We start from the raw sequence: 144179 nt of genomic DNA on the forward strand, positions 1-144179 counted from the left end.
ATTTTCTGAGTCTATAATTAGTTCAAAATAAAAATATTAAAAAGTTAATTTTAATAAAATTAAGTACTAAAATACTTAAGAACATACTGAACAAAATAAGTGAAAGACCTGTACATGGAAAACTCTAAAATATTTCTGAGAAAAAAAATAAAGATCTAAATAATTGGAGTGATATACCATGACTATTGATTTGAAGAATCAATATTGTGAAAATGTTAATTCTCCAAAATTAGATTCAAAGTAATCACAATCAAAACCACAGCAGAATTTCTTATAAAAGTTGACATGTTGAATATACAATTTATATGGAAATATGAAAACCTAAAAAAGTAAACTATTATAAAATAATAATAATAATAATAATAATAATAATAATAATAATAATATATAGTCATACTGGCATGATGATAGAAAAAAATATCAAAGGAAAAGAATAGACAGTCCAAAAATAGACCCACACATATTTGGTCAATTATTTTTGACAAAGTTGCCAAGGCAATTCAAACAAGTAAGGCTTTTCATCTAATTATATTTAAAATATATCCATATATATTTCAAATATATATCCATATGTGAAAAAAAGAATATCAACCCCTACCTTACACCATGTACAAAATTTTATTTGGGATAGATGCATATCTAAATATAAACAGCAAAACTATAAATCTTATAAAACATGGGAGAATATCTTCATGACTTGAGAAAAGGCAAATATTTCTTACACAAGATACAAAAAAAAAAAGCCTTAAAAATTTAAAGGAGGAAATTAAAAACTAAACATTGTTAAATTTTAAAATGCTGCTTGTCAAAGAACACTGTTAAAAAATCAATAAAATAATCACAACCTAGAAGAAATTGTTTGCAAAACATTTATCTTACAAAAAACAAAATCAAATATATAAAAATCTCCATGTGACAATAAAGTGACAAGCCAATAAATAAAAATGGACAAAAGACTTGAACAGACATGTCACAAAGGGAGATATAAAAATGGGTACAAAAATGTTAAGAAAGTGAACATTATTTGTCATCAAGGAAATTCAGGTTAAAATCACAATGAAATAACACTACAAAACTGTAAGTTTGGCTGAAATTTAAAAGTTTGAGAGCACTGAATGTTGTTAACTAGAGAGAGTAACTGGAACACTTACACATTTGTGGTGGGTGTGTAGAACTGCACAATGGAAAATGCTTTGGCAATGTGTTATAAAGGTAAACATACAGCTGTCCTAGGACATAGAGATTCCACTTCTAGGTATTTATCCAAGAGAAATGAAAATATATGCTTACAAAAAAATGTCTGTAAGAATGTTCATAGCCACTCTATTCACAATAGCTAAACAGTAGAAATAACCCAAATACATATCAATAACAGAACTGATAAACAGATCAGTATATTTATACTTACTCATAAAAAGGAACAAACTACTGAAGCATGCAACAACGTGCATGAAATCTAGCAGACACTGTGCTGAAAGAAAGAATCCAGGCACAGAAAATTACTACTACACAATGCCATTTGCATGAAGTTTTAGAACAGATATAGATAGGTAAAACTAATATATGGTAAAAAAAAAAAAAAACAAAAAAAAACAAACAAAGCAAAGTGGTTGCTTTGGGCAGAGGGGTGTTGATTGGGAAGAGAACAAGGGAACTTTCTGAGACTATGGTTATGTTCTATGTCTTGCTAAGGTCTGGTTACACAAGCGTACTCATTTTTCAAAACTCAAACTGCATATAAGATTTTTACATTGCACTGCATGTATCTTTAAACCAAAACCACTATAAAAATATTGAATTTTAGTTAGTTGGCTTCCATTTAACTACTTTAAAGAGAAACACACACTTTGTCATATACATGTGAACACAAAGAGAGAGAGAGAGAGCGAGAGAATGAATAATGAGTGATTGAAGCCATATTACTCACCAAAAATGACACACCAGATGAAACATATTTAATTTTGTATGGCACATTCTGGAAAGTCTTTCCTAATATAAGCCATTTGTATAAAGTTTTCCTGAAGATTAAGGAATGAGTCAAGCATTAACCCAGAAGGGTATTCTAGATCTGAGGAAAAACCACCTGAAATAGGTGGTATGAAATGAAAAGCCTGATGTGCTAAAAGGTCAGGAAGAAGGTCAATGTGGAAGGAATATAGTCAACAATAATTTCAGAATGTTAGTAGAGTGCAAAATCTTATAAGACCTTGTAGGTCTTTGTAAGGATTATTGTTTTACTCTGAGGGGAATGGGGAGATTTTATGTAGTTTAAAGCAAAGGATTGATATGTGTTGTGAATAGACTGTAGAAAGGCAATAGTGGAAATAATAATCCATATCAGAGATGATGATAACTTGGTATAGGATGATAACTAAACGGAGGTGGTAAAAGTGGTTGGATTTTAGATTTCAGAAATTTAGATTCATTGATTTTACTTCTATACACTAGATATGTAATTTAGGTTTTAGATATTTAGATTTAGGTAGATCACTCACAGGATTTGCTCATTTAATAGACGTCAAATAACCCTATACTAGGGTCAGTATAGGCAGTGAGATGCAAAAATAAGAGATGGCATACAGAAGTGGGTTCAGAATTAAGATTGTGAAGGAGTTGTGGGTTGTAATGACAGGATCAGTAGAATGTCCATGGGATTTTGTGACCCAGTCAAAATGGAGGACAAGTTCATTGGAGGAGAGAAGCTTAAGGTTATCAGAAAGAACTTGCATGGAAATTTAAATTGCAATAATTAGAAGTAGGGCTAGAGAGAGGAACAGTAAGCCAGGAGCCAAAATAGGGAATGAGGGAAATGACCCTCTGCACACAAATGTAACTTTCTATTATCCACATTTAAATCAAATACTTTTTTTTTTTGCCTTTCTTACATTTCTATTTTGGAAAGCTTAGATATTTCTATGTTTTTCATTGGCATATTAGTAATTTTATTTTTATTGAAAATAAATTCATTTTCTTGGTAAATTATTTCATTAATGTTACTAAACTATGACAAGATGTTTGAAACTACTAACATTCATAAATCAAAAAAATTTAAGGAATTTAAAAATTAAAATTAAACCTATTTTTGTAAATTCATTCTAATCCAATTTTTATAATAAGGTGATGGAAATTATTAATTACCTAATTTATTAGTTCAGCATTTTCCAGACTTTAAAAAAATGGGATACCAAATACAAGTTCCTTTCAAAGCTCTAAACCAAGAAATATGGAGACTGATCAAGAAAGTTTAAGAAGCAAGATTAATTAGATTGAATTTAATTCCAGAAATCTGCATAAATTGTCAGGTAGGTGGTAGATTTTCCATTATGGATATTTGGTATAGAAAGAAATGCTCATTCTTTGTTTACTTCTTTTCTGAATGGTCTTAAAGATAAGAAGCCAGATCAGATAATGAACTGCTAGTTCTGTGATCCTTCTGTCAAATAGTTGAGTTATTTACCTTTCTTTCTTATGGCACAGGTCCTCCACATGCAATGTTTCAAGCACTGTATTGCTTAAAATTGTGGAATTAAGAAGTTGCATTTTCTATCGCAATGCAAATCTTATCAAACATGCAGATTCGCATATATAATGGAGCCAACCAATTTTATACCTCTTTAATAATGCATTATTAAACTTGGTTTTAAGTTAAGGACAGCATTTGCTTATTGATCATGATGCATTATCCACACCCTGGAAAGCACTTGGCAGTTTGCATCTTGTCAGTTAATTCTGAATAATTCAGGAGGTTATGTGAGCTGTGTTTATTTTCGTTAACGTTTTCCCATATATACCTGACAGTGACATATAATTAGCTACACCTAGTTATGAGTAGGGTACCATTGTTTATCAGTTTACAAAGTTATCATGCCTTTAAGGCACAGCATATGTAATTTTTTTAGTACACACTTAGAATTCTCCTACAGTATTTACATTATACCTTTTATATCGTACCTTTTATTATATAGTTTGCTACAGAAATCTTTTATGGTGAATGTCCTTTTTTACATAAAGTAAACAATATAAAAATATGTTACTGGGTATAAACTCAACATAAAATAATTTCTGTATAAGTGGCAAAAGATGCATTTCTAGACAAATTAACTTTTTCCCCAATATATTGTATTGTTGTCACTGTTATTTTTAAGGTTTGGAATCAAATTTAAAAATTATCTTGGGACTTCCCTGGTGGTCCGGTGGTTGGGACTCCACGCTCCCAATGCAGGGGGCCCAGGTTCGATCCCTGGTCAGGGAGCTAGAGGCCACATGCATGCCGCAACTAAGAGTCCACACACCGCAACTGAGACCCGGCACAGCCAAAATAAATAAGTAAATAAATAAATAAGTAATTAAAAAAAAAAAAAAAGACTTGTGCTTGCCCATGCTGTTGCCTGTTCATGCCTCTCCCTGGACTGTCTTCTCCCTTTGCCTCTGAGTATCTGACCAATTCCTACTTCTCCCTAAAAAAAAAAAAAAAAAAAAAAAAAAAAAAAAAAAAAAAAAAAATTACCTTGACTGAGATTTCAATAAAAAAAGTTTCAAAATGAACAGAACTGGAGAGTATTTAAGCATAATTTTATGGAAATAGACAAGGAATGGTATTGTACTTTTTAAAGTAACACACAAAGCCCTAGGTTATTGCCTTGGAATTAAGTAGGCAAACAAGGCTAACAAGCCCAAAGGAAAGCACAGATGACCCATTTACATAGTCATCAGATTCATACGCAGTGATTGAATTCTGGGCCAAGTGAGTAGTTCTTAATTTCTAAAATTAAACATGCATTCAATTCAATGTGGCAAAAATAAATGTTATATAATTCATACAATTTGAAGCTAAGTCTTCTCCAGATAATTCTTACTATACTAGAATAAAAATTATTTTGGTGAAACACTAAAATAAAAATTTTTAAAAGCTAGCATTTTTGTCATGGTTTGAAATAAGCATATCTATTAATAAACATAAAATGCAGCATTAGGAGTAAGTTTATATTGTAAACTTGTAATAAGAGAGAACTTTGATGAAGAGCTATATTTTTTATCTTGTATGTCTTTTTTTATTCTTTTGGAACAACTTGCAAAGGTAAAAAGTACTGAAACATGTTAGAAATAAATTTGAATTTGAATTATGATAACAATAATTCATATCTTACTACTTTTTTATTTGAAGTGATATCTTGAGAGATATTTTACTCACTGCTAAATTGCATAAAGTCGAGAGCCTCATTTTTCATTTATTTTTTCTCAGCTAAACAATCAGTTAATATGCCATTGTATAACAATATACTTCAATCATTGTTCTAATTCTTCCATGAAGGGTTTCAAGTTATTTTAATCAAAATCAATTTGTTTTGAATCTGTTCTATGAAAACAAAGCAAAACAAAACGAAAAGACAAACATCTTCTATAAAATAAAATTGCATGCTATAAGTTGGAATCATTCTTAAATTACTGTAAAAGACAAAGTATACTTGTATCTATAGACCTTTTCTACCTGCTTCCAACCTATTTATTAACTTCTTACTGTAGTATGGTATGCACCCAAAATAATGTAAGAAGAAGTATTGAGAAAAATGATCTTCTGCATTATAGGCCTGAAAACTAGTACCTTTCAAGTTTTGTCTGCTAATCTGTTAGATTTTTTCCCATGGGTGAAATATGATCTGAGCGATCTGGCTTGATTGCTTTTGCTTACTTTTTTTGATAGACTGGTGTAGCCTGAGACTTCTAGAGCCAAAACTGTAAGGAAACTTAGAATAATCCAAATGCATTAAAATCAACTAATTAGTAATCTTTATTTAGATATATCAGATGATATATCTTCAAGTTTCAGATATTTTACATCAATAAGTTTTAAGAAGCACTTTTACATATCTTTTGAAGGAGAAATCTTAACAAATTGGAAATAAAGATCAGTCAAAAATGTCTCACCACTATAAAACTTTTGGCTCAGCTTCATTTACATCCATAACTTCAAGATTTTTAGAGGCTTTGTTTCTACTTTTATTTATTTATTTATTTATTTTTTTTCACTGTATTTTATTTTTACAAGAGATAGATAGACTGACACCAAGCATTGTACATGGATGACCACAACAAAAGCAACAATGATTGCAATTACCAAACACGAAACACACTTATACTATGTCATAATATTGACATTCAGTCCAGTAATCCTCCACTGTAACAGCTCCTTTACTTTGCAGTGAAAATTGATTTGTATATTCTTTTCCTCTGAGTCCTTGTGGGATTTTTTTTTTTTTAATTCAGACAGAAAGTCACAAAAATTATACTCATCCTCATCAGTTCACTCAGTCCCATGTAATTAATTTCTTTTTTTTCATCTTGATCTTTTGTTAGCACTTTTATGAGTTCATCAGTTTTTCATTAGAGTTCTGAAAATGCTTATTCATTCAGTTCAGCAGTACAGTCAGTTACCAGAAACCTGTACTTGTCAGAGTCTTTTCCATGAATTTCTTGAAGATGAAACTCTTTTATAGGAACATATTTGCAAAATCATCAGAGTACACCCAGAACTGTCTGTAAATGACAAAAGACTTAAAAATGACCATGGTTAAAGATTTGATGAAAGTTCATAATAATGCAGTTGACAAGAAAATTAGTTATTTCTGAGATATACATTTTAAAGTAATAACTAGGATTATTACTTATAACATTATACCAGAACATATAAGATTTTTAGACGTTTCCTGTAATGTCTGAAACATTTATATTAACATATTTCCATACATATTTCCATACAAATACAAATATAAGATTTTTAGAAATTTCATGTAATGTCTGAAACATTTATATTAACATATTTCCATACATATTTCCATACAAATACAAATATAAGATTTTTAGAAATTTCATGTAATGTCTGAAACATTTATATTAACATATTTCCATACATATTTCCATACAAATACAAATATAAGATTTTTAGAAATTTCATGTAATGTCTGAAACATTTATATTAACATATTTCCATACATATTTCCATACAAATACAAATATAAGATTTTTAGAAATTTCATGTAATGTCTGAAACATTTATATTAACATATTTCCATACATATTTCCATACAAATACAAATATAAGATTTTTAGAAATTTCATGTAATGTCTGAAACATTTATATTAACATATTTCCATACAAATAACCCAATGAAAGTTTAGTATTAGTTGTTTTGTTTGTTTTTTTATACTGCAGGTTCTTATTAGGCATCAGTTTTATACACATCAGTGTATACATGTCAATCCCAATCGCCCAATTCAGCACATCACCATCCCCACCTCATCGCAGTTTTCCCCCCTTGGTGTCCATATGTCCATTCTCTACATCTGTGTCTCAACTTCTGCCCTGCAAACTGGCTCATCTGTACCATTTTTCTACGTTCCACATACATGCATTAACATACGATATTTGTTTTTCTCTTTCTGACTTACTTCACTCTGTATGACAGTCTCTAGATCCATCCACGTCTCAACAAATGACTCAATTTCGTTCCTTTTTATGGCTGAATAATATTCCATCGTATATATGTACCACAACTTCTTTATCCATTCGTCTGTTGATGGGCATTTAGGTTGCTTCCATGACCTGGCTATTGTAAATAGTGCTGCAATGAACATTCGGGTGCACGTGTCTTTTTGAATTACGGTTTTCTCTGGGTATATGCCCAGTAGTGGGATTGCTGGGTCATATGGTAATTCTATTTTTAGTTTTTTAAGGAACCTCCATATTGTTCTCCATAGTGGCTGTATCAATTTACATTCCCACCAACAGTGCAAGAGGGTTCCCTTTTCTCCACACCCTCTCCAGCATTTGTTGTTTGTAGATTTTCTGATGATGCCCATTCTAACAGGAGTGAGGTGATACCTCATTGTAGTTTTGATTTGCATTTCTCTAATAATTAGTGATGTTGAGCATCTTTTCATGTGCTTCGTGGCCGTCTGTATGTCTTCTTTGGAGAAATGTCTATTTAGGTCTTCTGCCCATTTTTGGATTGGGGTGTTTGTTTCTTTGATATTGAGCTGAATGAGCTGTTTATATATTTTGGAGATTAATCCTTTGTCCGTTGATTCATTTGCAAATATTTTCTCCCATTCTGAGGGTTGTCTTTTCGTCTTGTTTATGGTTTCCTTTGCTGTGCAAAAGCTTTGAAGTTTCATTAGGTCCCACTTGTTTATTTTTGTTTTTATTTCCATTACTCTAGGAGGTGGATCAAAAAAGATCTTGCTGTGATTTATGTCAAAGAGTGTTCTTCCTATGTTTTCCTCTAAGAGTTTTATAGTGTCCAGTCTTATATTTAGGTCTCTAATCCATTTTGAGTTTATTTTTGTGTATGGTGTTAGGGAGTATTCTAATTTCATTCTTTTACATGTGGCTGTCCAGTTTTCCCAGCACCACTTATTGAAGAGACTGTCTTTTCTCCATTGTATATCTTTGCCTCCTTTGTCATAGATTAGTTGACCATAGGTGCGTGGGTTAATCTCTGGGCTTTCTATCTTGTTCCATTGATCTATGTTTCTGTTTTTGTGCCAGTACCATATTGTCTTGATTACTGTAGCTTTGTAGTATAGTCTGAAGTCAGGGAGTCTGATTCCTCCAGCTCCATTTTTTTGCCTCAAGACTGCTTTGGCTATTCGGGGTCTTTTGTGTCTCCATACACATTTTAAGATGATTTGTTCTAGCTCCGTAAAAAATGCCATTGGTAATTTGATAGGGATTGCATTGAATCTGTAGATTGCTTTGGGTAGTATACTCATTTTCACAATGTTGATTCTTCCAATCCAAGAACATGGTATATCTCTCCATCTGTTGGTATCATCTTTAATTTCTTTCATCAGTGTCTTATAGTTTTCTGCATACAGGTCTTTTGTCTCCCTAGGTAGGTTTATTCCTAGGTATTTTATTCTTTTTGTTGCAATGGTAAATGGGAGTGTTTCCATAATTTCTCTTTCAGATTTTTCATCATTAGTGTATAGGAATGCAAGAGATTTCTGTGCATTAATTTTGTAACCTGCAACTTTACCATATTCATTAATTAGCTCTAGCAGTTTTCTGGTGGCAGTTTTAGGATTCTCTATGTATAGTATCATGTCATCCGCAAACAGTGACAGTTTTACTTCTTCTTTTCCAATTTGTATTCCTTTTATTTCTTTTTCTTCTCTGATTGCCGTGGCTAGGACTTCCAGAACTATGTTGAATAATAGTGGTGAGAGTGGACATCCTTGTCTCGTTCCTGATCTTAGAGGAAATGCTTTCAGTTTTTCACCATTGAGAATGATGTTTGCTGTGGGTTTGTCATATATGGCCTTTATTATGTTGAGGTAGGTTCCCTCTATGCCCACTTTCTGGAGAGTTTTTATCATAAATGGGTGTTGAATTTTGTCAAAAGCTTTTTCTGCATCTATTGAGATGATCATATGGTTTTTCTTCTTCAATTTGTTAATATGGTGTATCACATTGATTGATTTGCGTATATTGAAGAATCCTTGCATCCCTGGGATAAATCCCACTTGATCGTGGTGTATGATCCTTTTAATGTGTTGTTGGATTCTGTTTGCTAGTATTTTGTTGAGGATTTTTGCATCTATATTCATCAGTGATATTGGTCTCTAATTTTCTTTTTTTGTAGTGTCTTTGTCTGGTTTTGGTATCAGGGTGATGGTGGCCTCATAGAATGAGTTTGGGAGAGTTCCTTCCTCTGCAATTTTTTGGAAGAGTTTGAGAAGGATGGGTGTTAGCTCTTCTCTAAATGTTTGATAGAATTCACCTGTGAAGCCATCTGGTCCTGGACTTTTGTTTGTTGGAAGATTTTTAATCACAGTTTCAATTTCATTACTTGTGATTGGTCTGTTGATATTTTCTGTTTCTTCCTGATTCAGTCTTGGAAGGTTATACCTTTCTAAGAATTTGTCCATTTCTTCCAGGTTGTCCATTTTATTGGCATAAAGTTGCTTGTAGTAGTCTCTTAGGATGTTTTGTATTTCTGCGGTGTCTGTTGTAACTTCTCCTTTTTCATTTCTGATTTTATTGATTTGAGTCCTCTCCCTCTTTTTCTTGATGAGTCTGGCTAATGGCTTATCAATTTTGTTTATCTTCTCAAAGAACCAACTTCTAGTTTTATTGATCTTTGCTATTGTTTTCTTTGTTTCTATTTCATTTATTTCTGCTCTGATCTTTATGATTTCTTTCCTTCTGCTAACTTTGGGTTTTGTTTGTTCTTCTTTCTCTAGTTTCTTTAGGTGTAAAGTTAGATTGTTTACTTGAGATTTTTCTTGTTTCTTTAGGTAGGCTTGTATAGCTATAAACTTCCCTCTTAGAACCGCTTTTGCTGCATCCCATAGGTTTTGGGTCGTCGTGTTTTCATTGTCATTTGTCTCTAGGTATTTTTTTATTTCCTGTTTGATTTCTTCAGTGATCTCTTGGTTATTTAGTAACGTATTGTTTAGCCTCCATGTGTTTGTCTTTTTTACGTTTTTTTCCCTGTAATTCATTTCTAATCTCATAGCGTTGTGGTCAGAAAAGATGCTTGATATGATTTCAATTTTCTTAAATTTACTGAGGCTTGATTTGTGACCCAAGATGTGTTCTATCCTGGAGAATGTTCCGTGTGCACTTGAGAAGAACGTGTAATCTGCCGTTTTTGGATGGAATGTCCTATATATATCAATTAAATCTATCTGGTCTATTGTGTCATTTAAAGCTTCTGTTTCCTTATTTATTTTCATTTTGGATGATCTGTCCATTGGCGTAAGTGAGGTGTTAAAGTCCCCCACTATTATTGTGTTACTGTCGATTTCCTCTTTTATAGCTGTTAGCAGTTGCCTTATGTATTGAGGTGCTCCTATGTTGGGTGCATATATATTTATAATTGTTATATCTTCTTCTTGGATTGATCCCTGGATCATTATGTAGTGTCCTTCCTTGACTCTTGTAACATTCTTTATTTTAAAGTCTATTTTATCTGATATGAGTATAGCTACTCCAGCTTTCTTTTGATTTCCATTTGCATGGAATATCTTTTTCCATCCCCTCACTTTCAGTCTGTATGTGTCCCTAGGTCTGAAGTGGGTCTCTTGTAGACAGCATATATATGGGTCTTGTTTTTGTATCCATTCAGCCAGTCTATGTCTTTTGGTTGGGGCATTTAATCCATTCACGTTTAAGGTAATTATCGATATGTATGTTCCTATGACCATTTTCTTAATTGTTTTGGGTTTGTTTTTGTAAGTCCTTTTCTTCTCTTGTGTTTCCCACTTAGAGAAGTTCCTTTAGCATTTGTTGTAGAGCTGGTTTGGTGGTGCTGAATTCTCTTAGCTTTTGCTTGTCTGTAAAGCTTTTGATTTCTCCATCAAATCTAAATGAGATCCTTGCTGGGTAGAGTAATCTTGGTTGTAGGTTCTTCCCTTTCATCACTTTATGTATTTCATGCCACTCCCTTCTGGCTTGCAGAGTTTCTGCTGAGAAATTAGCTGTTAACCTTATGGGGGTTCCCTTGTATGTTATTTGTCGTTTTTCCCTTGCTGCTTTCAATAATTTTTCTTTGTCTTTAATTTTTGCCACTTTGATTACTATGTGTCTCGGCGTGTTTCTCCTTGGGTTTATTCTGTATGGGACTCTCTGCGCTTCCTGGACTTGGGTGGCTATTTCCTTTCCCATGTTAGGGAAGTTTTCGATTATAATCTCTTCAAATATTTTCTCTGGTCCTTTCTCTCTCTCTTCTCCTTCTGGGACCCCTATAATGCGAATGTTGTTGCGTTTAATGTTGTCCCAGAGGTCTCTTAGGCTGTCTTCATTTCTTTTTATTCTTTTTTCTTTAGTCTGTTCCGCAGCAGTGAATTCCACCATTCTGTCTTCCAGGTCACTTATCCGTTCTTCTGCCTCAGTTATTCTGCTATTGATTCCTTCTAGTGTAGTTTTCATTTCAGTTATTGTATTGGTCATCTCTGTTTGTTTGTTCTTTAATTCTTCTAGGTCTTTGTTAATCATTTCTTGCATCTTCTCAATCTTTGCCTCCATTCTTATTCCGAGGTCCTGGATCATCTTCACTATCATTATTCTGAATTCTTTTTCTGGAAGGTTGCCTATCTCCACTTCATTTAGTTGTTTTTCTGGGGTTTTTTCTTGTTCCTTCATCTGGTACATAGCCCTCTGCCTTTTCATCTTCTCTGTCTTTCTGTAACTGTGGTTTTTGGTCCACAGGCTGCAGGATTGTAGTTTTTCTTGCTTCTGTTGTCTTCCCTCTGGTGGTTGAGGCTATCTAAGAGGCTTGATGGGAGGCTCTGGTGGTGGGTAGAGATGACTGTTGCTGTGGCGGTCAGAGCTCAGTAAAACCTTAATCCACTTGACTGTTGATGGGTGGGGCTGGGTTCCCTCCCTGTTGCTGTGGCGATCAGAGCCCAGTAAAACCTTAATCCACTTGACTGTTGATGGGTGGGGCTGGGTTCCCTCCCTGTTGGTTGTTTTGCCTGAGGCAACCCAACACTGGAGCCTACCCGTGCTCTTTGGTGGGGTTAATGGCAGACTCTGGGAGGGCTCACGCCAAGGAGAACTTCCCAGGACCTCTGCTGCCAGTGTCCTTATCCCCACGGTGAAATAGAGCCACCACTCGCCTCTGCAGGAGACCCCCCAACACCAGCAGGTACGTCTGGTTCAGTCTCCCCCAGGGTCACTGCTCCTTCCCCTGGGTCCCGATGCACACATTACTTTGTGTGTGCCCTCCAAGAGTGGGGTCTCTGTTTCCCCCAGTCCTGTCACAGTCCTGCAATCAATTCCCACTAGACTTCAAAGTCTGATTCTCTAGGAATTCCTCCTCCCTTTGCCGGACCCCCAGGTTGGGAAGCCTGAGGTGGGGCTCAGAACCTTCACTCCAGTGGGTGGACTTCTGTGGTATAAGTGTTCGCCAGTCTGTGAGTCACCCACCCAGCAGTTATGGGATTTGATTTTACTCTGATTGCGCCCCTCCTACCATCTCACTGTGGCTTCTCCTCTGTCCTTGGACGTGGGGTGTCCTCCTTGGTGAAGTCCAGGGTCTTCCTGTCAGTGATTGTCCAGCAGCCAGTTGTGATTCTGGTGCTCTCGCAAGAGGGAGTGAGAGCACGTCCTTCTACTCCGCCATCTTTGTTAATCTCCCACTACTTTTATTTTTAGAAACTTCCATATGGATAATACTTTATGTCCTCAATATATTATTAAGAGCAATGGAAGAAACAGCAATAAATAAAATTTCAGTTAATGACTTACAAATCCTGAGGAATTCATATTTGAGCCTTACTTACATATCAGCAGCTTTACTGAAACAAAAACATGGAGAGGTAAAGTGATCTGCCTTAGCTCAGAAAGCTTGTAGATGGTTGAATCAAACTTTAACTGCTGAATTCAGTTTTCTACTGCTTTTTAAAAGTCATAATTTTTAATTTAACAATGGATGTTTTGGGTTGTAGTGATATTATATAGTATTTGTTTGACAAATGTACAAAATGTTAAACTACACACTTTCTAAGTGTAGATATTTAACTTGCAAATTATTTTCTGAATGATAATTAGGAATATTTCCAACTATCAAATAAAAGCTTTCAGAAAATATGAGAAGCCTTTAATTACATATATCAAAAGGATACATATATATTTATGCGTATTTAAATAAAAATATAACTGCAGGAAGATAAAGATCCTCTTAGAGTATACATGTACATTGTCATCAAATTCATATACAGTGTTATTAAAATGAATCAAAAGATTCTTAAACTATAACGAAAACAAATCCTATGAAATCTTGTTTCTATCTAGCTGTTCATTCTGTTATTTAAAAAATAAAGGAGTATTTCATAAGAAGGTTACAAAATTAGTGATCGCATCAATATGTCTATATTCTTATAGCTTGCTTAGACTATGAGTAATATGTGTTACCAGCATATGGAAGAAATCAAAGGTAATGATTATTTCTTGTTTTTTCTTATGGGAAATATATTATTGTTTTTATATTGCCATGCAGCCATTTACCATATATGTGTAAAATATCACAATAAAAAATTATTAACTTTAGCCCCCAACTTTCCAAACTGAATGTTTTAACATGGTGAGATTCAAAATATACTTAGTATTTTTAAAGTAAATTTAAATCTTTATAAATAAAAATAGTTCAAAGAAGTGCTTACTAAGGTATTATTTCAAGCAAGCTTTACAAAATTGTAACAGGGTAGTCATTTGGAAGTTCAGCATGGAACTTACTTCCCATTGAGGAGCTTAATTACCAGACATTTTTGCTCACATTGTCTGAAGGTTATGATTAGAACACATTTAAAAATCAGCAGATTCAGATCTAAGTGAACAACAAGGTACATAAGGTGAGGAAAGGTCTCCCATGAAAGCACAAGTCCATAGCCATTAAGTATCTTCTATGAGAGTAAAATCATTTAGAAATCAATGGAAAATCTTTTAGAGCCCATGTTCAGTAAAACACAAATAAAACTGTCCGGAAAAATGAGAGCTTCTGAATTTTGTATGAACTAGAAATTACGTGAAAAATCATAGGGAGGAAAACAACTTGAGTATCCAGGCTTGTAATAAACATAGCTGTTTCAATGCTTCAAAGTTGTTGTTACTGAGCATTGCCACAAACACTATTATTTTATTTCTAATATTAAAATTTCAATTTTATGTTATAATAAGTGCAACGGTAATGGTTGCACTTATTGATGAATTGGTAGAAACTGTACAATGACTTTAATTACATATTTAAAAGAGATATTTTAATTTTAAAGATAACATAGGATTGATCTATAGAGATGAATAGATCAATAGAACAATTAGAGTCCAAAAATAGACATATACATATAAGAACAAATGATTTTGAAAAAAGTGTGAAGGCAATTCAGTGGAGAAAGGATAGTCTTTCCAACAATTAGTGCTGGAATAATTGGACATCCATGCATAAATAAAATTTGATACATACCTTGCACTATATACAAATACTAATTTTAAATGGATCATAGATTGAAATGTAAAATCTAATGGTATAAAACTTCTAGAAGAAAACCTTTTGGCCTTGTCTTGGCCAAAGAATTCTTAGCTATGTAATCAAAAACGTGATCCATATGAGAAAATTTGATAATTTGACTTCATGAAAATTAAAAATACTGCTCTTCAAAATAAAGATTGGGAAATTATCATTTATAATTATTTATCTTATCAGATAAATTATTTATCTATCAGAACTTGTATCAAAAATATACAGGGTACTCCCAAAACTCAATAAGAAGAAAATTCAAGTAAAAGTGGTCAAAATATCTGAACAATTTATGAAAGAGCATTTACAGATGGCAAATAAAAATCAAAATATATTCAATATTGTTAGTCATTAGGAAAATATAAATTAAAATCACAATGGTTAATAGTAAATATCTACTAGATCGTCTTTTGAAAGACTGACTATTGCAAGTGTTGGCAAGGCTGAGGAGCAACAGCAATTCTCATACATTGGAGTGGAAATATAAAAATGATACTACCACAGTGGAAAAATCTGGCAGTTTCTTAAATTTTAAACATATATCTATCATGTAATCCATGTGATACCATATATAGGTAGTTTTCCAAGACAAATTAAAGCATATGTCCATACAAAGACTTGTACATGATTGTTCACTGCAATGTTATTTGCAATAGCCTCTAACTGGAAACAACCAAAATGTCAATCTATGTGTGATTGGATAATCTAATTGTGATATATCTATTTATCTATCTATATATATAGATATCACAACAAAATATAGCAAAAAATATGAATGAACTATTGATATATGAAACATGGATAAATCTCAAAATAATTATGCTGAGTCAAAGAAGCCAGGCCAAAAAAGAAAAAATAAGGGACATACTATGTGATTCCATGTATATTAAACTCTAGAAAATGCACACTAATGTACAGTGACAGAAAGCAGATGGGTGGTCACCTAGGGCTGAAAAGGAGGGAAGACAGCAGGAAGGGTGAGAGGGAAAACAAAGGGATACGAGGAAACTTTTGGGAGTAATGGATGTGTTTACTATCTTGATTTGTATTGATGATTTCACAGTGTATACATATTTCAAAACATCAAATTTTACAACTAAAGTATGTGCAGAGAATTTTGTGTTAAATATTATAATCCAATAAAGCTGTTAAACAAAAAGCCACCACACTCATTAGTTTTGTGAACACAATTTAAAAGAAACAAGACACTGAAAAATGTAACAACAACAATAATAATAATGAAGAAGAACATTCCACAGCTATTTTTATGCTGCTCCAAACAAGCATAACAAGCAAACCACCAAATGTCTTAGCATAAAAGAGGTTTTGCCAACCATGAAATTATTTCCTCTGTATCTACTTCTCTACCTTCTGCCACAAATTGTTATTTTGGCCTGAAGGACCTAAAACTGTTGGTAAAGGTAGTACATGGGACAATGTGAAGGAACAAATCACTCCCAAGAATTATTTGGGAATAGCTCTTAAGTTACTTTACGTATAGTATCTAAAAGAAAACACCCAGGAAGCCAGTGAAATGGCTTTTGCAGAACTGGCTTCCTAGTTTTTCATGCTTTATGTCCCATGGGCAAGAAAATCTTGATTGAACAAAGTAAAATTAGATAAACTGTGGTTGCCACTTTTGGAGAATAAATATTTTGAATAAATTCACATAGAACTAATTACAATCTTAATAATGTGCATAGACCACTTTCTCTAAACATCAGTAGACATGTGAAAAAAATAAAAGTTCAAAGGAAGTGTACTATGCTAAGAAAGCAAAGCAAAAAATTCCTTCTTGAAACAGAAGGAACATGTAAAGAAAAAGATAATATTAATTACAAGTTTTGTGATATATTTTCCCAAGTGATCTTGGATCAGAAATGTGCAGTTTCTGGTGAAAGACATAGTGTACAATGCAATAGACAGTAAGTGACACACTGGCTAATATTTGACAGACAAATCAGTGTTAAAAAATTATTTTAGAATTTTGAGGATGGAAAACCAGAAAAATATTAATATACTTAGCAAAGATAAAGCAGATATGGAATTATACAACCCAATATTCACGAAACAGCAATTCTGAGTGAGAAGAGAATAGCCAGAGAAGCAAAAAATCAAAGCAATAGAAACAGGGTATTCCTATGCAGAATAAGCATGAGACTTTACAATGAAGGGACCCAGCAGTACCACTGATATTAATTAAAATCAGAAACATTATTTTGTTAAAGTTTTCACTTTCCAAAACTTAGATAAACTACAAGCATCCGGATGGAGGAAAAAACAGTTTCCAATGAACAGAAAACAAATACATTAAAAAAAAAAAAAGGTTAGAATTACAATAGACAAGACAATGCTTATTTGCTTATGAGAATGTGAAAATGAGTGAATTCATTTTCCAGGATGGCTCCCTGGTTCTTCTGTGATGAGATGGAAGTATAATGCAGATGGGGTGAGTGGGTGGGAAATCTGTGTATAAGATTACATAAAATGATTTAAGGTGGCCCATGTTGACTTTGTGAGGCTTCTAGGCTGGTATTTCCAGATGTCAGATTATAAATAGTACTTAGGATACCATAAAATTATCAAACAATGTGTATACAGTAGAAATTTTAATATTTTTCTCAAACATTGAAATTTTAATGTATATTTAATCCCTTAATCCATATTAATTTATTCCATTTATTTGGTGCCTATTCTACACCTGACTAATTTGAATTCTTTTAAAATATTTAATAATAAAATTTCATAGTAGGTATTATTATCCCCATTTTAGAGAAAGAAACTGAGACTCTGATGGGTTAATCTGTGTAAAAAGACATTTATAATGCTAAAGCCTGAGCTCTGACACACTTCTGACTGGTCATCCTGCTACTGGTCATTGCTCCCTGATGTTGTTTCCACACTGAAGCCTGAGTGATGGTCTCATTGCCTTCAAGATAAAGTCCAAACTCCACTGTTGGCATGCTATGCCCTTTAGAACCTGGCCTTCCTCATTCTCACTATCTTCTATATCTCTTTCTCCCACAGGAATCCCAACCTCAGATTTCGACAGACTATGCAGCTTTGGGTACACTTACACATAGTTCTATCTGCCTTGAAAGTCTGTCTTTTCTCTTATCCCCAGGCTAATTTCTACTCAGAATTCAGCATTTGCAAGGATCATTTCCTCTAAGAAGTGTTCTTACACTCTCCAATTTCAAGTAAATGTCCTGTGTGTTCTCATTTCCACTCTGTTCATATATGTCATCATAATTTTCACATTACTATTTCTACTACTACTTTACGTTTTACTACTATTCTCTGTTTCCTCTTTGTTTTCCTCTTTTCCATTAATAAATCATAAGATCCTTAAGGCTATGTTCTATCTCCAGGGTCTAGCACACTGCCTAACATAATAGACACTCAATATTAGCTGAATAAATAAACAAATAAAAGCATAAGGAGAAAACTTAGATAAGTTGATAATGCTAGGAAGAAAATTACAAAAGAAATTGGAAAATGCACAAACTAATGCACCATTAAGCAAATGCACATTGGAAACATCTATGAAAATATTAAAAATTAAAGAGAAAATACAAAAGTATTTTCACAAATGGACAAATTAAAAAATTTTTGTTCTTAGAAAGACATACACGAGAAGATGGCAGAAGAGTAAGACGCGGAGATCACCTTCCTCCCCACAGATACATCAGAAATACATCTACACATGGAACTGCTCCTATAGAACACCCAGTGAATGCTGGCAGAAGATGTCAGACCTCTCAAAAGGCACGAAACTCCCCCACGTACCTGGGTAGGGCAAAAGAAAAAAGAAATAACAGAGACAAAAGAATAGGGATGGGACCTGCACCAGCGGGAGGGAGCTGTGAAGGAGGAAAGGTTTCCACACACTAGGAAGCCCCTTCGCGGACAGAGACTGCGGGTGGCAGAGGGGGGAAGCTTCGGAGCCATGGAGGAGAGCGCAGCAACAGGGGTGCAGAGGGCAAAGCAGAGAGGTTCCCGCACGGAGGATCGGTGCCGACCAGCAATTACCAGCCTGAGAGGCTTGTATGCTCACCCGCCAGGACAGGCGGGGGCTGGGAGCTGAGGCTCCGGCTTCAGTCAGATCGCAGGGAGAGGACTGGGGTTGGCGGCGTGAACACAGCCTGAAGGGGTTAGTGCGCCACAGCTAGCCGGGAGGGAGTCCGGGAAAAAGTCTGCAGCTGCCGAAGAAGCAAGAGACTTTTTCTTACCTCTGTTTCCTGGTGCGCGAGGAGAGGGGATTCAGAGCGCCGCCTAAACGAGCTCCAGAGATGGGCGTGAGCAACGGCTATCGATGCGGACCCCAGAGACGGGCATGAGACGCTAAGGCTGCTGCTGCTGCCACCAAGAAGCCTGTGTGCAAGCACAGGTCACTATCCACACCGCCCCTCCCAGGAGCCTGTGCAGCCCGCCACTGCCAGGGTCCCATGATCCAGGGACAACTTCCCCGGGAGAAGTGCGGCTCAGGCTGCTGCAATGTCATGCTGGCCTCTGCTGCCGCAGGCTCGCCCCACATCCGTATCCCTCCCTCCCCATGGCCTGAGTGAGCCAGAGCCACCGAAGTGTCTGCTCCTTTAACCCCGTCCTCTGTGAGCGAAGAAGAGACGCCGTCAGGCGACCTAAACGCAGAGGCGGGTCCAAATCCAAAGGTGAACCCCTGGAGCTCTGCGAACAAAGAAGACAAAGGGAAATTTCTCCCAGCAGCCTCAGAAGCAGCGGATTAAAGCTCCACAAACAACTTGATGTACCTGCATCTGTGGAATACCTGAATAGACTGAATCATCCCAAATTGAGGAGGTGGACTTTGGGAGCAAGATATATTATTTTTTCCCCTTTTCCTCATTTTGTGAGTGTGTATGTGTATGCTTCTGTGAGAGATTTTGTCTGTATAGCTTTGCTTTCACCATTTGTCCTAGGGTTCTGTCCGTACATCTTTTATTTTTTTAAATTAAAAAAAGTTTTTTCTTAAAAATTATTTTTATTTTTTATTTTAATACCTTTATTTTATTTTATCTTACTTTATTTTACTTTTTTTTTATCCTCTTTCTTTCTTTCTTTCTGTTTTCCCTTTTATTCTGAGCCGTGTGGATGAAAGGCTCTTGATGCTCCAGCCAGGCATCAGGGCTGTGCCTCTGAGGTAGGAGATCCAACTTCAGGACACTGGTCCACAAGAGACCTTCCAGCTCCATGTAATACCAAATGGCAAAATTCTCCCAGAGATCTCCATCTCAACACCAAGACCCAGCTTCACTTAACGACCAGTAAGCTACAGAGCTGGACGCCCTATGACAAACAACTAGCAAGACAGGAACACAGCCCCATCCATTAGCAGAGAGGCTGCCTAAAATCATAATAAGGCCACAGACACCCCAAAAAACACCACCAGACGTGGACCTGCCCACCAGAAAGACAAGATCCAGCCTCATCCACCAGAACACAGGCACTAGTCTCCTCCACCAGGAAGCCTACACAACCCACTGAACCAACCTTAGCCACTGGGAACAGATACCAAAAACAACAGGAACTACGAACCTGAGCCTGCGAACAGGAGTCCCCAAACACAGTAAGATAAGCAAAATGAGAAGACAGAAAAACACACAGCAGATGAAGAAGCAAGGTAAAAACACACCAGACTTAACAAATGAAGAGGAAATAGGCAGTTTACCTGAAAAAGAATTCAGAATAATGATAGTAAAGATGATTCAAAATCTTGGAAATAGAATAGACAAAATGCAAGAAATATTTAACAAGGACGTAGAAGAACTAAAGAGGAACCAAGCAACGATGAAAAACACAATAAATGAGATTAAAAATACTCTAGAAGGGAACAATAGCAGAATAACTGAGGCAGAAGAACCGATAAGTGACCTGGAAGATAAAATAGTGGAAATACCTGCTGCAGAGCAGAATAAAGAAAAAAGAATGAAAAGAACTGAGGACAGGCTAAGAGACCTCTGGGACAACATTAAACGCACCAACATTCGAATTATAGGGGTCTCAGAAGAAGAAGAGAAAAACAAAGGGACTGAGAAAATATCTGAAGATATTATAGTTGAAAACTTCCCTAATATGGGAAAGGAAATAGTTAATCAAGTCCTGGAAGCACAGAGAGTCCCATACAGGATAAATCCAAGGAGAAACACGCCAAGACACATATTAATCAAACTATCAAAAATTAAGTATAAAGAAAACGTACTAAAAGCAGCAAGGGAAAAACAACAAATAACACACAAGGGAATCCCCATAAGGTTAACAGCTGAACTTTCAGCAGAAACTCTGCAAGCCAGAAGGGAGTGGCAGGACATATTTAAAGTGATGAAGGAGAAAAACCTACAACCAAGATTATTCTACCCAGCAAGGATCTCATTCAGATTTGATGGAGAAATTAAAACCTTTACAGACAAGCAAAAGCTGAGAGAGTTCAGCACCACCAAACCAGCTTTACAACAAATGCTAAAGAACTTCTCTAGGTAAGAAACACAAAAAAAGGAAAACACCTACAATAACAAACCCAAAACATTTAAGAAATGGGAATAGGAACATACATATCGATAATTTCCTTAAATGTAAATGGATTAAATGCTCCCACCAAAAGACACAGACTGGCTGAATGGATACAAAAATAAGACCCATATATATGCTGTCTACAAGAGACCCACTTCAGACCTAGAGACACATACTGACTGTAAGTGAGGGGATGGAAAAAGATATTCCATGCAAATGGAAATCAAAAGAAAGCTGGAGTAGCAATTCTCATATCAGACAAAATAGACTTTAAAAATAAAGACTATTACAAGAGACAAAGAAGGACCCTATATAATGATCAAGGGATAGATCCAAGAGGAAGGTATAACAATTGTAAATACTTATGCACCCAACATAGGAGCACCTCAATACATAAGGCAAATACTAACAGCCATAAAAGGGGAAATCGACAGCAACACAATCATAGTAGGGTACTTTAACACCCCACTTTCACCAATGGACAGATCATCCAAAATGAAAATAAATAAGGAAACACAAGCTTTAAATGATACATTAAACAAGATGGACTTAATTGATATTTATAGGACATTCCACCCCAAAACAACAGAATACACATTTTTCTCAAGTGCTCATGGAACATTCTCCAGGATAGATCATATCTTGGGTCACAAATCAAGCCTTGGTAAATTTAAGAAAACTGAAATTGTATCAACTATCTTTTCTGACCACAACGCTATGAGACTAGATATCAATTACAGGAAAAGATCTGTAAAAAATACAAACACATGGAGGCTAAACAATACACTACTTAATAACGAAGTGATCACTGAAGAAATCAAAGGTGAAATGAAAAAATACCTAGAAAAAAATGACAATGGAGACACGACGACCCAAAACCTATGGGATGCAGCAAAAGCATTTCTAAGAGGGAAGTTTATAGCAATACAAGCCTACCTCAAGAAGCAGGAAACATCTCACATAAACAACCTAACCTTGCACCTAAAGCAATTAGAGAAAGAAGAACAAAAAAACCCCCAAAGTTAGCAGAAGGAAAGAAATCACAAAGATCAGATCACAAATAAATGAAAAAGAAATGAAGGAAACAATAGCAAAGACCAATATAACTAAAAGCTGGTTCTTTGACAAGATAAACAAAATTGATAAACCATTAGCCAGACTCATCAAGAAAAAAAGGGAGAAGACTCAAATCAATAGAATTAGAAATGAAAAAGGAGAAGTAACAACTGACACTGCAGAAATACAAACGATCATGAGAGATTACTACAAGCAACTCTATGCCAATAAAATGGACAACCTGGAAGAAATGGGCAAATTCTTAGAAACGCATAACCTACCGAAACTGAACCAGGAAGAAACAGAAAATATGAACAGACCAATCACTAGCACTGAAAATGAAACTGTGATTAAAAATCTTCCAACAAACAAAAGCCCAGGACCAGATGGCTTCACAGGCGAATTCTATCGAACATTTAGAGAAGAGCTAACACCTATCCTTCTCAAACTCTTCCAAAATATTGCAGAGGGAGGAACACTCCCCAACTCATTCTATGAGGCCACCGTCACTCTGATAACAAAACCAGACAAAGATGTCACAAAGAAAGAAAACTACAGGCCAATATCACTGATGAACATAGATACAATAATCCTCAACAAAATACTAGCAAACAGAATCCAACAGCACATTAAAAGGATTATACACCATGATCAAGTGGGGTTTATTCCAGGAATGCAAGGATTCTTCAATATACGCAAATCAATCAACATGATACACCATATTAACAAATTGAAGGAGAAAAACCATATGATCATCTCAATAGATTCAGAGAAACCTTTCAACAAAATTCAACACGCATTTATGATAAAAGCCCTGCAGAAAGTAGGCATAGAGGGAACTTTCCTCCACATAATAAAGGTCATATATGACCACATGATCAAGTGGGATTTATGCCAGGAATGCAAGGACTCTTCAATGTATGCAAATCAATCGATGTGATACACCATATTAACTAATCAAGGAATAAAAACCATATGATAATGAATTGTTTTTTAAAAGGCAAGCATGCATACCAATATACAGGGACAAATATGATCATCACAGGCTTATTTATAATAAAATAATTACAAACCACTTATATATTCAATAATAGCAGAATTGCTAACAAATTATATATATGTGAAGTACTATAATACTGTAATTACTATTATACTAATATTATCAATATAATAATATATGTTATATGAAAATATTTAATGTCTTCACAAATTCTCTTATGTAAAAATTGCACATATGACATACATGGAAATTAAAAATACATATGCATAAAAAGAATACTGTAGTAAGAGGATTATGAATCTTAATTTTTTATTTTATTTTTTCATATTTTTCATTATGCATATTTAATGTTCAGAAAAACAATAAGCACATCACCTAATTAATATAAGGAGAATACAATTATTAACAGCAGCAAAAGTTAAATGGCATAAATTATTAAACATCTTCACATTTTAAATACTAATTCATCAAACAAGTTCTATGCTTGCCACTCAGAGAAATATTCCAAATATAAAATCAAACCGCTCAGAGCCACTAGTGTTCATGTTTTTAGCATCTAGTTGATTATACATGTTTAGGAGGGAGGAATTATAAGACCGCTGAAATCATCAATCAACCTTACAATTCTTTCCAAATGGATTAATAGAGCCACGTCCATTTTGAAAAACAACAATTATAGCTATATCATTTAAATATAAAAACATACACATGAAAAGCTCAGTGATCAAATGAAATATCCACAAAAGTTAGTTATTACCATCAAGAAAACACCAGGAAATGACTGATACACTCTGCCAATTAAGAGGAAACTATTATTCTAGGTTATGTAAGGTGATCCTACTGTTTGTTCCCAAAGAAGAAAATTCTTCATGGAATACTGTATTATTCTGACAATTGATTAGCATTTTGATGTGCTCAAAATTTGTCCACATGGAAATGAAATATTAAGACAGACAGTAATTCAAAGTAATAGATGAAACTATTGAACAAAAATGTTTTTCTATATTTTTAGATAATTGGTTGCCAAGGAATGCACTTAAGATAGTTTCTACCTTCTCTTGTTACTACAGAGGTAAGCATTTAACAAGAAACAGATTTATATACTTGGGCTAAAAGTGTACCTTGTTTGGATTTAGTCTATTAAAAATTAGGGCAAAACCAGGAGCTATGTTCCTGTTTAGTAAATGATGATAAACTATTATGTCTCAAGATTACTGGAGAGTGTTGAGATTCAATGTTTTCTTTTATATAGTGGGGATGAAAAACTGAAAGTAGCATTAAACACATTTTGTCATTATTCAAAGAGAACTTATCCTGAAATTTGTAAGCTTCTACAAAACATTTGCAATTTGTAACATTTCATGCTCTATTAATTACTACTGGAATATTACTTTCAATCTGCACTATTTGAAAACATCTGATCATTCTTGATTATGCTCAAAATGTGATTTTTTAAAACTATTTTGCTGAAATAAAAGTGTTACATTGAGGTGATGCAGATGAATGTTCTTAAAAAAAAAAAAAAACACGCAACATTAAAGGTAGATTACAAGTAGTTGAAATGTGTTTAAACTGAGCTTGGTCCTAACTGTGAGAAGGGAATACCAGCTTCCATTTGGGATATGCATTTGCTCTTTCAGTTCAGTCTATTTAGTAAATGAACTCTTCTGACACAGGAAATGTTACCACAGTGGCTCATAAATGCTAATGTATAGCCACAAATTGGAAGCCCCTCCACCCGATGCCACTTTGCTCCTATAATATCATGCTTAAAGCTCCATCGTTCATTCACTTTTCAGGATATAAGAGTAGCTAACTATCTTCATCATGCTTTTTAGTATAGGCACAAAGAGTTGTTTCCCTTTCATCATGCAAAATAACTAGATGTGGGAATCTCTTGGGAGGTACATTGTAAAAATTTTGTAGGCAGAAGAATTTTTATTCTTCTGTAGTATTTCATGCAACAAGCATCTTCGACTCAAACGGATATTACAAAAATGAATTATACTGCATTTGGTCAGTATTATTGTCTTCCTTTTTCTTTTGACCTTAATTCGATCCACTGACATTTGCTCATTTTTGAAAATATCTCACGCTGTCTAAAATATAGCAGACCAATGTCATCCCTGTATTTCCTGAGCCTCCAGCTATCCACAATTTGAAAAAGAAACCACAAGGAGATAGTGCAATCTATTCACTTTTTGAAAAATGCATATTTTATGAGCTTATAAGATATTCTGTTGGCAAAGTAAAGTGAATAATGCTTATTAAGACTCACAATACAAAAGCTCACATATCAGTACAACCTGGAGCTACTGCTGTCTGATGGAAATACTGCTGAAAATAAGGAGCCCAATTTGCTGTGTAATGAACTGAAACAACCACCAAATACATGCATTTATAGGCAGCATTATTTTTGTTTATTAAAGAGCATACTTTATTTCCCGAGTTGAGTTCTAGAATTTAATTAATTAATGTTAGTATGCTCCTTCCGAAAGAGAATTTTAGTGTTTTTAAACTATAAGATCCCTTAAATTATTCTCAGCAAATCTTAGATTAGGAAAAACAAAAACAGAAGAAAAAACTAACTTTAGCTAAGAGTTGTCAGGAAAATAGATCCTTATAAAGTAATTTGCAACCCAAAGAAAATTCTCAATTTTAAAGAGCATTTTTCATAATTTTAATTATACACATCTTGTATAATTTCTAAAGAATTGGTGGTCATTGAAGTGTTCAAAAATGCATCTTATAATAAAACGATATATATGTGTTGTTTTGCAGTACACGGTGAAACAACATTCTGAAATTTGACCTAGTTTGAAATACATACCCTCACTTTTTCTGAAATATCAGTGGTGATTTTGTATATTTAATTAAAAATTGACATATTTTGAGGCTTTACATTCCATATGACTTTAAGCACCTCAGCAAGATTGCTGGTGTTTTAAAATAAAAATGTGGTATATGGGAAAAGCACAAATTATTATTCAAGATTTGAGGTAGACTGCTTGAAATACTATTAAGCTAGATTAAAAATAATGATTTTAAAGATCTGCAAACAACTGCACGAAATGCATACATCATACATATTCACTTGGTTTAATTATGAGTGGTAATCCAGGCATGCTTTCTTGTAAGTACAATAATTTGTGGTTTAATCTGAAATGCCTTCTCAGGCATTAATATGATTTTACATATACAAGATACATATTAGATTATTAAAACATTCATTATCATGGTGAACTGTGGCTAATAAAACTAAAAAATAGTTAAAGAAATCACATTGCTGTTTTATGGATTTATTTACTGTAGACTCATAACTTTTAAAATATGGGATCTAGCAATTAAGATAAATGTCTTTGTGAAAATACAGTATAATTCAAAATATCTCAATACATTCCTTTTAAAATTTATTTTTTTATCTTTTTATAATATACATATTGCTATTAAATACACCATGCAACATGAATATCAACATATTAATTTCCATCTGGCTAATTATGTAAATCAATCACAATTGTATGTTTTACTGTACTAATTTATGTACTACTAATACATTATTTTTTACAAGTTATTTGATTTTACAAATATTATTTGTGTTCTCTTTCCCCCAAAAAACCTTAAAGACTAATTTTGGGGACAGATAGAATATTTAAAAAAAAAGAGCCCATATCATTTTTACCTTTTAGTTAAAAAACTCATGCTGATTCACGGGGTCAAAGTTTTACCTAACCAAGGCAAAACGGTATTTAGATACACATATTAGTCTTATTTAAAAGTACAAAGTTTGAAAATACATTTAACTAGTATTATATTTTTCTTATGAATCAATTTTTAACTGACATTCTCTACATAATATCGTTAAAATACATATATTCATAAATTAACTCAGTTTAGTCTCAATGTTGATATATATTTTCTTTTCTTGAATTTTCATAAGTATTTAGAATTTCCATTTTAAAAAAACAAACCTTTAACATTGATTCGCTGACATTTAACAATGAACTTTTCTTATTTGTAGCAATCAAAGATATCTGTGATTGAGAGAATGTGTCAAACAGTAATTTGTATTGATTCTTAGGCAACAGGCTATTTTCCATAATTATGTAAGAAATTTCTCACTTGCTTTGATGACTTGTACAAGTTCATACACTGACATGGATGAAAATTTCTCATCCTTTCAGGACAAAATTCAAATTCATTTTTTTAAAATTCAGGTACTCTGGATGAACAATAAAAAGTAACACTTTTTAACTGCAAAGGACATTGAATTTAGCAACTATTTTTCTGTAAGCCTTTATGCAGAGACTGGGAGAATTGTGTGTACTGAAAATGCTGGTTTGTTCTGCACATGCAAGAAAAACTTTCCATATACATGAAACCCAGTGTTGGGAGTTAAAAAGTGAAAAGCTGGGGGCTATACCAAGGTTTCCTTGGACTTCTTAAGATACACCCTTATGAATAATATATGAGTGATTATTAATGATCATGATGAGCAATTTATAAGATAATTAGAAATCTTGCAGCTTCCAGATACTTTACATTACTTATAAACTACAGAAAGTTCTACCACATGAAATTACTAATTTAGAAAATTAATAATAATATTAACAAATTATTTGTTTAGGAGATGCTCATATAAGAAATAAATAAAATAGAATTAAAATGAAAAATGTTAGAGTAAAATAAAATCATAGAATTTTTTAAAAAGCATTGAGTTTTGTTTTCTAAACTGAAAAATGAACTTGTGTTTCAAATTTCTTGACTCCAGATTCTGATTCCTCTTCTTACTACTTGCTTGACTTACAGCAAGTTTTTTTTAACCCTACTGAGCATTTTTTATTCACCTGCCAAGTGAGATAATAATGCCTGTGCCTTACTGATTTGTCATCAGGAATAAATGAGATATACATTTCTTACTCTTAAACACTTTGAAATGTAAGTTACTGAGAGGTTTCTTAAAAATTATACTGGTATGTGGGAAAACTTATTTACATAAATTAGAATCCTAGTGCTAAAAAAAGAATTTAATAATTATATAGTCCACTTTTATGTTATTATAGATGCTGACAAAGAGTCAGAAAAACTTAAAGGTGCTGTGACAAAAATGTTACTAAAATTTAGGTGTCGTATATTAAAGATGAGTAGATACTGCCCAATACAATGCTGTTCTAAGCAAACACAACAAAAGGTTTATGCTGAATGGATGTGAATACAATGGGATTATTCATTTAATAGAAATAACGGTAATTCATCATGGTAAGAAAAGAGAACAGTTTGACTTAAAAGTTTTATGCCACTCCATATGCAATATTTAATTGCAAGCCTAAATGTAGAATTCTATGAATGTTGAATCATTCATTTAAAAAATTAAAGTGATTATTTTATCTATTCATTTGCTTTTGAAACTAAACTGAAAGCCTATTGTTAAGATAGCTCCATTTTTAAAAACACCAATACTTCTACCTGTACCATAATCTTTCTTGTTATAATTATTATACAGATTGATAAACAACTGCTTCCTTATGATGACCTCAAATGCTTTGTGCTATAAATTAATCTTTTCTAGCACTCAGTGGAAAATGGAACATAGTTGCTTACCATCTTCTTCCTGATATTGATTTGTTTAAGTGATGACTTTGATTAATTTCTTTTGTTAGAGCCTGTCCCAAGAATGTTTGTCCACCACAGACTGGAAATAGAAGAGTACATTTTTGGCTAAGCACTAATTTCTAGAATCCACACTAGGTTACCTGCTCTAAGACCTCTCAATGTTTACACCAAACTGTTGGAACTAATAGTAAATAAAACATAAATATTATTGTAAACAAAGTCAAGATTTTTCTTAGGAAGCATTTCTGAGCATGCCTTAGCATACAAAGACATGTGTGATTAAGTTACTCGTTTTCTATTGCTGAAACATGGCCAAGCAAAGAGTAATAGCACCATGACAACTAAAAATTCTGAATAATGAGCTCATGAAATGCCTGATTCTTACTGAAGAAACTTCCCAATGACCTTCTCCAAATATTTTGGTGCCAATAATACACACATGAATTTATTTACAAGAAGTCTGCTCTAATGGGTTAATAGCTACAATCCAACAGAATTTTGAAGAGCAATTGACAAGTTAAGTTTAAAATCAAAACGGTCATTGTTCAACATTTCTTTCTGTCAGTAGTTTAAAAATTATACTAATTTCTGAATAAGACATTTCTGATTAGTGAAAATAAGACAATATTCATTGATCTCTTTAAAGACAAAAAGATTATGTATTTATACTCTCTGCCAAGTACATTTTTAGATGATGAAGGTACCACCTTAGATAATATATTATAAATCCATGATATTTGCTAAGTAGTGTAATCCCTAAGATAAATGTAAGGGCAGCCTGTTATCTGAGCAGAAAAGATCAACTTTTAACTCGAATCTTGGAGTATGATCATATTCAGTTCAGGGTCTACTGATTACAGAAATTTGCCTTAAGCACTTGTTATAAGAGTAATAATGAGCTAATTAGGTAAAAAGTTGGTGGGAGTGGAACATTTCGGTTTCAAATAGATAGAGGTATAAAAATACAGGGAACTTGAATAGAAATAGTAGTAAGACTGGAACAAAGAAGAATAGAGATGGCAAGAATGGAAATTTGGGAAGGCAGGAAATCCAGAAGGCAATGAGAAAATGTAAGGAGAATGATAATTGTTTTTTAGGAAACCTGAGCAGTTTTGGACAAGTATACAGAAGATCTATATGGAACTACTCAGTAGGCAGTTTGAGCATTTATTTAACATGTAAGAGGTAATTAAAGACATAATGCTTGATGAAGTCCCTCGAGGTGAGATTCTAGAGTAAATGGAACAGAGAAATAAACATGAACCCCTGAAGAACTACAATACTTAAATGGATGGAGAAGGAGGAGAATGCAAAAGTGAATGAAAATAAACATTCAAAATGGTAGACGGAAAACCAAGACAGAATTGTTTTATAATATAACTCATACTGAGAGTGATAAATTATATCAAATTTTGAAGAGAAATGATATAAATTAAATAAGAACTCAAAAAAAAGTCACTTTAAGGAAAAAGCATTCAAAGTAGGATGCTGAGTTAAAATATAAAAACAATTATGTATCTATGGGCTACAATTTCAATTTCATAAAATAAAAATATCTGGATATGTAAAGACAAGGAACTGGAAAGAAAATACATCATGTTCACACCAACTATATGTGGATTATTTTAATTTTTGAAATCTAATAAATTTTCTCCAAAATTGTCTTAAAAATAAAGAGCAAAAACATTCATTGATTTTTTTTATGTAAGGAGGCAGAATTTTAAAGTGGAAAAAGTTTAGAATCAGACTTGCCTGAGTTCCAATACCAAATCCTCTGCTAATAAATTTTGCTTCACTAAAAGCCAAATGAAAAAAGGCAATTTATGAAATAGTTTTTTTCCACTAAACTGAAATTTCACCTTTATCATAATATAAATCCTGAGATACACGATTTTATTAGTTATTTTCTCTATTTTGTTCCATTGCTCCATGAATCTAATTCTGAGAACATAACAGTTAAATTGAAACTAAAGGTAAAATGAGCTCAAGATATTAGAGTAGAATAAATCAGCATCTTAATTAGCTCCTCACATTCTATGTATGTTAACAAAAATGTACTAGGTATCACTATTTCTACTATATCTTCTTTAAACGAAGTCACTATTTTAAAATTCTAGAAAAATTATAGAAGGTGTTACTGGCTTGAATAATCATATTTGCAAATGAGTAAAGATGAAACTGGGATTTTGGGACTTTAGGAAATCATGATATGTTAAATTCTTGGCCTAGGAAATACATTTTTGGGCAGAACAGCGGAGCTAACACTCTCAGAAGGGAATGAAAACCAAAGCCAGTTAACCACAATAGGAGAAAAATCATTACAAATAAGTGATTCCAACAAGGGGCAAAAGGAAAGAATGTTAGTTTGATGGAAGTTCTTTGAAACCCACCTCCACAACCTTCTCCTTTGTTCCTCCCCACCATGCCCTTTTTGCCTTCTTTCTTTCTCCTTTCTTTTATCTATGTCCATCTACCAATCTTCTAATTTTCATCAATTTATCTGTCCATCGATTTTGCATCACTTCTCTGGGTCATACAGCTACTTCCAAGGCATCTCTATTAAAAGTATTTATATTTCCTCATGGTCATACATACACATGGCCACATATCTTTCTGGGTGAAAGGTCAAAATATGAATTTGACCAATCCTCATCTATGAGTTACTGAGGTTGCATTATGTACCACTTAGGCCACTAACTGAAAATGGTACCTTGGATCTATCTTAGACTTCCCATTGAACTATGCTATTAAAGAAATGTGTAAAAATTTCCTAACACTTAGGAATGTTGTGGCTTTATACTTTAGGGACATATTTTCTTTCATATTTTGAATTCTAATTTGAACAGTCTGATTCTTGGTGAAGTAGGAAAGATGCTGTGCCAAAAGAGAGACAAAAAAACTTGATGTTTTCTGTTATATTATCCCTGAAGATGTGGATTTATTCCTTGTGAAAAAACTGAACAAATATACAAGAGAAAGATAAATAAATTCAATACTAAGCACCCATAAATAGACTATAGTTCCTGGAGAGAGGGATAGAGGTAGACAAAGAACCTAGCAAGGAGGTAATAAAAGTCAAAATCCAGGGAGAAATCAGAAACCAAAGATCGCTATCAAATAATATTATAGATTCAGAAACATAGTAATAAGCCTAAATTCACTGAATATTTTTTCATCTAAAGTTACTTTGGGAGAGGCATTTCTGTGCCATGTCTTTTCCTTGGTGCACTTTAAAGCACCATTCAGCTCCCAAATTTATTTTCTTCATGAAAGAATACAACCAACCAATGTGTATGATGATCTGCATGCATTTTTTTTTCAGGAAGCTACATACTACAAAGAAATGCCCAATTAGCCTGTTAGCTTTAATCCCCCCCCTCTCTTTCTCTTTCATATATATGTATATATGTTTATTATATGTATGTATATCTTTGATGACTACAAAATAAAGATGTTTGTTTGATTCACTCTGACTCTTGCTGATGGAAATATTAATCACAAAACTTATTTAGAGAGTTCTTTATTTTTTCAAAACAATGATAGAAAATATGATTTCAGTTGCAAAGCACTGTGGACTCATAACATATAAAAAGTATGCAAAGCACATTGGAAAAAAAGAAATTTAGAAAAAGGTAAATAATATATTTTCTTTCCTCTCCATCATTTAGAAGAGATGTTGATTGTAAATACACAATTTTTAGCCACTCCTTTACAGTTGTTTCTATAATCTATTCTAGAACCTTGAATACAGCTAAATGTATACAGGTACTTATCAAGTTAGGCAACCCATTTAACTGCAGGAATTATTTTTGTTGTTCCTGCAATCAGTGTGCATTTGAAATCAGCTATGAGAGCTAAATATAACTTGACTGCCCTCAGTCTTTTAAGCTCCTCATTTTGGGCTTTCTTAGGTATAACACAGAATCAGAAAATAACACCTTTTCTAACAAGTTTACACTAATATAATTTTTGAATGTTTATATTTCAAACACTGATATCCTTTAACATTTTGAAACACAAATTCATCATTTCTTGGGCCATGCATCCATATAATTACTTATATGATGAAAGTATTTTATTTTAATGATATAGACAAAAGTACTTGAATCAAAAGCTAACCATTTGAGGGCCTACAGTGAAGAGCCTTTGCATTTATTATCTCAATCACACAAAAGCCATGAAAAGTGGTGCAATTATTCTAACTCTGTGGATGACCAGTGATATGAGAAATGCTAATTATACCCAAGGTCACAGAAATGGAATGAGTTATTCTGGATTTCAATGTCAGCTTTATCTAGTTCTAAGGCTATGGTTAGAAAGCAAAAGGTATTTGTTTGATGCGCTTTATTTTATGTGGTTGGAATATTCTAAGCTTTAACTGTGGAGATTACTGGTATAAGTTTTCTTATATGCAAGAACTATATTTAAGAACTTTGGAAAGAGGTTCATGAAAATTACCACTTTTAAAACCAACTTTTTACATTTGTGCTCATAGCTGTCAGTTGAGGGATTACAAATAGGTAACTAACCAGTTAAGACTTCCAGATATTAGGGATTCTGTTATACGTATTGGAAAAAAAAAATCACAAGGATTGCAGTATCGCTCTGGTATGTTTTTGTGACAGAATCTTCCTGTATTCATTAATGAAAATTAAAAAAGAAATTGAGTTATTTCTGGCAGAAGATTGTCTTGGTATATTTCATAATATAACCTTAGTTGGTCACATTTGAGTCTTCACTTTCTAGGAACAGTTTGCCAAATACATCAGCAAAGGATATAAAGATGTATTAAATGCCCACTAGGGGAATACAATTTTAAAGACTCTAAAATATTATTTACGTGCAAATAAATGAGAGATATGATTACTTCACTAAGACTTCCACCTGGATTTAGGTATGATACATAAAGATAATATTTTATTATAAAATAATATATAGTTTACATGCTTCAGTAATTTAAACAATACTAAGAATCTCAACCAGAAGTTCTTTTCAAACCTTGCTGTTCAGTTTTCCTTTTGAACCACAACAAAAGCATTTGTTTTTAAGGAGCTTTCCAAAGGAAACATTTAAAATATAATGTTAATGAACTCAATTCATTTTATAGTAAGTATTTTATAAGATGCTCAGGTTTCATAAGAAAGAGGTAAACTTATTGTAACAATGTTATTCTTTCACAGAAAGGGAAATCTAAAATTCTATACAGTGATTCATTTGAGAAGATGTGATTTTGAAGTTCAATTGTCCCAAAGTAACTGATAGTATTTTAAAGATGTGGGGAAGAAAAGAAATTGAAATATCAAGACTAAGAGATGAAACATATATACAACATGTAGAAATGGGAAAGGCTAACAGAATATACATGTAATTAATTCATTAAAATGTATAAACTTCAAATCAGTTAATATTTTTTAAGAAACTGTTTTTAACCTAAAAATCATTAAGTGCAACTTTTATATAATTTCTAAGTAATTCTTTTCATTATTTCAATGAATCAAAGGTATTATATGAAAGCAGATTAGCAAAATTTGACAAGCTCCCTAATTATGTTCTCATTTAGTATGTGTCAAACTACCATTGATCTTTGTCTTTTAACTAAATTTACTTGATGTACTACAGATATTAAAATGTGTAGTTATTTACTACAGATTAAACATTAAATAATTTAACAGATATGTGTTGATAATATGATAGGACACCAAAATCAATGATCATAGATAAACATCCTCAGATGTTTCTTCACAGCACATTTTTACCTAATGAAGAAAAATAGCTATATAAAGTCACATTTTCTTCTTATGCAATAGATTTTCTACATTTCTATAAAAAGTTCAGTCTTGGGTCTTCACTGCAGATCAGATCTCAAAGTAGAAGAGACAATCACAAAGCTTAAATTATTAATAATGGTACGGATGATGGAACCTCAAAAGAATCCAGGTCAGGTGAAGAGTCAGAGCCGCCAGAAGCCATGGGCCACAATGACCATAACGGCTGAAAATGCTAGAGGGATAGTCCAAAAAATATTGACTTTCAGAGATTTATGAAGATGCCTAATAGAACATGGTGACCCTGAGGACCAAAAGAGATACACTCAATGAGGGTACAACATAATATCTATAATAAAAGAAGGCGTTAACGGAGAAGCAAGAGAATGAGGGGCTGGCTTCAATGAAAAGACATGATTCCTTCCTCCATTTCCAAATATGAGCCAATATTCAGTTCCAAATGCCACTGATTCAAGAAGTGGCTGGGTTCCCAGGATAAAAGACTCTGTGACACCACATCAAGTATATACTATAATTCTGCAGCCCCCTCCCAAAGGACCGTCTTGCTATTAACTAGGAGAAAAAGAATATATGAATATTTTGAGGACTATCGGGACACAGTGTCTGAGTTGACACTGGTAAATATAGGCATAAAATAGGACTACAACCCCTCTGTTAGTGTGAGTATATACATGGCTGGGTGATAAATGGAATGCTGGTTAAATTTCAGCTTATAGTAAGTCCATATAGTAACGAATCTGTGGACTCATGTATCTGTCCTTTTTCTTGTTACCAAGTGTGTAGTTGGGATTAACATAACTGGAAGTTGGAATAACATGCACATCAGGCCCTTGGCCTCTGGGTAAGGAGTGGTATAAGGGGGAAGGCCAAGTGAAATCCTTGAAATTTTTCCCTCCCTGACCAAGAATGTAAATCAAAAACAATATTTTATCTCAGGGGAAATATAACAATTAGTACCACTCTTAAGGATCTAAAGGTGGTATTGCCTATCATATTTCTGCTCCAATGGTCTGACACATGCAAAAACTGGATGGATCCTAGAGAATGACTAGAAACTGCTAGTTCATCAAAGTAGTAGCCCTGATCAAAACTGTGATGTTTTGATCATAATGTTACTAGAAGGTTCAATAAGGACTCATGTATATGGCATGTGATCATTGATTTAGTAAATGTATTCATTTCTATACTGATCTAATCTCATCCTCATTAAGCTACTAACTATGTAGGAAATGCTACCCATCAAAACACACTAACACTTTCCACAGGATCCTTGGAATATGTTTGCATTCAAGAAGTCTGTCCAGATGCAGTCTTATGTAAACCATGATATGTTTCTAGGCCGATGAGACACCACTTATTCTCTGTATATAGGACTTAGTCATGACAGGAACAGATGGCTTTAAGGTGAGCGAGTCAGAGTTTTCATTTCTTGTAGTGGTTTTAAAGATTTCAAGAATTAAAAAAACATTAGGTTTGAAAATTCTTGTCACACATTTATAATATTCATAAACCACAGAGAAAAAAAAGATTTTATAGGGAAAAATGTTACATAAAAAAGAACAAAATGAGACTTCAGTCATTTAATTATCCTTAAATGCTAGAAGCAATGTATTGCAAGTTCTATAGGAAAAATAAGTCACATTCACCTTAGAATTCTATTCCAATAAAATTTCAAGGATGAATGAGGTTTACTCACATAGTTATGGTTCTTGAGATGGGAAGAATTAATCCAAGATAGAGTATAAAGATTGAATTAAAAAAATTGGAAGGCATGGAGTACAATTCACATAAGGAAAATGAAGCCAGAAAGAAATGAAAAGAGGGTTTGTTAGACTAAATATCTGGAGATTCACAATTTAATGGTAAACCTGAATTGTCTAAAGGTTGATTTTTAAAATATGATTCTAGTAACATTATGTACCAGAGAATTTAATATTTACATAAACACAAATGTTAAAACCCAGTTCTTTAAAAATATTCATACAGACAAAACTTAGAGGACTTATACAATATACTTTTCATTGCAACTTTGTAGTGTGAATGCCATCTGCCCTAATTTTTTTAATATTTCATGGTAGATGACAAAGAATAACATTTATAAAGTCGGTAAATAAAGACAAAACTCATTAAGTTATTCAAATCATGCAATCACTAAAATAAAAAGTTATAACTGAGAAATAATCATATTGTAAAATGGGAAATGAAGTCAGAGACTAGTTTAAGTGTACAAGATTCTCAGATATAAACATAGACCATTTCTAATGAAAAAGAAGTGATAACTCATGGTCTGAAGCCACAATCCAGAAGAATGCATACAAAAGCCACATAGACTCACTCTCAGGGAGTAGGTAAAGCCTTAATCCAGAAAATGGAGATGTGTGCCAGGCTGCAGTCAAGAACTTCAGTGGACCAGTGACCAATATATCCATCAATTTTTACCCTTTTTGAATGGACATCATTTCAAGTCCTTGCCTAAAAACTGTATGCTGGATGTGGAAGAATATGGACCAGAAAATCTGTCTCTTAATTAACGTATCTCCAAATCAAGAGGAGCTGTAACTGAGGAACCTCATCTGTACCTGGTCATAATTTAGATGATAAGACCCAGGAATTTAAGCCTGAGCCTGATGTCATAATGTCCTGAGTGCTTGGGGAATCTTGGGGAGGTTGAGTATATTTTGCATATGAGAAGAATGTAAATAATTTGTGATCAGTCGTTAGATTGTGTATGAGTGAAAAATGGCCACATTTTCTTTGTCACTTACCCCATTTACACATGGTTTTTATTTGTCCATACTTGTGAATCTGGTCTGGCCTTGAGACTGGCTTTGACTACTCAAGCATAGATATTTTAAAACTTCAAAGCAGTTTTGCAAAGAATAAAACTTCAGGAAGAAATCAAAGAAACATTCATTTCACAGACATAGAAAACAACCTTGTGGTTACTAAAGGGGAAAGGGGGGCAGTGAGGAATAAATTAGGAGTTTGGGATTAACAGATACACACTAGTATATGTAAAACAGATAAACAACAAGGACCTACTGTATAGCACAGGGAACTATATTCAGTATCTTGTTATAACCTACAATGGAAAAGAATCTGAAAAATAATATATATATACATATATATATATATATATATATATATATATATATATATAAACTGAATCACTTTGCTGTACATCTGAAACACATTTTAAATCAACTATGCTTCAATAAAAAATTGAAAAAAGAAACATTCATTATTTATATTACTAACAATTTTAAATTGTATTTATATTGACCTTGTGTATTTAAAATAACCATAAAAGAATCAATTAAAAACAAACAAAAAAACAAATGAAAAGTATTCATTTGTGCAAAATCCTACATAAAATAATTCATTTTCAGGAGGTGTTTGAATTAATTTATTTTAAAATCAATAATCTTATGAGAATAATATCAGTTTAAAGAATTCACTTTTGGAAAAGTATTTTACAAAAAGTAAAAAATATTAAAAGTTTGTATTACCAGCTTGTCTCATACTATCTATCTATACATATACACATACACATACATATATATATATAAATTTATTTAATCTAGTTTATGTTTATTAGACATGAAAAAGATGGGATTCTGTGGAGGAATATAGATCCTTGAAGCATGTTTATATAATAGTAGATATACTAATATATAAGGAAATATTACAAACTAGTGGAATAATCAGTAAATATGTAACACTATAGGGCTTTGTGTTATGTGGGTTTAAAGAAAGGAGAAAGTAGAAAATATTTTATTGAAAAAGACCTAGAATAATCAAAGAACTTTAAAGTTGGAGATAGGGAAATGAAGTTTATTTTTACTGTGCAAAATGAACAATAAATGTTTAGAATATTTAGAAAATAGTGTGTACTCTATATTAAGTGGAACACAGTGTCTATACAGATGAAGTTCAAAAATTGGGGCTACGCTGTAGAAAAGTTTTAACAGAATGAAGAATTTATTCTTAACTGATGAACATAATCAGAGCTGTTTCCAAAAAATTAATCTGCTAACATTGTTGAAGGTTGATAGGAAGAAAGAAATACAAAAGGTAGAAAGGTGTGGTACAGGGTTACTATAATGGTGCAAGTGAGAGTTAAAAAGGATTTGAAACAGAGGTGTGTCTATGGGAATGCACTACACTCAAAGAATATGGGAAATACAAAATTTGTTCAACCTGGAATTGGTCAGAAAAGTAGTTACTATTAATAGGGAAAGAAAAAGTGCTCTTTTTATACTAATTATAAATTAAATTAAAACACTATGTTGTTAATTTAATGTTTCTGAAAAAAAGTACATTTATTTTTATTTCTACAATAAAAAATATTTTCACTGTATATTTTATGATCTTCATAGTTATTCACTGAGTGCCATGATGACAAAATATCCTACTGATGACTTATGTCAGTAAAATGATCTGAGTATATGAAGCTTTAGGAGTAATGCAGAAAAACCTATTTGGGATAGAGCAGCAGAAGTTGATGGCCACCTCTATGTTTTCTCCTCTAAATCAAAAGCAATTCAATTACTTTGTATAAAAAATGTTCTCAGCACAATAAGGCTCTTTCTAAATCACTAACTATATTTAAATGTATCTTTGAATGGGCTCATCAACTTGTATTAAATTATATACTTAGATTTGACTTTGGTCTCTCTTCCACTACTGTTTTAACTTAAACAGAAGATATCGTGCAGAACTATTCCTTTGATTCAACTTGTCAGCTTTACATTTATGAAATGGATCACAAATGCAATCCCACCTCACTCTACATTTTTTAACTTATTCATTCATATTCAATTATTCTGTTATCTGTATTTTTCCAATAGCTTCTAGAGAAGGGTCCCATCCTTCAAATTCTTCACTGGTTAAAAAAATAAGACATAATACTATTCTATTGTGCATTTCAAATATATTCCCAGTTCACTTGTTATATGAATTCACATTCAAAACTTGTATTTTCAAAAAGGAAGAAAAAAAGTGTTTTAGTAAAGTAGCATACTTCACATAACCCTGTACAGCTGATCAGTATTATGTTATAAATATAATACATAGTTAAAATCTGTGTTTTATATTTCATTGTAGTATATCAAAAGCAGTATTAAATCATTTTGCATTTGCTTCCAGCAGTATGGGGCAAGGGGTTAGAGACTATTTCCTTATACAAATGAGTAACGGAAAGAAACTGACAGGTCTTTATGAGGGTTTAAGGAGTAAGTTCTTAATAGTGGCTCTCACAGGTTTGAGAGTGGTGAGAGAGAATAAATTGGAGTCACTGTCTTATGAATTTGGCTTTGTAAAAATCTCTGTCCCATTCCCAAACATTCTGCCATAAACCTCTCCACACAGCATTTCTCTGCCAGTTGAAATGTGATCTACATAAAAACCGCTTTGGTGACAAATAATTTCACAATGTGTACATATCAAATTATCGCATTGTATACTTTAAATCTATATATACATTTTCTTCGAGATGGTCCAATTTGTTGGTGTATAGCTATTCATATTATTTTATACTCCTTCATGCTCATGGATTGGAAGAATTAACATTGCTAAAATGTCCATATTACCTAACTCAATCTACAGATTTAATGCAATCTCTATCAAAATTCCAATGACATTTTTCATACAAATAGAACAAAAAATGCTAAAATTTATAGGAAACCACAAAAGACCCTGAATAACCAAAGCAATCCTGAGAAAAAAGAACAAAGCTGGAGGTATCACACTATCATATTTCAAATTATATTACAAAGCTATAGTAATAAAAACAGCACGGTATTGGCAGGAAAAAAACAACAAAAACAAAAAGACACATAGATCAATGGAACAGAATTGAGAGCCCAGAAATAAAGAGACATATGTGGAAAATTAATTTACAGCTCAGGAACAAAGAACATAAAATGAAGAAAGAATAGTCTTTTCAATAAATGGTGTTAGGAAAACCACACAAACACATGCAAAAGAATGAAATTAGACCACTATCTCACACCATACACAGAAATCAATGCAAAATACATTAAGGAATTGAATGAAATACCTGAAACCATAAAACCCATAGAAAAAAACATAGGCACTATGCTCTTTGACATTGTTCTTAGCAATATCTTTCTGGATATGTATCCTCAGGCAAGGAAAACAAAAGCAAAAATAAACAAAATGGGACTACACCAAGCTAAAAAGCTTCTGCACAGCAAAGGAAACCACCAACAAAACAAAAAGACAATACACAGAATGGGAGAAAACATTTGCAAACCATGTATCCAGTAAGAGGTTAATATCCAAAAATATATAAAAACTCATACAACTCAGCAACAAAAAACAAACCCAACTGGAAAATGAGCAGAGGATCTGAATAGACATTTTTCTGAAGAATACAGACAGATGGCCAACAGGCACATAAAAAGTTGTTCAACATTACTAATTATTAGGGAAATGTAAATCAAAACCACAACGAGCTCTTACCTCACACCCGTTAGAATGGACATTACCAAAAAGGCAACAAATAACAAGTATTGGAGAGGATATGGAGAAAAGGGAACCCTCATACACTGTTGGTGGAAATGTAAATTGGTGTAGCCACTCTGGAAAACAGTATAGAGATTCCTCAAAAAATTAAAAACAGAACTACCATATGATCCAGGTAGCCTACTTCTGGGTATTTACCAAAGAATAGGAAACTAAAAGATATGTACTCCTGTGTTCCTTGAAACACTATTTACAATAGCCTATATATGGAAACAACTTAAGTGCTTAACAATAGACAAAGAAGAGGTGGGATATATACACACACACACATATATACATACACACACTCACAGTAGAACACTACTCAGAATAACAAAACATGAAAGCTCACCATCTGCAACAACATGAATGGACCTTGAGGGTATTATGCTAACTGAAATAAGTCAGAAGGAGAAAGACAAATACTGTATGGTTTCACTCATGTGGAATATGAAAAATTTTTTAAATTTTTCAATAAATGAAGAAACCAAACCAAACAAAAACAAACACATAGATAGAGAAAACAGTATGGTTACCAGAGGGGAAGGGGATTTGGGAGAGGGTGAAATGGGTAAAGGAGGTCAACTGTATGTTGACGGATGGAAAATAAACTGTTGGTGGTGAGCAAGCTGTAGTGTATACAGAAGTCCAAATATAATGTTGTACACGTGAAACATATAATGCTATAAACTAAAGTTACCTCAATAAATAATTTAATTTTTTAACAACTTTATTGGAATATAGTTGCTTTACAATGGTGTGTCAGTTTCTGCTGTGTAACAAAGTGAATCAGCTATACATATACATACATCCCCATATCTCCTCCCTCTTGCGTGTCCCTCCCACCCTCCCTATCCCACCCCTCTAGCATCGAGCTGATCTCCCTGTGCTATGTGGCCATTTCCCACTACCTATTTTACATTTGGTAGTGTATATATGTCCATGCCACTCTCTCACTTCGTCCAAGTTTACTATTCCCCCAACTGTGTCCTCAAGTCCATTCTCTATGTCTGTGTCTTTATTCCTGTCCTGTCCCTAGGTTCTTCAGAAACAATTTTTGTTTTTGTTTTTTTTTAGATTCCATATGTATGTGTTAGCATATGGTATTTGTTTTTCTCTTACTGACTTACTTCACTCTGTATGATACACTCGAGGTCCAACCACATTGGTACAAATAACTCAATTTTGTTTCTTTTTATGGTTCAGTAATATTCCATTGTATAAAGGTACCATATTTGCTTTATTGATTCATTTGTCCATGGTTACTTAGGTTACTTCAGTGTCCTGGCTATTGTAAATAGAGCTACAGTGAATATTGTGGTACCTGACTCTTTTTGAATTATGGTTTTCTCAGGGTATATGCCCAGCAATGGGATTGCTGGGTCGTATGGTAGTTCTATTTTTAGTTTTTGGAGGGACCCACATACGGTTCACCATAGTGGCTGTATCAATTTACATTCTCACCAACAGTGCAAGAGGGTTCCCTTTTCTCCATACCCTATACAGCATTTTCTGTTTGTAGGTTTTTGATTATGGCCATTCTGACTGGTGTGAGGTGACACCTCATTGTAGTTTTGATTTGCATTTCTCTAATGATTAGTGATGTTGAGCATCCTTGCACATGTTTGTTGGCAATCTGTATATCTTCTTTGGAGAAATGTCTATTTAGGTCTTCTGTCCATTTTTGGATTGGGTTGTTTGTTTTTTTGATATTGAGTTGCATGAGCTGCTTGTATATTAAGGAGATTAATCCTTTCTCAGTGGCTTTACAAATAACTTCTCCCACTCTGAGGGTTCTCTTTTCATCTTCTTTATGGTTTCCTTGGTAGTGCAAAAGCTTTTAAGTTTCATTAGGTCCCATTTGTTTATTTTTGTTTTTATATCCATTTCTCTAGGAGGTGGGTCAAAGAGGATCTTGCTGTGATTTATGTCATAGAGTGTTCTATGTTTTCCTCTTAGAGTTTTGTAGTGTCTGGCCTTACATTTAGGCCTTTAATCCATTTTGAGTTTATTTTTGTGTATGCTGTTAGGAAAGGTCCTAATTTCATTCTTTTACATGTAGCTGTCCAGTTCTCCCAGCACCACTTACTGAAAAGGGTATCTGTTCTCCATTGTATATTCTTGCCTCCTTTATCAAAGATAAGATGACCATATGTGTGTGGGTTTATCTCTGGGCTTTCTATCCTGTTCCATTGATCTCTATTTCTCTTTTTGTGCCAGTACCATACTGTCTTGATTACTGTAGCTTTGTAGTATAGTCTGAAGCCAGGGAGCCTGATTCCTCCAGCTCCATTTTCCTTTCTCAAGATTGCTTTGGCTATTTTGGGAGTTTTGAGTTTCCATACAAATTGTGAAATTTTTTGTTCTAGTTCTGTGAAAAATGTCCTTGGTAGTTTGATAGGAATTGCATTGAATCTGTAGATTGCTTTGGGTAGTATAGTCATTTTCACAATGTTGATTCTTCCAATCCAAGAACATGGTATATCTCTCCATCTATTTGTATCATCTTTGGTTTCTTTCATCAGTGTCTTATAGTTTTCTGCACACAGGTCTTTTTTCTCCTTAGGTAGTTTTATTCCTAGTATTTTATTCTGTATGATGCAATGGTAAACGGGAGTGTTTCCTTCATTTCTCTTTCAGATTTTTCATCATTAGTGTATAGGAATGCAAGAGATTTCTGTGCATTAATTTTGTATCCTGCTACTTTACCAAATTCATTGATTAGCTCTAGTAGTTTTCTGGTAGCATCTTTAGGATTTTCTACATATAGTATCATGTCATCTGCAAACAGTGACAGCTTTACTTCTTCTTTTCTGATTTGTATTCCTTTTATTTCTTTTTCTTCTCTGATTGCTGTGGCTAAAATATTCCAAAACTATGTTGACTAATAGTGGTGAGAGTGGGCAACCTTGTCTTGTTCCTGATCTTAGAGGAAATGGTTTCAGTTTTTCACCATTGAGAACGTTGTTGGCTGTGGGTTTGTCATACATTGCCTTTATTATGTTAAGTTCCCTCTATGCCTGCTTTTCAGAGGGTTTTTATCATAAATGGGTGTTGACTTTGGTCGAAAGATTTTTCTGCATCTACTGAGAGAATCATATGGTTTTTCTCCTTCAGATTGTTAATATGGTGTATCACATTGATTGATTTGCATATATTGTAGAATCCTTGCATTGCTGGGATAAACCACACTTGATCATAGTGTATTATCCTTCTAATGTGCTGTTGGACTCTGTTTGCTAGTATTTTGTTGAGGATTTGTGCATCTATGTTCATCAGCAATATTGGCCTGTAGTTTTCTTTTTTTGTGACATCTTTGTCTGGTTTTGGTATCAGGGTGATGGTGGCCTCGTAGAGTGAGTCTGGGAGTGTTCCCACCTCTGCTATATTTTGGAAGAGTTTGAGAAGGATAGGTGTTACCTCTTCTCTAATTGTTTGATACAAGTCACCTGTGAAGCCATCTGGTCCTGCACTTTTGTTTGCTGGAAGATTTTTAATCACAGTCTTAATTCCAGTGCTTGTGATTGGTCTGTTTATATTTTCTCTTTTTTCTTGGTTCAGTTTCAGAAGGTTGTGCTTTACTAAGAATTTGTCCATTTCTTCAAGGTTGTCCATTTTATTGGCATAGAGTTGTTTGTAGTAATGTCTCATGATCCTTTGTATTTCTGCAGTGTCAGTTGTTACTTCTCCTTTTTCATTATTAATTCTATTGATTTCAGTCTTCTCCCATTTTTTTTTTTTTTTGATGAGTCTGGCTAATGGTTTATCAATTTTGCTTATCTTCTCAAAGAGCCAGCTTTTAGTTCTATTGATCTTTGCTACTGTTTCCTTCATTTCTTTTTCATTTATTTCTGATCTGATCTTTATGATTTCTTTTCTTCTGCTAACTTTGGGGTGTTTTTGTTCTCCTTTCTCTAATTGCTTTAGGTGCAAGGTTAGGTTGTTTGAGATGTTTCCTGTTTCTTAAGGTAGGATTGTATTGCTATAAACTTCCTCTTAGAACTGCTCTTGCTGCATCCCATAGGTTTTGGGTCGTCATGTTTTCATTGTCATTTATTTCTAGGGATTTTTTGATTTCCTCAGTGATATCTTGGTTATTAAGTAGTGTATTGTTTCACCTCCATGTGTTTGTATTTTTTACAGAGTTTTTTCCTGTAATTGATATATAGTCTCATAGCGTTGTGGTCAGAAAGGATATTTGGTACGATTTCAATTTTCTTAAATTTACCAAGGCTTGATTTGTGACCCAAGACATGATCTATCCTGGATAATGTTCCATGAGGACTTGAGAAGGTGTATTCTGTTGTTTTTGGATGGAATGTCCTATAAATATCAATTAAGTCCATCTTGTTTAATGCGTCATTTAAAGCTTGGGTTTCCTTATTTATTTTCATTTTGGATGACCTGTCCACTGGTGAAAGTGGGGTGATAAAGTCCCCTACTACGATTGTGTTACTGTCGATTTCCCTTTTATGGCTGTTAGCAATTGCCTTATGTATTGTGGTGCTCCTATATTGGGTGCATAAATATTTACAATTTTTATATCTTCTTCTTGGATTGATCCCTTGATCATTATGTAGTGTTCTTTGTCTCTTGTAATAGTCTTTAAAGTCTATTTTGTCTGATATGAGAATTGCTACTCCAGCTTTCTTTTGATTTCCATTTGCATGGAATATCTTTTTCCATCCCCTCACTTACAGTCAGTATGTGTCTCTAGGTCTGAAGTGGGTCTCTTGTAGACAGCATATATATGGGTCTTATTTTTGTATCCATTCAGCCAGTCTGTGTCTTCTGGTGGGAGCATTTAATCCATTTACATTTAAGGAAATTATCGATATGTATGTTCCTATTCCCATTTTCTTAAATGTTTTGGGTTTGTTTTTGTAACTCTTTTCCTCCTCTTGTGTTTTCTGCCTAGAGAAGTTCCTTTAGCATTTGTTGTGTAGCTGGTTGGGTGGTGCTGAATTCTCTTAGCTTTCGCTTGTCTGTAAAGGCTTTAATTTCTCCATTGAATCTGAATGAGATCCTTGGGGGTAATCTTGGTTGTAGGTTTTTCCCTTTCATCGCTTTAAATATGTCCTGCCACTCCCTTCTGGCTTGCAGAGTTTCTGCTGAACGATCAGCTGTTAACCTTATGGGGATTCCCTTGTATGTTAAATGCTGCTTTTCCCTTGCTTCTTTTAATATTTTTTCTTTGTATTTAATTTTTGATAGTTTGATTAGTATGTGTCTTGGCGTGTTTCTCCTTGGATTTATCCTGTATGGGAGTCTCTGCAAATCCTGGACTTTATTGACTATTTCCTGACCCATATTAGGGAAATTTTCAACTATAATCTCTTCAAATATTTTCTCAGTCCCTTTTTTTTCCCTCTTCTTCTTCCTATAATTCGAATGTTGGTGCATTTAATGTTGTCCTAGAGGTCTCTGAGATTGTCCTCAATTCTTTTCATTATTTTTTCTTTATTCTGCTCTGTGGTAGTTATTTCCACTCTTTTATCTTCCAGGTCATTTATCCGTTCTTCTGCATCAGTTATTCTGTTATTGATTCCTTCTAGAGAATTTTTAATTTCATTTATTGTGTTGTTCATCACTGTTTGTTTGCTCTTTAGTTCTTCTAGGTCCTCATTAAACGTTTCTTGTATTTTCTCCATTCTATTTCCAAGATTTTGGATCATCTTTGCTATCATTACTCTGAGTTCTTTTTCAGGTAGACTGCCTATTTCCTCTTCATTTGTTGGTCTGGTGGGTTTTTACCTTGCTCCTTCATCTGCTGTATGTTTCTCTGTCTTCTCATTTTGCTTTACTTACTGTGTTTGGGGTCTCCTTTTCACAGGCTGCAGGTTCATAATTCCCATTGTTTTTGGTGTCTGCTTCCAGTGGGTAAGGTTGGTTCAGTGGGTTGTGTAGGCTTCCTGGTCGAGGGGTCTAGTGCCTGTGTTCTGGTGGATGAAGCTGGATATTGTCTTTCTGGTGGGCAGGACCACATCCGGTGGTGTGTTTTGGGGTTTCTATTAACTTATTATAATTTTAGGCAGCCTCTCTTATAATGTGTGTCTGTGTTCCTGTCTTGCTAGTTGTTTGGCATAGGGTGTCCAGCACTGTAGCTTGCTGGTCATTGAGTTGAGCTGGGTCTTAGTGTTGAGATGGAGATCTCTAGGAGAGCTTTCCCCGTTTGATATTACGTGGGGCCAGGAGGTCTCTGGTGGACCAATATCCTGAACTCGGCTCTCCTACCTCAAAGGGTCAGGCCTGACACTCGGCCAGAGCACCAAGACCCTGTCAGCCACAAGACTCAGAAGAAAAGGGAGAAAACAAAAGAAAGGAAGAAAAAATAAAATAAAATAAAATAATTAAAATAGAAAAAAATTATTAAAAATAAAAAATAAAAAGTAATTTAAAAAAGAGAGAAAGAAGAGAGCAACCAAACCACCAATGATAACAAGTGCTAAAAACTATACTAAAAAAGAAAAAACAAAAACAAAAAATAGACAGTCAGAACCCTAGGATAAATGGTAAAAGCAAAGCTATACAGACAAAATCACACAAAGAAGCATACACATACACACTCACAAAAAGAGAAAAAAGAAAAATATATATATATAAAAAAGGAAGAGAGCAACCAAATCAATAAACCATTCTATCAATGATAATAAGCTCTAAATACTAAACTAAGATAAACATAAAACCAGAAACAAATTAGATGCAGAAAGCAAACCCCAAGTCTACATTTGCTCCCCAACTCCACCACCTCAATTTTGGGATGATTCGTTATCTATTCAGGTATTCCACAGATGCAGGGTAAATCAAGTTGATTGTGGAGATTTAATCCATTGCTCCTGAGGCTGCTGGGAGAGATTTCCTTTTCTCTTCTTTGTTTGCACAGCTCCTGGGGTTCAGCTTTGGATTTGGGCCCACCTCTGCATGTAGGCCATCTGAGGGCATCTTTTGGGAAGTCTGAGGTCTTCTGCCAGCATTCAGTAGGTGTTCTGTAGAAGTTGTTCCACATGTAGATGTAGTTTTGATGTGTTTGTTGGAAGGAAGGTGATCTCCACATCTTACTCCTCCACCATCTTGAAGGTGCCCCCTCAATAATTTAATTTTAAATGTTTCTACTAGCTGATTGACAATTATTTTCTGGAAGAGATGAGAAATTACTGCTAAGCTTGCTTCTGAACAATATGAGAGAAGTTTTCTATGGCATTTGAAGGCTTTAGCTGTAAGGTGAAAGTAAACATACTTAACACTGTATTTTTGAAAGTTATTATATAAATCATTTTACTCTGTGTTAAATTTGAGAACCTAATACTTGATAAAAATTTAAGCAAGAAATACTTATCATGCAAAATTACCTTTTTCATAAAGTCAGATCTTTCTGAACTTGATAATTTACCTTTCCAAAAGCTTCTAAATGAGATTTACTCAAATACATCAATATTTTTTCTGAATAATGGGAAAAGGTAATGAAGCACAATTTGATACATAATCAAACAATACATTATCTTTTTTTAAAAGGGCTAAATACTGTGCCCAACTCATAACTAACTCATTTACTGTCCTAATTTTATGGGTTATTAGCTTACTGCCCTACTTTTATGGATTAGGCATGATTTTTGGTATCTTATCAAGACTCAGATATTAAGAGAGATAGAGAAAGATTAAGATTGCCTGATGTTTCCAATATTATTTTATTCCTTGTTATTCTCTGTGTTCATTCATGGCAATGACTTAAGACAGTAATGAGCATGTTTCTGAAAAATTAGGATTCCAGTTTATTTCATAGCAAACTTCCATTTATGCCTATTTCTCTACATTAGAAAAAATCTGATATCTATTAACCTCATCATTTTATTATATTTCATTAACTATTTTGCACAGGTCCACCCCAATTTAGTGATCTACAACTTTTACAGAGAAAAGTAAGTAAAATAAAATTGTAATAATAAACTAAACGGCACTGTAGCATCTGTCCTTTTTTATGTAGAATGGTATTTGGGTGGCTCTGTAATTGCAGTATGGGTCCTATGTAACCCAGAGTGAAGTGGGTATTTTTGATATAATGGTTTTCTTTTTTGTCTCTTTTTTTCTTTTCTTATATCCTCTTCTTTTTCCTTCCTTCCTCCTTCTCTTCTTCTCTCCTTCTAACAAGAGGTCTTTTCAGAACTTTCTAAGCATGTCAGATGCTGTTACATTGTCAACCTGTACACAATGTCAAACAAGTAACCTAAATTCAAAATTTAGCTGATATCCATTCTCAGAAAAACATTCAGAAATATTCAGACTTGCCTAGACTTAACACAATTAGAGGCAGCAACGTCCTACCTTTCAGTTATAGGACTGACATCCACCTAAGTCTAGTTGACAAACAGAGCTTGTATATTTATTTTCCCCCTAATTGAACATTATTCAAATTCTCTGAAGATGATTAGCTGCAGAACTTATATATGTCTCATATAACAGTCAATACTAGAAATCTAGAATTTTATTAATTTATTTTGACATTCAAGGAAAGGTGATTTTTCTCCACAGCCAATCACCACAGCAAAATAAAATAATATCTGTGTTATTTTGAAGGAAGGGAAATTACACTCACTTCAAGTGAAAGATAATGTCCCGCTGTCCTCATTTATCATATGTTTGTACATTTCTTATTCATTCATCAATAATCAAGGTTTTTATATAAGTTAAAAACTGGATGATGTCTTCACATCCTCATACATATGCATGCTCTTGCTTTGACTTCTCCCATAGAACACTTACCTAAGAAAAGTGTCTACCTTCCTTTCTTATTAGAAAGCTATGTGGGAGAACTAAAATACACAAATAGTAGAGTTTATGCAAAAAACAGATGTGAAAGACAATTAGACCTATGTTTTAATTTTTTCAGCTATGCCAGTTATCAGAAATGTTATAACTTACTTACAGTGTCTTTTACTTGCTCTTTCCTAAAGGGTGGTATCAATATAAATTTTACATGATTGTTGAGAGAAACAAATGTAATGACATCTGAAAATGTCTGGTACAGAGAGAAGGTTCAAGAAATATTAATATTCTGCACATCTTCCTCTTTTAGGATGCAAGTGGTGTGGTCATTACCTTCAACAGTAAGAAAAAAATGGAGTTCTTCAAAACCATGTCCTCATTACTGAATTTTCTCTCTCTTTATATCTGAGAAGAGGAAGGGTTTTCAGTGTCCTGCAGAGAAGCCAAGTTACCTTTCTTCTCCTCCTCCAGCTCATCCTCATCATCTTCTTTCTTCTTTATTATTTTGAATATATATGAGCTATGCACTTAGTTTTTGATTTATATATACCCACTTCTCCTGGATCCTGGTAACTACCCATATCAAGAAAATAGAAGCGATGTTTTCCAACACAACTCAATGGATGCAGCACTCTATTAGCATAAGTTACAGAAGAAATTTTATTAGGAGGTTAATATCAGTGCAAAATGATCAGATTATTATTTGGATGCTTTATCCTTAGACTAGACTTCCTAAAGTCTTCCTTTCCAGTCTTACTAAGGTCCAAATGACAATCCCTCTTGTGCTGAGAACTAAGAAGGCAAATCTTGTAGGTTGGGCCATTAATATTAACAAAGGAGAAAGAAAATATAAAAGAGGGTGTCCAGGGGTAGTGGCTGCTACTTCCAGTTTTAGAAAGTGGCCAGAAAGCACATTCGAAGAGCCAAGGACCAAGGCCTCACATCTGCAGACAGAGTTAGGGGAACAAGTTGAACTGGTTGGAAAAGCCAAGTCCCCAAATTTTAATATTTGAATATTTAACAGGTGAAATAAGACACATAATCCTGAAGATAAGGAGATAGAAAACCTGAGTAAAATAATTAGAAAAATCATTTGGGGAACAGAAAAAAAGGATACTGCCTCTTGTCCAATCTCATTTATCCATACAAACAGCCTATACATTAGTGATTATTATAATTATCATCCTTCAAATTAGAAAACTGACTTTTAGAAAGTTCCATAACCTCTCTTAAGAATCCTTGCTTATAAATATTACAGCCCAGATTTTAAATCAAGGCTTTTTAACAGCAAAGGTCAAGCTTTTGTATGTATAATTTTTTTAATATACTAAGAACAAAACATGAAATCTACTCTTTTAACAGATTAAGTGTATAGTATTGTTAACTATAGGCAAAAATTTATACAGCAAATCTCTATAACTTATTCATCTTGCATGAATGAAACTTTATACCCATTCATTACCAATTTCCTATTTCTCCATTCTCTTTGTTCCTAGCAACCACTGTTCTGCTCTCTGCTTCTGTAAGTTTGACTATTTTAGATACCTTACTTAAGTGGAGTCATGCAATATTTGTCCTTCAGTGACTGGCTTATTTCACTTAGCATGATATCCTCAAAGTTCATCAGTGCTATTGCATATTGTGGGATTTCTTTCTATTTTAAGGCTACATATTATTCCATTTTATGTAAGTACCACATTTTCTTTATTCATTCATTTGTTGATGGACACTTAGGTTATTTCCATGTCTCAGCTATCATGAATAGTTCTGAAATAAACATGGGAATGCTAATATCTCTTTAAGATCCTGATTTCAATTCTTTTGGATAAATACCCAAAAGTGGGATGGCTGGATCACATGGTAGTTCTATTTTTAATATTTTGAGGAACCTCTATACCATTTCCCATAGTGGCTGCACCATTTTGCATTCCTACCAACAATGTACAAAGTTCCAATTTCTCCATATCTTCACCAATACTTCGTGTCTTTTGCTTTTTTTTCCTTTGGTAAGAGCCATCATATCAAGTGTGATGTGACAGCTCACTGTGGTTTTGATTTGCATTTCTCTCATGTAAGTGATGTTGAGCAACTTTCCATATAATTACTGGCTATTTCTATGTCTTCTTTAGAGAAATGTCTATTCATATCTTTAGCTCATTTTTTAATTAGGTTGTTAGTTTTTGGGGTTTTTTTTTCGTATTTAATTGTAGGAGTTTCTTATATATTGGGTGGGCCAAAAAGTGCCTTCAGTTTTTTAAGTAAAAATAAAAGACACATTTTTCATTTTCACCAAGAACTTTATTGAACAATGTATTCACCCTTTTGTTCCACTACCTTCTGCCATTTTCCAGGCAACTTCATAATTCTGTCTTCCCAAAACTTTTTATCTTTTTGAGCAAAGAACTGTTCCAGGTGCCTTTTACAGTCTTCCAGGGAATTGAAAATTTTTCCATTAAGAGAATTTTGTAAAGACTGAAATAAATGGAAATCCAAAGATGCAATGTCTGATGAATATGGCGAATGAATCAGAACTTACCAGACAAGCTCTAAGAGTTTTTGCCTGGTCATCAAAGAATCATGCAGTCTTGTGTTATCCAGATGGAAGATTATGTGTTTTCTGTTGACTAATTCTGGATGCTTTTCAGCGAGTGCTGCTTTCAGTTGGTCTAATTGGGAGCAGTACTTGTTGGAATTAATCATTTGGTTTTCTGGAACAACTTCATAATAGAGGATTCCCTTCCAATCCCACAATATACACAACATCACCTTCTTTGGATGAAGACCAGCCTTTGGTGTGGTTGTTGGTGGTTTATTTCGCTTGCCCCATGATCTCTTCCATTCCACATTGTTATACAGTATCCACTTTTCATCACCCATAATTTGTTTTAAAAACTGAATGTTTTCATTACATTTCAGTAGAGAATGGCATGTGGAAATATGGTCAAGAAGGCTTTTATTGCTTAACTTATGTGGAACCCAAACATCAAAGCAATTCACATAACCAAGCAGGTGCAAATGATTTTCAATGCTTGATTTGGATATTTTGAGTATGTCGGCTATTTCCCACTTGGTATAACATTGATTGTTCTCAATTATTGTTTTGATTTGATCGCTATCAACTTCAACTGGCCTACCCGACCATGGAGCATCGTCCAGTGAGAAATATCCAGCACGAAACTTAGCAAACCACTTTTGACATGTTTGATCAGTCACAGCACCTTCTCCATACACTGCACAAATCTTTTTGTGCGTTTCAGTTGAGTTTTTACCTTTCTTGAAATAATAAAGCATAACATGCAGAAAACATTGTTTTCTTCCATCTTCAACATTAAAATGGCTACACAAAAATTCACCAATTTTGATGTTTTTTAAATGCACGCTGATATGACAGCTGTCACATACAATCTAACAAAATTGTTTCAAATGAAGTTAAAGACAACTAAATGCTACTAGAGCCATCTTATGGAAAAAACGGAACGAACCTTCTGGGCCACCCAATATTTTGTAAAGTAACCCCTTACTGATATAAGGTTTGCAAATATCTTCTCCTCTGTAGGTTGCCTTTTCACTCTGTTGATTCTTTCTTTGTTGTGCAGCTTTTATTAATTTGATACAGTCTCACTTGTTTATTTTTGATTTTGTGGCTTGTGCTTTTTGGTGTTATATCTATGAAATAATTGCCAAGACCAATGTCATGAAGGATTTTCCCTGTTTTCCTTCAGGAGTTTTACAGTTTGGAATCTTATGTTTAAGTCTTTAATTCATTTTTTTTTTATTTTTATAAATTTATTTATTTATTTTTGGCTGTGTTGGGTCTTCGTTTCTGTGCGAGGGCTTTCTCCAGTTGTGGCAAGTGGGGGCCACTCTTCATCGTGGTGCGCGGGCCTCTCACTATCGCGGCCTCTCTTGTTGCGGAGCACAGGCTCCAGATGCACAGGCTCAGTAGTTGTGGCTCACGGGCCCAGTTGCTCCGCGACATGTGGGATCTTCCCAGACCAGGGCTCGAACCCGTGTCCCCTGCATTGGCAGGCGGACTCTCAACCACTGCGCCACCAGGGAAGCCCACTTTAATTCATTTTTGAGTTGATTTTTGTGTATGGTGTAAGATAAGGGACTAATTTCATCCTTTTGCATGTAGATACCCAATTTTATCTTCACCGTTTGTTGAAGAGACTATCTTCATTGTGTAGTCTTGGCATCCTTATGGAAAATCAGTTGACTGCATATGTATGGATTTATTTCTGGGCTCTTTAGTCTGTTCCATTGGTCTATATGTCTGTCTTTATGTCAATACTATTCCGTTTTTATTACTGCAGCTTTGTAATAATATATTTTGAAATCATGAAGTGTGATGCCTTCAGCTTTGTTCTTCCTTCTCAAGATTGTTTTGGCTATCTGTGGTCTTTTGTAATTACATATGAATTTTAGAATTGGACACGCTTTTAATCACTAAGTTGCATTTTCTTTAAGGTTCAAGTCATGGAATCTGTGTGGTTGTAGCAGTAAGCATAGAATGATCAGGCTAAGTGTCTGATGCTATTGCACTAAAGGTTTTTGGTTGAACATAGATAAGAATATCTAGTTTAGAAATACAATATAGAATTTGGTGATCATTTTATGGTAATGTAAATTTTGTAAATTCTTCCTGTAGGTTTTTGCTTATTGTTTTCTTTTTGTGAATGTAGTCCTACCCTTATACTTCTTTCTGCACACATGTCTATATCATTTACAGAAGCTTAACATTTTCTTTTCTATTTGACAAATATAAAATATAATCATATACATTTGATATCAATGATTTTCAAAATATTAGAAATAATACAAGTATGTAGATTGGGATCTCATGTCCATTCTTATTATTGTTACTAATCTCTCTTTACTTTTTTCCTTTCCTTGAATTCTTCTTTCCTCACCCTCTCTCTCCTTCTCCTTGCCCTGTTTCCTTCTCTCTCTCTCTCTCTTCTGTTTCCTTCTGGATCAAGGTGAGGGAAGGATTCAGTAGTGCTGATATATTATAAAGCATTCTTTTCTAAGTGTGTGTCTGTGTATCTCTAATGTGTGAGTATATCCATATATTTTCTTTTTTAGAGCCTGCATATCAAATGCCTTCTTGAAAAACTAAAGTAAGTACTTGAACTAAAGTAATTATTTTCCTTCATCGTAGAGAAAAGAAAGAAGCCTACAAATAACTTTTTCTTTATTTTCTGGTAGCCTGCCACAGATGAAGTTTACACTAATTAGAAACCGTCTGGAGGCATGAGAACAGATTGAGCCTTCGGCTGGAAGTGCTTCCTGACAGGTGGTTCACCACAAAGCAACATTACAATTACCTAACATACTGTTTGATTTGTGTAAACCTCATTACTACTCACATTATTTAATGAACTATGAGCATTCCTTCAGCTCCCTGCAGATTGCAGTGCTCCATTTCCATTTCAATTTAGGAATGAAGATTGCATGGTTTAAACCCATTTGCTTTTTTAAGGCAAATATTGCCTTGAATTTATAATTCTGAATTTGAATAGAAATTTTTAAACATCTACATAAAACCAATAATGAAACAGGCAGGCAGTTTGTTCATAATATTAATAATATTAAGATTTAACGTCTTGGGTTATATTTCCCCCATGAATAAAAGAGAAACGCTGATTTTTCCAAATATGTAAGAATGTATATGTTCAGTATGTGTTCCCATATGTAGTGAGGTGCAAAATTAAAGCAATTATCAGATAATTCAAGCCTCAAACCACAAAACTGCCTCAATTCTTAAGTTTTCTGTGTACATTCCATTTGAATAAAACCAAAATGTTGTATTTTCTTCTAAAAAAGTGTAATTTTTTTATATCTACCTTAGCCTAAGATCTCATGTTCTAATATCTCATGAATTTTCTGTTCTGAAAACAGAACAATAGGTTATTTACAGTTTCCCAGAGAAGTGATTCTGGCTAAAAGAATCTGATAACAATAGATATAGTTTTCTATAATTTATTCTATCAAAATTGTTTTTCCTAGGTTGCCTATATGTGCCTAGCATTGTGTTACATCCTCATAATAAACAAACTCAAGATTTTTTATTGGCTGGAGCTAAAGTTCAATCAGTTTTCAAGTTGAACAAAATTTCACCTCAACACACTTTTCAGGTCTTTATCACTATTACCTACTTCCAGAAGTTTCTATTCCTATCAAATGGTTTAATGTCCCCTAGACACTCCCCTATTCTAGCAATGCCCTCCTAAAGGCATCCTCTATTTTTCTCTTCCCATGCTTACTCATCAGCAAGGAAGCAACTGAGTCCAGTTCTGCCTGACTTCAAGGACTGACCCTTCAACACTGTCTATCTGACCTTCCGGACCCAGCAAAAATACTCTCTATAAGTCCTGATGACCTAATCATGCTGCAGTTACCAACTACCCACCCCAAACCCATGACATAACAATACAAAAGTTGCTCACTTGTGGTTCATTTCCAATGTCAGTTTCTAGACAATCTGTTCATTCATTGGAGACACTCAGAAATACCGTCAAATGGAAGCTTCCTCTACACCTGTATTTCCATTATCACAGGGATGGGATAATTAGAATGTGATGAATCATGCAATAACTCTATGGTAGATTAAAAATAATTGAGATTTTTATTCCTACGTTTTTATTAAGTCATGGAGTTTAATTCCTGTCCTGTAAATCTGGCCTTGCTTTAGTGACTTGTCTGATACATAGAACATGGTAAAAGTGACAATGTGTGAGTTCCAAGTCTAAGTTAAAAGATGCCCTGAAGCTTTATGTTTTAGGTAGCTCTGAGGTATCACCCTTTCAGCCATCCCTACCAAGGAGCCAGACATGTAAATGAAGCCATTTTGCAGAACAGACCAGACCTGCCACCAACTGAAAATTACTAACTGATCTCAGTCAACTCCACATGGAGAAGAATCTACCAGCTCATCCCTGTTTGAATTCCTAACCTAGAAATTGGGAGTTATAATAAAATGTGTGAAGGTGCTATATTTTGGAGTGGTTTATTATACAGCAATACATAAACAGAGCAAAGTCTTAAAGCTTTCACTCAGTGACACATGTTCCTTTCTTCTCATGATTAATTGGTGAAAGAATTGCCGAATGGGCAGAGGATTACCAAATTCAATAACTATAACACTTGTGATTATAACAAATACCACCTTTTCTTAAAGCAATCTCTTTCTCTCCTGAATCTTTTATAAAGTATTTAATTGGCAATTACTTGTGTGCTTCTGTTGATATATTTTCTATTATTTTGAATTGCTATTTTAATATTTTCCTTTGACATTTTCTTATTGATTTCTTAAGAATGTGTTCTAATCCTTGAAACATAAAGATACCAGAAAAAAATTAAAAAGAAAAGACAACTCAAATAGAGTAGCAGTATGAGCCAAGTCAACAAGGCAGGAATGGCCACTGTGGGTAAATATAATAGTGACTAGATTTAGAAGAGAAATTGAAAATTAGAAATATTAGAGGAAAGTTATCAGAGGAAGTAGGCTGGCACTAAATGATAACGGATCTGGAAAACCAGATAGATGATTTGTATATATTTGAGACAATACTCATTTCAATAATTATCAGAAGATCATAATGAATATGGATTTGAGGCACAGCTTTCTTTGGCAAAGATGAACAGTTTCATTGAGTCTGAAGAGGCTGGAACTAGAGAGTGCTGCTAGGATATGTTTTGTGATTCATATGCTACAGATGAAGGAAGTCAGGATGTCACCTCAAAATTTACCTCTTTGACTTAAAAATTGTCTTGAGCTGAAGGCAATTAAGAAGGAGCAAGCCCAGAAAAATCTTCCCCTTTTAAAAATGCTTAAAGGCAGGATATAAATTCTCCTTATATTGGACAGATTCTTAGCCTAAAGACCATACCAGAGAGATCTGCAAACAAAACATTCCATTTGTTTCTTTCCATGTATTTTCCTTTCCACAGTATTGCTTCGAAGCCTAAAACTACTTTCCTTTGTCCTATCATTTCTCTATATATTTATTGTTCTGTGTTGAAGATGCTACATAAGCTGCAATCCTAAACCACCACTTTGAGTTACTTTTCTGTTAGGTTTCTCCTATGTCATATACACCATATACGTTAGTAAAAAAATTTTTTTTCTCTCTTCTTTTTGTTAAAGAGCCAGCTGAAAAGCTAAGATGGGTAGAGGTAAAGTTGCCTTAACTACATAGACAATATTAGTAGTGATGGTAATAGAAAGAAAAAAGGCAATCTGAAAAAAGTTTCTAAATGCCAGGAGTCTATGAAGCTTATAAGACTTCTAAATGAATACAATAACTTGGCTGGGAAACTGGAAGGATAAATTGCACTGCCACAATAAAATGGAAGAGTTTAGAAGGCAGCCTGATTTAGAAAGTGAAATCAATTTGTAGATTTATCTTGCATGAATTTGGGTACTTATCCTAAGACAAGTAAATTAAAATAAGAAAATATAAAACAAAATAGAAAATAAAATATTCAGGGAAAAATGAAAGCATTAAATCTTAAAAAATTCAAAAGTACTTATTTTTTCCTAGAGTTCATGTGTATTCTTAGTCTCCAGTTAAACAATTCACTAATGTCCATCATTTGAAAAAATAATATCAGAAATTCAATTCCCAGGGTCTAAAAGAAAATAATAATCAACTATTTACTATATAAATGTGAAATATATCCTCTCTGAGTACCTACACACAATAAAAACTACACATAATAAACTTTTAACAAAAACTTACACAGTAAAAATATTTGACAACATACTAAATCACACATGTACAAAGCTGAAATGTACGTGGTATGATGAAGGATGAACAGGTTAGATTCTGTTTAAATTCCACTGTATTAGCTGAAAAAAGGAAAACGGTGATCACTTGGAATGAAGTCTTTAAGAATCTTCCAGTGCAACGTTATATTATCTCATGCCTAATTTTTAGTGGGACTGTGCAAGAAGTTTGGTGTGGGCAAGTTTTTAAAGGAATAAGAAAAATTTTACCCAGTAACTGAAAGCAAAGATTACACAGGTTCGAATAACTGAAAATGTTCACAAGCCACACTCACATGAGGCTTTTATCAAAACGTAAATAAAACAACACAGCAGGAGACAGAGAGTGCAAGCAAGCGCTGAGGTTGCAGGGGTGGTGTCTGAGTGACAACCAAGTCCAAGCTCTACACCGTCCTTTTAATTCACCTAAGGTCACCCTTAGTCTCTGGACTATTTCTGGAAAGCTTAGGCAAAAGTGTCCAGTGCTATCTTCTATTCCCATCCAGTCATGCAGCCAAGCAGTCAAGCTGCCTAAATTTTCACATCATGAAATTTCCCATGTCATTATATATTTTTCAAAAACATGATTTTTAAAAATAGTGATATAACATTTCATCATATGGATCTACCTTCATTTAAAACATTGTTAAAAATGTAGATGGTTTCTAAGTTTTTAATAATTCTTAGTAATAATTCTTGGTAATTTTTCATAATTTTAAAAAATTATTGTATAGCATGTCACAATTATAAATAATCCTCCAATTTAAAAGAAAAAATGCCAGGGGAAAGCCATCAACAAACAAAGTGGCCCTGGATGCTGAAGAGGGGGATTTTGTTATTTACCTAATTAGAAAGTTTTCCTCCCTCATCTTGACCAAGAGTCAAAGCCAGATTTTCAGGAGCCCTCAGAGGTAAAAATAGAGTTGTCTTCCTCCACTTGCAAAATACCTCTATCCTACGTACTGGAATAGTAAGAAAAAATCCTAAGCGACTATCTGTGTGTTTTTTTTTTTTTTTTTCAGTAAGTTTTGAAATCAACTTTAGAAATGTATTCTTTGAATAATGGCACACTGAAATTGTTGCTGTGTATGGAAATTTAATGAAAAACTGAACTGACATGAACTAAACTGAATTTTTCCATAAGACCTATAAGTTGTCTCATTTTTATAGAAAATTTCATTTTCTTTCATGGGTGAAAGTTTTTCTTTTCAATTGCATTTTAGGATACAATAATGAAAACATGTAAAACTAAGGAGAATCCCAGAGCACTGGAAGAATATACTCTTTGTTTTCTAAGAATATGGCCAAATGATTTAAAAATATCTTTTGCATGTAGACCTTGGGGAAAATTGTGTACACTAAATTTGCCCACGGTGGTTTAACTTTTCCATTTATCTTCTTTTCCTTCCTGCACAAGCCCTTTTCAGTATTATCTCCCCTAAATTCCAACCTTAGTAATTGGGAAGAATAAAAGCAGTTTTCCAGTAATTTCTATCTCACCTGATTACTGAGGGAACATTGCCAAGGGAAGAAAAGAAAGCAGGTGACCCAAGCTAATGTCTTTGTCAACATGGTCTTCTGGGTAAACAAATAACATTAACATTCTTTCCAGGGAGAATCTATTGCTATGGAATGTTCTCAAAAGTTGCTCCTGGTAAAGGATCGCTTATGATAAGGAAATCTAGAATCTATGGATTTTTGATGCATGGCTCTTTGAAGAATGTCACATAAGCTATACAACTCTTTGGGCATAAAATGGGGTTGTGTACTTTGGGCCAGAGAGTGTCTGTCTGACAGGAGAAAGGAGGACAGGGAGGGCTGGCTGCAGTGTGTGTCTGTGTGCCTATGTTGTGGACCTTTCTCTGCTTTGTCTGAACCTCTTGATTTCCTAGATCCTTGAAATCTCTAACATGTGTGAGTCTGATTTAGCAAACTAATCCATTGTAATAGCTCAGTAACTCATAATATTATGTACTTTCCTATGGCTAACATAATTATCCTAAGGGATACTTGCATTTGGAAAGATGATAAATGCTTTAAATACGTAACTTATTTCTAATTCTAGAATGCCATTCATTTGCAAAGACAGCATAATAGGTGGATTAAGCAAAAAGCCTGTTGTGTTTTATTTGTTTTTTTTTTTTTTCTGTTTTATTTTAATGAGAAGCTCTGAGTTACGAGCTCTTCTAAATTTTGATTTTACTTTCCCCTCTGACTTGTGATCCCACATTGTTTTCCTTTGCAATTTTCCAGGCTTCATCATCACTATGGGACCTTTTTTTGGAATAGTATTTGTGTGTACAGTGTCAAATATTTATGTTGCACACTATCTAAATTAAATTCTTTAGGATCAGGTCATACCTGATATTCCTTTATACTAAGCACAATGCTAGGCCAATAATATATTCACATTATAAATATGAATATAAATAATAAAAATGAAAGTAGCTTTAGGAGTGTAGTCCTAAAACTTCATGTTCTTTAAAATAACACTGGCATGTAGTCATAGCCATATATAAGGGCCATCATTTCTGTGTGTAGGGAGTGTGAATAACCCAACACCAAAAGAAATACATAGAGAATGTAATTTTAACATGTATATTAAAATAGAATATAAAATTGTTTGCAAAATACACACAATGTAACCAAGCAGGCCAAAGGAGCCCTTACAGAGTTAATGAAAACTTAATTGCACTAAAAGTTATTTTTCAAAGACACAAAAATCCTGTAGGGGAGTGTAAGTGGAGTTATATTTATAAATGTTCATATTTTTGGTTATAAATGTATCATTAGTCATCCAGAAGGAAAAAAATTACAAGAATTTAAACAATTGGTAAAAGTATTTTTTTAATGAGGTATATTAATATGAACAAAATGTATTATAAATACCCATGAATCATTTATTAGAATGAAAGAAGAAATAACATAGATATAGAAGAAATTATTCCAATATTTAATCACAGTACATTGTAGATGGGAAAATTCAAAAATTACTGGGGGTAGGAACCCACAGAAGATTTAGGAAAATAAAGATAATTAATACTAACAGGAAAGCCTCAATTTATTAAATTTTCTCCTATACTTGAAGGATTAAAAAGTATATTAAAATGATGTAGTAAAAGGAAGTGACTTTCAGAATATGCTGTTGGTAATTATAATCATTTCAATGTTTTATACCTACAGGTGTATAATCATGATTAACATTCAAGGTGGTCTTCTTGAGGCAATTCATTACTTTATTTAAAAAAAGACTAAATTACATTTCATATCATGGTCAGAAAGTTAACTAATAACATACAGAAATGTTTTTAGCAATGTTTTAAATAAAATGAGTTTATACTGGCAAATTTATTTTCATTAACTTATAAGTTCAAAGATTTGAATGTAAAGGGAAAAAGTCGATATGGTCCAAGACCATACAAATCATAAAGAACATGGAAACTACTTAACTGGGATATTTAAAATGAATTCTAAGACACAAGTTATCATTTACTTAAATTATAACACTTTATAATACTAAAATCTGAGATACAGACAGTGGCATTACATGAGGGGATCTACACTGCCTTACAAAATGTGATGGCTTTATAGCATGTTCAGAAATTCTTTGACATTCCTCCCTTCAAAAGGTGAAGCCTAATTCCTCTCCTTTTGAAGGTGGGTCAGGTTTAGTGACTAGCAGCTAATGAACAGAATATGGCAGAAGTAAAACTATGTGACTTTTAAGATTAGTTTATAATAGGTATAGTTTTCACTTGGTTCTAGTTCTCTGATGGAGGGTTGCCATGCCATGAGGACACTCAAGCAGTCTATGGAGAGACCCATGTTGTAAGGAAATGAAACCTCCCACCAACAACCAGCACCACCTTGTCAACCATGTGAGTGAGCCACCTTGGTAAAAAATCCTCTGGTCCCAGTCAAGCTTTCAGTTGACTCTGGCTTTGAGTCATTAAATTTGTGGTGATGTGTTATAGCAGCATCAGGAAATTAATACATTACCTGTATGACTTCTCAACTGTCTTATATACAGATAGTCCAATCTGGACTCTACCCCAATTCCTTTGCATTCCAAAATTTCACCCCCAGTCCTAAAACACTGAAAGGTCACTGTAACTGGAAATCAAATTAATAGTTTATCAGCAAAGATCAACATACAAAATCCTAACAAAGGGGAAAAAATAAAACTATGACATAAAATTAAAGGCTTTAAAGGGGACTAATTTATTCTGAAATAAGGTAGACCAGTTTATGTGAAATAAAGATACGTAAGTATACATGAAGCAGTCAATAAGAATCTTAGTAACTAGGTTAAGAAAGCAGTCGTTCAAACTCAACTACGTTAGGTTTATGAATAGAAAAGCTTTATCTGGCCTGTTACTTGTGTATTTCATACTTAGCACATGATCTGCCTATAGTACATTGGCCCATAATTATTTGTCAAATACATTTCATCTAAAAATTGAAGGATAAATAATTCAACATAAAGATGTACTCTAGGTAATATAAATCTCGTTTTCAAGTAGAAAAAATATTGCTAAAATTTCCAAAATGTTTTCTTAATGCAAAAATTTTCATTGTTAATAAAATCTAAATATGCTCAATGTTTTCTGATATAGATTGCTGTTATCATCAATGAACCATTAGGTTCATTTTATGAACCATTAAGTCAGCCAATGTTCCAATTATAGTGGAATAAGAGCCTTATAAAATCTGGGGGCCAAAAGGGAATTGATAATTTTTAAAAGGAGGTGATGACTGAGAAGCAGAAAGCATGGATAACACCAAAATGTAGTCAGAACAGCAAAAGATGAGTTAAAGAATGATCTGCATTAGATAATAATTTAATATAGCAGGGGACATTAAATCCAAGAAGGTCTAAGTAAAGGAAAGAAAACCATCAAGCAAATTGTAAGTCCAAATTCAAGTGATTATTAAATGGAATACAGCTGGTTTAATTCATAGGGATCTTTGATCTAAGATGAAGTGCAGGGACTCAGAACATGCTGTGATATGTTCTGTGTATTTTGCTGGCATCTGAAATCTGCAAGGTAATCAGTGATTCTAAAATAATTTGTGAATCATAGATCCAGATCAACTTTTAAGGACATTTTTGAAATTACAATGACCTGTTTTCACAATCATAAAAGTACAGGCTTCATAAAGCTTAATTTCAACAAAAGTGCCCAAAACAGATGTGTTACACTAAGATGTTAGATAGGTTCATAAATTATCATATCTTTAAAATACCTCATACTTTTGTATCCTCCCATTCCCATCTTAGGCATCATAATCTAGATTCCCTATCATCTTACACATCTGGTTTTAAAACTTTGGAGTAATATTGGAAAGTAAATTTATAGGCAATTTAGCTATGACAGTTTTTGAAGTGGCGTAATACCCTGCATGTTTATATATATATATGTGTGTGTGTGTGTGTGTGTGTGTGTGTGTACGTATCTACACATTATATATATTATATATATGATATGTGTATATATATATATATATTCTATTGTAACAAAATTCAAGTCGAGGGAATAGTATAATCCACAATCCATCTTCTACTATTATCAACCCATGACCAATCTTGCTTTATTTATACTCTCTTGTCTACAGTTCTCATCTTCAGATTACTTTGAAGCAATCTCAGGAATTGTATTATTTCATCTCAAATATTTTCTTTTTATGTTTCTAAAAGATGCTTATTTTTTGTTGTTATTTATCCCATCTCTTTTATATCTATAATTTATATTATGTTTTCTTCCTATTTTTGTTAGTTATATACTGTTTACTATTCTTTTAGTGTTTCCTGTATGTATCTTTAACATTACCACCTAATAAAAATTCTTAGTTTTACCAATTCTGAGAGAGTTGTAGAACTTCAGATTCTTTAAAATTTGTTTTTGCTCAATCAGATTTTTCCTCTTTTGGCATGCATTGCTTTTCCTAATATAATCTGAACAGTATAAGACATTATAATTATTGTGTTCTTCAGTTGGTATTTATTTTATTGACCTACATATTTACCTTCTGTGATGGTCTTCATTTCCCCTGAATAGTCATGCTTCTGTCTGGAAATTTTTCCTTTTCTACCAGAAGAACTGTGTTTAATTTTTTAAGTGCAGGCCTGCTGGTGACAAATTTCCTTGGTCACTGTTTGCTTAGAAAAGTCTACTTCGTTTTCTCTTCTGAAGGATATTTTCACTGGGCAAATATTTCTAGATGCGTTTACTTCCTTTTATCACTTTATATATGTCTTTCATTGCTTTCTGGCTTTCAATGTTTCTGTTGAGTAGTCAGTCACCTATCTATCATATTGTTGGCCCTTTGAAAGTAATGTGTCTTTTTTTTCTGACCGCTTTTAAACCTTTTTTCTAAGATTACCAACAGGTTTACCTTATATGCATGGGTGTGGTTTTCTTTGGTTTAGAGGTTTGCTAACTTCCTGAATCTGAGGGTTGATAAATCTCATCAGTTCAGAAAATTCTCAGCCATTATCACTTCAAATGTTATTTCTACCATATTATCTCTTTTGTTTCCTTTTGAGATTCCACTAGCACACAAGTTAGACCTTTTGCATATAACCCACGTCTCTTCTTTTTATTAATTAAAATACTTTCTGTATTTTATTAGAGTATTTTTTATTGACCTGTCTTTGAGTTCATTGATCCTGTATTTTCTGTTAAAGCCATCCAGTGAGCTCTTAATTTTATTTTTCAACTCTAGAATGTTCATTTTATTCCTTTTTAAATTTAAGATTCCAATTATTTTTTGAAAATCCTTATTCTGCTTTTTTCTCATTTTAAAAATTTTGTTAATAAATTTATCATAGTTATTTCAAAGACTGTGTCTGCTTATTCCAGTAACTGTGTCTGTTAATTCCAGTAACTGTGTAGTCCACATATATTGTCTGATATTTCCCTTGATTATCAGCCATTGCTTTTGTCTCTCACATGCTTCATCATTTTTGTTATTATATGCTGAAAATTGTGTACCAAAAAAAAAAAAAAAGAATCCAGATGATCTCATCTTTCACCAGTCATGGGTCTCTCTTTACCTTATTAAGTAATATAATCAGGAGTTGAGCTGGGTCAGGCTAGATTGCAGTTTTAGTAAAAATCAGTCCATCTTAATTTCACCCTTGTTTTTAAGGCATGACCCTTCCAGTATAATGGGGCTCTCTCCTTGGCCTTGATGTACTGTGGGAGATCAAACTCTGTCCTTCAGATATTCCAAATCAAGCTTTTTCTTTTTCAGTTCCAAGTAGTTCAAAATTGAGCAGTATTTTAAGGGGAATAAAATTGTTGTGCCTGAGGTAAATATCCTTCCAATAGGTCTTTTTTTTTTTTTTTCCTAAGCACTATAAGATGTGGGAGAATGACTCTGCCTTTTACAAACTTTCAACCTAGTTCCCCAGTCTCCTAAACAGCATCAGAACTCAACAAATGTCCAATTATACAAACTATAAGTTTCTTTCTCTCTAGTTTCCAATTGTTCCTATCAGCCTCACATGACCACTACATTTTAGGTTAATTTCTCTTTCTCCTAACAGATGTTTTTTGGTCTAGAAAAATCCCAATACTTTTAGCCAATTCCAAGAATTAATGAACTCCCAGAGGAGAGCATTAGCTTCTGTTAGAAAAGTTCTTTTCTTTATGGAATATTTGCTTGTCTAATCCTCATGGCACCACAAATCTCTGATACCATTACAATATTATCTTGTAATTTAGGCAAGCTTTCTTTTTGTTGAGCCATATGAAATTTCCAATATTTTTTAGGTCAAAAACAAATTGCCCCAAGAGACTTAGCCAGCCTTGACCTATCATGTTTTATTCATAAGCAGAATTTTTATATAAAAAGACTTTTTACAATATATATTTAGCTCATTTGCAGCCTGCAAAACAATCCTTATGTTTTAAATCCAATAAAATGATTAATTCATTTATACAACAAAGAGTTAATACACGCCTTTTATTATTCTCAGACTTAGTGTTACATGCTGAACATGCAATAACTGGCAAAACAGACTCAATTCCTACCTACCTATCTACCTAGATAAGCTGAAATCTTTCATCAGGGAGACATCTTTGTCCACAAATTCACAGAAATACATAATCTAAAAAAGTATTTCGATGAAAAATTCTGTTGAGCTATAAAAATATTTATAAAGTGGACCTGATCTAGTCTGAGGAGTTTAGATAAGTCTTCTATAAGAAGTGGCTTTTAAATTCATAGCTGAAGAATACATTAAGTAACACAAAGCTGCGATTTAACATGTAGATAAGTGCAGTACTAAATAAATGTAGATAAATGGAAGTATATTTGCCAAAAATGAGGGTACCTTAGAGAAATAATAACTCATAATCCTATAATAAAATAGGACACATGATGTTATGTGAACCCTTGAGTGTCATTTAATCTGGCTTTGGTGGGCCAGAGTATGTGCCTATAGAATTTTCCATCTAAGCTCACACAGGAAAGGTGAGTTGATGTCAGCCATGAAAATATAGGGAAATCCTATATTTTAGACAAAGGGAATTACAGAGAAAAACATGACAGTCCCTTAAGATGTTTGAAAATAACATAAAGATAAATAGCTATTCAAGGATTTTCATCAGGGAGCTGACATGACCTGTTTAGCATTTTATAAACTTTACTCTGAATTCAATGTGCTGAAAGATCTGGAGAGAAAAAGCCTATAATCAAGAGGTGACTATTCCAGGATGGAAATGAGTAATCAAAATTCCAGAGAGCATTGTAAACAGTGGCTATTTTGAGAAATTTTAGAAGACTGATGAGTCAGGGCTTTTCATTTGATTTGATCTGGGGGTTTAAGAAAGAAGAAAGATAATATAGGGAGTAAGGGAAGACAGCAGCAAGCTTGTCATCTGAGGGAGATAGATTGGAATTTGATATTGATGAAGTCAATTTTTAATGAGACTGAAATTTAAAGCATAGCCTATGTAGGCATTTGGTTTTAGTTATGCTGAAATAAAGGTCATTAGTGTTTAGAAAGGTAAAACAACTAAGAGGCTAGGATATATAAGATTAAGCAAAGTGGATATTGAAGTCAATCAAGTGGATAGTAACTGGAAAGATCTCTAGGTAGAATGACATTGAGAAGGTTTAGAGGGTGTAAAACTTTTAATACAGATGAGAATGTTGAAGATGGGAGAATACATGAATTATCCTCAGAAGTTGACATCAAACACCACTTTTGCCATGTTAATTCCACTTAACCTTATTTATGTTTTGTTTTAGTTATAAAATCATGTATATTCTGACACTTTTGTTTTGATATTAGTATAAAGTAAGAAAATGTGCCAGCCATGAAAGTAAATCACAAGAGCACAGGGTAGTAATTCATTTGGAAAATAGGGTTAGCTGTAATAGCAATATGATATTAGCCTAAAGAGTAAATTTTAACTTATATAAATATAGCAAATTGCTCTTGTGAAACAAAGAGTTCAGTACAACCGTGAAGAAAAGAATAAGACTCTTTCATTTTACCTGGTGGAAGTAAATGGATACCGATACTGACAAGGATGTTCCTTCCTGTGCTTATATTTTTACTAAAGAAGTCAGAAGAGTTGTCAATTTTAGTTAAATGCTGCTATATTCAAGAAACTTGGACTTTGAAAATGGCACAGAAAAACAAAGAAGGATATATAGGGCAATCCTGACAATATTTAAATCAGTCCTAACCCATAATGCATATCAGGGGAAGATAAATTATTGTAAAGTTATCTTATCTCTGTTCAAAGTTCAAATAAAATCTTTGCACTTTTGTAAAAAATAATAATAATAATAATAATTTCCTAAAAGAGTATTCCCCAAAATAAAAGATGTAAAGATTTGCTATGTTTTGCTTACCTGCTCTTGTGAAAATCTTATTCAGATACACAACTCAGGAAAAAATATCCATGAGTGTATAAGCAGCTAAGCAAACAGTGACATCTACAGCAGCAATAGTTAACATAACATTTGTAAGTGATATCCATCACAAACCAAATATATCTATTTCATATTCAGTCTGGAGAGTGGGAGCCGAGTGACAGCTCATGTGCGTGTATGCAATCTAAATGATGAGAGGTGAATCATTCAAATCCTCTTTACTGTAATAAGAATGGAGAAACCTGCTGTAACTAGCTCAGAAAAAAAATGACCATCTCTCACTCAAGTAATGTATAAAATGTAGATTGTGTAAAGTGGTTTCTTTTGTGAGGTCATGAAGGAAGGTCTACACATCTGTGTGTAGAAAATAATTTTGGAATATTGTGTCACAAAACAAATCAGAACCAAGGGGCCACACACACACACACACACACACACACACACACACACACACACACACATCCATTTACACAGAGAATATAAGTCAGAAAAGAAAAAAATAGAAATGTAATCTGAAGTCTTGTTTCCTCCTAGCAAGTAAATCTCTATGTCATTTTCTATATATGACTCATTATTAAGTTCCACCTCTGTCTTGTACATGTCATTACTTTCTTTCTACCTACTGAATATCTATCTACTTTTTCTCCAAATCTGATTATTTCCCAATTACCTTCAAGAGGTAGGTTCATGGTCACCCTTTTCAAAAAGCATCTCTGTGTTCATGTTCTAGACCAAGACGAGGGTCAAACTGATATTAGCAACTAGTATTAGTAGTTGTTGAAGTTATGCTAAACACACGATGGGAAAGACAGATTGCATAGGGTATAATTCAGGTCAGGCCAGACATGGAACACTCTCAAAACCAAGGTATTCAAAATAAGAAAGGCAAAGTTCAAAGGCAGAAAGTATAATAAAGACTACACAAAGTCTCTGATCCCTTGAGTCAGACAAAGGGAAACTTTACTTCTCTGGCCAGCTCTGTGAAAAGTACAAGAAACTGACAAACTCTCAGTTTGGACTAAAGAATTCTATTCTCTGCTTTCAACCAAGGTTTCACAAACTTCTTCTACTGGTCTGTAAATAAGCTTTCACTGGTTTGCAAGAGGAAAAACTGTGAAAAATGAGCATTAATGTAATTAGTTCTTTATACGGCAACATTTATTAAAATTAAGACTGTCCTGTGTTTAGAGATTATGTTATTCCTACACTCTTGGTGATAATAAATGATAATTTGAATTATTTGTTTTGCTTGTTTCCAGGTCTTCATTCTGTAAATTAAATATCAGAAATTATACTTTAGTTACTGATTTCCGCCCCCCCAGCTGGGGTTTATAAAAAAAAAAAAAAATCAAAGGGATCTACTGTCACTTAATTACTCTATAGATAAAATTCTTCTTGATAAGTGGATATCAAAGAATTTTGCAACTCTGAAAAACCTTCTCAATTCTTCAGGAGACTTTTTAATCTCCATTCTTTCATTCATTCCCTCAAAAAACATTACTAAACCTTACCATATGCCTGACAGTATACTAATCACCTAGGATATATGTGAAAATGCCAGACAAGTTTCCTTCTCTAACAGAGCTTAAATTCTACTTCAGGAATAACAATAAGCAAACAAACAATAAGCAAATAACAATAAAAAACAATAAGCAAATAAATTAAATAATTAAATAATAAATAAATTAAATTGTTAAAAAACAATAAGCAAATAAATTAATTTATAGATGCATAGCTCACATAAAAACATAGAATATATAGTATGTCTAAAATTAAAATACAACTATGTGATAGTCACTGAGTAGTTATTTATATTTGGAAGATCATAATGGAAAGTCTTTCTGAGAGGTAACATTTAAGTGAAGATCAGATTGACAGTTAGAAGCCAGTCAAGGAAAGCCTCTTTCAGGAAGATGGAAGAGCAGCTGGAAAAAAAGGTCTGAAGGCATATTCTATGGAGAGTGACTGATGCCCTCGGAGCTGCGCAGTGCAGGAGGGCTAATTCCAAAACAGAAAGAAGGCAGGTATGCTGAAAAATATTAGGCAAGACTAAGGAAAAGGAGTAGGTTATGGTCAGAGAGATAATGAGGATTATGAAATCAATTCCAAAACACTGTCTCCTCAAATTTAATCTTTAATTCAATAATAACTCATATCTATTGGATGTTCAATATAGTTCATATGTGCAATTACTCATTCCTCACAATAAGGCTTTAATTTTTACTTTTTAGACCTCCATTTTATAAAGGCAAAACTGAAGTACAGTAATCTGTGCTCCATCATACAGATAATAAATAAGAAATAGTATTTGAGTGCATGCAATCTAACTTTAAACTCTTAAGTAGGATGTTACACTTACCAATACGTTCCTTGCAGTTACTTCATGACCATGCCATAAAAAAGATGGATGTCCTTATGAAATTTAAATTCTATTTGAAGAAAATGTATTTGGTTAAAAATTCTAAATAACTGACTTGAGGATTAAAATATGTTTACCAACATGAGTGCTTTGGACTAGAATTTCAGTGAATGAGGGTATTTTGTTTGCCACAATTGGGAGGGGTGGGGAGTGGCTACTGGCATGAAATGGGTAGACACCAGAGATGCAGCTCAACATTCTGCAATACACAGGATAGATCCCATAATAAAGAATCAGGAACAATCATTGACAGGAAGACACTGGAACTCACCAAAAAAGATATCCAACATCCAAAGACAAAGGAGAAGCCACAATGAAATGGTAGGAGGGGCGCAATCACAATAAAATGAAATCCCATAACTGCTGGGTGGGTGACTCACAAACTGGAGAACATTTATACAACAGAAGTCCACCCACTGGAGCAAAGGTTCTGAGCCCCACGCCAGGCTTCCAAACCAGAGGGTCCGAAAACGGGAGGAGGAATTCTTAGAGAATCAGACTTTGAAGGCTAGTGGGATTTGATTGTAGAACTTTGACAGGACTGGGGAAAACAGAGACTCCACTCTTGGAGGGCACACACAAAGTAGTGTGCACATCGGGACCCAGGCAAAGGAGCAGTGACCCCATAGAGACTGAACCAGACCTACCTGCTAGTGTTGGAGGGTCTCCAGCAGAGGCGGGGCTGGCTCTGTCTCACCATGAGGACAAGGACACTGGCAGCAGAAGTTCTGGGAAGTACTCCTTGGCGTAAACCCTCCCAGAGTCCGCCATTAGCCCCACCAAAGAGCCCGGGTAGGCTCCAGCGTTTGGTCGCCTCAGGCCAAACAACCAACAGGGAGAGGAGGCAGCCCCACCCATCAGCAGATAAGTGGATTACAGTTTTGCTGAGCTCTGCCCACCAGAGCAACAGCCAGCTCTATCCACCACCACTCCCTCAAATCAGGAAACTTGCACAAGCCTCTTAGATGGCCTCATCTACCAAAGGACAGACAGCAGAAACAAGAAGAACTACAATTCTGCAGCCTGTGGACAAAAACCACATTCACAGAAAGATAGACAAGATGAAAAGGCAGAGGGCTATGTACCAGATGAAGGAACAAGATAAAACCCCAGAAAAACAACTAAATGAAGTGGAGATAGGCAACCTTCCAGAAAAGGAATTCAGAATAATGATAGTGAAGATGATCCAGGACCTCGGAAAAAGAATGGAGGCAAAGATCGAGAGGATGCATGAAATGTTTAACAAAGACCTAGAAGAATTAAAGAAGAAACGAACAGAGATGAACAATACAATAAATGAACGGAAAACTATACTAGAAGGAATCAATAGCAGAATAACTGAGGCAGAAGAACAGATAAGTGATCTGGAAGACAGAATGGTGGAATTCACTGCTGCAGAACAGAAAAAAGAAAAAAGAATGAAAAGAAATGAAGACAGCCTAAGACACCTCTGGGACAACATTAAACGCAACAACATTCACATTATAGGGGTCCCAGAAGGAGAAGAGAGAGAGAAAGGACCTGAGAAAATATTTGAAGAGATTTTATTTGAAAACTTCCCTAACATGGGAAAGGAAATAGTCACCCAAGTTCAGGAAGCGCAGTGAGTCCCATACAGGATAAACCCAAGGAGAAACATGCCGAGACACGTAGTAATCAAAATGGCAAAAATTAAAGACAAAGAAAAATTATTGAAAGCAGCAAGGGAAAAACGACAAATAATATACAAGGGAACTCCCATAAGGTTAACAGCTGATTTCTCAGCAGAAACTCTACAAGCCAGAAGGGAGTGGCATGATATACTTAAAGGGATGAAAGGGAAGAAACTACAACCAAGATTACTCTACAGGGCAAGGATCTCATTCAGATTTGATGGAGAAATCAAAAGCTTTACAGACAAGCAAAAGCTAAGAGAATTCAGTACCACCAAACCAGCTCTACAACAAATGCTAAAGGAACTCCTCTAAGTGGGAAACACAAAAGAAGAAAAGGACCTACAAAAACAAACCCAAAACAATTAAGAAAATGGTCACAGGAACATACATATAGATAATTACCTTAAACGTGAATGGATTAAATGCTCCAACCAAAAGACACAGGCTTGCTGAATGGATACAAAAACAAAACCCATATATATGCTGTCTACAAGAGACCCAATTCAGACCTAGGGACACATTCAGACTGAAAGTGAGGGGATAGAAAAAGTTATTCCATGCAAATGGAAATCAAAAGAAATCTGGAGTAGCAATACTCATATCAGATAAAATAGACTTTAAAATAAGGAATGTTACAAAGACAAGGAAGGACACTACATAATGATCAAGGGATCAATCCAAGACGAAGATATAACAATTGTAAATATTTATGCACCCAACATAGGAACACCTCAATACATAATGCAAGTGCTAACAGCCATAAGAAGGGAAATTGACAGTAACACAGTAATAATGGTGGACTTTAATACCTCACTTACACCAATGGACAGATCATCCAGACAGAAAATTAATAAGGAAACACAAGTGTTAAATGACACAATAGACCAGATACATTTAATTGATATTTATAGGGCATTCCATCCAAAAACAGCAGATTACACTTTCTTCTCAAGTGCACATGGAACATTCTCCAGGATAGATCACATCTTGGGTCACAAATCAAGCCTCAGTAAATTTAAGAAAATTGAAATCATAACCAGCATCTTTTCTGACCACAAAGCTATGAGATTAGAAATCAATTACCGGGGAAAAAACGTAAAAAACACAAACACCTGGTGGCTAAACAATACGTTTTAAATAACCAAGAGATCATGAAAGAAATCAAAGAGGAGATCAAAAAATACCTAGAGACAAATGACAATGAAAACATGATGATCCAAAACCTACGGCATGCAGCAAAAGCAGTTCAAAAAGGGAAGTTTACAGCTATAAAAGCCTACCTCAAGAAACAAGAAAAATCTCAAATAAACAATCTAACTTTACACCTAAAGGAACTAGAGAAAGAAGAACAAACAGAACCCAAAGTTAGCAGAAGGAAAGAAATCATAAAGATCAGAGCAGAAATAAATGAAATAGAAACAAAGAAAACAATAACAAAGATCAATATAACTAAAAGCTGGTTCTATTAGGAGATAAACAAAATTGATAAACCATTAGCCAGACTCATCAAGAAAAAGAAGGAGAGGACTCAAATCAATAAAATTAGAAATGAAAAAGGAGAAGTTACAACAGACACCACAGAAATACAAAGCATCCTAAGAGACTACTACAAGCAACTCTATGCCAATAAAATGGACAACCTGGAAGAAATGGACAAATTCTTAGAAAGGTATAACCTTCCAAGACTGAACCAGGAAGAAATAGAAAATATGAACAGACCACTCACAAGTAATGAAATTGAAACTGTGATTAAAAATCTTCCAACAAAAGTCCAGGACCAAATGGCTTCACAGGTGAATTCTATCAAACATTTAGAGAAGAGCTAACGCCCATACTTCTCAAACTCTTCCAAAAAACTGCAGAAGAAGGAACACTTCCAAACTCATTCTATGAGGCCACCATCACCCTGATACCAAAACCAGACAAAGATACTACAAAAAAAGAAAATTACAGACCAATATCACTGAAGAACATAGATGCAAAAATCCTCAACAAAATACTCGCAAACAGAATCCAGCAACACATTAAAAGGGTCATACACTATGATCAAGTGGGATTTATCCCAGGGATGCAAGGATTCTTCAATATAGGCAAATCAACGAATGTGATACACCATATTAACAAACTGAAGGATAAAACCATATGATCATCTCAATAGACGAAGAAAAAGCTTTCAACAAAATTCAACACGCATTTATGATAAAAGCTCTCCAGAAACTGGGCATAGGAGGAACCTACCTCAACATAATAAAGGCCATATATGACAAACCCACAGCAAACATCATTCTCAACGGTGAAAAACTGAAAGCATTTCCTCTAAGATCAGGAACAAGACAAGGATGTCCACTCTCACCACTATTATTCAACATAGTTTTGGAAGTCCTAGCCACGGCAATCAGAGAAGAAAAAGAAATAAAAGGAATACAAATTGGAAAAGAAGAAGTAAAACTGTCACTGTTTGAAGATGACATGATACTATATAGGGAGAATCCTAAAGATGCCACCAGAAAACTACTAGAGCTAATCAATGAATTTGGTAAAGTTGCAGGATACAAAATTAATGCACAGAAATCTCTTACATTCCTATACACTAATGATGAAAAATCTGAAAGAGAAATTAAGGAAACACTCTCATTTACCACTGCAACAAAAAGAATAAAATACCTAGGAATAAACGTACCTAGGGAGACAAAAGACCTATATGCCGGAAACTATAAGACACTGCTGAAAGAAATTAAAGTTGATACCAACAGATGGAGAGATATACTAATTTCTTGGGTTGGAAGAATCAATTTTGTGAAAATGACTATACTACCCAAAGCAATATACAGATTCAATGCAATCCCTATCAAATTACCAATGGCATTTTTTATGGAACTAGAACAAAAAAATCTTAAAATTTGTATGGAGACACAAAAGACCCTGAATAGCCAAAGTAGTCTTGAGGGACAAAAATGGAACTGGAGGAATCACACTCCGTGACTTCAGACTATACTACAAAGCTACAGTAATCAAGACAATACGGTACTGGCACAAAAACAGAAATATAGATCAATGAAAAAAGACAGAAAGCCCAGAGATAAACCCATGCACCTATGGTCAACTAATCTATGACAAGGAGGCAAGGATATAAAATGGAGAAAAGACAGTCTCTTCAATAAGTGGTGCTGGGAATACTGGACAGCTACATGTAAAAGAATGAAATTAGAACACTCCCTAACACCATACACAAAAATAAACTCAAAATGGATTAGAGACATAAATGTAAGACCAAACACTATAAAACTCTTAGAGGAAAACATAGGAAGAACACTCTTTGACATAAATCACAGCAAGATCTTTTTGATCCACCTCCTAGAGTAATGGAAATAAAAAGAAAAATAAACAAATGGGACCTAATGAAACTTAAAAGCTTTCGCACAGCAAAGGAAACCATAAACGAGACGAAAAGACAACCCTCAGAATGGGAGAAAATATTTGTAAATGAATCAACGGACAAAGGATTAATCTCCAAAATACATAAGCAGCTCATGCAGCTCAATATTAAAAAGCAAACAACCCAATCCAAAAATGGGCAGAAGACCTAAATAGACATTTCTCCAAAGAAGACATACAGATGGCCAAGAAGCACATGAAAAGCTGCTCAACATCACTTATTATTAGAGAAATGCAAATCAAAACTACAATGAGGTATCACCTCACACCAGTTAGAATGGGCATCATCAGAAAATCTATAAACAACAAATGCTGGAGAGGGTGTGGAGAAAAGGGAACCCTCTTGCATTGTTGGTGGGAATGTAAATTGATACAGCCCCTATGGAGAACAGTATGGAGGTTCCTTAAAAAACTAAAAATAGAATTACCATATGACCCAGCAATCCCACTACTGGGCATATACCCAGAGAAAACCGTAATTCAAAGAGACACATGCACCCCAATGTTCACTGTAGCACTATTTACAATAGCCAGGTCATGGAAGCAACCTAAATGTCCATCAACAGAGGAATGGGTAAAGAAGATGTGGTACATATATACAATGGAATACTACTCAGCCATAAAAAGGAACGAAATTGGGTCATTTGTAGAGACATGGATGGATCTAGAAACTATCATACAGAGTGAAATAAGTCAGAAAGAGAAAAACAAATATCGTATATTAACGCATATATGTGGAACCTAGAAAAATGGTACAGATGAACTGGTTTGCAGGGCAGAAATTGAGACACAGATGTAGAGAACAAACGTATGGACACCAAGGGGGGAAAGCGGTGGTGGGGGGTGGTGGTGGTGTGATGAACTGGGAGACTGGGATTGACATGTATACACTGATGTGTATAAAATGGATGACTAATAAGAACCTGCCGTATAAAAAATAAATAATATAAAATCCAAAAAGAAAAAAGAAAAAAACTTAACAAGAAAAAACCAAACAACCTGATTCAAAATGAGCAAAAGACTTGAACAGATATTTCTCCAAAGAAGAGATACAAATGGCCAAAAAGCACATGAAAAGATGCTCAACATCCCCAATCATTAGGGAAATGCAAATCAAAACTGCAACAAGATACCACCTTACACCCATTAGGATGGCTACCATCAAAAAAATAGAATATGAGTGTTTGCAAGGACATGGAGAATTTGGGACCCTGGTGTACTACTGGTGGAAATCAGTACAGTCACTATGGAAAACAGTATGGTGTTTCCTCAAGTAATTAAAGATGGAATTACTATATGATCCAGCAATTCCACTTCTGTGCATATACCCCAAAGAACTGAAAGTAGGATCTCAAAGAGATATTTGTACACCCATGTTCATAGCAGCATTATTTGTAATAGCTAAACCGTGGAAGCAACACAAGTGTCCATCAGTGGATGAACGGATAAGTAAAATGTGGATATACATACAATGGAATATTGTTCAGTCTTAAAAAGGAAGGAGATTATGCAGTATGTTTACAACATGGATACCTTGGGGACATTATGCTAAATGAAATTAGCCAGTCAGAAAGAGATACATACTGTATGATCCCACTTATATGAGGTACTTAGAAGAGTCAAAATCATAAAGACAGAAAGTAGACTGGTGATTACCAGGGGCTGGGGGTAGGGAATAACGGGGAGTTATTGTTTAATGGGTATAGAGTTTCAGTTTCACAAGATGAAAACAGTTATGGGGATGCACAGAGGAGATTTTTGCACAACGTTGTGAATGTATTTGATAGCTCTGAACTGTACATTTAAAAAATGGTTAAGATGGGAAAAAAATTGTTTATCATGAAATATATCAAATACAAAGTGTAAATAAAATACATATGTATAATTTAAAGAATAAAAAAAAAGATGTGGCACATATATACAATGGAATATTACTCAGCCATAAAAAGGAACAAAATTGAGTTATTTGTAGTGAGGTGGATGGACCTAGAGTCTGTCATACAGAATGAAGTAAGTCAGAAAGAGAAAAACAAATACCATCTGCTAACACATACATATGGAATCTAGAAAAATGGTACTGACGAACCTAGTGACAGGGCAGGAATAAAGACACAGATGTAGAGAACGGACTTAACGACACAGCGGGGGAAGGGGAGACAGGGACGTAGTGAGAGAGTAGCACTGACACTACCTGGTAAGCTGCCGCATAGCACAGGGAGATCAGCTCGGTGCTTTGTGTCCCCCTAGAGGGGTGGGATAGGGAGGGTGGGATGGAGGTTCAAGAGGTGGGGATATGGGGAATATATGTATACATATAGCTGGTTCACTTTGTTGTAAAGCAGAAACTAACATAATGTTATAAAGCAATTATACTGCAATAAACATGTATTAAAAAAAAAACAAAAAAGAATCAGCTGGCCCAAAATGTCAATAGTGCTGAGATTGGGAAACTTTGCTTTATAGCCACGAACACAAAAAACAATATATCTTATGGCAGTTAATTTCTTTCTTCTTGAAAATCTACTGCCCACACTATAAATAAAGCTTATAGTAAATCTCTCTCTTTCTCTCCCTCTCCCTCTCTTTTACTTTAGTTATCCAGTATCTGAAAACCTTTTCTATGTTTGGGAAGAATCCCACATTATGATTCTCAGGGAAAAGCTGAGAAAGCCTCCAATCATAGGAGCTTAAAAATGTCACCAATTACATTTTCCTTGCAACTAGTACACAGTCATGTGGCATTGGCCCAACAGTAAAATAATCCACCCAGATCTTGAATTAGGACTTGGTGATGCAAGCAAATGGGGATGGCCAAAATCTACCTCTGACAACAGCTACAGGAAAGCCAGCTTCCTGGAGTGATGGAGCAGCAGTGATAAGAGCTGGTTATGTTGGCAATTCAAGCTGCTCTTGGTGCTTGGAAGCTGCAACGTTTCCTTCACCAAATCTGCTCTACAGTGTGATTTGGGAGGTTGTTCCTGGATCTACAACCTGATGCTGTGGCCCATCCAGCAATTATGAGAATTGCCCAGGATCCTTTAATACATTTTTGTCCTATTTTAGTCAGCCAGAATGGGATTCTGTTGATTTCAAGTAAAAAACTCTGATAAAGAGCTACTTTTTGCTCTTGCTCTCTGGGTATTTTAATATGTATATCCTGTAACTACCTATATCTTGAGAAGACATACAGCATTGTATATATTCAATTTGATTTTCCCTTTAACTTTCTATTTATTATAATTATATACAAAAGCAAATAAAACATGGGTATAGTTTTTTAAGGTAGCAAATCAAACCCATGTACCATCACCCAGCTTATAAGTGAAGAAAAACAAAAACAAACAGGGAATGAGGTGTTCTCTGTGTTCCCCTACATATTTGCCCCATCTCTCTCCACAAAGAGGCGACCCCGCACTGAATACATATAATATACACATATATATGGATATATATCATAATATTCTGGTGTATATATATTTATATATTCTGATGTATACACTTATATATGTAGATATATATATTTGATATATAGCCTGATACATATTCTTATATATATACTGATTCTTAGTATATCTGAAAGATGTACTAATGACTTTTGAAAGTTAACACAGAGAGATAAAACTTCGTAACTGCCATTAATAATAAAAATGGATTTGGATATTACAATTATGTTCAATTTTGAGAACTAATTATCTGTTTTAGTGTTAAAATGCAGATTCCTCAAGTACAATCCAGAAGTTGTAAACCGGAATCTCTGTTATCGGACACTGGCATTTCTTGTTACATGCCTTTCTGTGCCTTCCATGGTTGAGTCTCAGGGAGCCAGAAACATCTGGTGAGTGGGGATGTAAATATCACTGTGTGACCCAATGCCCTCACGGGTCCATTCCGCAAAGCCTGGCACAGGTGGTGTCACATCTGCCTCGCCTCCCTTCCTCCTCTTCTTCTGGGGCCCCTGGCTGCTCCAGTTCCCTCTCTCCTCCAATCCAGTGGAACCACTCATCAGGCAGCCCTCCTCCCCACCCTCATACACGGTTACAGGTGAAGCAGGCAGCAACAGCAATGAGCGTGGGTGGGAAGGTCACAGCTGTGTCGTTTCCTTTCCAAAGGCTACACCAGTGGCTCTTAACAAGAATGCCCTGCCCTACCCACTGCGACCAGGGCTAGCAAACAGCCCGGATTAAACCCTCAGCACATCTGGGATGCTCCTGTCTCACCTGCAAAAGGTTTTCATCAACCATGGGAGCAGTGGGTACTCTGACCTCCATACCTACGCTCCTGGGAACAACATGCCTCCAGCCTGGGCCACCCACTGAGCCAACCCTGACGTCCCGAGGGTGGCAGGGTACCTAGTGGTGGTGGTGGCTGGCACCCCCAGGGTGGCCTATGTTGACCCTAAAAAGGACCTCCCAGACAGCCACAGCCCGCACGGCCAATGAGTGCCAGTAAGCCATGACGCAATCCCTGGGGGCCCCTTCCAGTTGCAGGAGCCTTGCCAGGCGACAGAAAGCGGCCACCAGGACCTGGAGACCCACCCCTCTGAAGGGGCCCAGCAGCCACACCACAGCCTTGCACGCACCCCGTACGACCTTGCCAGCTGCGGCACAGGAGTCAGCAAAGGGCGTGGTACTCTCAGCAGGCGCCCAGCCACCAGAGCGTGATGGCCAGGCCCACCTCCGCCGAGATGGCCAAGACGTGGTGTCCCGGCGCTGGTGGCAGAGAGCATCGCTCCCGCTGGGTAGTCCAAGACGGGCCCCCTTGTTTCACGGAGGCAGCCAGGGCTGGGCCTGCAGGGGGAATGGGGTGCGCTGCCGTCCCCCGAAACTGGGCTCGCCTTCCCCACCTCCCCTTCTTCTACTGCACTGTCCCGGCGCGGCGGCTGCGGGCGCCGCCATCCGCCAAGGCCTGGGCGACCCTGAGGAGAGAGAAGCATGAGCCCGGCGCCTATGGAAGGCCGCCTGACTCACACAGTCCCGCTCCCCCCGACCCCGACCCCCGCGCCGTTTCCTCTGGAGACGCCAAGAGTACAGGAGATAGAAAGTTACAGTGCCCCCACCCAATGCCATTTTGTAGACTCACACGCCTTCTCTCTCAACTTCGAAAATGTAAAGTCAGCTGGAAGAAGACATGGTGGCTCCGAGCCTCAGGAGCGGAGACGAGCAGGAGGAGAAATCTTGCTGCCGAAGCGGAAGCTTTAACCGAGGCGAGAAAGATGGAACTGCGCAGGCGCACAGCAGCTTTCAAATGCGAGCAGCTGGGAGGGTGTGTCCTGAAAACGTGGTCGCCGGACGAGACCTGTGTTTCTCTCCTCTGTGTTTTATCAATAGATATTGTCATATCTACAGTAAATGTATGAAGAAACTGAGGCACAGAGAGGTTAAGTAACTTGCCTGGTGTTACACTGCCAGTGAGTAGCTGAACTAGGATCTGAACCTAGAAACTCTAATTCCAAAATTTGCCTTCTGGATAAATGAATTTATATGTACACTTGTTCTCATAAAAGTGACCAAAATAGTTTTTAAAAGATGAAATATTTAAGGAAGTCGGAGCGTCCATCAGTGAAATAATTTTAATGTGTTTGTAGAGGATAGCAGGTTGATGTGATTGAGGGGTAAAATGTCAACTGTAGATCAAATATAGGAAATTTTATTTCCTTTCATGAGAAAGCAGAAGAGACTCCAAGTCCTTTAAATTGTAGTGGCAAATATGATACAAAAATTAAAATTAATTAATTAAAAAAATAAGACCCTTGTCAGCTAGAGCATTGAGATTTGACACCGCTTCGATACATGATTGACTTGCGGCCATGACTCTCTTGCTCCCTCACCCCCACCGCCCCAAGTAAAGCCTAAGAACTACCTTCGAGCCAAAGTATGTAATTTACCACCAAGGACCTTCTAGTAAGGACAGTGGGGTCTCAGTGAGAGGCAGAGCTGCCTGCAGAACTGAAACACCTTACCCTTAAAATTAGGCTCTCCCACTTGGCCTTTGCTTGTACTCCATCGCTTGGTCACTGTACAGATTGCCATCTCATATCCACCCAACATCCCCTCATGTAGTCTATATTAACATAGATTCCTTGACTTGCCTTTATTCTGTCTGCTAGGTGCACCTTTCTTCATCTTACTGGAATATCCTTACTTTTCAAAATCAATCCTTATTCTTTATTATAATCTATGTGAAATTCTAACTCACTTTTTAAATATCTTAATCATCACCATCATCATCACCACCACCACCACCATCATCATCATCATCATCATCATTGCTGCCATTAAAGCATGCATTCATAACTGCATGTTAAACACTCCATATGCATTATATTACTATGCTAATGTTATTTGAGTTGAAAAAACAGGGTTAAAAGATTAAGTAACTTACCTAATATTACAAAGTTAGGATGTAGTAAAAACAGCATGAAATTCATTCTTTTTCTTATTTCACAGTCTGTCATACTGCCTTGATCTACAATACCTTTTGTGCACTTTCCATGTGCATTTGTAATTACATATACCGCATAATGTTGCATTTATTTCTTTACATGTGTATCATTCCTCTGTTATTCATCCAGGAATGAATACTCCCTGACAATATAGATTGTAAGTGATTTGTGAATATATCTATATCTGTATATCTATATATCTAACACCTGGTGAAGTTTCTGATACTCTATAGCTATATCATATACAAGTATAAAACATGGAAAATAGGAACAAAAATTACAAATGTATGGGGCACATATATGCATATGAAAAACATTATAAATAAATCAGTATCTTCAAAATTAATTCCAGTTCCAATCAATTTTAATAAAATAGTTTTGGGATGTTCTTTTAACTTGACAAACAGTCGAAACTTTATATAGAAAAAAAATTGAGAGTAATCCCAAAAACATTAATAGAGAATAAATAGATGTTATTCCTATAGATATTAGAACATGTTATTATAAAAAAGAATAAATAAAATGACATAATACTAACAAAAATAGATAAGAGAAATGGAAAAATCACCATACATAGTCACTATTATATAATATATAATATATAATGTATATATTATATATATAAGAATTTATATGTGTAATTTCTTTCTTGAACTCATGAAGAAGTACTTTTAAAAACTGATTTTAGGAATACTGATTATTAATTTTAAAAACATTAATATCCTTACTTCATGCCATATGCACCATATTACAATGTAATAAAAATAAAATGCTTTAGAATAAGAGACAAAGATGAAATTTAAATATTGAAGCAATTCAAATATAGTAAAAACATACAAAATTTTGCTAAATAAAAATTTAAAGTTGCTGTATATTAAAAATAATAAAATAAAAGTGCCAAATAATTTTGGAGAGAAATAGCAAAGAATGTGACAACAAATAGGTTGATATTTTTATTTTATATAAAATTTATGAGTGATGATATGAAAATACTACAGATCCTATGACCAGACATATCTGAATATAGAAGTAAACTAGCTGATAAACAATTTTCAACATATCTCAGAATAAAAAATCAAATTAACACAACAAAAAGCCATTCATCCCCTAAAATATTGGAAAAATGAATTTGAAACATTCCAATGTTTGCTTAGTGTCCTAGTACACTGGCAAAGATGTAATTTGGTGAAGTTCTTCTGAAAGACAAATTAATATCATATGTCTAGAACCTTAATTTATATATTTTGACCCATTATTTCCCTTTCTTAAATTTATTGCAGTGAAATAATTGTAATGGTAGGCAAAAGTTTATATGTGCAAATGTTAATCTCAGAATTATTCATGATAAACAATCAGAAAAATATTAAATTTTCAACAATGTATACATTTAAAATATTGTATCTTAATAAATAAAAATGATCTGATCTTTAAAATATGGCTTTAAAAGATAATTAAACATCATGATTATAAGCTTATGATATAGAATTGAACCAACAATAAGGCAGATTACAAAATCATATTATTTGATGTTTATTAAATTATATTGTTTTCATTCATATACCAAATTTAATAGTTACTGACCTAAATTTAGACATTTTTAGTAATTTTGTTTCCATCTTTATATTTCTCTAAGTTTTTAAATGATCATATAGTATTTTTGTTTTCATTACTAGAATGTTCACATGAAAATTATCTTTTCAAAAAATATTTATCTCTTTAAAAATACTCAGAGTCTAATAAGTAGGATAAAAGGAACTGCATAAAATTTTACAAATACGCTAATGCAACTTTTAAAAATAAAATTTAAACTCTTTAAATATATTCAACAAATGCCACAATGTCCTTGCTAATTTGATGTGGTTTTCATATATTGTTCTACTTTCCAAATGTTTTATTTATAACCTAAATAAAATGTTAGTAGTGTATCTTTACATTAAACTTCATAAACATTTCCAAAGATGATGGGTCCTTGTTAGTTATTCAGGCTGCTGTAACAAATTACCATAGACTGGGTGGTTTAAACAACAAACATTTATTTCTCACCAGATCTGAAGGCCAGGAAGTCCAAGAGCAAGGTGCCAGCAAACCTGGTGTTTGGTTAAGGCCCTCTTTCTGGTTTGCATATGGCTGCCTTCTCAATTTATCTTCACATGGCAGAGTGGAAACAGATCTTTCTGGGGTACTTTTTATAAGGGCACTAATCCCATTCTTGAGAACTTCACCCTCATGACCTAATTACCTCTCAATGGCCCTACCTCCTAATACCATCACATTGGGAACTAGAATTTCAACATATGAATTTGGGGGAGACACAAATTTTCAGTCCATAATAATATGCAAAATAACAATCAAAACAAAAACATTCCAAAAAACTTTTAATGTTACACATGATTAAAATTTTTCAAGATATTGTTTTTATAAATATGGACTTATTCAATAATTACATAATGATGTTTTTAAATGTGAAAGAGGTGCCTTAGTAATACATAACATGTTGTTTTAACAATCAGGCTCCTACAAATTCAAATTAAATAACTCTCATAAACTAATACTTGATGTAGAGAGACATGGAAATTTGAGAATTCATTATTTGATTCCTAATAACTTAAAAATAAAGGTGACAGAATTAGCACTTTTCCCAATCTCACCCAAAATCCCAATATATTTAACAATGACAAATACATCTATTACAGATGATTTGAACCATGTTGTGTATTGTAGCCTTGTTTTGGAATCTAGTCCTTTTTGCCATGTACATGAGTTCAAAGGATAATCTCAGAGAGGAAATGTCTAAATATCTAAGATGTATAAGAGGACCTTTTACTGGGAATGAAATCTTTTGGTGGGAGCCCAAGGTAAAGATGAGGATGTGCAGTTCTGTGGGAGGTGATAGCCCTGTGCTAAGCATTTTCACAGTTGTCAACCTATCCCAAAATACAAGAGTTAAACTTAAGAAAAAATAAGTGTAATCTTAATTCATGTAGCCACTGGAGGAAGCTGGTGTACTCTTACAAAAAACAAGGATAATTAAAAGTTTTGAATGGCTGGGGAACTTGAAGATTGTCAATATTTTACAATGTGCAATGTCCAAATTTTATAAATAAGTGCATTTGGTACCTATACAATGTTCATACCTTCATACAGAATAAACATTTATTTCTCCAATCATTTTAAGTTAATTTAAAAATATGGAAAACTCCTTCTTATGTAGAAAGAGTGATTCTAAAATATAACTTATTAATATTTCAAAATAAGTAAAAACAATACGTAGTCTTCTCAGATATCTACAACAGCTTGGTATGATAAATATATTTTACCAGAAACTGAATTCTAACTCACAGAATCAGTTACTGAGGACATCTGTTACTATTCTCTTCATCTTTCTCAGTGTTCAACTGAAATGCATCTTTAAACTTAATTGCAATTTAAAAATAATTTTTAGTCCATATTTCTAATTTTAAACGCAGATGATTAGACTGGCAACTGCTCACATGTCTATAATTATTTGTTCTTTTATCAGTACCATGATTGTTTTTATTTAAAGTGCTGAATAGAAAAAAATAATCTTGCCTGTACCTGATTATATTGTTAGAAATTGAATGAAGAAATTGCAAAATGGAGGAAAATAAAATTTAGCTAAATAAACATTAGAACAACTACAGTTACCAGAAATATTTTCAAAAATCAGCTGCTCCATATCAACTGATTTTGGCTCTCACATCTCTCCTTTTTGATTTGGGAATAATAATTTTATAATATTGGATATGTTCACAGACCTAGCATACTGCAGCTGTAACCACCATTCAAATTTTTACGCTGATTATACTCAGTAATTACAACTGGGATGCAAAACAGATTTCATATTAAGCTACATTATAATGGAAGAAATTTAAACAGACCTATTTTTTAGAAGTATATTCCTTTGGAGACTGCAGATTTTAAGGCAGCATTAGCCAATTAAAAACACCAGGCTAGTTCTTGAATAAAGGATTAAAGCAAAAGATTACTTTCACACTTGGGTGGTGTATGTCAAAACAGACATTTTGCCTGATGGCAACCCTTGTGGCAAATGAAATGAAAAGCTAGACTATACAATAAAAGATGACCATTTATACAGTTCCATATTAAATAATGCATTTTGAGAAGCCTTTTCTATTTCCTTGGTAGGCTGTCTAATTTGAATTTGGTCTTCATTTCAGCAAGACATATTTCACTTATTTACCCTTGTATATTCATCAGGCGTTTGTGTTTCTAGTGCAAGTGTTCTCTCCATGACTAACCTTATCCTTTCAGGAATGAGCCTGCTGGAATTTGACATACACAACGCCATGTAATTTAAAAATCTCATATAAGTGTGGATCCAATATTCCTTCCTCAGGACACAGTATTGTTTACAAATGAAGGAAAACAAACCACTCTGGCATTAGGTTCTGAAACTATATGCTGGGTAAAAGTAATTTGTCTGCTCTGAAAGTAATTCCAGACCGGATAGGATGATTGGATAAAGGTTTAGCATTGAATTTGAGATGAGCAAACATGGGGTAGAATGATTCAATCAGACTTTTGCACTTGTTTTTTACTGTTTCATTAACATACTGAGCTAACTTTTACCTCCATGCCTTTGCTTATACTGTTCCGTACCTAGAATGCCTATCTTTCTAATTCCCAGTATCTAGATTATAGCCACTTTTGAAAGCTTAAGTCAAGTTGCATGTATTTGTTGAAGTCTTTTCTGCCATATCAGTAAGTAAATAACCTTACTTTCTTCTGAGCCTCCTATACTATTTTTTTTCCTTTCTATACAATGAATTAAGTGATATTTAGGAAAGAGCACACACATTGTAGTTAGATGACAGTCTGAATTTTATCTCTACCATTTACTAGCTGATGTCATTATCTTCCCTTAAAGAGGAATAATAGTGGTACATTAGGAGATGATGAGGATCAAATATCTTAAAGCAAAAGGAAGTATGTGGTAAACCAAAAGAGAAAAGCTTTTATATTTTAAAATGTACTTTTGTTTCATCATGTACTTTCCTTTTTTATGTAATTGTTCTTTATGTGCTTTCGATTGTTTCGATTATAAATCCCTGGAGAGCAGGGATTGAGGCATGCATATGCACAAATGTTTTACATTTTGGAGATTTTTGGTACATTTATACAATAAATGAATCTATATCCATTTGGTTAGCTATCTACCTACCTATCTATCAACTATCTTGGAACCAGAATGGATAAAAGGCTCAAGACATTTTAGAGACCAGTGCAAAGGGAAATAATTAAATAGTTGAACTTACGTTGATACAGGTTAAAATATTTAATATACTAAGAGAGTAGATCTTAAAAGTTCTCATCACAAGAAAAAAATCTGTAACTATGGGTGGTAATGGATGTTAACGAAACTTATTGTGGTAATCATTTCACAATATGTATATCAATACATACATCAAATCTTTATCTTGTACACCAAAAACTGATATAATGTTATGTGTCAATTATATCTGAATAAAAAATAAACATTTAATATGTATCGAACTGTACCATGGCAGAAAAAGTCCTGTAGAGCAAGTGAAATTTTATTTGTTTAAGAAAGAAATAAGTTGAACTGACAAGCAAATATACAAAATTGCATAAGGAGAAACAATAAGAATAAACTGCTCCCAAGTTAGAGCAACTAGGAGAGGACTAGAAAATAGCTGATAGTAAATACATGATTTTTCAAATTTGAAAAATTTAGTTAACAGATAATAAACATCAGGAAAAGCTGAAATAAGAGGTGACCTAATAATCATGAATAAGCAAATGCTGAAAGTTATTTTTATCTTCAAATACTGTAATGTCTTTACAAGTTTGCCGTAGCCTCTCCTTTCTGTCCTGGAATTCTTATATTTAGAGATCACTAGTGGTTAAAAGTGAGGCCAATATGTATTTATAAACCACCTGATACAGAAAAAAACAAACAAAAAAGTGATTAGGAGAGGTAAAATATCCGAAGTGGACAACGTGAAAGATTACAATATCTATTTCATATGAATAAACATTGTCCTGGGCATTGTAAGAGAAAATTAAGATGAAAAAGGTTTGGTTACTGCTCTGAAAGTTATAATTTGTGAACAAAATAAGTAAACAATGTAACAGTAATATAATATACTATGCCTAATGTGAAAGTATTGTTTAAGATACTAGTTACTGTCTTTTATTCCCAGAAGCCCTCCTCTTTTAAATATTCTCAGTCTACCACTCAGACTCCTAGAATCAACTGCAGTTTTAACTTCCGTCTCTCAAATGTGTTTGACTTAAGCAGGAGGAAGTTAATTAACTTTTACCTAGCACTCAAGATGCAGCGGTCAGTGTATGCAGCTAGAATTATTCTGACTTAGGGTCTCACTTTTAACATTTGGGTTTTCATTTTTTCCACTTTCCCAATTTTACTCTTACTTTTAGAAAATAGAAGTTCCTCTACTACAGTCGCTATTTTGATTGGCTGACAGTAACCCAGTTCCTCTGGAAATTTCAACTTCCTCTAAACAATTTCCTTAATCATGGCCCACACTGTGATCCATAGACCCTACTAAGAGCACATAAACATCTCTGATGCAACTGCTTGTCTGTTCTGTTTGAATCTCTTAACGTTTTTGGTCTTGACTTCTGAATTCCACACTATGATTTTTGTAAAGACACACAGTTTCTCTCAATAGGACCTCCTGGCATTGCCTTCTGGAACAAACATGCCAGCAATGTCTTGTTATATGGTGAGTATCATATTTTCCTACCAGACCTTCCTATAATTTACTGGCTTATGCCTACCCTTAGTATGTGACTCTATTTTTGACTCTTGTTTCTCTACAAAACATTCCTATTCCTAACCTGGAAATGCCTATCTGTGTGTGCTAAGATGTATCAAAGCAATATTATAAAATGAATGATTGTTATTATATCCCAAATCTCATCAGGCTCTGGAAGTGTTTTCATAAGAAGTATACCTGGGTCAAAGACCTGCCAAGGAAGAGAATCAGGTTAGTTTCTTCCAAGACATGTACAGTGCTCAGCGGGGCAGCTAAAGCAGTCAACTAGTTATCACCTTGAACACATTATTAATGAAAGCAGAATAAACAAAACAAATCAAAACTTTTCCTGAAAGACTGTTTAATTTACAACTATGGTAGGCAAAATAATGGATCCCTAAATGTGTCCATGTCCTTATCCCAGAACTCTTTGTATATGTTATGTTACATGGCAAGGGAGAATAAAGGTTGACAATGGAATTAAATTTTCTAATCAGATAACTTTACAATAAGGAGAGTGTCCTGGATTATCCAGGTTGGAATAACGTATTTGCAAGGGTCCTTTTTTTTTTTTTTTGCTGTAAGATTTGGGGTGGTTTATTACACAACAAGGCTGTCTAATGCATGTTGCAAAGAATAATCTTACACATACAAGTTTAAGAGTAGAAGTTCCCACATAGGGTGAGAGATGGAGTGAGGCTTAGTAATGGGAACCTTAGGAATGGGATGGAGTTTAGAGATGGAGTAAGGAGAAGGGGCTCAGGAATGGGATAGAATCATAGATGGGATGAGAGTTTAGGATGGAGATGGGAAGCTCAAGAATAAATGAGGATGTCTGTGTGCATTTACTTGGTAATTTTCAAAATCTGAATATTTACTGGTGTATTATGCTGCACCAAAATGTCATCTACCGGAGAGTGCATATTTCACCACATACTCACCAACAACATGTATTATTCTTTTTCTTCTTGGCCAGTATGATAAGTGAGACTGATATCTGCTTGCTTTGATTTTGCACCCTGTGGTTACTGGTGGAGTTGAATTTCTTTTCACAGAGTTACTCCATTTTTCTTTTCCCTGTTCATGCCCTTTGGTTCACTTTACACTGGATGTTCCTCTTATTCTTATTAATCTTCAAACCTTTTGTCACAGAGGTTGCAAATATTTTCCTAGTTTATAGTTTGCCTTTTAATTATTTTTACAAAGCTTTTAAAAAGTCAACTTGTTTGAGATACAATTTACATTAATAAAATGAAGTTATTTAAAGTGTAAAGTCTGATGAGTTTTGACAAATGTATATACCTGTGTAACTGCCACCACAACCAAAATTTAGAACTTTTTCATCACCCCTAAAAATTCTTTCATGCTCCTTTCCAACCAGTTTCCATTTCCACCCTGGCCCCAGGCAACCACTGATCTTTTTCTATCAGTATAGATTAAAACTGTCTAGGCCTTTTGATATGCAAAATGTATTTTAAGCTTTTTATTAGTCAAACCTAACTCTTTTCCTTTAAATATGTTGTGTTTTTTCTTTTATTTGTTTGAGTGGAGTGCCCTGTGCTATACAGCACGTTCTCATTATTTGTCTATTTTATACATATTAGTGTATATATGTCAATCCCAATCTCCCAATTCATCCCTCCCCCCGCCTTTCCCCCTTTGGTGTCCGTACGTTTGCTCTCTACATCTGTGTCTCTATTTCTGCCTTGCAAAGCAGTTCATCTGTACCATATTTCTAGATTGCACAAATATGTGTTAATATATGATATTTGGTTTTCTCTTTCTGACTTATCTCACTCCATATGACAGTCGCTAGGTCCATCCACGTCTCTACAAATGACCCAATTTCGTTCCTTTTTATGGCTGAGTAATATTCCATTGTATTTATGTACCACATCTTCTTTATCCATTCATCTGTTGATGGACATTTAGGTTGCTTCCATGACCTGGCTATTGTAAATAGTGCTGCAATGAACATTGGAGTGCATGTGTCTTTTTGAATATGGTTTTCTCTGGATATACACCCAGTAGTGGGATTGCCGGGTCATATGGTAATTCTATTTTTAGTTTTGTAAGGAGCCTCCGTACTGTTCTCCATAGTGGCTGTACTGGCATACATTCCCACCAACAGCACAAGAGGGTTCCCTTTTCTCCATACCCTCTCCAGCATTTATTGTTTGTAGATATTTTGCTGATGGCCATTCTGACCAGTGTATGGTGATACCTCATTTTAGTTTTGATTTGCATTTCTCTAGTAATTAGTGATGTTGAGGATCTTTTCATGTGCCTCTTGGCCATCTTTATGTCTTCAGTGGAGAAATGTGTGTTTAGGTCTTCTGCCCTTTTTTGATTGGGTTGTTTCTTTTTTTGGCATTGAGCTTCATGAGCTTTTTGTATATTTTATAAATTAATGCCTTGTCTACTGCTTCATTTGCAAATATTTTCTCCCATTCTGAGGGTTGTCTTTTCGTCTTGTTTATGGTTTCCTTTGCTGTGCAAAAACTTTTAAGTTTCATTAGGTCCCATTTGTTTATTTTTGTTTTTATTTTCATTACTGTAGGAGGTGGGTCATGAAAGATCTTGCTGTGATTTATGTCAAAGAGTGCTTTTCCTATGTTTTCCTCTAAGAGTTCTTTAATGTCTGGTCTTACATTTAGGTCTTTAATCCACTTTGAGTTTATTTTCTAAGTTCATTCTTTTACATGTAGCTGTCCTGTTTTCCCAGCATCACATATGTCAATGGAATGAATTTTATAACACAAAATTTTGTCCAACATCTATCTGTTGAGAATATTATCTGAATCTTCTTCAGAAACATTAAAATTTTACTGAACCTGTGAAGAAGCAGTATTGTGACTGGCATGGATTCTAGTTCCTACAGAGTTCAGAATGTTCTTGAATATTCTGATGCTTTATGAGAAAATGTTAAATTTAATTAGAACAGCAGCTCCAAACATATAGAATTAGAACATTAATATAATGCTTAAACATTTTTCTATAAAGACATTTCAAAATTTTTATTACTCTATATTAATGTTTTTATTAGCTGATATTCCTGAGCGGGATATATGTTAGTGTCTTCACAAATCCAAAAGTTATCTTTGTACTGAAACATGTAAAGTATCATGTTAAGGCTAACATTATCATGAGTTTGGGTTTAGGAAATCTTTGCATGATATCATTTATGAAAGGACAGAAAAGGTTCATTAAATACCTTTAAAAATCACTCCAGGCTATACATTGCTTTTGTCAAAGATTTTAATTTGTATCTGAGAAAACAGATTAGAAATGCTGCATCACTGTCATTTTGATCACCTGTTTATAGTTCTTGAATTATATTCTTTCATGGAGCTACATATATTTAAGTAATCAATTGTGAGGTAAGAATAAATGTTTCTATTTATTAGAATAATATTCAATGCATAATGTCACTAGAAGATAATTTCTCTTAGATTTTGTGTGTGTGTGTGTGTGTGTGTGTGTGCATGTGAATGAGAGAGAAAAGAGAGAAAAAGAAAATTTCACAACTACTGGTTTATATATATAACAGTCAATATTCTCAACAATTAGAAGTTTACAAATCATCCAAATAATTGGCACTCCAGCTGGTTTTTGAATCAACTGAATATTTGATAATTTTTTAGTAATGATTCAATTATAATAGCTAGCAGTTATCAATTGATTGCTCTGTGCAAGATAATGAATTAAATGCCCTGAAATCAGTTTATCATTTACTGCTCATGACAATGTCATGTTATAGTTATGACAATTATCTATATTTAAGCTAAGGAAACTGAAACTTTAAGAAATTAGGCAAATCCTGTGGTGAGCATATCATACAAACCAGTATGTGTTTGAGAGGGAAAGAAAAGCTATTAATAATTATCTATCTGGCTTTATGGATGTACACCAGAATTGTCCCAGGTAAACCAAGATACATGATTACCTTACACATATAGTAAGTAGCAGATGTAAGAGTCAGCCCTAAGGAACCCATGTAATTTTCCAAATGTACGATTTAACTACTATGTGGTGAATCTGCATGATACAGACAGAGTAGAATTTTAAATGTTCCATGAGTGGTTTGGCATCATGAGCCAATGTCTTAATCAAATTAAACATTTCTTCTTGTCACCCATATGTCTCTTTTCACTTTTATTTAACCAATATGAAAGCCAATTCATACGTCTCTGAAGTAGTAACACGATATTTCACTTATGTATCTCTGCATATTTTCCCTCCAACTCCAAACGTCAAATTTTTACCAATATATACACTATTACTAATTTGATGCTCAGATGCAAATTTCCTGCTCCAAGATTCCTTTCAAGATTCACACCTGGAAATTTCAAAACATGTTATATGTATTGTTATTATGGTAATTATTACAATATTTATCATATTCATCATAATTTTGTGTATAATTTCTCCCCTAAATAAAACCTCAACTCTTACTCATGATTGAAAGTTTATAATATGATTAATAATATGCATATACATGAGTCATCTGCATTTCTAAAATTTTGTTTCTCTTCAGAAATAACAAATTCTTAAACTTGAAGAAAGATATTTACTCTTTAGTTTACTCTGGACATGAGGGTATAAATGTGTAACATAAGAAAACAAATTGTGTGAAGCTTTTTCTATTCACAATTTAGAGAGAGATTGTGGAGCAATAAATTTTGGCTACAAATACAAGTTTTTATAAATATTTGATGTAAATGTATTATAAATTTCAATATGACTTTAGATTTTTATTTCACTGAGTTTCTCATTTTAAAACTCTCTCAGATTATCTAATTTTGTCTAATAAATACATATTTTTAAATTTATTAAGCTGTGCAAGCCATGATCTTTCTATCAGAAACTTTCTATCATGCATATATTCATCTCATTAATACTTTTGTAAGTGAATATCATGTAGGAAAATCACTTTGCTACATGATTTTGCTTGTAAAGATGCACACTCATCTACCTTTACTCTGACTGGCATTTTAAATTGAAAGGTAATAGTGGAAGTTATTTATATATCGTTGTAACTATTTTTTTTAACACAAGAGTTTCTTCTGAATGCCACTGACAGAGAGAAACTATTTAATTCATTCCACAAGGGTGATATTTAGAGCCTGTATAAGTCAGAATGATAGCTGTCCATGTGCTATATTTTTAGGAACCTTAAAAGAATCACCCAGCCTAAATAATCTGCCTCACTATATTTCCACAGTGCCTAAATTTTTGTCAATTAATGTCACTCCTTAAGGGTGTTGCCAAGAAAATTGACTTTTAATTCATTACCTTAGAGGGGAAGCACATTGGTACAGATTTATCTTTATCGCAACTGGGCTGTCGCAAATAGCAGGACCCAGCTATTATAAGACAGTAAATGAGTACATTTCAATTTAGAAGTAAGCAGGGAAAAGTTCTAAACTGACAATTCCTCACCAAGGGCATAAATTCCCAATGACCTAAGTTTTTATAAACACAGAAACCCCGGTCTTACCAGAAAACGGTTTTAAGAGTCAGCAAATTTGCAGCGAACCCCAAATAATCTTATTGTGCATTGGAATTGAAGCCAGTGCTACTGAGGGAAATTATTCAGTGTTGTTCTGTGTCTCAGGGAGGACCTTGAGAACTGAAGAAAGCCTCCCCCAAAACCCCCAACCACCCCCACCCCGGCTCCCAAGGGTACTGAAGCAATAAAGAGGGAAGAAAGGAAATAGAAAATTTGAACTCAATCTCAAGTTCATCTGAGTCCTGGGTTAAGTATTTCCCATGTTCACTCTGAGCACCTCTGTTGACTTTCACATGTTAATTCTGAGTTCCTCTGTTGGATTCTAGGGAATATTTTCATTCTCAGAGAGTAATCCAGAACAAGGCATCCCGATTGTTTGTATAGAAAGTAAGTCATCAGACTTTCTGCCTTATTAGAGCCTAGTTGGGTTTTAAACAATACCTATCTAGTTAGGTAATGCAGTACTGTGAAAAGAGAATTTCATTACCTCTATATAGAAGGCGAGGAGATGTATCTTCCCAGCAATTAGTCTCAGGAGGAATTTCCTGTAAAGTGACCAGATTTGGATTTAATGACTAACACTGCTGAACCCTGGTGAGGAAAATACTGCAGTGTTGCCACTGTGGGTCATGGTGAAAGGAAACCTGCAGGTCAAAATAAAGAGGAAAAGAAACCAAAAGGTAGATGACATTGCAATAACAAGAGAAAAATAGACACCTGTTCAGTCTGGTAAGATGATTGTCTTTCCTTACCAAACAAAAGTTTCTAGTACTTTTCAAAATAGTCTAATCAAGACTCAGTTATACATCATACTTTTCATATACATTTTAGGACATCCATATTTTCTTTTCCATGGAAGGTATCATTTATTATTATGTTCCCTTCTTCTATATTAAAAATTTAAAGTGAACTTGCTTTTTAAATCACTAGAGGCGTATATCACCCTACACTCTAACCTCAATATAAAGCTAGCACTCCGTCAACAATCAGTTTTATTTTCTTTTTGCTCAGTCATCTCAAATTCCTCCCTTACGTCTTCAGACTCTCTCTCTCTTTCTCTATCTCTCTCTCTCAATCTCTGTCACACACACACACACACAAATACTCTCTCTTTTTTTCTCCTTTTTCTTTGTTTCTGTATTTTATTTTCTGTTTTTATTCACAAATCCCTTTCCTCCTCAACTTTATTCTTCTTTGCTTAACATGTAGTGTACAGAAGTGAAAGGAAGATACTTTGCTGATGAAAGAAATTGGTTTCTGGAACCAGAGCCTCTTTTCCTACAGCCATTGAAGTTTGATAGTAAAGAAGAGGATTTTTAAGTCCTTATTAGGATATACTTTATTTTATTCAAATATATACTCTGGGGCCTAGCAAAATCATGAATAAGCCTAACATTCAGTTGGTTTCTTGAATGAAGGAAAATGAGAAGAGGGCACTGCCATAGTATTAAAATATCCTGCAAGCAATTCTTCTCTTTTTCTGTTAAATCAAGATGGAGAAAATAATTGAATAAAATCCACAAATTTTAAGTGTATAATTAAATTAATTTTAACAAATGTATTATAACCACTGTCAGAAAGAGAAAAACATATATCGTATATTAACGCATATATGTGGAACCTAGAAAAATGGTACAGATGAACCGGTTTGTACGGCAGAAATTGAGACACATATGTAGAGAACAAACATATGGACACCAAGTGGGGAAAGCGGCAAGGTGGTAGGGCTGGTGGTGTGATGAATTGGGCGATTGGGATTGACATGTATACACTGATGTGTATAAAATTGATGACTAATAATAACCTGCTGTATAAAAAAATATAAATAAAATAAAATTTGAAAATTAAAAAAAATGTATTGAGTAAATGGGGAAATACAAATGTACACTGCAGAATTTCTTAAAAAATATATAATGCAAATACTACATTCCTGCTTCTATGGCATGCATTTAAATAGTGAGCAGGAGAAAAAGAATAACTGTACAAAGAAACAGAACCCATATGATATGAATGTATATAAATGGGTGGGGGAAGGTATCTATTGTAAAGAATGGGCTTATGAGATTGTAGAGGCTAGCAAGTCTAAAATCTGTAAGGTAGACCAGCAGACTGGAAATCCAGAGAAGAGGTGATAGTGCAGCTTGAATCCCAAGGGAGTCAGCTGGCAGAATTTCCTCTTCCTCCAGAGAGATCAGTTTTGTTTGTTTGCTTATTTTCTATTTATTTTGTTCTATTAAAGCCTTCAGTTGATAGGATGAGACCTAATCACATTACAGAGGGTAATCTGCTTTACTCAAAATCTACTGAGTTAAATGTTAATCTCTTCCAAAAAAACTCCTCCACAGAAACACCTAGAATAATATTTAACCAAGTATCTAGAAGCCATGGCATAGTCTAATTGACACAAAAAATTAACCAGCTCAATTTGTGTCAATTAAAAAAATTTAATACCCAGCAAAACAAGGAGTAAGCTAAGAAAATCGCAAGGAATAAATGATAAAGATAAAAGTAAAAATTGAAGAGATAGAGAAAATAAAAACAATAGATCTGGTTAATGTCTGAGTAAATTAGAAATGTTTTTTGAGTAAATTTATAAAATTGACAAATCACAGGTAATTATTTCAAACCACCATAATATCTGAAAACAGTTTATACTGATGTAACCCATGTTATATTTTTAAATGAGATATTTAGATTTTGGAAACTGGGTTTGCATTATTAATAGTTTATTTCATTTTCTAGTTTTATTGAGGTGTATGAAAATCTTAAATTATATATATTTAATGTGTACAACCTGATGATTTGATATATATATACACTAAAATAATCAACATACTCAAGCTACTTAACATACCGATCACCTCATATAGTTACCGTTTTCTTTTCTCTTCTTCTTTTCTCTTTGTGTGTGTGTGTGTGTGTGTGTGTGTGTGTGTGTGTGTGGTGAGAACACTCAAGATTTACTCTCTTAGCAAATTTCAAGTATACAATACAGAATCGTTAACTATAGTCACATTGTTGTACGTTAGAGCTCCAGAACTTACGTATCTTGTATAAGAAACTTTGTACCCCTTAATCAACATCTCCCTATTTTCTCCTCTCCCAAGTCCCTGATAACCACCATTCAACTTTCTGCTTCTATGATTTGACTCTTTCAGATTCCACATGTACCAGTGATCATGCACTATTTGTCTTTCTACCTTTGGCTTATTTACTTAGCCTAATGTTCTCCAGGTTTATCCATGTGCTCACAATTGGCAGTATTTCTGTCATTTTTAAGGCTGAATAATATTCCATTGCACATATATATCACATTCTCTTTATCCATTTGTCCATCAATGGACATTTAGTTTGTTTCCATATATTGACTATTGTGAATAATGCTGAAATAAACATGGGAGTGCAGATATCTCTTCAAGATCCTGATTTCATGTCCTTTGTATATACACCCAGAGGAGTGATTATTGGATTATAAAAATATTTTTATTTTTAATTTTGTGAAGAGCCTTCATACTCTTTTCCATATGGCTGTACCAAATAACCTGATTTTAAAATGAGCAAAGTACCTGAATAGGCATTTCCTAAAAGAGGCATATAAATGACCAACAGGCATATGAAAAAGTGGTCAACTTCACCAATCATCAGGAAAATGCAAATCAAAACCACAATGTGATATCACCTACACCTTTTAGAATGGCTCTTATAAGAAAAAGATAACAAGAGCTTATAGGCAAATCAAAACCAGTGAGATATTAGCTATACCCTTTAAAATGGCTCTCATAAAAGATAACAAGAGTTTGTGAGGATGTGGAGAAATGGAATACCCTTGTACACTGTTGGTGGGAATATAAATTGGTACAGGATTATTACTAATTTTTAAAAAGGTGAAACTAGCATAAAGAACAAATAATATTGCAACAATAACTAAAACCTTATTTCACACATTAGGTTATGGGTTAATGTGTTCTAAATGCAGTTGGAATCAAAATGTTTCATCTTTTTTTATAATAAAGAATATAATATGTTGGATCAAATCTATAAAACTACTTGATATGGAACAGAATGTAAAATAAGTTCATGAGTTTATGAAATACCAAGTAAAAAAATAAGAAAGATTGTTATGAAGAGTTTTGAAGTTTGAAGTTTTTCCTTTTCCTTTTTTTGTTTTGTTTTAGAACTTTCAAAAATAAATAAATGTAATGTCTATGCTATTTACATATATAAAGAGAGTCAAGTTGAAGCTATCACTGAATCACATGGCCTTTTACCACATTGGTGGATGAAGTGACTATTAGAAAACTGAAAGAAAAGAATAAGTAATGATGTCAATAAGAAATCAAGTTTACAAAAAGTGAACTCTAAAAAAGCTTCAGTGCTGACTAACCTAATTTAAGATGACTGATATTAAATCAATATGGTTGTCACAATTCATTTTTTAAATATTGCATCATTGTCACCTAGGCACCATATGTTGTATCAAATGACAAGGTAAAAGAGTCCATCAGTATAAAAGTAAAGACTGCCATCATTAAATCAACTCCATTACAGAAGAAAGGAGAAATAAAAATATGATTTTAGTATAGCAAACCAGATGTTCTTTCATGAGTTCATGAAATTAAGAACCATATAAACCTGCAATGTAATTAAATGTATCATCAGGTCTTATAGAATCTAAGATTAAGTTTGATTTAAGGAGATGTTCCCAGAATTTTGACTCAGAGTATGTTTCTCTCCTTTATTCTGAAGAACATGTCAGTTCTGCTGATAGTTTAACAGTGATTCAGATTAGATATCTGGTTTACAAACAGCTTAAAAGAAAAGCTACCCTTAGGTATTTTGGAAGAAAAATCTTAAATGCACTGACTGACATTATTTTATCTCCCAAGGCACTGCAGACAGATACACTTTTAAAAATTCTACATTAATTCTAAAGTAGATCTAAATAAGTATAATTAGAGCAAGAGTTATCATTGTCAAGTTACACTTAGTTGATATCAATATGTATAAATATTCATAATGAATTGAACTGATGCAAATTGATCATAGAGGAAGCTTTATTTTCAAGAAGAATTTTAACACTATTTATTCTCTAAGACAAGGTATTGAAAACTGACTGAAAAATATAAAAAATTAAACTCTGTTTATTTCCCATGTATAAAACCTGATTCTACCAAGAAATTAGATATTTTAATTGTCTAAAAATATTTATGTTGAAGCACTATATTTAAGCAAATATTTAGGTTTAAACAAGCTTTAGCCTTGTTTTTGGAATGTTGTAGGAGTGGTTAATTTTAACACACCAAGATTTTATGGTGCATACATTGTCCTGAATATGTGTATTTGTAAGGATGTAAGAAATTACATTCATAAAAAAGTTGCAGCATTTATTTTTAATTTATATGCAGATGATGTGGATAGTACAGAACACAAAGAAAAATATTTTTAGGCTGATTCACAAAATTAGATTTTTAATCATATGATATGATATCATATCATATTTGCAAAATAAAATTTGGGGAAACTTCTTTTCCATCTTTCATATAGTTCAACACTGTGGATTAAATTCCGACAGTCAAGAGTTCAAATAAAGAGTTCAAAGTTCAAATAAAATATTTCTCTTGGACTATACCTTAGAAATTAGTGGATTGAACAGAATTATATGTATACATAAAATGGCCTGGTGCAATCCTACGGGTCATATTTTGTTGGATGCAAGAGACTATAAAATTGAATAATGGATACTTTAACTTCTTTCACTGAGAGAAAACCTATATGAGGAGATTTAAAATTCCTGTGTGGATTATAAAACATTTACTAAGGAGTGGGTTTAAAAAAAATCCATGCATTACTTTTTTTTTTTTTTTCAATTTCTTCAAGTCTCAAAAGTTGCAAGAAAGTTTTTCACTTCAGTGTACTTCACTTTAATCAACTAATAATTTGAAATAAAATTATGTGTATTTTGTAAAATGCTGTAGAGTATCTATGAACACACAAATTAAAAAAGATAGTGCCTTTAAAAGGTACAATAATTTAAGGCAATTAGACAAAATAATGTTTTAAAAGTTATGAATTGTCTTTAAATAACAAAAGAAGTATGAATCCAATTTTGGCCTATTTACCAGGAAAAAGTAGTGTGTGACCACTCTGTGTTAATCTTAACATCCCACCCTTCTCCTGCCAGCCTCAGTAAACCAACCTACAGTTTCAGGAGCAAGAAGTCCCTGAGATAAATCTGATGAAGATGGGCAAATTATTAGGAGCCAAGCATCACCAGTTTTCCAGGTCTAGCATTTTTTGTGCAGCCCAAAACGTGGTATCTGTAGAGAGAAAGTTACACAGTTCCTCTTTCACATCTAATCTGTCAACCAATGCTGTGGGCTCTAACTGCAAATATGTGCAGAATTTGAACATTCATATCAGTTTTATCTTATCCAAATCATCATCATTTCTTGCCTCCTAGCAGGTGTCTTTGCTTCTGCCTGTAGCCCCACTAGAGTATCTTTACCACAGAGTAAACCAATTCATCCTTACACATATAACTCATATTATTCTCATATCATTCACCATGTGATCAAAGCCAAGAATCCTCTTCTGCCTTTATGTTAGGATAGAGCTTTTGGTAAGTAAGGGAATTAACGCTAACATTTTTCTTACACTATGTCGTTCTTTCTGGATTTTCTATTAGGCTCTTGACTTTGGATTGTTTTAAATCATTGACATTTTAAAATTATTTTTAATTCTTCTCTTTCTGCATCTCCTTTTATTTTCACGAGATTGCTTCTTTCTTTTAGTATTCTTATGTGACTGGTGAAATATAATGGGGTGGGGGAGTGGCTCACGTTTCCTGATGGGTTCTCTCCGATGTTTGGAAAGGTCATGCTGCTCATGAGTGCTGGAAAAGGATCAAGGAATTCCACTGTTCAAAACAAGAATATAATAATTTTCCATATCACTAAGGGAAAAATTAAAGGCTCCATTAATATAGCTTTTGCTTATCTCAACTGAATCTCATTTGCTCTGCCTTGTTTACTCCCTTCCACCACTCTGGCCTTATTGATATTCTTTAAGCACATCAAGTCTGTCATGGCTTCAGGCCTTTTATAGTTGCTGTTTTCTATGCCAGGAATGCTCTTCAGATTGCCACGTAGCTTTCCACATGTCATTCAAGCCTTTACTCAAAAATCAGATTATCTGAGAAGACTTCTGAGAATATCCTACCTTGCCTCCTGCCACACTCCATTCCCTTACACAGTTTGGGTTTTCTTCCTAGCATCTATTAACTGTGGTTACTCGGCTCAATGTTCGGTAATAACCTAAATGGGAAAAGAATTTGAAAAAGAATGGATACTTGTATGGGTATAACTGAATCACTTTTCTGTACACCTGCAACTAACACATCATTGTTAATCAACTATACTCCAATATAACATAAAAATTAAAAAATAAAATGAAATAGATAAACAACAAGGATATATTATACATCTCAGGGAAATATAGCCATTATCTTGTAATAACTTTTAATGGAGTATAATCTGTAAAAATACTGAGCCACCATGCTGTACACCTGAAACTAATATAATATTGTAAATCAACTATACTTCAATAAAAAAATACTATACTGTACACTTTTTTAAAAATGTAGTTAGAAAAGTATCTGCAAATAATTAAGCACTAAACAAAATCAGTAAAGTAGATTGCCCTCATCAATGTGGGTGGGCATCATCTAATCTCTTCAGAGCATGAATAGAGCAAAAAGCAGAGGAAGAGAGAATTTGTTCCCTTCTCAAATAGTCCCTGCCTGTTTGAACTAGAACCTTAGTTTTCTCCTGCCCTTAGGCTGAGATTTACACCATCAGCTCCCCTGGTTCTGAGGTGTTTAAACTCAGACTAGAATAACACTGAAGGTTTTCCTGGCTCTCCAACTTGCAGTCTGGTAGTATTTCTTTTAGTCTCTAAATGTTGGTGTGTTGAGAACTACTTAATAAACAAACCATTACCTAGGTTTCAAATTTATGTCATTGCACATATAATGCATTTTAACCTGGGCGATAATAATATGTGACATATTTTTAATTTCTTTTAGTTTTAATCACCATTCTGATCATCTCAGGAAACTATAATGTCAATTAAAACAGTATTGTTAACTTCCAACATTATGAGGATAACATTAGCTTGTAATCATTGAATAGGTAAAAATGGCAGATACTCATAAATGAATTGACTTAAAAAAAAAAAAAAACCCACTATGTGACAGTATGTTTCCTAGAGCAGGAGAGAGATGTTACCCAAAAGATGGTAGTTTCACTAAAATTTTTGCTTTTTATGTTGAGATAAGTTAAAGAATGTTTCTACTACATAGGTAGAAATGAACAGTTTTCCAGATATAAATATTTGGGGTATTTTAATTTTTTTCTTAAAGTGTCTAAAAGTGTTTCTGTTTCAAAACTTTTAAGTGGTGCTCTTAATAGATAGAACTTATGGTTGACCATTATAATAAGAAAAATAAGATGTTAAAAATCTATTAATAGATTATAAAATATATTTTACTTTAAACAGAGAAAAACATCCAAAATATATGCTGAATAAATATTAAGTTCTCTACTAAATATTTTTTTGATGACCATCTCTGGCAAGTTTTGATATTGTTGTCAACTATGAAGTTACTTGAGAGTATCAACATATTGTGATTAAAGCTGTCACTATTGATCCAGTACTTGTACCTTTAAAAAACTGAAATTCAGATATAGGAATCTGTCAATTCTCATTTATGAATTTTCTATTTATAATACCATGGCTTTTCCTTAGTTATATATCTCATTTCTATATATAATCAGAAAGTCTTAATGGAATTCTTTTAGCTGAAAACTCTACACAGCTTAAAAAATTAATTGGATACCCTTGTGTCATTAAGTTTAATCACATGAATTAAGAGGTTAGATTTTTTAAGTTCATAGGAAGATAATATACAAAATTCACAAGTTGTATATTGTTGTTTTTCTAGCCTCCTTCTTTTACAATGAGACTATAAATGCATGGAGAGATTAGTTTTCTAGACTCCCCTGTTACTAATGCTTAGGCTAGTGTTTGTAGTTCTAGGGAGTAAATCACAGTTTATAGTTCAGAGCATACTGATGTAGTATTTTTCTGGTCAATGGTATTTTTCTTTATATTTTTGTCTGATACCCACAACTTTTATACTCCTTAAGGAATAAAAAATAACTTTATTTCTTCATGGTTTAACAGTTGGCCATTGTGATGGTTAATTTTGTGTGTCAATGTGACTGGGCCACAAGGTACCCAGATACTCAGTTAAACAGTATTTCCTGGTGTAATGTGAGCTTGTTCCTGGATGAGATTAGCACTTGAATCAGTAGACTGAGTAAAGCAGATTGCCCTCCTCCATATGAGTGAACATATCCAATCTGTTGAGGACCTGAATAGAACAGGAAGGCTGAAGAAGAGAGAATTTACTCTCTTTCCCTGACTGATGAACTGGAACATCAGTCTTCTCCAGCCCTCAGACAGACCTAAACTATCAGCTCTCCTGGTTCTCAGGCCTTTGGACTAGGACTGGAACTGAACCACCAGCTCTCTTGTATCTCCAGCTTACAGATGGCAGATGGAGGAATTCTCAGCCTCCACAATCAAAGTGAATCAATTCCTTATAATAAATCTTTCTCTCTCCCATCTCTGTACCTATCTCTTTCTCTATCTCTATCTCATCTCTACCTCTGTTTATATCTATATTTTCTGTTAATTCTGTTTCTTTGGATAACCATGATTAATAAGTAGTTAAACATTCAGTAATGTACAAATGTTGAATAAAAGCGTAGGTTCTGCTGTCAGACAGACTTGGGTGAATTCTGCTTTTCACAGTTGCTGCTATGGAATCTTAGGCCAGATGCATAACTTTTTAGTTTTGTTCATCTGAAAAATGGAGATATTACTATCCCATGGATTTTTCCACCCAGGGGATTGAATGAAACATTTTGTAAATTGTAAAACTGAGAAATATATGTAAAGCTCGCTGAAAAGTGTCCGGCATATATTAAGAGTTCAATAGCTATTATTGTTAGGCTTCTAAATCTCCTTCTTTCTATAAAAATTGTCTTTGGAATCTTTATCCCCCAATCTGTTTTCCAACTGTTTTTTAGAAACTTTGTGTCTCAGTTTTCAGTTAAATAGCATTCAAGAGTATTGTGAATTTTTGAAGAACTAAGTGACAATTGAATCTCCTGAAAAATATTCTGTATAGATCATATATTCGACCTATTTTCTTTATATATCAAACAATTTAGTCTGATAATGAATGACAAATGGAATTATAGTATGTAGATGTGTGTAATAGACCCTTTCTATTGATGTTACTGTTCAAAAATATTGATCAAATATAAGTAAATAATCATTATGTACAAGCTTCTACTCTCTTGATCTAACACACTGTCTCTATCTTGAGATTTATAAAACATTGAATAACTATCATTTTCTTCAACATATAATTGAAATATATTTTGTTGTGGCTCTAAAACATGTACGGCACTTCATCAAAATAATGTGAAAGCCAAGAACAGCATAAAACAAAAACTCAAAGAGAAATAGAGCCACCGCACACAGGAAGTTTATTTATATAAACTGCAGATATGATAAGAGTAGATAATCTTTTCTTAGCCGTATTTGGCTTTTTTCGAAACTTTAAGCTTTATTCCCAGAGAGAACGCTATCAAAGAGACACTTACCTCTTCAGAGAGGAAAATTTAAAAAGGAAATTTCAATGTGTAACTCTGCTCTTCCTGGGACTAGGACTTCACTCTTTCCTCCCACAGTAAGGACATTCCATTCTTGAATTTTTGCTTTGAATTCATGCTGTTCTGCTATCCCCTTGAAGGTCGTCTTGATTATGAGAGTGCAGATAACAGTTCCCCAAAGCAGTTTTCACTACTGCTTTCAAGAAAATGTTTCATATATTTAAAATCGATGAAAGCATAGAAACATTTACATGTCATATTACTTTTGGATATATAGAAATGCTATCAAATATTAAATGAAATATATATTATTTAGTTACAGGAATCATTGTATTCAATTAAGTGGATGAGTTGCTAAATTGCTAAAACTGCCCCCACTAATAATTGGCAATTTTCATGGGGCAAAATGAGATAATTCTCAAGTTTATGAATTTCTGCATGAAATGTAAATCTTGTTATATTGTCAGTGGTTTATTCCTAGGAATTATCACTTAAAGATAGTTTAGTATTTACTTGAATGACCTTTTGAGCTTCAAAAACGGTATCACACCGAAATAAACTCACTATCTGAGAAGTAAATACAAGTGAGGCATGTACAACTTAAGTTGAATATTTTTCAAAATTGTAGCCATACATGATTAATATATAAGGTTATTCTGGAAAAATAGGTGTTTTACCATTGAACCACGCCCTAAGCATACATATGACTCATGCTTAAAGTACATGTTTTGCTTTATTTTAGATAAAAATACTATCTCATTAAGTATGTGAAGCCCTCACACATTTGTGAATTAATTGGATTATGAATTTCAGTATGAATTAATTTTTATAGCCAACATAATTGCCAACAAATTCTATGTAAAGAAAAAGGAAAATATTACAAACTAGATACAAAAATGATGAAAACAGATAACACAAAATAAATTCATAAATTATATTTAGGTAAAAGCACAGTATTTTATCAGTTTTTCCTTACTGAACAAGTAAAACATAAATGTTTGACAAATGTCCAAAAATTAATAAGTGAAACCTGGAATTAATAAGTTGTAGAATTGTAAAGGTTGATTTAATATTATGTTTGGACTTTATTTGCTATTACTTTCTCTGCTACTTGTCAGGCTGCATCAATCTGTAATTAATTTGTAAATCACATGTTACTGGTTACAAATGTTGACTCCTATAAAAGATAAATCTATGAGTTTTACTTTGTTCTATTTTCTTTGACTTTTAGTGACTGCAGTAAGTAATATTTACTTATAGTACTATGAACTTATTATAAATATAGAAAATATTTAGCAGTATATTGAATTTGAATTGTTGATAAACACAGCAGCTCTCTACATACCATAAAATAAGTTACTTTTATTTTATAACGAATGTTAATGAAGAAGCCTACCATGCCAATTCTTAGAATTATGTTCCCATTGATGTATTATTGGCAAATACTTCTTTAATAAATTTCCCTGTAATCTATTACTTACAGATTTAGAAAAACTGATACTCAAAAGTTTTCATTAAAATATATACTCACATTTTTCTTTGGGAAACCAAAACTTACCCAAGTTTATTCATTGGAACACTATTAGTAATAGCTAAAGATATGACTAGAAGTAGATTGAATAACCTAGAGCAAATGTAGCAAAATATGAACAATTTCTAAATCTACAGGGTATGGGTAAATGTACAGGGGTGCACATTATTCTTTAAAAATTTCTAATTTTGACATTTTGTGTAATACATTTGGAAAATAGATGAGGAAAAAATCATTCAGCTCTAGAAGGCTTCATCACTCATATTACTCTTCAAGTTCATAAATTTCCAAAATACTTTAAGAAATTCATTATTGTAGCTATGGAAAAGAATATGGTGCTTTAACACCAGAAAGATCAGTCAGTGAACCCAGATGTAATTAAATGTCTTTGTCACTTTGACCTATAGAAAAATATTAGCAAATAAATACACTACTATATATGCTTAAGCAAAATAAATAAATAAACAAATGGAAATTTTTACAGATGATGGATGAAGTGTTCATATCATGTAGTGAGAAATATTAGGATTTCTTTTTATGCATAAAATATATTTAGTATATAAAATATATTTAGTATATTTAGTATATTTTATATATTTTATTATATTTTAACATTTAAATAGACATTTGTTTAGATATATTCTTTCAGGGAAAAACTTTCTTTCATAAAGTTAAAATGATGTATATTGAAATATCTTTAAAATATTGATATCAAACATAATAAAGTATAAGTTATAGTCATTTCATGTTGTTCCAGGTATGCGAATATTATTTCTTGCCCAAATTATCATTATACGGTGGAAAAGCACTCACTCAAATTTGCTTCTCTTTTTCATTAAGTAACTTAGAAATACCAGCATAGGCTCTGTTAGCATTTTCAGCACCATTGTACTTCGTGATTCAATGATACTTGAGTATATGATTGAAAAACATTCACAAGCTTTTATTTTAGAGGGCTTTCCTCTTTGTGTATTGTTTTCAGAGACATACCATCATTGATGTTTTGGTTACCTATATAGTTGTATTTCACTGCTTATGAAAGGTTTTATTATTTCTGAAATCCAGAGTCCAGAGTTAGATTTTAACCTCTGTCTGTTTTAAATTAAAGATCTATAGTCCTAACTGTGTATGAAGATTGTAGAGTCAGCTTAGTTTAAATGCTGACTCATTCTGAAATAAATTTTATAATTTATTTGAGTAATTATTTAAGCTTTTACAATAAAATATTTAAATGTCAAACTACAAATTTGGAGATAAATTTTGGGATATGTATTTTCAAAATTCAGGAGAAATGTAAGAGAAGAGAAAAAAGAGGAAGACTCTTATGGTAAATTGTATTCTTGTTCATGATTGTCTCCTCTTCTGTAAGAGGGTTATACTCGTCTTTTCTTGCCATATATCTTTCTATACTTCCCCACACCCTTAGCAGTCTTGACCTTTCACTTAACTTTTCTTGGATGTGATTTTTGCCAGGTCTGAGAAGAAGCTTTATGATTGTGTGGGTCAGCACAATCTCTTATGCTTCTGCCACCTGTCACTGGAATAACATATCTCAAAGGCAGTTCTTTTTCCATATGGGCTTCAGAATGAGAAGATACAGTCTGGAGAAGAGCCACAGTAAACCTATAGCCTATATGTGAACAAGAAATAAATGTTTACTGTTGTAAACCCACTGGGATTTTAGGAGTAATACGTACTACAGCATAATTCAGTAAAAGGTAAATATTGCTAATGCCCACAAGCACTGTTGCTATTTCCACTGGATGTTTCTGCTCCCATTTTGCACTCTTGGGAAATATGTCCTCTTCTAGTAGGTAGCACTGCACCTTTCAGGCACCACAGACTCCTATCATCCACTGCCATATTCCGTTAGGTAATGGCATTATTTCAACAAGATTTTCTCATTCCCTAATAAAAGCAAACAGCGCACGACTTCCAACTCCACTGGGCAAGTAACATCTGATTGGCAGCATCATCATTTGTAATAAGTTTCATCAAGTTATTCAACACAAGAATCTCAACTGTGCCTTCTATAGCACAAATTCTATTTCATAGGCTAAATGATCTGTGAATATCTCAGTATACGAAAGCTCTATCAATTGCTTTGCAGAATTGGAGTCATGTAGTGACACTGTGCAGGGCAGGGAGAGCAGGGGAAGAGTGGTTCCCCCACACCACCAACAAGCAATTCTAAGACGTCATCTGTGTGTCCTATAATTCAACTCAATTCTGACACTATCTGCTTGGAGACAGCATCAGATTCCACAAGTTAATGGTTCAGTTCCATAAGACTACCCTGCCACCACCACTTCAGATGCCAGTTGCAAGCCTAGTTGTTACCTGTACTTCTGAACTACTGCCTATAAATCAGAGGTTCACAGCACCCTCTCATTGGTTCAATTAATTGGTAGAGTGGCTCACAGAACTCAGGGAACATCTTACTTATTAGATCACCAGTTTATTGTAAAAGGACATGATAAAGTTTACAGATGAACATCCAGATGGAAGAGACGAGTAGGGCAGGGTATGGAGAAAGGGCATGGGAATTTCATACTCTCTCAGAGCAGACCATCTCCCCAAATCTCCCTGTGTTCACCATCCTGGAAGTTCTCCCTCTGACTGCAGTCCTTTTGGGATTTTATGGAAGCTTCATTACATAGACATGATTGATTAAATCATTGGCTATTAACCATTAATTCACACTCCAGCTCCTCTCCTGTCCCCTGAGGTGGGGGCAATGGGACTAAAAGTTCCTAATCACATGGTTGATTCTCCTGGCGGCCAACCTCTATCATTAGGTGGGGTCTAAAAGTCTCCTCATTAACATAAGAGACACTTTTATTGCCATAATCACTTAGGAAATTCAAAGGGTTTCAGGAGATCTGTGCCAGAAATGGGAATGAAGGCCAAATATACATATTTCTTATTATAAATCACAATATCACATATGTCTTTTTCCACAGGTATTCACTTTCAGACATTCGGTTCCATCTATTTTTATAGACACTTTCCTTATTAAATACTTCTACTCCCTCTCCAGAGGAATTATAACTCATATCCAGATGGTAAAACATCATTCTGTGCTCAGAATTTTCCCCAAACCATTGGAAGTGACCAGCTATATAAATAATCTAAATCTGGGATCTTAGTTCCCAACCAGGGATTGAACACTGCCCTGGCAGTGAAAGCGTCAAGTCCTAACCACTGGACCAGCAGGGAAGTCCCATAAATCTGTCATCTTTCATAGCATATAATTACTAATTATTTCCTAAATGTTGATGAATTAAAAATTTAATATACAAATTTAATGTTATGTTTTTAGTCATATAAATATATACAGAAGTGTTTATTGAGAAAATTATGAAATAATTACCCTTCTTGCTCCCCATTAATAATACTTAGTTATTTTTTAAAATAATACATTTTAAAAAGAGTGACTGATACTTCATAAAAATTGCCTTCATCCTGACTCACCAGGCATATAAGAATTCCAAGGGGAGTCACAGGTTAGGTTAAAATTAGGACACTGATCATAGTAAAATTTATCTCTATGATGCCTAACATGGAATGTCCAACCCCAAGTATAAAATATTTCATAATTTATATTACCCTAATTTTTCTTTTTTGCATAAAATTATATGAGAATTCTAATGCACACAAGCATATACACAATTGCGGTATGTATAATCAAACTCTGACATTTTGGTTCAAATAAATTATATTACATTTCTGTTGAGGTTAATTACACCAAAAATGGAATTCAGAAATAAATAAAATGAAAGTAAATTGGGTTACAATATATAAATAGAACAATTTTTGTTTTGTTTTACAATAAAAACTTTAAAATACAGAGGAGACTAAGAAAAAGTGACTATAGACTATAGAACTTAACTATTTATTTATGTACAATAAGTTGATGGCATGTGCTTGATCCTGAAGTTACTGAGAGTAATCTTTTAGCCATATATTGTTTTTTAGTGGATAAATGGATTTAAAAATAACTAAGTAGACTAAATAAAGGTTACTTTCTCACCACTGCCTCTCCACTGGGGGACAAAAAAGATATTTAAACCCTTATATTTCTCTGTTCTGGATAGGTCCAAGAAAAAAGGATTTAAAAAATATCTGAAGTATAAAAATAAAAATATTTTGAACATATGATTAGAAATAAAGAAAAAATATTTTGTCATATATTATTATAAGCACCACCAACAAAAGTTTGTAAATGTGTTGATTATTTTTGGTTTAATATATATTGGCTAGGGCTTCCCTGGTGGCACAGTGGTTAAGAATCCGCCTGCCAATGCAGGGGACATGGGTTTGACCCCTGGTCCGGGAAGATCCCACATGCTGCGGAGCAACTAAGCCTGTGCGCCACAACTACCGAGCCTGTGCTCTAGAGCCCGTGAGCCACAGCTACTGGGCCCACGTGCCAAAACTACTGAAGCCTGTGTGCCTAGAGCCCATGCTCTGCAACAAGAGAAGCCACCGCAAAGAAGAGTAGCCTCCGCTCACTGCAACTAGAGAAAGCCTGCGTGCAGCAACGAAGACCCAATGCAGCCAAAAATAAATAAATAAAATAAATAAATTTATTTAAAAAATAAATAACTAAAATAAAATACATTGGCTAGGTAGATAGTAAAAATATTTTATAAGAAAATTATAGCAGATAAAAATTGATTATACAATACCTATTATCATTAATGTATGACATTATAAAAGTTAACTTAATAACTGATTTCTATAATTTCAGTCCTTACTGCTTCATTTTCAATAGTATAAGAATAACTGGTTTGTGAGAGATTTTACAAGTAACCACAATTACTTTTTGGATGAGCAAAGCATAATATGTATCCATAGTTTAATTTTTTGTTTGCTTGTGTCTTTGTTTTAATAAATACTTTTAAATATTAGTTAGATTTGAAATGTGTTCTCTCTTTCTATTAATTTTGTCTTTTTCTGATGTGTTACAAGTTTGATGCTTATTTTTTATACTCTAATAAATTATTTATATTTTAATCAATCTAATAAATTGTTTATATTTTAATCACATGAATACAAGCCATGAGGATGAAAAATATTGACCATTTTATTTCTTAAAACAAATCTGAAAGTTTCCAGTGAAATGAAATAGAAGAGAATAACAAGGAACTTCCTACATTAGCTTGTTCATGTTTCAATAAACGTCTTTGGTTTTCTTCTTACTCTTAGAGATGAAAAGAAGTGACATCATCTCATATTCCCCACCACTCAATGCATTTTGCAGCCACTGTATCATAACACATTGGAAAGAGCACAGGCTTTATTGATGGACAAACTTGAATTTTAATTCTAACTCTACCAATTACTTGCTATGGGATGTTGGGGGAGATACTTAATTTTTGTAAGCCTGAGGGTCCTCATTAATAAAATAGTGATGGTCATATCTAACTCAACATACTGTGAGGATTAAAGGAAAAATGGTATGTAGAAGAGATTAGCCCTGCAAACAGTAATAAATGGTAGCTGTTCTATTAAAATTATTATCATTATTATTACTGCTATTAGAGAAGTGACCGGTGGCCCCCAAACAGTTCTGGGGTTAGAAATGGCACCTCTTCTCAAGTCACCTCTCCCAAGATTCAGAATTAGTTAAAAGAAATAGCAAGAAATAACATTTGGCTGCATAGTATTAAACCTGCCACTACCTACTCTACTTCTTCCTCTTGTCTGGGAATTTCAACAGTCATACCATGGAGGAAATGGATTGCCCTCAAAACAGATCCCTGAAGAGTGGGGAAGAACTGTGCCCTGACTTAAGAACAGTAGTTGACACAATTATTGTTCCTCATATACTATGGAGAGTTTAAAGTATGTGTTCAATTATGCATAGCTATAACATTTGAGTATTAAGTTCCATAGTTATCAATTTTTTATTGTACAGGTGACTGACACATTTAAAATGAGATTCTGAAATGCCATTTAATTTGCATATTGTGAGGAGTTTTAAAAATACTATTCTAGCATAACCACCTATTAAAATAGCCATAGTCACCTATATTATTATACTTTTCCTAGGATAACTTATTTCTGAAAATTCCTCCCTGCTCCTTTTTTTATAACGCTTAAAGTTTTGTAAACTAATTGGCACCCTATCAGCACTTCGATCTGTGTAACTCAAAAAATAATAATAATATTTGTTGAGTGCTTAATATGTGCTGATATACTATTTTGTTTATTTTAAAAACTTTGTGACACAACATTATTATTTTCATTTTACAGTCAAGAAAACTAAGATTGTTAAGGTTGTTACTATAATGATTTCTATAATAAAAATGTTAAAGTAATAGCTAGTTGAGAAATCTCTGAAGGCAATTAACTCTCAGGTATATTTTCAGCTCCTAAAATGTGAATTCTTGCTTTTGTTAGTGTGTTCTTGTTCTGTTGTCTCTTTAAACAGCTCACAACTGTTTTTGGAATGCTAGAGATCAGTTGATTAGAGAAGGTGTTAACATGTCAAGCATGTATTACAGACTTCCTCATTTAAACATCTTAAAACCACTTTACATTAATCAGTAATATTACCTGTTTAAAAGCAGAACACAACTTGTCAGTTTCTCACATACATTATCCCATGCTTCCTTTATTTTACTTATAGATGATATCTAAAATAATAGCAATTCAAAGTGGGTTCACATTTTTAGGTATAAAGAAATTATCTCTTGTCTCTTCACATCTGCATTGTTCCTATTCCTCCTTCCCTCCTTCACTTTCTTCTACATTCCACCTTGAATCATTTGTTAACAGTGGGTGATAATATGTTTAATAAGTTAATATTAAGTGCAACAGTGATTATAATAACATAATTCATTAACAAATCAAACTACCAAAGGCCTTTAGTGAATATTTATAAAGTTGGATATTACTGGATATATTGAATTTATTTGTAATGGTTAATTAGGGAAGACAATAGAAGAAGGTAAGGGAAAGATTACAAGGGGAGTGTCTGAAAGGGAATTTGCGTGGAGATATATATATGTACATGTATATGTCTGTCCCCACCACATCCATTGCTTACTCTGGTAACTTCCAGTTTTTCTTACACATAGAATGTGGACAATATAATTGATAGAAATAATTTGTTAATAGAATACCTATTGATAGAATTGATTTGAAATTGAATCATAATAATCATAGAATTGAATTATTGACTTGAAAGTGAATCATAGATAATCTTCCTCAACCCACCCCAACTCCTTTCTCTGATTATATGTTTTTATGTTTGTAAGGACACTGAGGTGAAGTGAGAATGAAAAAATAAGCTTTTATTTTGCACATTTTCCACCGTCCACCAGTGATTTACAGAATGACTTTATTTTTAACTCTTCTTATTTGGAAACAAAACAAAACAAAGAACCCTGACTACTGTTACCATACTAAACTGATGATGTTTTATAAGGAAGACAATAAAATGAGGCAGTAGACAGATTTCAAATCCTCTATATGCTACCCTCCAGCTAGAAGGGACAGTCCCTAAATGTTTGCTATTGCAATAAATAACCTCTGCCCACTCTGTTGAATATTATTGGAGCTCACTAGGGAATATTTCTAGCGAGGCACCATATGCTGCTCTCCTTTATATTGCACGCTAGGGCATACAAACAATATATTCCATTCTGTTAAAGAGTATATGAAGATTTATTGGAGTAGAATGCACGGTATCATTTGGTTTAAATCAAATTCATGAGATTTGCCAACCTTGCTAATTACTTTGGAAAATATGAGAAAAAAGATCCTCATTTTTTATTCTGGGGAGGTCAACCTATTCCGGCTTGAGATATCTCTCGGCTTTTTCTTAGGAACAGGGACTTGATGTTCCATTAGCATAATTGCATGTATCCTTCAAGCCTCGAGGAGGACTTCCAACACACTGAAATTTTAACTCTGTCTGACTCCTCATTAAAAAAAAAAAAGTAATTTCTCAGAAAAAATCCTACAGGATCAACAAAGTTATGTGTCATACTGAGGATTAAGGACATTGAAAATGTCTGTTCTGTGATAATAAATTTCTTCACTCTTTTAAAATGGAAACCTCAGAGAAAGTGATTTTGAAATGAGAAATTAAGGCTTAGAAACAAGAGGTCATGCATAGTTAACCTCTATTATCACCAACAACTCACAAACCATATTAGTCCTGAGAACAATCAGATAAACTTTAGCAAATTACATGAACATTGGATAAGAAAGATAATATCCTTTGTTAATATAAATTGAAACTGAACTGCATTTTAACACACATTTTCTGTTCTGCATTAATGCATGTCATTTTAGATGTTTATGTGAGAGGAATCATATTTTTAAAAACAGCAAAAATAATCACTAAATTGGCAAATCTGGAAATATCACTGCCTTACAGACAAAATGTTGGGCTATAATTTTTAACTATTTGCTGCCTTGGTGGAACTAATTCATTGAGTTTTGTTCTTTCCTTTTTTCTTTTTAAAGATTTTTTTGATGTGGACCATTTTTAAAGTCTTTATTGAATTTGTTACAATATTGCTTCTGTTTTATGTTTTGGTTTTTTGGTCTCGAGACATGTGGGATCTTAGCTCCCCGACCAGAGATCGAACCTGCACCCCCTGCATTGGAAGGTGAAGTCTTAACCACTGGACTGCCAGGGAAGTCCCAAGTTTTGTTCTTTCTTAAAAAAAAATTAAGAATATGGAAAAGATGAATTTCAAAAATTCTATACTGTTTGCAATCCTTGATTTTAAATTATAGGTATTCATACATGTTACTTTTGATACAACTAGTAACTAAAAATCCAATGGAGAATATTTTTCCAAATCCATGTCAAAGGATGGAATGAGTTGGAAAAAAAAGGCATTAATTTTAAGTAAATATCTAAATAACATAGTAATGTGGAAAATCAGATGTGACACATAATTGGAGATGAGTGTAAAATATTGTTATATATTTGAGCACAGTAAACAACATATTTGTTAAATGAATGCATAATCAAGAATAAAATAAAGAAAAAGAAAGAGGAAATGTGAACACATTTATGTAGACCAAGTTTAAAAGAGATTTTTAAGTTGTGGGGAGAAAAAAGTACTTAAGATGGAAAAAGCAGGAATGAGATAGAAAATAGAAATTTGTGTATAAAAAAAGGGTAGACTCTGTGCCAAGTACTGTGCTTGGAGCTTTTAGATGTTATCTCATTGAATCTTCATAAAAATACCTCAAAGTGCATATCAATCTCACCATTTCACTCAAGGACAACTGAGAATTTGTCAATATAAAGCCCCTTTTAGATATGTTCAGAACAGTGTGGAACAAGAAAGGGATATGCTTGCTTCTGGGCCCAGACTGATATATGTAATAACCTGGAGGAAGAAATTCTTTTCAACTTCCATTGTACCTCCTTCTTCTCTTTCAATGAAAATTTCCCTCTGAAAAGACAATTTGAAAAACCATAGTAAAGAAAAACAGACGTACAGATAGGTTGAGGCATTTAAGAGAGAGCTCATGTGCTTTAAATCAATTAACAAACATTGATTCACTCCAGGGTACATAGTGACCCAGTGTTCTGGTCCAAGTTGCTGTGTAACCAACACCAGTACTTTCCTATGGATGGAAAGTGAAGAAGATCATCTACATCAGGGCTTGGCAAATTATGGACAATGGGCCAAAGCCAGTCCACCATCTGTTTTTTTAATAAGTTTTATTAGAACACAATTACACCCACTGTCAATGACTACTTTTGCATCACAAAGGCAGAGTTGACTAATTACTGCAGAGACCACAGAGCCGACATAGATGAAAATATGTACTATCTGGCCACTTACAGAGAAAGTTTGCCAATTCTGCTATTGAGAGTTACTTGAAAAATGTAGATCTTTAGGTTGTTCATTTTCTCTGTTTATCTACCCATTAAGGTTCACAACAATGTCAGTGTGCAAGCACACAATCATTACTTTCTTAAAATATTATTTTAATCTTGGAGAATTATCTTTGAAAGTTAATTGTTTTAAAAAAATTAATTTTAACACATTTTTCCCATTTATTGTTCTTATAGTGCAGCAAACAAAACACCTTTTATGAGAATGTAGTAACTCCAACAAAAATATTTTACTGATCTTAGAATCATCTCAAAGAAAAACATGAGAAGGTATAAATATTTTCCTTGAGAAATGTTCATGTATACTTCCATAACAGTGTAACAATAAAAGCCCATAACACCATAGGGTTGTGGGGTTTTTTTCTGCTTTGTGCATGTGTGTGCGTGTGTGTGTGTGTGTGTGTGTGTGTGTGTTCTAACATCTTTATTGGAGCATAATTGCTTTACAATGCTGTGTTAGTTTCTGCTTTATAACAAAGTGAATCAACTATACATATACATATATCCCCACATCTCCTCCCTCTTACCTCTCCCTCCCACCCTCCCTATCCCACCTCTCTAGGTGGTCACAAAGCACCTAGCTGATCTCCCTGTGCTATGCGGCTGCTTCCCACTAGCTATCTACTTTACATTTGGTAGTATATATAATCCCATGCCACTCTCTCACTTCATCCCAGCTTACCCTTCCCCCTCCCCGTGTCCTCAAGTCCATTCTCTACATCTGCATCTTTATTCCTGTCCTGCCCCTAGGTTCTTCAGAACCATTTGTTGTTGTTTTTTGTTGTTTTCTTAGATTCCATATATAAGTGTTAGCATACGGTATTTGTTTTTTCTCTTTCTGACTTACTTCACTCTGTATGACAGATTCTAGGGTCATCCACCTCACTACAAATACCTCCATTTCATTTCTTTTTATGGCTAAGTAATATTCCATTGTATATATGTGCCACATCTTCTTTATCCATTCATCCAATGATGGGCACTTAGGTTGCTTCCATGTCCTGGCTATTGTAAATAGAGCTGCAATGAACATTGTGGTACATGACTCTTTTTGAATTATGGTTTTCTCAGGGTATATGTCCAGTAGTGGGATTACTGGGTCATATGGTAGTTCTGTTTGTAGTTTTTTAAGGACCTCTGTACTGTTCTCCATAGTAGCTGTATCAATTTACATTCCCACCAACAGTGCAAGAGGGTTCCCTTTTCTCCACATCCTCTCCAGCATTTATTGTTTGGAGACTTTTTGATGATGGCCATTCTTATTGGTGTAAGGTGATACCTCATTGTAGTTTTGATTTGCATTTCTCTAATGATTAGTGATGTTGAGCATCCTTTCATGTGTTTGTTGGCAATCTGTATATCTTCTTTGGAGAAATGTCTATTTAGGTCTTCTGCCCATTTTTGGATTGGGTTGTTTGTTTTTTTGATATTGAGCTGCATGAGCTGCCTGTATATTTTGGAGATTAATCATTTGTCAGTTGCTTCATTTGCAAATATTTTCTCCCATTCTGAGGGTTGTATTTTCGTCTTTTGTTTATGGTTTCCTTTGCTGTGCAAAAGCTTTTAAGTTTCATTAGGTCCCATTTGTTTATTTGTGTTTTTATTTCCATTTCTCTAGGAGCTGGGTCAAAAAGGATCTTGCTGTGATTTATGTCATAGAGTGTTCTGCCAATGTTTTCCTCTAAGAATTTTACAGTGTCTGGATTTACATTTAGGTCTTTAATCCATTTTGAGTTTATTTTTTTTGTATGGTGTTAGGGAGTGTTCTAATTTCATTCTTTTACATGTAGCTGTCCAGTTTCCCCAGCACCACTTATTGAAGAGGCTGTCTTTTCTTGCATCCTTTATCAAAAATAAGGTGACCATAGGTGCGTGGGTTTATCTCTGGGCTTTTGATCCTGTTCCATGGATCTATATTTCTGTTTTTGTGCCAGTACCATACTGTCTTGATTACTGTAACTTTGTAGTATAGTCTGAAGTCCGGGAGCCTGATTCCTCCAGCTCCATTTTTCTTTCTCAAGATTGCTTTGGCTATTCGAGGTCTTTTGTGTTTCCATACAAATTGTGACATTTTTTGCTCTAGTTCTGTGAAAAATGCCATTGGTAGTTTGATAGGGATTGCATTGAATCTGTAGATTGCTTTGGGTTGCAGAGTCATTTTCACAATGTTCATTCTTCCAATCCAAGAACATGGTATATCTCTCCATCAGTTTGCTTCATCTTTAATTTCTTTCATCAGTGTCTTATAGTTTTCTGCATACAGGTCTTTTGTCTCCTTAGGTAGGTTTATTCCTAGGTATTTTATTCTTTATGTTGCAATGGTAAATGGGAGTGTTTCCTTCATTTCTCTTTCAGATTTTTCATCATTAGTGTATAGGAATGCAAGAGATTTCTGTGCATTAATTTTATATCCTGCTACTTTACCAAATTCATTGATTAGCTCTAGTAGTTTTCTGGTAGCATGTATAGGATTCTCTATGTATAGTATCATATCATCTGCAAACAGTGATAGCTTTACATCTTCTTTTCCAATTTGGATTCCTTTTATTTCTTTTTCTTCCCTGATTGCTGTGGCTAAAAATTCCAAAACTATGTTGAATAATAGTGGTGAGTGTGGTCAACCTTGTCTTGTTCCTGATCTTAGAGGAAATGCTTTCAGTTTTTCAGCATTGAGAATGATGCTGGCTGTGGATTTGCCATATATGGCCTTTATTATGTTGAGGTAAGTTCCCTCTATGCCTGCTGTCTGGAGGGTTTGGTGTTGAATTTTGTCGAAATCTGTTTCTGCATCTATTGAGGTGATCATATGATTTTTCTCCTTCAATTTGTTAATATGGTTTATCACATTGATTGATTTATGTATATTGAATATTCCTTGCATTCCTGGGATAAACCCCACTTGATCATGGTGTATGATCCTTTTAATGTGCTGTTGGATTCTGTTTGCTAGTATTTTGTTGAGGATTTTTGCATCTATATTCATCAGTGATATTGGCCTGTAGTTTTCTTTCTTTGTGACATCTTTGTCTGGTTTTGGTATCAGGGTGATGCTGGCCCTGTAGAATGCGTTTGGGAGTGTTCCTCCCTCTGCTATATTTTGGAAGAGTTTGAGAAAGATAGGTGTTAGCTCTTCTCTAAATGTTTGATAGAATTCACCTGTGAAGCCATCCTCACCATAGGGTTTTGATTCTACAGTGTGAGTAAAATAAATTCACTTATGCTGTACATTAGGGAGCCTCCAGAGAGGATAATCAATGCAAATACATGTAAAGATGGGTCTGAAATTCAGAATCCTTCCGATGATGGAGAAGAGATGATGACTTTTGAAAGTGCTAAAAGTGAAAGTTGGAACTCTCTGTTGTATGTATTTTAAACTAGAATCATTTTCAAAGCAAACAGAGAAACAATATTATTAGTAGTAATGTCATCACTGTGATTAATATCACAAATGGAAGTGGTGGAAGCATTTGAAGATCTTGTTTAACCAAATTCTAATTGATATTCTATGTTGATATTGGGTCAGAGGTGCAATTTGTTGTCATTGGTGGGTATCTGATATCACTAATTTAAATTTATATTTTGAAATCAAAATCAATCCAATATTGGACTTAGTTTTTCCTTTAACATTTAAGAACAATGGCTCAGCAACTTTTTTTCATCACCATTCACATATTCAGTTAAAATTATTACAACCAATACATACCAGTATCTGACAATTCTGTTGATGAAGATCATATAAATGATCAAATTGTATGTGCTAAGTCAATGACTTAGTGTTCAACTCTATGGATTCCATATAACTAGTTTTTGGAGCCAGGTCAACTGGTAAATGAATCACATTTGATTCCCACTTACTGAATCTGTGAATTGGGTGAGGTATTTAACATGTCTGGGCTTCAAATACTATGTTTTTTGAAAAACACTTTATTAAATTATAACCACAAAAGCAATACTCTATACTCTAGTCTTTGAAAACTTAAGCATGACTGGTAATTAAATCACAGTTACTTTCATTTATTAATTTTGGGTATCAGGTGAGGAATTTAACATGTCTGAGCCTTATAAAGCTCATCTCCAAAACTGGGATGCTAATATCTAATTAATAAGAACAAGTGTAGTTTAGATGACATATAAATTGTTCTTAGCACATGGTGCCTTAAAAGAAATACTCAGCATAATCATCATCACCATTGTCAACATCATCATAAATAAAAATTGAGATAGATGCTAGAAAATACTAATAAGCAAGAGTTATTCAAATTTTCCGCATAGGAAGATGATGAAGAGTATGATTTTCTTTGGCTGAACAAACATAAGCTCACCATCCTTCTCCCTTGCTATCTTTACAACAGAGACTGGAGGATGGAAAAGTTCACTTTCCCTGCCTCTTTTACATGTGTAGACCATCATTTCATACAGTTCACACTCAGGCCTGATTTGGGCCTCCAAACAATGAGCTGTACAGCACCTGAGCACTGACCTGCTGCCTTGCCAGGGCAGGGAACCTTATTCATAGCCCCATTTTCTTTTTTTGTGGGTGTGTGTGTGTGTGTGTGTGTGTGTGTGTGTGTGTGTGTGTTTTAATTAATTAATTATTTTTAAAATTTATTTTATTTTTGGCTGTGTTGAGTCTTCGTTGCTGCGCACAGGCTTTCTCTAGTTGCGGCGAGTGGGGACTCCTCTTCGTTGCAGTGCACGGGCTTCTCATTGCCGTGGCTTCTCTTGTTACGAAGCACGGGCCCTAGGTGTGTGGGCTTCAGTAGTTGTGGCTCATGGGCTCTAGAGTGCAGGCTCAGTAGTTGTGGCGCACGGGCTTAGTTGCTCCGTGGCATGTGGGATCTTCCCTAACCAGGGCTCGAACCCATGTCCCCTGCCTTGGCAGGTGGAATCTTAACCACTGCGCCACCAGGGAAGTCCCATAGCCCCATTTTCAACTGCATATAGAACCTAGACTCAACCATCTAGGTAAGCTTGCCCAGAGAATTCAGGCAATCATGAAGCTCATCCTACAGCCCCACTTGGGTAGGGAACCAAGTCAGCAGTCCTGTCCAACTTTTTTCAGCCTCTAGCACACCCCCTAATCTCCAACCTCAGACCTACTACAGTTGCCTTGTGCCCAAATAGACCATAATGACAGGCCCCACCTGCCCAAGCACATTACCAGCAGACATACCCAGAAACCCAAACTGAGCTGACTTGTGAAGAACTGTCTCTGCCAAAGCAAACCTGCAATGTCTGGAAAAGGAGTCCCATTACTCAAATGTGCAGATATGAATGTAAGGAATCAAGGATCACAAGGAGATGTGATTTTCACTATTAAAAATAGGAATTTAAACTTTTGAAAGGGACAAATTAGAATATTAGTAGGAATTCTGATATTATGTTTATACATATATAATAGTATGTGTATTGTGTGTATTGTATATGTGTGTGTACTTATTTTCAAGCTTTTTCCACTGAGTGGTTTTAGAACAGCATTCATTATCTAATAGAATTTCCTGTGATGATGGAAATGTTTTATGTCTGTGCTGTCCATTATGTCACTAGCCACATTTGGTTATTAAATACTGAAATGTGACTAGTATGATTGAGAAACTTACTTTTTTTTTTCTTTTTCCACACACACACACTGTATTTTATTTTTACAAGAGATAAATAGACTGACACCAAGCATTGTACATGGATGACCACAACAAAAGCAACAATGATTGCAATTACCAAACATGAAACACACTCATACTATGTCATAATATTGACATTCAGTCCAGTAATCCTCCACTGTAACAGCTCCTTTACTTTGCAGTGAAAATTGATTTGTATATTCTTTGCCTCTGAGTCCTTGTGGGATTTTTTTTTTAATTCAGACAGAAAGTCACAAAAATTATACTCATCCTCATCAGTTCACTCAGTCCCATGCAATTAATTTTTTTTTTCATCTTGATCTTTTGTTAGCACTCCCATGAGTTCATCAGTTTTTCATTAGAGTTCTGAAAATGCTTATTCATTCAGTTCAGCAATAGAGTCAGCCACCAGAAACCTGTACTTGTCAGAGTCCTCCCCATGAACCTCTTGAAGATGAAACCCTTTCATAGGAACATATCTGCAAAATCATCAGAGTACACCCAGAACCGTCTGCAAACGACAAAAGACTCAAAAATGACCACGGCCAAAGATTTGATGAAAGTTCATAATAATGCAGTTGACAAGAAAATTAGTTATCTCTGAGATACACATTTCAAAGCAACAACCAGGACCATCACCTACAACATTACACCAGAACATATAAGACTTTTAGAAGTTTCCTGTAATGTCTGAAACATTTATATTAACATATTTCCATACATATTTCCACACAAATATAAATATAAGATTTTTAGAAATCCCACGCAATGTCCGAAACATCTACATCAACATACTTCCATACAAATAACCCAACGAAAGTTTAGTATTAGTTGTTTTGCTTGTTTTTTTAAACTGCAGGCTCCCATCAGGCATCAGTTTCACACACATCAGCGTACACATATCAATCCCAATCGCCCAACTCAGCACACCACCATCCCCACCCCACCGCAGTTTTCCCCCCTTGGTGTCCATATGTCCTTTCTCTACATCTGTGTCTCAACTTCTGCCCTGCAAACTGGGTCATCTGTACCATTTTTCTAGGTTCCACATACATGCATTAATATACGATATTTGTTTTTCTCTTTCTGACTTACTTCACTCTGTATAACAGTCTCTAGATCCATCCACGTCTCAACAAATGACTCAATTTCGTTCCTTTTTATGGCTGAGTAATATTCCATTGTATATATGTACCACAACTTCTTTATCCATTCGTCTCTTGATGGGCATTTAGGTTGCTTCCATGACCTGGCTATTGTAAATAGTGCTGCAATGAACATTCGGGTGCACGTGTCTTTTTGAATTATGGTTTTCTATGGGTATATGCCCAGTAGTGGGATTGCTGGGTCATATGGTAATTCTATTTTTAGTTTTTTAAGGAACCTCCATATTGTTCTCCATAGTGGCTGTATCAATTTACATTCCCACCAACAGTGCAAGAGGGTTCCCTTTTCTCCACACCCTCTCCAGCATTTGTTGTTTGTAGATTTTCTGATGATGCCCATTCTAACAGGAATGAGGTGATACCTCATTGTAGTTTTGATTTGCATTTCTCTAATAATTAGTGATGTTGAGCATCTTTTCATGTGCTTCATGGCCGTCTGTATGTCTTCTTTGGAGAAATGTCTATTTAGGTCTTCTGCCCATTTTTGGATTGGGGTGTTTGTTTCTTTGATATTGAACTGAATGAGCTGTTTATATATTTTGGAGATTAATCCTTTGTCCGTTGATTCATTTGCAAATATTTTCTCCCATTCTGAGGGTTGTCTTTTCGTCTTGTTTATGGTTTCCTTTGCTGTGCAAAAGCTTTGAAGTTTCATTAGGTCCCACTTGTTTATTTTTGTTTTTATTTCCATTACTCTAGGAGGTGGATCGAAAAAGATCTTGCTGTGATTTATGTCAAAGAGTGTTCTTCCTATGTTTTCCTCTAAGAGTTTTATAGTGTCCAGTCTTATATTTAGGTCTCTAATCCATTTTGAGTTTATTTTTGTGTATGGTGTTAGGGAGTATTCTAATTTCATTCTTTTACATGTAGCTGTCCAGTTTTCCCAGCACCACTTATTGAAGAGACTGTCTTTTCTCCATTGTATATCTTTGCCTCCTTTGTCATAGATTAGTTGACCATAGGTGCGTGGGTTAATCTCTGGGCTTTCTATCTTGTTCCATTGATCTATGTTTCTGTTTTTGTGCCAGTACCATATTGTCTTGATTACTGTAGCTTTGTAGTATAGTCTGAAGTCAGGGAGTCTGATTCCTCCAGCTCCATTTTTTTGCCTCAAGACTACTTTGGCTATTCGGGGTCTTTTGTGTCTCCATACAAATTTTAAGATGATTTGTTCTAGCTCCGTAAAAAATGCCATTGGTAATTTGATAGGGATTGCATTGAATCTGTAGATTGCTTTGGGTAGTATACTGATTTTCACAATGTTGATTCTTCCAATCCAAGAACATGGTATATCTCTCCATCTGTTCGTATCATCTTTAATTTCTTTCATCAGTGTCTTATAGTTTTCGGCATACAGGTCTTTTGTCTCCCTAGGTAGGTTTATTCCTAGGTATTTTATTCTTTTTGTTGCAATGGTAAATGGGAGTGTTTCCATAATTTCTCTTTCAGATTTTTCATCATTAGTGTATAGGAATGCAAGAGATTTCTGTGCATTAATTTTGTAACCTGCAACTTTACCATATTCATTAATTAGCTCTAGCAGTTTTCTGGTGGCAGTTTTAGGATTCTCTATGTATAGTATCATGTCATCTGCAAACAGTGACAGTTTTACTTCTTCTTTTCCAATTTGTATTCCTTTTATTTCTTTTTCTTCTCTGACTGCCGTGGCTAGGACTTCCAGAACTATGTTGAATAATAGTGGTGAGAGTGGACATCCTTGTCTTGTTCCTGATCTTAGAGGAAATGCTTTCAGTTTTTCACCATTGAGAATGATGTTTGCTGTGGGTTTGTCATATATGGCCTTTATTATGTTGAGGTAGGTTCCCTCTATGCCCACTTTCTGGAGAGTTTTTATCATAAATGGGTGTTGAATTTTGTCAAAAGCTTTTTCTGCATCTATTGAGATGATCATATGGTTTTTATTCTTCAATTTGTTAATATGGTGTATCACATTGATTGATTTGCGTATATTGAAGAATCCTTGCATCCCTGGGATAAATCCCACTTGATCGTGGTGTATGATCCTTTTAATGTGTTGTTGGATTCTGTTTGCTAGTATTTTGTTGAGGATTTTTGCATCTGTATTCATCAGTGATATTGGTCTGTAATTTTCTTTTTTTGTAGTATCTTTGTCTGGTTTTGGTATCAGGGTGATGGTGGCCTCATAGAATGAGTTGGGGAGTGTTCCTTCCTCTGCAATTTTTTGGAAGAGTTTGAGAAGGATGGGTGTTAGCTCTTCTCTAAATGTTTGATAGAATTCACCTGTGAAGCCATCTGGTCCTGGACTTTTGTTTGTTGGAAGATTTTTAATCACAGGTTCAATTTCATTACTTGTGATTGGTCTGTTGATATTTTCTGTTTCTTCCTGATTCAGTCTTGGAAGGTTATACCTTTCTAAGAATTTGTCCATTTCTTCCAGGTTGTCCATTTTATTGGCATAAAGTTGCTTGTAGTAGTCTCTTAGGATGTTTTGTATTTCTGCGGTGTCTGTTGTAACTTCTCCTTTTTCATTTCTGATTTTATTGATTTGAGTCCTCTCCCTCTTTTTCTTGATGAGTCTGGCTAATGGCTTATCAATTTTGTTTATCTTCTCAAAGAACCAACTTTTAGTTTTATTGATCTTTGCTATTGTTTTCTTTGTTTCTATTTCATTTATTTCTGCTCTGATCTTTATGATTTCTTTCCTTCTGCTAACTTTGGGTTTTGTTTGTTCTTCTTTCTCTAGTTTCTTTAGGTGTAAGGTTAGATTGTTTACTTGAGATTTTTCTTGTTTCTTTAGGTAGGCTTGTATAGCTATAAACTTCCCTCTTAGAACCGGTTTTGCTGCATCCCATAGGTTTTGGGTCGTCGTGTTTTCATTGTCATTTGTCTCTAGGTATTTTTTTATTTCCTGTTTGATTTCTTCAGTGATCTCTTGGTTATTTAGTAACGTACTGTTTCGCCTCCATGTGTTTGTCTTTTTTACGTTTTTTTCCCTGTAATTCATTTCTAATCTCATAGCGTTGTGGTCAGAAAAGATGCTTGATATGATTTCAATTTTCTTAAATTTACTGAGGCTTGATTTGTGACCCAAGATGTGATCTATCCTGGAGAATGTTCCGTGCGCACTTGAGAAGAACGTGTAATCTGCCGTTTTTGGATGGAATGTCCTATATATATCAATTAAATCTATCTGGTCTATTGTGTCATTTAAAGCTTCTGTTTCCTTATTTATTTTCATTTTGGATGATCTGTCCATTGGTGTAAGTGAGGTGTTAAAGTCCCCCACTATTATTGTGTTACTGTCAATTTCCTCTTTTATAGCTGTTAGCAGTTGCCTTATGTATTGAGGTGCTCCTATGTTGGGTGCATATATATTTATAATTGTTATATCTTCTTCTTGGATTGATCCCTGGATCATTATGTAGTGTCCTTCCTTGTCTCTTGTAACATTCTTTATTTTAAAGTCTATTTTATCTGATATGAGTATAGCTACTCCAGCTTTCTTTTGATTTCCATTTGCATGGAATATCTTTTTCCATCCCCTCACTTTCAGTCTGTATGTGTCCCTAGGTCTGAAGTGGGTCTCTTGTAGACAGCATATATATGGGTCTTGGTTTTGTATCCATTCAGCCAGTCTATGTCTTTTGGTTGGGGCATTTAATCCATTCACGTTTAAGGTAATTATCGATATGTATGTTCCTATGACCATTTTCTTAATTGTTTTGGGTTTGTTTTTGTAGGTCCTTTTCTTCTCTTGTGTTTCCCACTTAGAGAAGTTCCTTTAGCATTTGTTGTAGAGCTGGTTTGGTGGTGCTGAATTCTCTTAGCTTTTGCTTGTCTGTAAAGCTTTTGATTTCTCCATCAAATCTAAATGAGATCCTTGCTGGGTAGAGTAATCTTGGTTGTAGGTTCTTCCCTTTCATCACTTTAAGTATATCATGCCACTCCCTTCTGGCTTGCAGAGTTTCTCCTGAGAAATCAGCTGTTAACCTTATGGGAGTTCCCTTGTATGTTATTTGTCGTTTTTCCCTTGCTGCTCTCAATAATTTTTCTTTGTCTTTAATTTTTGCCACTTTGATTACTATGTGTCTCGGCATGTTTCTCCTTGGATTTATTCTGTATGGGACTCTCTGCGCTTCCTGGACTTGGGTGGCTATTTCCTTTCCCATGTTAGGGAAGTTTTCGACTATAATCTCTTCAAATATTTTCTCTGGTCCTTTCTCTCTCTCTTCTCCTTCTGGGACCCCTATAATGCGAATGTTGTTGCGTTTAATGTTGTCCCAGAGGTCTCTTAGGCTGTCTTCATTTCTTTTTATTCGTTTTTCTTTAGTCTGTTCCGCAGCAGTGAATTCCACCATTCTGTCTTCCAGGTCACTTATCCGTTCTTCTGCCTCAGTTATTCTGCTATTGATTCCTTCTAGTGTAGTTTTCATTTCAGTTATTGTATTGGTCATCTCTGTTTGTTTGTTCTTTAATTCTTCTAGGTCTTTGTTAATCATTTCTTGCATCTTCTCAATCTTTGCCTCCATTCTTATTCCGAGGTCCTGGATCATCTTCACTATCATTATTCTGAATTCTTTTTCTGGAAGGTTGCGTATCTCCACTTCATTTATTTGTTTTTCTGGGGTTTTTTCTTGTTCCTTCATCTGGTACATAGCCCTCTGCCTTTTCATCTTCTCTGTCTTTCTGTAACTGTGGTTTTTGGTCCACAGGCTGCAGGATTGTAGTTTTTCTTGCTTCTGTTGTCTGCCCTCTGGTGGTTGAGGTTATCTAAGAGGCTTGATGGGAGGCTCTGGAGATGGGTAGAGCTGCGAGAAACTTACTTTTAATTGTATGTAATTATAATTAATATTTATGTTAAAATAGCTATGTGTTGATAATGGCTATTATAGTTGCAGCACAGAACTAGAAGCAAGAATACACCATTAGTAATGAGCACACAGAGAACCCAGATTTTGATTTTTACTAAGAGAAACCAGGACTCTTTGGAGAAAAGTTTGATTCCAGAGCTGGGTCAGGGAATGTATGATATGAGCTTGGAAAATCTCACTATAACAAAAAGTAAAGGAGTTCTCAAAGAATGAAGAGTCATATCAAAATGATATGAGAACCAGCTTGAAGGATTCCTGCTAGTCATATCTGGGGCATTTGGCTATCAAAATAAAGAGTGGTCATAATGAATTATAATCCATTAGATAAAAAATTTCCATGAGTCCATTTGGATATAAATAAATAAATACATAAATAGGGAAAAAAGAAAAAAACTATTTCTTAAAGTAGAATGTCAACTGGTAATGGTGGAAAAAATAATGGAATTAGGAAATATTAGTGGATCGTAAAACTAGTTAGTGACTATTTGATGAAGAACAGGGTACTTACATGCTCTCAAAATATCTCATATTTATGTAGTCTTGAAATATGTCTCAAGAAAATATATCCATTTCCAGGAAAAATAATATTGGCAGTGAAGAGACTTGACAGACACTATCTTAAACAAGTGATCTAATTTTACATGTACCAATATAGGGACAAGCCAACATCATGTGTTTCTTGATATGATACTCAGAGAAGAACATAAAATCATTTACGTAGTATTTCTGCCAAAAATGCATAGTCTGAATTCAATCGTAAGGAATTTTCAGAGAAAACCAAACTGAAAGACATTCTAAAAATAAAAAAAAAAAAGTAGTCTGTATTGTTAAAATGTCAAGGTTAAGAGAGACAGATAATATTCCAGGTTAAATGAGACTAAAAATAAATGGCAACTAAATGTAATGCATGATCCTAGACTAGGAAAATACATAGCCCTTAAGGACATTAATGGTACAACCGACAAAATATGAGAATGGACTGAATTTAGATAATAGCATTGTATCTATGATATATTTTCTAATTTTGATAATTGCTCCGTGGTCATGTAAAAGAATGTCCTTGTTCTAAGGAAGTACACACTGAATTATTTCAGGGTAAAGTGACAAAGTTATCTCCAATTTGTTCTCAAATGATTTAGAAAAAAAATTATAACACATATACAGAGAAATGTAAAGAATTGTTGAATCTGGATAAAGAATTATTTGTATGATCCTAGCAACTTTTCTGTAAATTTGAAATTATAAAAAAATGTAAATTTAAATCAACTATATTTTTAATAAAAGCAAAAAAATGAAATTTAAAAAGTATAATAATACCAAGAACTGTAAAACACTTAGAAATACATTTAATAAAAGTTGTGCTACGTCTCCTATAAAATGTTGAAGACTCAGTATCTTAAGATGTCAGTTCACTTCAAAGTAATCTATAAAAGTAACTCAACCCCAGTCAAAATTGTCAGGCTGCTTTTTGGTAGAATTTGACAAGCTAATTTAAAATTTATATGAGAATGTAAAGGACCTAGAATAGTCTCCAAAACTTCTTTGAAAAAGGATAACAGAATTGGAATAAGTACATGATGTGACCTCAGAACTTACTGGTATGCTACACTGGTTGCGACACTGGCAAAGGATAGACAAATAAATCAAAGGAAGAGAATAGAGAATCTAGACAACAAGCAACATAGACATATTGATTTTCTACAGAAGTACCAATGCAAATAAAAGGACACTGGAAAGTCAGTTTCTCTCTCTCAAGAGAGAAAGCGACCTGAAGTATGTGTACATTTTAATGAGTGCTATTATTTTCATAATATGCTAAATAAAAATGATTTCTTTTACTGCAAGAGATGCTAACTTCCTTTCAAATATTATTTTCCTAACTTTTGGTAAGTAATGTACGTAAATGTGACTATTTAAATTCTGAATGTGCTTGCACTGAATTAGACTTTGTATGAATTAAAGTTTCCATAAATGTCACTTTGTCAGGAGATTGACATGAGTTCCAGCAAACATTACTTCTTAAAGAGCCAAAAATGATGAATGAGCACGAATGAAATGACTATGGAGTGGTATATAACATTCATAGCCAGCTGTGGAATTGTTCGTATTATGAGCATGTGACTAAGTTGTCACATGTAGCATGCATACACCAACTCAAGCATTAAATCAGTTCATCTTATATATCAGCAATGAGAAGCAATTCAGCACAAACAGTAAGCATAAATAATTCTAATTTAAAGTATAGCATTGATCTTCTGATAGTTATGACTGATCAGTTTCTCTTTCTATTCTGAAAATTTTGAAGACAGCTTGTTGCATTCAAACCCCATCCACCTAACACCTCATGAAAGCAAACTGATCATATCCATGAGGGTTTCTAGTGATTTGTTCCCAAACTCATGCTGCTTTGATATTACTTTGATTTGGTTCCACAATTTTAGTCGCATCATTCAATCATTATCCATTCTAGCATTGAATTAATTTATTTTCTCTGTCTCAACTCTTGGCTTCTCCAGAGACTTTCCCTATTTTAGATCAGTTTAGGTAATCCTTTGTGGGAAATGGGGAGGCAGACTGCTGTGAGAAACCTTAATGAGAGAGTAATAAAATTGGACCAACTACTGTCAACTTATGTTCCTTCATTTACTGGAAATGTTTGGGAATTAGGGGGGAAAAAGGAAAAGATTAAAGAAATGTATAGAAGTGGCAATTAGTTGAGATATATTCTTGGTCTTAAGGTCTACTGATTGACAAGTTAAAGAAAACTAATCTTTTTTAAGCAAAGGTAATATTTTTACTTATACAGGGAGAAAAATATATCTGGAAAGATAAGAATAATTATTTAAAAGCACAGCAGTTAAGATGAATAAATACTTGAAAATATTAACTATACTACTTAAAAGGGTAATTTAAAAAAAAAGGCAATTATTTTCTCCTATCAAATTGATAGCTGTTTTATTTTAGCAGTAATAAAACTGTTGGCAAAGATTTAGTCAAGTGTAGAGATGCCCATGTTGTTGGTGGAGTGTAAATTTGTATAACCATTCTGAAAGGCACTTTGGCAATGTGCCTTCAGATTTTTATAAAACACTCATAATATTTGATCCACATATTCCACTTCTAAGAATCGTAATTTAGGGAATAATCATAGAGGTGGACGCATATCTGTGTAAGTGGATGTTCATTAGTGATTTGTGTAGCAGTGAATCATAAGAAACTACTGATATATCTATAAAGAGCTAATAGTTAAGACAATAATACCATAAGTTTATAATGAAACACTTTGTAGTCATTAGAGCCTTTAATTTTGTTTTGACGAGCATTCATTACATAAAGGGTTGTTCGTGATAAAATAGTAAACAATATCTAGGTATAATACTGATGCATTTTGTTAAAATAGGAGAAAAAAGAATAGAAGTCAATACTATGAAAATAAAGAGTAGTCATTTTATTTTTTTCCATATTTTTCAAACATTACCTTAATTCACTTGTCAATTGCCTGTTATAACCTGTATCCATCCTACCTTTCTTTATCACTTCTGTATGAATTTTAGCTCTGCACATTGTCTTCCAGCAAGAGACAAACATTTCTCAGCTTTAATGTGATCAACTGGACCTAAATTTATCTAAGAGATTGTTAGCCCATGTTTCTAATTGGAAATGCATGTGTGTTCACCAAGCTTTTTTCCCTTTCAACTGGCTGGGAGTGAAAAAATCCAGAGCAGCTACCTTAGATTTAGGAAACGTTGTACTAACAATGTGGACCATCCTACTTACTGGTTGCTTACTTTTGGACTGTTAAAGAGAAAAATAAATGTTTATCTCGTTAAAGCCTCTGTATTTTGAGCCTCTCCATTATAGCATGTAGCATGTGACATAATTAAAAATATGTATATTTTTATAAAGAAAATTTTATAATAAAAGAAACAAGTAAGTCAACAGGGTAAATAACTAATCTTATTGTATAAAATGCATTATAGTATGTGGAAGCCATGAGCTACCTCTAGAAGACTGTTGAGCTTATAGTTTCCTCAAGCACTGATATTTAAAATTTGCAAGGGGTTCATACAAAACATACACACAGAAGTTTTAAGAACATGCCAATGGGACACAATTCTTGATCTACTGTGAAATTTTTCAAATTCAGCACTATTGACATTTTGAAGTAGAGAATTCTTTGTTGTGATGGGCTGTCCTGTGCATTGTAGGATGTTTAACGGCATCCTTGGCCTCTACCCACTAGGTGCCAGTAGCACTCTCCCAGCTGCGATAACAAAAAACAATCCAGATATTGCCAAACGTCCACTGGGCACAAAATTGTCCCCTGTTGAGAACCACTGATGTACAGTAACCTCTCATGATTATGGGGAATATGGTGTATAATAAAATCATTGAGAGCAAATTAATAAAGTGCCATGGCTCTGACAAAAATTCTCTCCTTGACCAAACTCTAGTGAGGCTCCTCTGAATCCTCTTTCCAACTAGGTCTCAACCTTCAGCCTTTGTGTTTGTCTTTACATTGCCTGATTTTAGCCAAAGTCCTGCTAGTCTGTTTAGCCAAAATCTCCTACCTGGATTATCTGATCAATATTTAATCAAATTTTTCATCTTCCACCATCTCCCAGGTGATAGCTAATCACTCTGGCCTGCCTTCAGCAAGAATCCTATTACATCATTTTAGGCAGAAATTTTCCCTCCACTGACCACCCAAACTACTCTTTGGCCATAAATCCCCAATTTGTCTTGTTGTATTCAGAATTGAGCCCAGTTCTATATTGAAGTCTTTTTTCCCCTATTTCAATACTTCCTGAGTAAAATTTGTTTTTACCACTTTAACTACTGTCCACCTCTGAATTTCTTTGACAGGTCCACAGAGAAGTTATATCTGTTGGAAGAAATCAGAAAATCCTGTTAACCGGAGATTCCAGAGCATTTGAGCTAAGATTCAAGACACAGTAGGATTTGGGGGATGTATTAGTTCAGTTTGAGGTGCACTGTGTATCAGATACCTAAATATATGCATTTATCCTAAGCTTCTTAAATTATTTGTTAAATTCATGCCATATGTCAAGCATGTAGGTAGCCATCTCCTGAAGAAAAAAGAATGGACTTCACTCCAGCCAGAAGGGTCAAGTAATTTCTTATGCAACTATTTTTAATGTTAAAAAGAGAGATACCAAAGATCACAGGACACATTCACACTAAGTTCTGAGTAGAATAAATATCAGTAATGAGAAAAAAGCTTCTATTTTGGATAATGCCTCATTATCTGTCTTCCTTTAATGTGAATATGATGTACGGTACATAATAAACTTCCATGAATAAAGTGCTATTTTAACTATAATTTAGAACTGATTTATTGTTATAGGCTCATGTCCTCATAGGTGATGTTAAGTATTAAAGAGATAAAAGAAAGGAAAGTTTGTGGCAATAGTCATTTTCTCTAAGAAATGAAATAATCTAATCATTAACAATATTTTGATTCACCTGAAATTCTTATAACTCAATCTATTTGCAAATATATGGTTATGACTTACTTAGTTCATACTATTTTGTGTTAATACTTTTTAGTGAAGAAATAGCATATTTTATTATTATTAAAATATTCTAATTTAAAGCAAAATTAAAAATTTTAGAGATAATCTTTTTTAAATAGTGGGGTTCAATGAAAAGAAAGGGATAAAAAGAGCAATCATTGACAGATACGTATTGTCTTTATAACTTGTTATGAAGTAATGCTTTCTTTTATTTTAACAAGAATAAAATTAAGACATATTTTAATTAAATATATAATGCTGTATAAAATTATAATACATGTTATATATCATATATTACCATATATTATATACTGTATCACATTCTTATTATATACTTATATTACATATTTATATAATATATAATTAGAGTACATCTGCTTAATCACTGGAAATGTAAAATGCCAAAGAACATTAACTATGTAGGTGATTTTGTAAGAATAAAACCTTAATCTGAAGTCAATTGATAGATATTATTTAAATATAGTGATTTATATGCATAATCTAAGACACACCTGGATTTTTATTGTACACGAATATTATTTATGTCCATATTTAGGTCACCATCCCCAGAAGATAATTCAATTGTTATTCTGCAGAATTCACAAAGTCTCTAGTGCTCTCCTAAATAATGGTTAGTAAACTTTCCCCAGAATACAACCAGTTTTGAAAAAATGTAAATTGTTCTGTTTCTGTTGACATCTTCTGGTGTGGAAGAGATTTCCAAGTAGGTGGGGATCTTTGGTTGGGTCAGAATTCATTTCACTAGTACCACTTTAGCATGGTGGTGGATAATCATACCACAAGTATGATTATCAAACAAATGATTATCCTGATCCTTGTTCATATTTGATGCTATACCTCACAGGCTAACTTTGCTTCAAAGACAAATTTAAAATATGTAATTTTAATTCACTTTAATATCAAAGACATAATGTAGTGGTGAGACATATGATAAAATAATACAGAAATACCTCTTTTATAGTGCTTTCTTTTATTGCGTTTAGCAATTACTGTGTTTTTTACAAATTGAAGGTTTGTGGCAACCCTGCATTGAGCAAGTCTATCAACACCATTTTTCCAAAAGCATTTGCTCAGTTTGTGTTTCTGTCACATTTTGGTAATTCTTTCACTATTTCAAATTTTTTCATTATTATTATATTTGATATGGTGATCTGTGCTCAGTGATCTTTGATGTCACTATTATAATTGGGACACCATGAACCATGCCCATACAGGACAGCGAACTTAATTGATAAATATTGTGTATGTTCTGATTGCTCCAGCTGTAGGCTGTTTCCCTTTCTTTCTCTCCTAGGGCCTCCCTATTACCTGAAACATAATAATATTAAAATAAAGCTAATTAATAATCCTATAATGTCCTCTAATTATTCAAGTGAAAGGAAGAGTCCCACGTCTCTCACTTTAAATCAGAAGCTAGAAATTATGCCTTTAGTGAGGAAAGCATGTTGAAAGCTGAGATAGGCTGAAAGCTAGGCCTTTTGTGCCAAACAGTTAGCCAAGCTGTGAACGCAAAGGAAAAGTTCTTGGATGAAATTTAAAGCGCTACTGAAGGCAACACACAAATGGTATGAAAGCAAAACAGCCTTATTGCTGATACATAGAAAGTTTTAGTGGTCTGGTTAGAAGATCAAACCAGCCACAACATTCCCTTAAGCCAAAACCTAATCCAGAGCAAGGTCCTAACTCTCTCCAATTCTTTGAAAGTGGAGAGGGTTTTCAGCTTTGAAGCTGCATGAGAAAAGACCGAAGCTAGCAGAGGTTGGTTCGTGAGGTTGAAGGAAAGAGGTAATCTCCATAATGTAAAAGTAATAGGTGAAGCAGCAAAAGCTGATGTAGAAGCTGCAGCAAATTATCTGGAAGATCTAGCTAAGATTATTAATGAAGGTTTCTATGCTAAACAACAGATTTTCAACATAGATGAAATATCCTTTCTATTGGGAGGAGATGCCAGCCTGGACTTTCATAGCTAGAGAGGAAAAGTCTGTGGCTGGCTTCCAAGCTTCAAAGGACAGGCTGACTCTCTTGTTAGGGGTTAATGCACCTGGTGATTTTAAGTTGAAGCCAATGCTCATTCACTATCCTGAAAATTCTGCTTAAGAATTATGCTCAGTCTACTCTGCCTATGTTCTGTAAATAGAACAACAAAGCCTGGATGTCAGCACATCTGTTTACAACATGGTTTGCTGAATATTGTTAACCCTACTGGTAGGACTCACTGCTAGAAAAAAAGATCCCTTTCAAAATATGACTACTCATTCACAAATAAACTTTTATGAAACAGAAACAGACTCACAGACATAGAGAACAAACTTTTGGTTGTCAAGGGGGAAGGGGGACGGGAGAGGGATGGAATGGGAGTTTGGGGTTAGCGGATGCAAATTATTATATATAGAATGTATAAACAACAGGGTCCTACAGTATAGCACAGGGAACTATATTCAATATTCTGTGGTAAACCATAATGGAAAAGAATGTTAAAAAATTTATGTATATGTATAACTGAATCACTTTGCTGTACAGCAGAAACTAACACAACATTGTAAATCAACTCTATTTTAATTAAATTTTTTTTAAAAATATGACTGCTCATTGACAATGCACCTGGTCATCCAAGAGCTCTGATGGAGATGTACAACGAGATTAAAATACCAAGAAAACTAGAGTTACAAGTGGAGTCTGAAGTTGTGACTGAATTACTACAATCTCGTGATGAAACTTTTAACAGATGAGGAGCTGCTTCTTACGAAGGAGTAAAGAAAGTGGTTTCTTGAGATGGAATCTCCTCCTAGTGAAGATGTTGTGAAGCCTGTTGAAATGACAACAAAAAATATAGACTATTACATAAACTTAGTTGATAAAGCAGTGGCAAGTTTTGAGAGAATTGACTCCAATTTTGAAAGAAGTTCTACTGTGGGTAAAATGCTATCAAATAGCATTGCCATGTTACAGAGAATTTGTTTGTGAAAGAATCAACTCATGTGGCAAACTTCATTGCTGTCTTATTTTAAGAAACTGCCACAGCCACCCCACCCTTCAGCAACCACCACCCTGATCAGTCAGCAGCCATCAACAACGGGGCAAGATCCTCCACCAGCAAAAAGATTCGAATCACTGAAGGGTCAGATGATGATTCACGTTTTTTAGCAAGAAAATATTTTAAAATTAAGGTATGTACACTGTTTTTTAGACATAATGCTATTGCACACTTAAAAGATTACAATATAGTATAAACATAACTTTTGTATGCACTGAAAAACCAAAAAATCACGTAACTTGCTTCATTGTGATATTTGCTTTATTGCTGTGGTCTGGAACCGAACCTGCAATATCGCTGATGCTTGTATAATAGGGATAATTTCTACCCTAGATTGTGTCCTTTGACTGTGTTTATTTGTACATTTTGGACTGCTTAAAGCCATAAAATCATTGTATCATCAGAAAAAGTCAAACAATAACCCAGACACAGATATTATGTTACCATTTTTCCTAAATAAACCAAAGTCACCCTAAATAAATCAATCAGAACTCTTAAAATGTTTTTATATGGAGTCACTGAAGCAAAGTTCTTTGTAGTAAACAAAATTGCCAGAGTCTTTTGGCTAATAACTGTTAAATACTTAATGACTCTTAAAAGCTTGAGTCTCCAACTTTGGTTTATTCTTAAGTATCCAAAGCTTTGTCTGACCTTGAATCCACATTCCTAACGGACTCAAAACTGGTTGTTTTGTCTTCCTTTGTACTACTTTAGATGTTAGCGCTTCAAAGTGTATAAACACATGATATCACAATTAAGAACTTAAGAAATATAATCTCAGCACCTCACCACAAATGTTTTCCTTTAATAATAAAAATAAATTAATCTGTATGTGTCATTTTAGGTTCAAATGATGACTTGGCAATAGATAATGGGCACTAAATCTGCATAATCTTGTAGAAAGACATCAAAACATCAAAACATTAAAGTATTGCAGAGTATTTTTGCTATTATCTTGCTATTATTTAAATAAACATTATGCTCATTAAAATCTTTTTAAAGAATCTATACCTTGCCATACCAAAATGTGCCTCTTTGGCTTGAGGATTATTTGGGGCTGATTGTTTTTAAGAGACAAAAAGCTCAGGAAGAGCTTTTACCTCCTCCCCTTAACTGCCTAAAATAATTTACACAAAGGGCCTGTTCCAAGAAGAACTATCACCATAGATAACTAAAGTATACTATGAACAAGTTGTAGCAGACTGGGGAAACTTAGTAAGGCCCACCTCGACCAATGTCTACTCTGTGTCCCATTGTCTCTGCATAGCATGGCAAACATTTTTACCAAACATTTGTTTTTCCATCTCCATGTGAATTGCCTTCCTCTCCTTTGAAGTCCCAAACCCCTACCCAGTCTCCTTGTCTCTGTTGCCATACAAGCTTCTATTGCCTAACCTGTCCTTGGGCCTCATATTCTTATGGAGAAACTGTAGGTACGTAATAAAATTTGGTTTGTCTCCTGTTAGCCAGTCTAATGTCAATTTAATTCTTAGACTGCCAAAAGAATCTAGAAAGGGTACAGGAAATGTTTTGTTTCTTCCCCATGCTATGTATAATTCTAGATAGTTAGAGAATCTCTAGCTATAATCTATTATATATATTCATACATTTAATTATGTATTACTTATTTGCATTCTTACATAAGTTAGCAGAATTTCACCCTAAAATATGTCTCTGGCATGAGCATTATTTTGAGATGATTATTTTGAGAAATTGCAGACACAGAGGAAGCTTAAAAACAGAGTAGAAGGTAAGCTGTGGTACCAAGAAAAGAGCTGTTACCAGAGATAACTGTTTTTTTTAGTTTTTTTTTAAATAACATTTTTATTTTTTATACAATTTTGAAGGGTTACTTTCCTGTACAAGTATTGCAAAATATTGGTTATATTCCCAGTGTTATACAATACATCCTTGAGCCTATCTTAAACCCAATAGTTTGTACCTCTCACTCCCCAACCTCTATATTTCCCCACTCTCCCCACTGGTAACCACTAGCTTGTTCTCTATATCTGTGAATCTCCTTCTTTTTTTTTTTATTATATTCACTGTTTGATGTATTTTTTTAGACTCCACATATAAGTGATATCATACAGGATTTGTCTTTCTCTGACTTATTTCATTTAGCATAATGCCTTCCAAGTCCATCCATGTTGCTGCAAATGGCAAAATTTAGTTCTTTTTAATGGCTGAGTAGTATTCCATTGTATATATATAACACATCTTCTTTATCCATTCATTCGTTGATGGACACTTAGGTTGTTTCCATAAATTGGCAATTGTAAATAATGTGGCTATAAACATTGGGATGCATGTATATTTTCGAATTATCATTTTTGGGTTTTTTTTGGATATACACCCAGAAGTGGAATTGCTGGGTCATATGGTAGTTGTATTTTTAGTTTTAGATGACTTTTTCACCTGAGAGAATTATCTGCAAGTTTACAAACATTTCCTCTTCTCACCATCCTGTGAATTGCTCTCCCTCCTTTGAATCCCTAGTCCCTTATCCATCCCTTTCCTTACCTCAGAATGGTATGTATATAAGCGTCCATCCTCTGGCTACCTTTTGAGTCTCATACCTTTGTGGGGCTCCTGTATGTTCATAATTAAAATTGTTTCTTTTCTCCTGTTAATCTGTCTTTTATTACAGGGAGTTCTCAGCCAAGAACCTAGAGGAGTGGAGAGAAATTATTTTTCCTCCCCTACACTTAGGGCAAAATATGAAATGTTCATTATCGAACCACCTAATAATAGCTTTAAAGCTAGCAGTAAGCTCTTGCTACTGTAATTCAATTCATTCATTAAGTCAGTGTTTAACGCAGCACCTGAGGTATTGTGTATGACTCAGGAAAAAAAAAAAAAAACTAATGTAAAACCTGATTGCTATGCTTAAGAATCTAATAATCAGTAGGAAAATTTTAGTTATAGACACATTAAAATAAGAATTTCTGGAAGGATACTTAAATATAATAAAAGCAGAAAACAAGAATATAGAACAAATAACAGAACTTTCTATAAATAAACTTTTATGTGGTGTGTTGAATGATCCAAAATATGTCAAATCTCAGAATAAAGTTTTCCATTAAGTAGTATTATTTTTTAATCAATAAGTGATTCTAAAGAAGTGCACACTCAGTTCTACTCCATGCCTCACTGAAAACCTATTTAAAATATAAAAATAAAAGAAAAAAAGGTGAATCTCATAAATCCAAAGGTAATTAAGGGAATGAAGGCATCTTTAGCGGTTAAGATATTGCAACTAATTTTTCAAAAACAAAGAGGAAGAGGATTGTTTACTGATGGTTGCATAGTACAAAATTTCATATAGGTTTAGTGAAAGTGTACTGAACATAGAGGGATTCAACTGAAAATAGAGACAGACTATTTATAAACCCTAAGCAAAATACAGGGCACTCCTTATGCCAAAAAAAAAAAAAAAAAAAAAAAAATTCTGAGTAAAGGTAAATCTTTCAGTGTAAGCGTTAGCTCCACCAAATAAAAACCTCTTATTCAGGTGTTGAAGGAATCTAATCCTGGCAATCCACAGCCTGCCAGCTCTTCTTAATGTAAAATTTGTCCTGACAAAATGCATACTTCTCACAGTAACAACTGCCACTACAAGGTATTGAAGGAGAGCAGAATATGCCACAGCAAACTGTGCCACATTGGCAAATGGATTATTTTGAACCGAAGGCAGTCAAGACCCAGCAACCCAGAAAAAGCTTTTTTCCCCTCCCTTAACTGCTTAAAAGAATTTGGATAGGGTACCTATACCAGAAAAAAGTTATTACTAGAGATGACTTTTTTTTTTTTTTAATATATAGTTTTTAATTTTTGGCTGTGTTGGGTCTTCGTTTCTGTGCAAGGGCTTTCTCTAGTTGTGGCAAGTGGGGGCCACTCTTCATCGCGGTGCGTGGGCCTCTCACTATCGCGGGTTCTCTTGTTGCGGAGCACAAGCTCCAAACGCGCAGGCTCAGTAGTTGTGGCTCATGGGCCTAGTTGCTCCGTGGCATGTGGGATCTTCCCAGACCAGGGCTCGAACCTGTGTCCCCTGCATCGGCAGGCAGATTCTCGACCACTGCGCCACCAGGGAAGCCCCTAGAGATGACTTTTTATCTGAATGACTTATCTGCATGGCAGGGCAAATATCTGATTACCAAACATCTGCTCTTCCTGTGAATTGCTATCCTCCCCTTTGAAGCCCCAGACTCCATCTCTTTTCTTCTGTTTAGGATAGAAGATAAGTCTCGATTGCTTGACTGCCCTTTAGTCTCATATTTTTATAGGCTCCTGTACATATGAAGCTAAATTAGTTTTACTCCTGTTAATGTCAATGTCAGTTTAATTATTAGACCAGCCAAAGAACCTAGGAGGGAAGAAGGAAAGATTTTTCCACCGCAACAAAGTTTAGTGTAAAAGTCATACATACAATATGCCACAGGACAGATACTAGCCCTTTTGTTCTTATTTCTTAACTATGAAAGAACAAAGATCAAAAACATATGAACATAATTCAAAGAGAGTCACGTACCACAATGTTCATTGCAGCTCTATTTATAATAGCCAGGACATGGAAGCAACCTAAGTGTCCATCAACAGATGAATGGATAAAGAAGATGTGGCACATATATAGAATGTAATATTACTCAGCCATAAAAACAAATGAAATTGAGTTATTTGTAGTGAGGTAGATGGACATAGAGTCTGTCATACAGAGTGAAGTAAGTCAGAAAGAGAAAAACAAATACTGTATGCTAACACTTATATATGGAATCTAAAAAAAAAAAGGGTTCTGAAGAACCTAGGGGACATAGAGAATGGATCTGAGGACATGGGGAGGGGGAAGGGTAAGCTGGGACGAAGAGAGAGAGTGGCATGGACACATATACACTACCAAATGTAAAATAGATAGCTAGTGGGAAGCAGCCGCATAGAACAGGGAGATCAGCTCGGTGCTTTGTGACCACCTAGAGGGGTGGGACAGGGAGGGTGGGAGGGAGGGAGATGCAAGAGGGAAGAGATATGGGAACATGTGTATATGTATAGCTGATTCACTTTGTTATAAAGCAGAAACTAACAAACACATTGTAAAGCAATTATACTCCAATAAAGAAAAAAAACAAACATATGAACAGAACAATATGTAAGAAAAAGGCAAAGGCAAATGATCAGAAAAAATACAATATAAGAAAAAGTTATAAAATTTATCAAAGAACTTTAAAAACTTTAATAAATATACTCAAAACATTGAGAAGTTATGATATTCTTAAAATGACAATTTTGTGCTATGAAAAGTGAGCAGAAAACTCTATAGGGCTCTTGGAAATTAAAAATTAGGCAAGGAAGCAACATCTTTTTAAAGTTTTGGGGAAATATTTACAACTTAGAAGTGTATATCCAGGTAAAGCCTTGAGAAAATATAAAATATTAGATATTTAATATAAATATTTTATATAAAAGATTAAAAACATTACCAAACATAAAATTCTCAAAATATTTTTCTCTTTTATATCCTTTCTGAGGCAGTCACTAAAGGTTACCTCCAGCAAAATGAGGGAGTAAACAAAAAAATTGGAAGGTATGAGATCCAGAAAACAGCATCCTTATCTAGGAGAACCTAAAGTTTCTGGAACATAAAGTTTCTGTTAGGATGGAATTCCTAGGAGAGTCCTGATTTAAAAGATGGACACATTTTTAAAAAAATAATACAAAAGTAATAGTTAACAAAAATATAAAATTCAGGAGAAACAAATATTTTAAAAGAAATTCATAATTCAAATATCAAGGTAATTATAATGTGGCCTGACTGTAAAATTTTTTTAAATGAAAAATGTAAAAAAAGAGAGAGAGAAAAAGAATTAGTTTGGTATTGATTCCAGAAAAATTCTCCTTCAAGTGCCCCAGAAATCTAGACATATTATCTATAGAGAAAAAATTAAACCCCAGAACTCTATTTGATCCAATAATAAAAAAAAATTACATAAACACATAAGATAAATGCTATTTATTTCTCTTTCAACATTTAGAATCAACCCAGGGGAAAAATGCAGAAGACTTAGTCGTAGGAGAGAGCACAGCATTAATAACGTGGCAATAATAAAAGCAATAATGTAGTTTACAGAAGGTAGACCACATACATTAAGCAAAGGTAGGAGTAGAAAAAGTTGGAAGTATGTGGATTCTAATAGCATCATTCAACATAGGGGTTTCTTGAAAGACCATGAAATATAAGTGTATGGTTAATAATTTCTAATTGAAGAACAAAAACTATTTTCAATGTCAAATATTGAGAGGCACATAGAGAAGGATATATATTCCTTTCTTCCAGGGCAAAATGTCTTCAGATACAGCTCAGCACTAAAAAAGCACTTCTTGAAAGTATTGTCCGTTAATTGCCATAAACTGAATCTCCAAGGTACTTTCTGCTTCTGTGTTAACAAAAATAACCTAAAACAATTACTACTCTTTAAAATCTATTTCCCCTTTCTTTGCCAGAGTCACTGTCATATGTTCCTCATATCAAATACATCTCAAATACAATACATTCTCCCCTGTTGATGTGCTGAGTCTGTGATGGTAAATATTTCTTGG

Source organism: Balaenoptera acutorostrata, chromosome 4 (assembly GCF_949987535.1).
Source record: "Balaenoptera acutorostrata chromosome 4, mBalAcu1.1, whole genome shotgun sequence".
In the NCBI taxonomy this organism is placed as follows: domain Eukaryota; kingdom Metazoa; phylum Chordata; class Mammalia; order Artiodactyla; family Balaenopteridae; genus Balaenoptera; species Balaenoptera acutorostrata.